The sequence below is a fragment of the Apteryx rowi genome, unplaced genomic scaffold, assembly GCF_003343035.1.
Source record: "Apteryx rowi isolate R43461 unplaced genomic scaffold, aptRow1 scaffold_548, whole genome shotgun sequence".
Taxonomy (NCBI): Eukaryota; Metazoa; Chordata; class Aves; order Apterygiformes; family Apterygidae; genus Apteryx; species Apteryx rowi.
The window spans coordinates 102,063-229,602 of NW_020450814.1; the positions used below are offsets into that span (position 1 = coordinate 102,063).

Here is a 127,540-nt window from a genome sequence, read left to right on the forward strand (position 1 = left end):
AACCTTAACACATGCCAAAGCTTTCCTCTTAACACTTGCCAGGGCTATTGAATACTGAAGTCAGTGTTTTGAACTTAAAACCTTCCAGAACTCTGAGACATCTGAATGCTGGGTGCTTGCTGCCCTGCATATTTGCCAGAATCGAAACATGACTGAAATTTTAATCATTGATTCAGCTTTGGAATCTTAAAAATGAAAATTAATCCTGTCCATGTTCTGTCTTTCCCTTACTTCTACCTCTCCTCTCAGCTCTTTCATCCCATCAGGCACAAAGAACAGAGTCTCTTGTGCCCCGTAACACCCACCTCTTCCCATTTGGAACAGAAGACCCAACAGTCTCCCCGGATGGTCATGCTGGTCCAAAGTTGTCCCTGGGAGACACGCTTTTATGTCTTCTCAGTGGAATGGTCGTACATCCCTTGCAGCACAAATATTGCTCATAATAAAATGGGCAGGACCAGAAGTTGATCAGTAGGGACTATTAGTAGGCACAGAGCTTTATGCACATACTGTATTTTGTATGGACTGGACTAAATACACTAAATGCAGCTGTCCAAGTTCATGGACCCTGGGAATAGCCCCTCTTCTCATCCTTTTGCTATGGAAACTGTTCATCAGGTATAGAAATGGGTTATGGATTTATTGGCATCATAATGGCAAGCTTTTTATTTCTGGCCCCAACATGGAATGCAGCTGATGAATTAAAAATCTAAGGTACCTTTCCAGGGCATGAAAGAGAGCTACATGGGGCCCCAAAACCTACATGACAAGGAGGATGCCACCCTCAGGAGTACACTGAGAAGGACATCTGAACTCCTGCACCCTGTGGAGACCAGGGATGGATTCAGAGCCTGTCATGCTAAGTTTAGAACAAGCTGGAAAAGATAGTACAGAAGTCACTTTTTCAATATCATGATGAAAGGTGACCATGCAACTGCAATTATTGGTTAGGCTGTCAGTTTCAAATCCACAAACTGTGGATCTAGTACACATGGTCCTGCTTCATTCAACAGGAGAGGTGAAGAATACCCTCATGCCATGTCACACAGTGGTTAAAGAGCTTTGCTGGAGGCAGGGAGGTGACTTTGAAGCCTCTTTCCTTCGGAATGGAAGACATTCTCTTGGCAAGCATTTAATCAGAAAACTTTCCTACTTCTCTGATTGTGCTTCCAGATGGGAGTGACTGTCACCATTTTTACACTGAACTGAAGGATAGCAGGTTGCATTAGGTGTGCTAAGAGCACGTCTACTGGATCAGTGCCCTTGGTACATGATCCGTCTAGTTTCTGGATCCTAGTGGCCCCTAACTACTTAAACCAGGCACCTAATTACTTGGATTATATTAGTTCTAGGATGGGTGCACAAGCGTTTAGGGGACTTGCAGGTCACGCAGGGGAACATCTAGTGAATTCACATTTTTTTAGAGCTAAACAAGCAGCTGCTAAACAGCAACAGATCTGGATTTTTAGTACGTAAGTTATTCTTTGGGCCTAGCCCTCAAGCCTAACATGACAGAAATCTACCAGACTGGATCTCTCAAGCCAAGAACAGTCCCTCACAGCAGAAACTGCAGGGATAAGAGTCCTGCTCAGTGAATGTGTACTTAACAACAACAAAAAAAAATCAAAGCAGCTGTAAGGAAATCCTGTCTGAAGAAAATTCCTGTAGCTAGTTCATCTGCATCAAACTGTCCTCCTCTCTGCCACAAAGAATCAGTAGATCAGGATCAAGTAGATCAGCATCACCCTTTGTGATGTGATAGCATTCTTACTCTTTTTCTCTGTTGAAAATTTACTTTATGGAGGAACAGGTGAATTAACTTCATCATGAATTAACTACACTTCAGATGGCACAATTTGACTTGCCTGGCTTTCAATTCAGCCCATTTCTTCCTACAGTATGAAAATTGCACACACATCACCAGAGACAAGTCCTTCAATATGCAGCCTCTAACGTTCTGAGACCCTAGAAGGAGATCTGGATTTCACTGAAATCTGTGAAGGATGTCCTGGCCTGACCAGCCCAGTTCTTAAGCCCCATCTCAGATGAGTTCTAGCCCACCTCTAGATCAATTCTGAATATAATCTAAAGTGTTATCTAGAGCTTCACCTTTCTCAATATCCTCTAATGAAGATGTCATGTGCTTTAAAGCATTGGGTATATGCAAATTTGCCAAGGGGGCAAGGGTGCACAGAGACATTCTAACTGATAGGACATGTGCTCCCCATCTGGATGCATTCATGGTTGCTTAGTCTCTGAATGAGTTTATACATGCACTCTTCCAGAAGAGTATGTGCTAAGCATTTCTTCAGGCTAATTTTTCTCACACTGCAAACAGTATTTGGCATCATCTCACCCAACACACAGGTTTCTTTCCAGACACAACTGTCAGAACAAACTGGAAAGGTTTGTGTCTGTGAAACACAAGTACCAGAAAGTACCTACCTATCTTAGGTTGGCCCCTGAAGGGGAAGGACAAACCCTTAATATTGTCCTCAGGGGCAACCTCAGGCAATTTGTTCTCAGATGTTGCCTGTTATGAAGCTCCTTTTCAACACATATTGTATGGAGGACCCAGACACTTAATTCTTCTTTGGTGTTAGGCACCTAGGGCTATAATAGCCTCACAAATATTGTCCATACATATTTAAAGCATTTGCTCTTGGAAGCAAATGGAAACTTGCTGGCCTCAGGTCCAAAAAGTGAGAATTTCTATTTTGAGGCTTTTTAGGTTAACCTAAAATTATTAATTTTATTAAGAACTTGCTTGTACAGCTCCCTCAGGCAGCAGAATAGTTGCACTGTTTTTAATTCTGCCCATGTACAGGGCCAGTGGGTGCAGGAGAAGCCCCAGGCCATCTCCCCTTTACTCATGGTGGTATTGCCTTTAACTCAAACATTTCCAGAGGTAGAATTCTCTGCTTCCAAATGCTGATTCTTCTGTGAATCACATTTACATCTACTGACCACAAACAACCAGAACTCTTTGTGTCTGGCAGGCTCTTCACTTGTTTTCATGCTCTGTCTTGAGTTTTCTGACAGTTTTCACTACAGACCATTGCTCAGACTATTCAAAGTGGGAAAGTGCATAAGAAAAGTTTTCAAGAGGAAAGCTAAATGAAATGAAGCCTGCAATTCTCCATCCTCCCTCCTTCCTTGACACAAACGCACATGTGTGATTAACCAAATAATAAAGCAAAACCACCTAATTATCTCTTTTATGTGTGGTAACTATCTAGTTTGTGGCCAAACCACAGTGCTGGTGCAGAGACACACTGACTACCTCCGCACAGGCTTGCTTGGCTCCAGGAGGGCTTATGAGCTCAGGCTCAGCGCTCATCCTGCAGGACCAGGGCTGGAGCTGCACTGAGGCAGCTCCAAGAATGTTGCACTGTGTGAGCATACAGTAAGTTCTGGTAACACGGGCTGCAAAAGCTAGGAAGCTCTCTAGACACCAAATGCATTGGAGAGCACTCTAGATGAACCCCAAAGGACCTACCTGGGATTTGAAAGCCATGACAAAAGTCAATCTTACTGTCTAGAGTATCCAAAGCTTCCTATTACAATGAATAACAGAGAATGGACTTTATTCTCCACTCTTCTCCTCCTGCTCTTCTCAGCTGTTCGATGACTATTTTAGTTGCAAATACTAAGGACACGGTCTTGTTATCTGTCTATTTAACACTCCTTATACAGTCACCAACAGACATGTCACAGACATTACCATCTTTCAAACATGTACCAAACATTTGAATTGAGTGTTACCTAGGCTGCAGAATCCAGAAGGAAAGAAATCACAGATTAATAGCTACCTCCACAAACTTAATAAAGCTCCTTGCTATTTTTATGCTTAAAAATCACAGAGATAATGTCTTTGTGAAAAAAATTATCAAGCAATTAAAGACAGGATCATTGAAAATAGATCACAATACTGCTTTTGCACAAGAACTCCCTTACTTGGTGAATGAAGTGGGCAAATGCATTAAGGAAAGAATTGAGGAACAAGTGGAATATGTGATGAATATGTGAACAAGTGGAAATCTAGCATTTCCTCATGGTTTGAGTGCTTGAATTTGTGACTTAAGTTTTCATGTAGGCCTTTTCTTCATATCAGTTCCTAGGTATTTTTAAAGACAAAACTTAGAAACTACTGATAACTGTCTTTTTCTCCAGCCTTTTATAGCTACAGCACTCAAACCCAGAAACAGCACAATGTCAGCTTCTGCTACTGGGTTGCAAGACTCATTACATTTAGCAGTAGCTGTTTGCAGCCGTCAGAGCTACATCCAGACTTTGGTTTGCCCAGATACTTTTTCTCACCTATTTTTTTTTTTTTGTACTTTACTGCTGAGAATAGACTGCAGGTGAGAGAGGAAAAAGATCTCTGAATGCTAGTTTTAAATGCTGGCCTTAGGGTACGTGCTGGAGAGAGTCTTGGTTCTCCCTTTCACAGCCTCAAGCTGCTGTTTGCTGAGGCACAAGCCCAACCTTAGAAAGTTCAGGTTCAAATTTTTTTTTCAGGCTGCCATCATTTCCCAGATAAATTAAAGTAGAAAAACAGTGACTTTTAGGGTAGTTTGGCTTTTGTAACTCACCCAAGTCCTTACAGAATTTCACAGACAAATAGAAAGTACAACACTAGCCTTAGGGTTTTGTCCTTCCCAAATTTCAAAGATTAACTACAGAAATGTGGCACATGTATGTGCTTCTCAAAATAGGTCATAAAAACTTGTACATAATAGAAATTGTCAAGCAGCCTAAATTGCTACCAAATCTTCCTTTTCTTCATCTTGTAGCAAACTCTAATCCTTAATAATAATGATTCTTATTATCCTACTAATCTATAATCTATAATAATAATTATGCTAACTGATGATGATTTACATTCCATTTCAGTAGCATCTGTAAACATATAGACCTTGACTACTTTGGTTGATAAGCTCCTTCCTAGGGACTATTTTCGAAGTACCGATAGTAAGACTATATTACCTATAGTCTAATGTGCTTTCTAGCATTACAGCACATAGATGATTCCTGATTTGTGGTAAGAAGGAGCTGTGAATCAATCCTGTGGAATTATAATTCTGTCTGGATGAACAGTTCTCTCTTCTCACCTATTGCTCCTTCCACAAAGGCTGCACTTAAATTCCAGTTGTGTGAATTATATTAAGGGTTAACCTTATTTGTGTAATAACCAACTGAGAAGAAGTAGTGATAAAGTATCTTGGCAGCTAGAGTGCTAGGAAGAAGAGCCATTCACGAGAGATCATGTCACTGCAAATCTGTCAGATATATTTTATACAAAGTAATATTAAAGCCACTCTTGAGCTCCAGCACTTTCTAGTTCAATCTAACGTTATATTGCATGGACACAGGGTGAACTGAAAGTCTTTGAGTGAATAAGTACCCAATAAAAAAGTAAATTGATAGTCATGCTTCACAGGGAGTAACTATTTTAAACGCCAGGTGTCACTGCAGTATACTCCTGAATGCATACCAAGTTCTTGTTCGGTTAAAACTTTACTTATGAGCGATGTCAAAGACCATGGAGAACAAAGATGCTCATGACTTTCCATTCTCAAATGCTTGCCTATAGCTACATGGCTGGCCAGAATATTGGCAAATGGTTCAATATTTTAACCAGCCACATAGTTCTGCATGCTTGCTCTCAAACCTGAAGTTAGCCATTGTAGTATTACTACTTTATGGTTGATATAGTATTACTATAGTATACAGTTACTATACAGTATACTGTAGCATTACTACTTTATGGCTGTTTGGAAATAAGAGTGGAAAAAAAAGAATAATGTATGCCTGTTTCAGAAGAACAGCCTGTACTGGCTATTATTCAACAAGTTGCTTCATAAAAATGTATATCAAATTATACATTTTGTAGCTTTTTGGGCTATGAACAAATGTTCAGTAAAGAGCAATCTGAATACTGATACTGAATGATTTTTCACATGCAGTTTTCATTAGTTTTACAGGAGTCTCATATTTGATCTATAACCTTATATCCTTGAGATTAAAATATACCAGTCCAGGTCAAAGATAGAGGCATTAGCTTGACACTAAACAGATACTATTTGTAGGTGCCAATCTAATTTTTCAGCCTCCAAGCACAGCCTAACTCATCTGTGGCTGCACTGTGACTTTTCCAGGTACTTATTCATCAGTAACTAGTTGCTATTAAATGGGTGCTCTTCTCTCATTTGTAGTTAATGAGGGGTAAGGTGGAACTCACGAAGGATACAAGTCCCGGGAGGCTATGCCCTATTTCAACCTCATGCTCCAGTGTGCAAAGAAGCCTGTCTCCAGTGACATGCTCAAAAGATGCCATTTCCTTATGTTAGACTTACATGCAGAATCCAGATTTCTGTTTTACATATTCAGCTGTGGTCCTAGTTCAGCTGTCCCTAAAACACTTTGGGAAGTACTAAAGGTATTTTTACACAAATTAGAGTCTCCTCATTGACAGAGGAGTTCAGCAAATGGCTTTGGAATGCTACCTGCAGCTCATCTTTAGCAAAGAAAAAGGAATCAAATGCCATAGCAGTTTTAGAAAATAATCCATAAAGCCTGTAACTGCAGCTCTTTAAAAATGCTGAAAGCTGCATAACCTTTAAAGGCCCAAGCCCAATACTTTTACCTACTTAAAGAGCATAGTGCCACTATATTCATGGGAGTTCTTGCATTATCTAGAGACAACTTAAAATTTCACAGTTGTGTGCATGCTTGAATCCTGACAAGACTGTGGCTTTGGGGAGTAAGGTGCTATGTAACACAAATAAGACTTAATAGTTCATTTCAGATAATGAAATCAGCGCAAAATGCCTGGAACAAACAAAATTCTATCAAATAGCAGTGACTACAAAGACTACATAAAACATTTGTTAAGAAAAACAAAAAAATAGAGACAGACTTTCAAAAAAAAAAGACAAAGCTTAATTATTGTGTTTTATTCTATCTGGCTACTGAATTTATATAAAGATTTCAATTCACTGAATTTTCCCAGGATTTTTAAATTAGACTCATTTCATTGCAATATAACATGTTTACCATTTGACATCATTTACATGGATTTCCAATAAATTCAAAAGTTATATGCAAATATATTAACCAGAGAAAATGGCAGAGCCTATTTTAAAAGCTTTCAGAGAATACACTACAGAATCTTAAGATTTTTTTCTGCATATAAACAAGTAAATATTAGGATACTACTGTACATAAATAAAACCTGTATTTCATATTGTTGACCTATGTTCTTACTTTCAGATAACTTGCCTCATATGTTTAACATTTTCTTTCTTTTTGTTTTTGCCCTGACATATTTACATTTACAATAAATAACCATAATTACCTACTGTGCTTTCAGCAGCCAAAAGCTGAATTGGCTAGAAACATCAGATGAAGATTCTTAGAATAATGGTATGACTAAATTACATCAACTCGAATATACTACTACAAAACACTGAAAAGAATTTCATGGCATTTATCAATTTACAAAATGCAACTTAGTGTTGGATCTGAACTACTCTAGCAGGAGTATAAGCTCTGCAATTACAGTCAAGCTACAGTTTATGGAACACACATTTTGGAAAACTACACTATTTCACTGTCTCCAGGGTTGTTAATGAAACTACATTGATTTCAAAAAGGTAGCAAGCCAAATAACCAATCATGTAGCAAACAAGCCTCAGCTAGTGCTGCTGTGGAGGTCTGCATGCACTGACTCTGGATTTATATATTACACTCGTTTCTTTGAACTGCTCTCACCACCTACAGATCTGAACTATACAGTGTATTTAACTTGTTCTTTGTGTCTGCTCTGAGACTAGATGGAGACAGTTCGAGCCCTCTCTTTCCAGATCATATTGGTTAGAGGATGGTTTGAAGTTCTGCTTCAGTGACCAGAGAATCAAACAGTTGTCCAGAAAACATGTCTTGTTATTAGAACATTATGTAAGAGAACATTGCTAGAAAAGTATTCTACTAATAAATATTTTTCCATTATGAAACAATGGTTAAAATAAAAGCAAGTGCCTGTAATTACAAATATTTATCCAATATGTTTTAAGTATGCAATGTTCCATATATAAAGCAATTTTGTGCTGAAGCTCCTATAGCACCCAATTTAAAGTGAATTCTACTCAGGCATAATTTTTATAATAGCTATTAAAGATAATTTTCCATATACCAGACTCTGTAGTTTTTGTTGTGCCAATGGAAGTCATATCAATTCACCAACATAAAAAAATTTATGACAGTGAAAATACAAATAAAAATACCTAGCACCAAACCAAATTTCTCTTAAACTCTTAGGGTCCAATTTGCACCCTTGGCTCATGCAAGTAATCCTATTTAAATAAAATAATCCGGTTCTGATTTTCACTATAATCCATCAGTCCAGATCTGCACATGGAAACCTGTGGCTACATGGTACTTACAGTGGTGTGCCTACATTTGTCTGTCTTAGATTTATCATAGAACAAAACCATGTATTTAGAAGTTATTTTCATTTATGTTGATATGGAGGCTTGATAAAAGACCAGCAAGCCCTGTTATCACAGTGGGACAAAGAAGACTTGGCTCCACCTCTTTACGTTTAGGGAATTCTGAAAAGAAATAAGAAATTCCATCCATCTCTTACAAGACTGTGGGAAATTTCTCCTTTAATCTCTTCTGCTGTAAAAATCTTTATAAACAGATAGTCTGTGGTATGGGTGAAGTGCAAATGAAACTTAGCTATTGTTCCTTCTACCTCTCTCTTCCTAGTTGCTGCAGTAGTCTATATCTGTCCTGCCCTGAGAGTAAATGCTCTTTTCTGGGTTTGCAGGGTGGCTCTTAACACGCTTTTATCTAGAAAGACCAGCCAGCTTGAGGAGAAGCAGCTCACATCCCCCCCTTCTTAAATTAAAGGGGTGAGGGCTGTGAGGCAAAGGGCCATGCCTGAGCTGTCCTTGACACCATGTAGAGACAGGCCCCGCTGGAAAGCACGGAGGTGGTACATGCGGAAACTCAGGAGCCTCTACACTGAGCCAGATGCCCATTCAAAGTCTGAAATAGCTGAGCAGCACTGTCTGCTGGGAGGATAATCCGAGGAGACAGCTTATGAGACCATGCTGAAATAGCTCAAAGACAAACTCTAGTATCCACACTCATTTGAGAAAGGAAATTCTTGTGCTCTTAGGTGTTTTTTTACTAATACATTTAAACATTGTGTCAGTTTACCTTTTACAGTACATCTTTTTTCATGTCAGCTGAGTGCTTGCAAGCTACAGAGCTTCTTCCTTGAAAGAAGGTAAGACCTCAATGAAGTCTGCAATATGGGGTCCCTGAGGATGTGATTTCCCTTAAGAGCATAAGTCCAGACTTCCAAATCCCACAGGCGCTTTAAAAAGATCCCATTCAAAATTGTGAAGGTGATGCATTTCTATGCCCTCTGGACAGTTTCCATAGCTCATCAAGGACAAAAGAGTCACTGAGAAGGTGACAGCTGAATATGTAAGGGCGAAACAGTTCCACGAATGAGAGGATAGTCCAATTCCATCCCACGCTGAAAGTCAAAAATATGAGAGTCTCTTCACAGACATTAGAAATGTCAAAACATCAGTATTTTTTTCCTTTAAAGTAATAAGGTCAGTAAGGTTTTAAAACCCCTTCCCCAATACTACAAGAGTAAAATTCCAAGAGTTGGTACCATTGTTTGTACTGAAAGGGAGGCATTCTGAAATTTAAAATGAAGCATTTTAAAATCAAGTCATATTGCTATACTTTGCAAATCATCTAAGCAAGTTGTTATATTAATGTAAACTGTAAGAAAAAGCATACCTGTCCTTTAAACAGAACAAAGAATCTGATTTTACATTTTCTATAACAAACACATACTGGTGAAAATTAGAGGATTTGTGGAGACAGAAAACTTGTCAGACTGCTCATATTAGAATAAATGAACATCACAAATGAAAGCCACTATTTAGAAATGTGTATGGCAAGAGGGTACCACATACAATAGACAAGTTGCTGTGCAGTAACAGGGAGCATCTTTACTTTTACAGTAACATCTTTATTTTTACACATTTTGATATCCTGTTTGTAGTAACTACCCTTCTGGCCAATTTTAAGCTAAAGATCTCCAGAAACAAAACTTCACAGCTTGACAAAACAGAATGATAAGATTTATGTTGTTGATAGATTGGGCACAGGCCAACTGGTATGTAATACAAAGATACTCCATGTATTTGCTATGCAAACTGGGGTGTCTGCGCTAGTGCTATATGAGTGGATCAGCCCAAGTAGAGCATTAAGTTGTTCTAGTGATTCTGCTTACAAGACCTAAGCTGGATCATTTAGTGTTAGCTTAGATATATATATACATTGTGTAGACACTCCCTTGCTGACCTATGGCTTACATGTAAAGTAAGTTTTTATCAATTAATCAGTGGGAACCTTGTATCAGAAATAAGCTTTCATCTTTCTGTTGTCCATCAGAAAAGAACACTGTCTAGTGTACGTGGTACCCTGATGCACTACTGGAAAATTATCACATAGGCAATTAATTTGTTGAATATTTTTTGTTGAAGATACATGAATGCTGAGCGTGGGATCTTTCATACTCGCCCAACCAAAGGGTCTTCTCTCCTTAAAGAAAGGGAACCCTGTGGTTTTACCCTTGTGATGCTCCATCCATAGCATTTATCGTCAGCCTAACCCTCAACAATGCTAATATCTGGCTAGCTGGCAAGGGATATCAAAATAGGTTTTTTGGGCAATATCTTCAGCCATGACTATCCCCCAAAAGATGCTACAAATCAATTTCAGCACCAGAATATGAAATCATTATGCTTATCATATTAATAGCAATTATGCTTCCTGCTCTCAGGAACAGATTTGCCCCTGAAAGTCTTCAGCACACCACAAGAGCATCTGTGATACTGAATCTCTTGAAGTCTCCTTTTTTGCAATAGACTACACGCACTAAGTTACTTGTGAGGCACATACCAGCCTTATTCAGGCATGTTCCAACCTAAATACATGACACTCATCTGAAGTAATGGTAATTTGCCTAAGAACAAAAATCTCGCTTTGGAATTTGGCCCAAACTAACATGTTTGTTGCAGAAACAGATTTCCTACAGTCATATTGCAAACAAATGTATACACACAACAGAAAACAGGAGAAAATCCTGGAGCTTGGATCTATGATGTTTCCAATCCCACACGGCACAGATCCCAGTCATGTGTCTAACTGCTTTCCAGCGATGGCACTTGGCCCAAGTAGCTGCTTTTAAACACCTATTGCCCAATATAGGCTTGTTATGCATGACAACAACATTTTGATTCTACATGGGATGAAGAAGAAACAGGAAAGCACTGTCAGCCTTCTGCAGCCAGAGTAACACAGTTAACACTAAGTTCTGTGAAGTCAAAAATACTAGAGTGAATGCTATATGTCAAAACTTTACATGTCAGCTTTCAGAAAGCACATTGAAACCGTTTATCCAGCATCTTATAAAAGCACCATTGAAAGGTTTAACAGAGAGCACCGTGTATACAGTTTTGATCATGACAGCCAACAGGAGCTGTTCAGGGAGCCATGGAGAAGTATACAGGCTGGAAAAATCCCGGGAAGATGGAGCCTCTGAAGGCACAACACACTAGGGCTTACAGCAGGCAGCTGATCCTCAGCCAGCTGCTATTGTGGGATGTTCCAGCTTTGGGTGACTAATGAATCTGAATCCCAGCACCGCTTTTGCAGTTGCTCCCATCCCATGAATCCTGCTACATATAAGCAAGTCTGTAATTGATATAAATACAAAGACTGAGCAACTAATTGTTCACAGTTGACATGGACACAGAACATCACCTCCCTGAATGCTCACTGTTGGAAAAACTTAGGGTTTTTTTGAAAGAAGACTGATAATTCTTATTGCAAAGGTTAGTTGTCATAGCTACATTACTGGGCTTTTACAGGAAGTCTGTGAGAAACTATTGCTGTAGTAGGACTAATTGAGGTCCAGTACATTTGATGTGTCTCCATAAAGCTGGTTCCCACTTAGACAAGTAAATGTAAGGGCCCTCTCTTTCTACTTTTGTGATAAACAAACACTTCTAAAAGATTATGGAAGTACTAAATACTTGGTAAAAAAGGCACTATAACTGATCTAACCATGGTAAAAAGGTACATGCCCATGCTAAGATATCCTTAAAGAATTTATTTTTTTTCCAACTGAGAAAACAATTCTAAGCTTGCCATGGTAGAAGGGGACAACTGGTTTAGGTATTGGGTTTAGGTTAGAACTCCTATAGGAGACATAGATTCGCTGAAAAAAACCCTCTTAGAACTGCATTTCTGATTTCTACCAGTTTTCAGAAGGAAAAGAGAAAAGACCTTTCCACTAGTGTAGTTATACATACATTACAGCTTTACTTGACTTTACTGTGGTGATTTGAAGTGAGATCTTATTACATAGTTTTACCAACAAATGGAAGTAAAAAAATTAGACTGCTAAGTAGCCCCAGAAAAGGTCATCAGGTAAGAAATATTTCATTTTGGATGCTGACATTTTATTTAGGGTGATATACTTGGGATATGGTGAAAGAGAGAAAAGATCAATGAGAGACTCTTTACAGTAAGATTAATCTATTTTGGATTACTATTGGAAAAATCTTTCCATCCAATATATTAGTGAAAAGGAAGCATTGACAACATCAGTAAAGGAAAGGATCTTACTTCTGGATAGAGGGAACTAAAATAGATGCTTGATTCCTTGTCAAGTGATGTAATTTAAGAACCCTGGATGGAATTCTAAAATATTTTTCTTTAGCATTAGTGGATATATAATATCCACTATATCTAATATCTATATAATGGAGATTGCAGGGGAGTTATGGACTTCTCCCATGGGGCCTTGTTCAGGGAGGGTAATTCTTGTTAGTAGCTCCCAAGAGTGGGAGTGTAAGTGGTCTCAATTGGTGAGGGCAGGTCCAAATGTCTCAAGCACAGCAATCAGACTATGAACACCTTCCCTTACCAGACTGAGGGTCTGGTGGACTGGAAACAGATCTCTCCTGCAGTTACTTCAGATAAGACTGTCATGATAAGAGTCCCTAAATCTGACAAAAGACAGAGTGGGGATGGTAGCTTGGACTAAACACTCCATATTAAACTTTGTATTATTGTGTCATCTGTCAGAACCCAGAGACTGAGAGTTTGAAGAGATGTGGATAAAGCATATACCTACAATACATGATTGACAGAGTAGTAAAAAGAAAAGGTTAAACTCCTATTTGTAAAATCTGAGATAAAGAAGAAAATAAAACACAGTCTAAGAACCCACCCACTACGGAAGCTCTTTCTTTGCTATGATAGCCACTTTGAAAAGGTTGTTGCTGAGCATCATTTAAACCAGAAGGAAAGTGTCAGCACCACAGCACTGCAAGCCCAGTACCAGCTCCCAGTGCAAGGCTGTACAAGCCAGGTTAAAAATAAAAACAAATGAAGAAAGGAGGAGGGATTTCACTGTGGAAAAGGGAAATATGGAGGTCTGAAGGAGCAGCTGTCAGCCCAGGGCATGGGAAGGATGGGACTGAGTCTCACGTCCCTCTCTCCAAACCAACACTATGCTTCTGCTCTAAAAGAACAGCAAAGTGCAACGGGGCAGTCCCTCCTAGACTTGATGATCTTGAATGACAGCAAGGAGAGAATGGTGGGGTACTCTTCGAGTGGTGCATTATTTTCTTCTTTTGCAACTTAAAATTTTGCAGTCAGGAGTTTAACCTTTTTCTTTGCTAGCATGAACTTGTGTTATCTTTTGATCTTTAAGCTTGTATTAAAATTGCTTCTGGTGAACCCAACAAGCCGCATGTTGCTACTGTTTCTGCAGAGCAGTCATCCAGGTAATGTATAAGGCAATCCTTAAGGGATAACTGCATCTTGAGACGAATTTGGGAATCTCAGGAGCTGGGAAATGTCTCCCACTAATTTGCAGAAGTCAGACTGAGGGCAGTATAAACCAGTACCCCTGAGCAAGGAGCAGACAGCAAACACATAGCTAAAGACTTAAGACACTCTCCAAACTTACCACAAAAGATCTTCTGAAACATGAGAGATCTTATCTTTGGCCTTAAACAGTATGAAGTAGAAGGAGAGAACAGTCAAAGGAGAACCTCATGAATTCACATTCAAGGGAACAAAAACAGAAACTTTTTTGAGGGAAAAAGTCCAGAAAGGAAGATGAAAGTCAGCTTTAAAAGAGGGAGACATTGCAATGAAGTGGAAGCAAAGGGCATGCAAAGGGCATGCTTGTGAAAGCATGACAGCATGATCAAGAACAAGATGGATGTAGGCTGGCCTGAACTGCTTTTATGACTCTTTTTTATGAAGAGAGTCATAGCTCAAGTGTCCTACACTGTTGCATGAGGTCAGGATCCAGGAAGCCTGAATCACCCTAATGCAGGCAGGGGCTGACTGCACACTAGCACTGCTCCTCAGAGCCACTGCAGTGCAGGCCAAGTCCATAAATAAGTTCACTGCTTTCAGCTATCAAGTTTTGTAATAAACATGTTATTTGTAATAAATGCCAAATCTATGTTTCTCTTCATTGTACCAAGTACTGGTGTGGTGCTGGCCAGTGATTTTAGAAGGACTCAATTTGATATGTCAAAAATCAGTACCAGGAAACTAAACCCATTCTAGGCTACTACGCAATGAGCCAATCTCATTTTATGTACTGTTCATTTTAAAATAAAAATAAACTACTCTTCAAGTACATGCCAAGTATTATGTATATGAATGCTACCAAGTCTGGACAGTAATTTATACTTGTATCCAAATTACATGTATATGTGCGTATACACAGGGATATGTGCACATGCATACACATAACTATAAACGTGTATACATGCTGCAGAATAACTTGGTATCTTTGCAATGACAATGGCTTTCAAACTGCTTGTCAGAGCCCCAAGCTTGGTCTCCCTCAGGTGTTGCTCTCCTGCTCCTTTTCCCAGAGGAGGACCAGTGGCTATCCCAGACTAAACCCCATTCTCTCTTCTTCTTTTGCCTGTTAACAGTGTCCTTTTACATCGGCTCTGTAATTCTGAGCCTAGAAACAGCAAGGCATGTTCCACAGCCCTGCTTAGGAGGATAAAAAAACAATAGCAATTGTTCATTTACATGCTTCTAATATAGCAAGTCTTCTTTAAAGGAAAAACAAATAAAGTCCAAACAAAGAATGGGATTCTTTCTGTTACATAGAACAGTAAGTTAATCTACAATAACTTTGAACATGAAAAATATAATGTAAAAATGAAAATTATCATCCACTCAAGACAGTACATAAATTTTCCTACATAATAAACTAGATTAAAAATATTTTAAAGTCTAAAAACAAAGGGCAAAATTCTTAAAAAGATGAGTCAACACTGTTAAAGTTAGACTGAACGTTATGCCAACACATTCATTTGCACAGCTTTTTGATGCAACAAGACAATTGTCTAGCATATGTGTGTAAGTATTACGTGTGCACACGAGGGGAATAGAGCGAGAATGATAAGGGTGACATTTTAAAAAAGTATTTCACAAATAATTAAACAAAACAAACCCCACAAACACCGCTACATATCTTAAATACTGAAAGTCAAGTTCTACAGCCCTTAACGTAAAAAAAAGAAAAAAAAGAAAAAGCCTACAGAATTAATTCAAGTACATCTGGAGTAGGTCCCTTGTGAAGTAAAGTATTGTTGTTTGCATTTTAGTTGTAATGAAAGCGGAGTGGAACATACCGATATTCTGACTCCATCTCCAATCCCATCTGGCTGCAAGGGCTCATAGTCCTAGCAAGCTGAATTACAGAGCTCCCCAAAAGATATGAAAGTTAACACACCTTCCCCACCCCTGCAAAACAAGTCTCAGTTGAAGCATGACGATCTGTGATTTGCTCAATGAAGATGATGGCTGAACTTGAATAAAAAATGATTCTTGAAAAACACCTTGAAACAAATGACAAAATCTTTTAAAATGAAAAGCTAGCTTTGTGTAAAGGCAGCCTTTTTGGTACGTGATCTTCTTAAGAAGACAAACACGGCACTCTTTCCCAAATTCTGGTTGTCTTGGAAGTAACAATACAAAAGCCTTTACATTGTTTTGATCCTAATTCTGAACTGATGCAACCTTTCTAGTGAGCTGCAATCCAAGAATATCCAAGAAACCAAGAATAACCTAATGGATATTGCACCCTGGTTGAAACATGTGTTGCCTCCTCACAACTTTTGTTCTGTACTTGGTTCCTCAGGAGGAGGAACACTCTCTTCTTGTTTCACATGTTCCTTTGAAAATACCAGCCAATAAGATAAATGCTGAAATCTGGCTGCCAGAGTAATTAAAGTCTGGTGAAATCCCTGTGGTGCTGCAAGTCCCCTATACTCTCATAGTCACTCTCTCCTGAAAGAGCAGTGTGGTTTGTGTTAGGCACAGACAAGGTCCTATCTTCTTCCTGGCTCATTGACTGGATAGCTTCGTAGTCAGGCTCCAACTCCCCGTTTAGTCTGTCCGCTGACTGAGGCACAGTGGTAGTATTTAGGGTGTTTTCAAAGTCCTTTACACTTGCATAGAGGCCACTGCAAATAGATGGGGACCTCGGAGATGCAACTTCTTGAATACAGGTGTAAGTAGAATCCAGTGCCTTGATGGCCTGTCCTGGCTTACTCACCGAAGAGTACATGGCTGAGATCTAGGAAAAGGAGACACGTGCTGAGTATTAAGCATGGCCAGTGTTCATGTGCTAGTTTGTACCCCTTCTACCACAAGTATATCAGTTGCTTAATAAAAGATAGAACCATCCAATAAAAAAAAAAAATCTTCCTTATAAACCTTGCTTTTCTTGCATGCATTTATAAATTGATTTTCCTTCAACAAAGAATGCTGAAGTTCATAAATGAAAAAAATGAAAGTTTACCACACCAGATGATAGCAAATACAACTAGTTAGTGCTGATCTTGATATGCAAAGTCTGTTCCTTTGGCTAGACTCTGCCTCTACAAAGAGGAGCTGCAAATCAGTCACTTTGAATCCAAGACTAGAGACTGAAATCTCTCAGCTCCTATAAAGAGAAGGGCAGGAGCAGAAGTCTAGCTCCCTCTAGCTCCAAATGGAGTCCATAGGACAGCAGACCTCAGACAAGGGCAGAAGAAGTTTTCCTGAAAGTAAATTTGTCTATTGGCATAATTCGCATGAGCTGAATTCTAGAAATCCATTCAGAGTTATCTAATAGGTGGTAAGCTCAAGCTAGTTCATGAAGAAGGTTCTTAATGAAGACACACGGAGAAGCCCATGCCTCTGCTCCTCCCTCAAACACTGACAGGATTTCACAGGGCTGGCACTGAGTGTAGAGAGCCACTCTTGACTCCTTCTCCCAACTGAAGTGCAAACTACCCTTCTCACCAGGCAGAAGACTGAAATCCCCTGCTTTGGTTTTATGATATCTAACATCACAATTGCAAAGCAGCTCTTCTGTTACTTTTAAAGTCTTTATCAAGCATGCAAGGCCACTCTGAATTTGGATTAAACTAATTAAATACTAGATTGGCACAAAAATGTCCGTTACCATTAAACGATACTGAGTGGTGCAGATGAACCAAATCACTTCCATTAATATGGTGTTTAATTTTTTCTGATGAAGAGAGACATCAAATTGCAGATGCCAATACTTCTTACCTTTTACTTATTTCAGCCCAAAAGCCCCCAAACAAACAAAAAAGAGCTTTTCTGCTCAGACATATATCTACCTCTTCCCAGCATTAAATTACATGAACCCAGTTCAAGGATCAGTGTATTTGCTAATGTTTGTGAGTACTTCTCCCAACAGAGAGCATTAGCTGACTGCCAAGTTTGTGTTTACTTTTATGTCTGGAGAATGTATTTATAGATTGCGCAGGGGTTACTGAAGATGATCACAGACAACCTTATTTTTGTTTAACTTTTCTGTCTTCGTTTCAATCTATCTCCTCAATTTATTTGACTAGCAAACATTTTAAGAAACAGTTTGTGTTCCAGTACTTTCCAGTGCTTCAGTTTAGTTTTCAGAGCCCCAAACACTTTAAATGGGAAAGGTGGAGCGTGTTTCAGGCCATTGATTACTGTTCTTAAGTAGCACTCTTCATCCAGATCAAGGAAGAAGCTGCTGTAGCAATCAGATAGTTGTGGCCTCCCATTATTTACTGACACCATTTTTAATCCCTTGGCCTGATAAAACCAAATGCTAAAATACTTCTGATTTTAGGAATGTGGTTCTACACACTCTGTAAAGAAAAACCTCCACTTTTATTTTCCCTTCAGACAATTTTCACCTTTCTTAGATCCTGCTTAATCATGCAAGGCTTATGCTAATTTCTGCTTGAAAAAAGGTATCTAGTTAGTTACTGAATTTCATGCAAGAAACCTACATCATCTTCTGTAAGAGATGGATCTTCCTCTCGAGACTTGTAAGACACTGAACTAAGCCTCTGAAAAAAAGAAAGAAAGAAAGAAAGAAAGAAAGAAAGAAAGGCTCATTACAAGTCAACAGTGTGAAACCTATAATAAAACCCTTCCATTACAATCAATACATTATATTTTATGGTCATTTGCTCACTAGTTCCATTTTACATAGCTAATATCCAGAGTATGTCTCTGAAGATCAACAGCCCTGAGGTTAGCAGAGCTTTTTAATATATCAGCTCTTGTTCTGACCTAAAAAGAATGAAAATAATGTAAAGGTTAAAACAAACTCTGCTCCACTGTATCTCTGCATTTAGATTTCCAGTGAAGTGAGAAAGAGTCTGCAAAGGCATATAAACAATTAAAATTGAACTGTTGTGAAAAGGTAGTCAGGCTTCTACGTAATTTTCATATATACTTCTAGATTTAAAAGACCTAGACTAGCACTTTCCTAATGATTATTATCCTTCATTCAAAGGGTTCTAGAAGTGCTCCAAGAAGCTGTAGCCTCCTTCACCATGAAATGTAGCAACTGCTCCTAAGTGCACAGCAATGCTGCCTCACCACAGGTGACAGCTGGAAACACAGAAAAGACCTAACTAACTCAACCTGAAAGGAGAAGCTAAATTCTCAAAAGCATCAGTCTGGATGCAATCCACATAGTGAAGTTAATAACAGTGCGCAGGATGGAGGGCTTGGTTTAGTGTCAAGTTAACTTTAGGTATAAAAAACGTAAGGTCATGAAACACCAGGGCAAACCCCTTTGCTGTTAAGAAAAAGGTGTTAGGACGTTTATGGCAATCAAGATCCTGGCTGCCTCCCAGTGGACGCGTGGTTCCTCCCCGCTGGGGCAAGCACACTTTGCTGGAGCTTCTGCTCCACAGTGATCCAGAGGGAGCCTTCCAGCACAGTTTATAACTGGCCATATATTGGAGTTTTACTCAAATTCTCCACCCAAAATATTTCAGACCTCCTCCAGTGCAGACCAAAATTGAGAAGTAGAGCTATTTTTGGCTCAATTAGACAAATTCAGCTTCAAGAAACATATTAGATACAGACTGTTTTTCATAGAGGCTTATTACAACAGATGCTTCCTACTTCCATTTTTCCTGTTGTGTTTACTTCTGATAAATATCAAGTTTTAAACTTCTGACAAAGTTCTGATGGAGTTTCTGACCCAAAGCCTCCTGAAGTCTACCCACTGGTCCCAGCAGGATTTAGTTCAGCCTTAGCTCCCTTGCTTCTTTCTCACTGTCTGTGCAACGCACTCTTTAACCTGTGCTTTATTCATGTGTTTATTCATGAAAATAAAAAAATAAAAGGAGAAGTTCACACATATTTCAGCAGGGCTTTTTATTAGATCTGCTATACTACAGCAGCTCACTTTAGTCTTTCTTATTTGCAGGAAGTTCTTATTGCTGAGGAGTAAGTTACTAGTTTCATCCTTGCACATTAAAACAAACAGCAGTAGCGAAATTGGGCAATACACTATTTTCTTTAATTAGTGTGTCTATAAGCATCATGGGTCAGGAGCCCTTCTATGTTTCTCCACTCAAGTACTGAGAAATACCCCAGAATGCTGATGATGAGGCTAATTTCCCCTGTACGTCGCATTCTTTCTGTTGTCTAAATATAAAACCTGTGACCCATCGATTTTGAAGGATCTCATCCTGTTGGGAACTGAAAAAAAAAATTTACTCCTAATCATTTTGCACCTAGTAACATCATACATAAGCTTGAAACTTCAACAACAGCAACAGAAACAGAATGTGTCCCTATTTTCTTTCCACTTCCCTTTTGTTCCTCAACAGCACTTGATTTTTAGCTGTTTGGCTCAGCTGTTGCTCCTGACTCAGGCACCAGAACAAGAACCTCATTCTCCTCGGGAGCATTTTTGAGAGATGCTTTGCCCATCCTCAGGCTGTGTGAGTCTGAAATCAGATGGGCAGCAGCCAGATGTAAACAGACAGAGAGAGAGAGCATCTCTCCCAGTATTCTTGGGATTGCTCACTCTAGGAAGACCTGGGTAAAAAGATTTCTACTTCCTTTTTTGATCAAGAAAGAAGAACTGAAAAGAACCCCTGGCTCTCCAGTTTTATTAGAAGAACTACTCCCAAGTTTTTCCAGGTGCTAGAGGCCTGTAAGAGGCATTGTGCTATTAAAGGTGCTTTTCTTCACCAAAATCTTCCCCGAGATTTGGCTGGCTCACATCCAATAATCAGTTTAGATAACTGCTTTTCCCAGTTTATTGTGTGTCTGGCTCTTGAAGTGATCCTTTATCCCTGTATCTAACTGCATGTCAGTGCTATAGGAAAGAATTCTGAATAAACGAAATGCTTCTTCATTGCTTAGTAGGAGAGGGACTATTCACTTTTATCAGGCTATACCTCTACTAGTAAATTAAACAGTGCCAAGGACTGTCTGTGAGACCAGAGCACCTTTTTATACTGTTAAATACAGTACTGGAACGGTCTCTGGCTTGGACCAACTAACACTGTCTGTCCTGAACATGTTTCAGGGATTGACATGGGCTGGGGATCATTCCCAATGGGTGGTTGGGATGAGGCCACCCTCTTTTAAGGAGTAGGAGACTGAAACAGCTCGGACACGTCTCCTTCACAGGTACAACAGTCTCAGTTACATCAGCACCCTACTTCCCCCAGGCAGATGGCCTTTCACCACCTGGAGCCTGCTGTTTTTGTGCCCTGTTAAGCAAAGCCTCACTGTAGGGAGATGGATTCATGTGACTGCTATGCTCAACCTCCCTGTTCATCAGGGGTCAGCATGGTAGGCTGAAGAAGCTGGGATACAGATGTCATATTAAGCAAGGCAGCTAAGTAGTCTCACAAGAGACAAAGCAAAAAGAGAAACATATGGAATCTGTTTAACTAGAAGAGTTGTAAATTTAAAATATTTTTACATAAACAACTTGGTTTTGGTTGCCACATCAGAAAAATATAGCCATTGCTGTACACTGCTTGAAGAAGCAAAATAGAGGGAAAAATTATCATAATCATAATAGAAAAACAATCCCACAACCACCTCCATGTACAATGCCAACAATAATGACATTTATATATTCAATCAATTACCATTTTCAACTCTGCTGCAGCTGTAGCTCTCAAGGACAGGACACACACACACTTCAATGCATAATGCATGTACCTAGCAGAGTACGTGGGAACAATCTGATGCTGCCAAAGCTTTAACTCAGAATGACTTTAGCTTTGAATAAATTTTAATTAGACAAACACCTTTTTTTCTGGCACTTAGGGGACTGCATGTGTCATCTCTTGATTAATCCTTCAAAACCTGAACCATTTTAATCAATTCCCAGTCCTTGCAGTTACTGACATTGTATACATGGTGTGTTGGGGAGCTACAGAGTAGTAAATATATTTTCTTTGTATCAGTGACTGGGAAACATAATAATTTTCTAGAAGACTTTTCACACCTGGTAGGAAAAATGTCATTGTTACTGAAAGCTGTTTCTCTAAAAGACTAATTAGAAATTACATATGCCCTGAATTTGGTGATAGGAGGGGAGGGTTGGTGGATTACTATTGACAAACCCATGTTAATTTTCTACTAACGAGCTTGTTATTTGCAAGAATGTACTCTGAGGAATCTGGATGAACAATTTTTAGATTATGAGTAGTCTTCAGTTTATTCATTTTGACTCTATTACGCTTCATATGTTATGTTATGCTAATATGTTTAGCAGTTATTTAACAAGGTATTTTTCAGACCTCTGCCTGGATTATTGAAATACTTCAAAAAAGAGAATGACCAGAAACAAGTAACAATCCCTCAGCTCTGATATGATTTTTCAGATAAATGTTTACATTAAAATGTCACGTCAAATCTTAAAGATTTTTGAAAATTTTCATCAATACCTAACAGTATTTGACAACTCAAACACCAAAATTATATTAACCTGCTAAAATCACAGTGCTTTCATTCACAACTAATAACAAATTTTCTATACTAGTTCTGAAAAAATGCAAACCCAACAATTTGTGACAACTCAGTCTGATGATCTGAAAGGATCCTTCAAATTAGTTCTGTCGAAAAAAATAAAATGGTAAAATAAACTAACTTGCTGAAAATTTGATCATTCTGTTTTTTAAGGAATTCACCACTAACTTGTCTCCAGTCTGGGGGAAAGAATAAGTTGCTGATAAAAGGCAACTTTTGGCTGTCATTTCACCAGGCAGAAATTTATTTCTCTGTTTACATGTGACACACAGAATTTGACAAATATAAAATCTGTAGGTTGATAAACTGCTCAAATCTTTTATGGTCCTAATGCTGAAAAGGATTAATATAGATATTTAATTCAGTACTTTTTTATCTGTGATCCTTTGTACTGCGGAATTGCTGAATAGCAATTATAAGACCAAAAGCGAATCTTACATTTTAAAATCCTACAGTCACAATTCTCTCTGTCCCTCTTTCTGTCGCTCTCTCCTACAAAGGGAGACTAGGTGAGTGGCTTACAGCCGATGCCTAACACACAGCTCAGCTGACGTGGGCCCACAAAGGAACCACTTCTAAAGCCAGGGCTTCTACCCCACTCTCCTTTTTGTAAATTTAGATTTTATTAGAAAAAAACAAGTAGGAGATTCTGAAAGAGATGCAGACGCTAACAGAGACACTGGACACCTACTGTAATAGCTCCCACAAGTATAATACCATTGAAAAAGAAGCAGAAGCTTCCTATGCAATTTCTGGGTGATATCTGGGAACAGCACACTGCAACAATTAAAAACTGAGGTTCCAGTAGAATGAATACATGACAATAATTCGGAGGTTATACTGTGTATTTTCATATTTCTGTATTCTATAGTTTTTGTCCTGATGATCTTTGTGATTTTAACAGAAAAGGATTATTAAAAAAAAAAACTATGCTCCTTCCCCCCACAAGTATGTTCAAAATGACTTTTCCTCTCTATCATTATATGACTGTCCAACAAGGACAACCATTTGTAGTGTTTACCTTTTCTGGTTTACTTGCTCCTTCTGTCCCTTGTTCTTCTTCCACTTTTTGTTCTTGGAAATTCTCATTTTCATCAAGAAGTTTCATGGGTACTGGAGGCGGGGGCTCATCCTCTACATCTGGTGTGTTGCCAAGAGGGCTGTCTGAATTAGCACTTTGGCGACTTTTTTTATTTCGATCAACAGATGCATATTCTGCTGATTCAATTCTGCACTCAGGGATCTGATCCTGACCTTCAGAAACCACCAGTGAAGCCCTTGATTTGTTGTTACAGCTTCTTTCCATGTTGGCTACTGCTCCGACATCTTTAATTTCCTTCACAGTTTCATACAAGCAGTCTTCAACTATGTTCTCTTGAGAGGAGCTGTCTTTCAGGACTTCATAAGGCCCTTCCATTCCAAGACCTTGATCATTTTCTGCATTTCTAGCTGAGATGATGGTTTCCATGGTACTGTTAGGAGGAATACTGGGTAGTTCCCGGCTCCGGTGACATTTAACGGATTTTCCAAGACTATCCTGCTGATCTAGCAGATCAGAGACAGACGTTTGTACTTCTTCATAAGGCTGGATGCAGGCAGTTGTACTGTCCTCCGAGAGAACTAGAGAAAATTATAAAGAATTATTTAAAGCAATTGCATGACTAAGAAAGCTGAATGTGATTTAGTACACCCCACATTATTTAGTTTTTGCATCTCTCACTGAAAAGGATAAATGATACAAATACCTGGAAACGTTCTAGTAGTCATCATGCTTTCAGTTTATCAAAAATTTTCTGTTAAGGAGATGGCTGCACTCTACTGTTAAAATGTCATTCTCACAGCATCATTAATGCTCTGTGCACACTCAAATCATTTTACATACAACTGTGTTCACAGCGAGCACAGAGGATTGGTGCACAGGTGCAGGTACGCAAGTATGCTCAGCTAGCTTGTACTCAATTTTATTGAATGCTTACAGACCGCTCAGCAACCTCACATGGGGAGCATTGGTGTGAAGTCTAGAACCAAGCACGCTTAAAAAAAATCTCATTTTTTTTTCTTTTTTCCAATTCCCTCTTTTGGAATCAGAGAGAAGACATCCCTGCTTTCTCCCTACCCAGCCCTCACCTTGTTTAACACACTGGCCAAATTCGAGTCTGAACCACACCTAGTTCCACCTTGCTGAAGGCAGCTCCATCGCACAATACACCAGCAGCTCCTTATTGGAAGTCTATGCCATACTTTTCTTAGTCTCGCAGCACATAATGTAGGTTGACAACTTACTAACAAGCCAGCCATATGCACAAAGATTAGACTTCAGAAAGTGGTGTTAGGCAGAACATGTTATTTTAAGTCACATAAGTGGGTCACATGTCACTGTCACAAAATGGGTATTAGGGATTTAAATTTATGGGACTTCTTATCTTACAGTGCACATGTATGACATTTGCTGGCAGTCATGGATATATACACGGACACATATAGGCATGTTTCTGACAGTATATGGTATGTTACTTTACATGACCTCATTTCCTTGAAAAATCACTTCTGAATAGCTTTATTTTTCTTAGTACAGTTCCTATGGCACTCTCTCAGACTTAGAAAAATCAAGCCATTCCTCCATTTTCTTTAGTGTGTTTGACATTATGACATAAAGTGTTGCCAAAGCAATCAGTACTATTGATTTGGTGGTTGTCACATATGTTTCTTTTGCTTGTGCTTTGGGCACACACTCTTATACACTCAGATCCCCCCCCCCAGGGAGCTGTAATCTGACAGCAAAACTCAGGATGGAACTTAAGGCACAAGATGCTAATCGCTGTCTGAATAGGAAATGTGAGGAGAAGAAAAGGAAAACGTCCTTCTACAGTCACTTGACTCCTGCATGTGACTGGGGAGGAACTGGAGACACGCAAGGTGCCCTGCACAGTTCTTGAGCAACATCAGGAACCGCCTGGAGAAGCTGCAACATCTGTTTTTCCCTTCTGGCCCTTGCGCTCAGGGCATTGTGCACTACGCAGAGCACCTTCGCTGTCCCCAGGTAGCATCCACCTGCTTCAGCGTGCGGCGGGATAATCAGAAGCAGTGAGAGCTCGCACTTCTGTGCTGTTGGGGTTATGGGTACTGAAGCACAAGGGGTTGCCTTAGGTATGCTGCCACAAACACAACACTGGCAGGTTGGGCAAAGGAAAAAAAACGCATTTGATGGTGTTGCTTTCATAGCCTTGTCCCTTCTCAAAAGGCTAACAGCAACAGCAAAACAAAGACAGAACTATTAACATAAATATATATTAAGCAGAAATAAGAAATTAAAGCTAAACAGTTCCAGTTAGTCAGAAGGGTTGTTATGCTAATTGTAAGCTGAGTAATATCAGAGAGTCTAAAAACTGTCTGATAGCTGACAGCATGCCTTTAGTAGCACCTTCTGACAGCTGAGTGTGTGGTGGGTGACTAGTAGCAAACAGAAATGGTCCCCTCCTGTACGGCTTTGCTCTTTGCCTTGAATCACTTAGTGGGATAAATACACCTAAATATGAAACAAGTCAATGTAAGGGAGCAGGGATTAACTGCAAAAAGAAAGTTTAAAAATTCCTTTGGTTACTTGTCTCCAAGAAGTAAAGATTTAATAGTTTAGCCTCCAGCTTCTTGGTGAGATTAGGAGTTCAGCTATAAACTAGGGAACGCAGCCCAGTGTGTCAGTGTCTAACTCGGAGAGAACAGGCACTCCTGGCACCCAGGAGCTCTGAACTGCGAGCATGTTTATTTTTAGGATCAGCTGAGTAAAATATTTTCCAGTGTTACTTGAGTGTGAATCATTCTGAGTGTTCAGCAAAGCAAAGATTAGAAAAAAAGGAAGCCTATTTATGTTTCCTGTTTTCTAAAATACAAAAACACATTCTAGTGATCACAAAAACTGCTTAGTTCCCCTTGAACTAAGGACTGGGAAGTATGTTGCACTTACTCTTTGACCCAGACTACTTTGTGGATGCTTACTATCTACTAAATCTTCTTGTATTGTGCCTAAAATTCATTTTTATATTTCCCAACCTGAAGGGAGACTAGGTTGTGCCTTGAGGTGTTCACAGTGCTGATCCCAGTAATACTTACATGTTTAACAATACATGAATTCAATAGGATGACCTATATGCATACATCTAAGCACGCTTTAGTTTGTAGAGTTTAGTTTGTAGACTGCGGGGAACAGGACAGCATATGAATAAGAAGATGCTGTGGTAGAAAGCAGGTGTATTTTTAAGCTGGCACTGACGTTTTAAAGTCTTCATCAAGTGACAGCCTCAGACAGCATGGGACTATGATCAACAGCTATAGGCTCTGGAGGAGGGCCTGAAATATTTTTAAGAACTCAAGGAATGTTTCTGAAGCTCTCGGGTCCAATTGTGTCTTTGGTCACATCCCAGCTCCATAGCTGGCCGAGATGAGGGAGGGCAGCAGTCTTTGCCTGATGACCTGGTTTCTCCCAAATGTAGCCTGTGGCCCGGAGCAGGCCCCAGCACCTTCCAACTGGGGGGTGGCCTGGAGGACTAGGAGGCAGGGCGCAGGGCTGTGCCACAGCACACCAAACAGGGAAGTGCCGCTACAACCCAGCATCTCCATGGGAAGGTGGCTGACTTCCCTGCAAGGCAGCAATGCTCACAGGGTTTCCTATTTTAATGTAAGTTTTGTGTAAATTAAGTTCTTTACAAAAAAGGGCTTCCTTTCAGAGAGCTGTATGCCCTGTCGCTGCCCTGGGATGCAGGACTTGTGCAGCTGCTCTGGGGTCAGACCTCCAGGGATGATCAGAGGAAAATGCAGGGTGCTCAGGCTAACAGCAAAACTATGCCCTAGGAAAGCTGACAGCTAGAAACCTAAGATGTGATGGATTACAAATGTGTCAGAGAGCAGCTAACTTGGGAACTATGAGCAAGGGCATGGCACTTCTCATTCAGCCTGTTCGCAAAGACTGTATTACTCACCCTCACCATTACTGAGTGCCCCATTCTGGTCGCTGCTTGGAGGAGGCTCAGTAGCTGAACTTGTGACAGAGTGGCTGAACATCTCCTTATCAGAAGGCTACAACACAAATTAGGTAGATTAAATGTTTGCAGAAGCAGTTAGATGCACCATGGACTTTATTCTGATCTCAGGAGCTCTAACTCACATGCAGTATTGGCGGGAGAGACAAATCACGCCTACTGTACTCAAAGACTTATATGCCTGTATTTACAGATGCTAAACAAAAAGTGTATTTATTTCTAGAGTGATCTCCCATCCAAACTCTATAGTGATAGAAATTACCATGGCTTCAACTAGTCAGAAAACAGCAGCTGACAACTGCACTTGCACAGCAACCTGAGCGAAAGAAAGGCAGGAGATCCGGTGACAACAGTGGCAGAAAGAGCAAACGAAAGCACAGATCATTGGGATTTACAGAAGTTACCCTTCCTTTCCTATTCTGAAGCTTTTCTTGAAGTTTCCCTTCCTCAACAGTGTCTAAATTCCTCATCTATTTTCCAACCCGCAATACTTCGCAAAGGCTTTGGTGCAAACCAACCTCAAGAAAGATACAAGCTAATAAAATAGAAATAAGATAAATAGAAATAAATACATACCACATTCATCAGATTTTCATGATCTCCATTCTGATGTTTGGGCTTCTTTTCCCTTAGTGAAGAAGTATAACATGTTACTACAAATTATGCTAATAAAAAAAAGTCAGTCATTAATAGACTGTACACACCTCCTGGGAGCAGAATTGCAATTCACCATAATATTGTAATATGAATAACTGAAAATTATTACAGGGACTGGTATGACCTCAGTGTAAGGTCACCACAAAGCAAGGTGGTGATGAACACATCTAAAGAGTTATGACAAACACACACACACACACAAACCTTCTCTTGTTCTAGTGTAAGATCACAGTAAGGAGTAACTAGCCGAAGGAGTACAAATACCATAGCCAAAATACTATGAATAATATCCTCACTTTAATCACATCTGAAATGTTCAGAGATACATGAGGTACATGTTTTGGTGACAGACTACCTGTAAAGTTCCTTAACCTGTGTTAGGTCTCTCTGTGACGGGCCTGACCAATCTGACGTATAGAAAGACACTCTGGACTGAGTGCAGGCTGCACTCAGAGCCCAGACAACAACATCCCATGGACTACCAGCTGGACTGCTCTGCTGACTCCCCAAACACTGTGAACCAGAGCCTACTCTCATGTAAACTGAAGCGGATCCAGATGAATCCCACTTACGCTGATGCAGAGCCATATAGCAAAGGCACCTGCTCTTAGCTATTTTTGACAAAAGACCGGGACATAGACTAAAACAACCTATATGCCCAAATTCTGTCAGATGCTTTTTTCTGTCACCATTATGCAGCTGGAGGCTTACACTTGCCACCTTTCCCACCCTACTCCTCGTGCTTCTTCTGGAAGTACAACACTGCCACTGCCTCCTTTCGGAAATGCCTCTGAGGGGTGAGAAAACAAAAGCGTGTCGGGAAAGCCTTGTTTGCTGGACCCTGTACTGATGCAATTGCTCTGGATTTATACCCCCCCCCCCCAAAAAAAAAGGGATTTCTATGTTTAAATTAAATGAAAATTGAGAGCGTTTTTTTCCTTTCAAAAATCCATCAGGATTTTGGACACATTTTCAAAACCTTGGAGAACATCACATATAGTTGCATGCACTTATTTTTGAAAGAATGTTTTAAAACTGTCCCTTATTTCACCAGCTGGGCAAAGCTCACATGTTTTGAAAGGGGCTTAAAATTGAAATTTGAAAAAACAAAGTCAGTAAAAGTGCCTATATTGTTGGAATCAAACCCTCTCGTGGAGAGGAGAAAAACGTATGAGCTCAAGCCATTAATTAGTATCTTTTTCTGATTCTTAATCATTTTGGCTTGAACAGCAGGATCAATTTCCTAGTCTCCAGGAATGGACAAAGAGAAGTTGAAATACATAGGAATTGTTTTGCTTTTCTTTTTACCTATATCTTTTGTCCTGTTCAGCCCACCTAATTTTCTCAATTGATAACAGGTTATAGAAACATTTAGTTCCAGCTCATTCTACAAAACTCTCTGTTCTCTCAGAAAATGCAGCCAAATTAATAGTCCAAATGCTGAATTAGAAAAGCATGCTTTAACTTGCTGTGTCCACCCTGGCCTCTGTGTATCAGAGGGAGGAGAGCATCTCCCAGAAAGACTGAGGACAGAAGAAGGCTTTGCTTTACCTGTTCCAACTGACTTCACCACGTACTCTAAAATGGAGATGCAGGAACGCAGCTGATGAGTATTTACTGAGGGAGACTAGAAGTAACGTGCTGCTTCTGTCCTGCAAAAGCCTGGGAGTGTTGGAACTGCCATCCTGAGAGCTGAAAAGTGTGTGGTGTCTCAAATTCAGATGTACTTGTGAAGCTGGGCCATTTGGTCTGGCTTACTCTCCAGTGTTACACGAAGCTGTGTGGCCTGCCCTTTTCCCTCCTCAGATCAGCGCTGTCTCATCCCATGCTTTTTAAAAAAGCTTTGCCACTGAATTTTTAAGAGAGTGAAAAGCAAAACTCTTCTGTTGTTTCTTTACTGAAAGACATTTTGTACTCCTTTGGCTAGTTACAAAGCACCAGTTAATACTACTGCTGGTATGAAGAAACTGTTCAGGACAGAGAGAAGTATTGACTTCAAAAATATTTTTTAGCTAAGATTTAAGGCTAACGGTGTAATCTGCTATTTAGATTAGCCTGGATACACCAAACTGATCCAATGTCTAAGCGCAGGATGGACAACGTTTAGAAAACAGCCTGTGCTGCCCCGACTCCTCTTCCCATCATGTCATGGACACTGTACCACAGGTTATTATTGTCAATGTCCCTGTGCAGTCCAGACTTCAGCTCAAGAGAGAAAGCACCCAGCAGGCACAATAGCATTTTTCCTTTACAGCAAAAAAGTATTTTTAGTTTGTTCCTTTACAGCAGAAAACCATCAAGAACTGTTCAAGTTTGCTCTGAAAGAATTTTGCACAGTCAGAGCTGAACTCTCAAAAACATTACCATGGGGATAAAAGCTGATGTGAGCAAGCCAACCCACAGAAGTGTCTGTGGGGACACCACGGCAAAGGCAGGGAAGCATGAATTGACTTAGCCTCTGAAAATATGAAGCGACTACTTTGCAGTAACTTACTATTTTGTGGTAATTCATTTTGGTACCTCAGTCCCCAGTATTTCTTGCTAACTGGTTATTCGTGAAGCTATTTCAATCCCTGCAATATTTGATTCAAGAAAAACTATTGCCTCCTGAACTACTGAGTCTTACCTGTTGCAGTTGGAGCAGAGGAAAATGAGGAAGGTGAGGAATAAGACTGTGGTCATAGCTGCCAAACTTCCCCACAGGATGGCGTGGACCTGCCCGCTGCCTAAGAAGCCACCATCTGGTCCCATGATACTAGTAGGAGCTGGTGTCACTTCAGGATGAAGACGTTATTCCTTGGAGAGTGCTGGCATCTGTGATGAGAGCACCTTCTGTTTCTGCACACAGAAAACCGTATTTGGAAGTCATGATAGATTGTGAAGATAATGAATCTGGCATATACAAGTCTGGCAAGAGAGATTTTTCAAATCCAGTTTTAAGTACAGGACAGCCAGCCAGCGAGATCTGCAGCTAAATTTCTGATGGTGACATGGAACAAATCTTGTCAAATATTAACACAAGCTGTTAAGTATCAACAATCCTAACATGAATAAAATGCAGTACAGTATCTGTGTCCTTACACTTTGAGAAAAAAAGTCTGTAAATCCACTTCAAGACACTGAGTAATCTATTTGTGATGATATTTGTTAACTTCATTAAAAATGGAGCTTTCAAAACAACCGACTTCTGCCAAGTTAGCAAGACAAAAAGAGAATTGTGGGAGGCCTTCACCTCCTTCTCTTTCAATGTCTCCTGCTGCCTGCACATGACTAGGTGTTTAAAGTACAATGACAAATAAACTAGGTTGTTTTTAAAAGGAATACCATACAAAAATTTCTTACAATAGATCAGGTCTATTTTTTTTCCATGTGAAATGCTTATTTTCTTATTAGTCTGCCCTGGACATTAATAGGATTGAACTTTTTTTATTTTATTTTTTTTTGCTTTTCCCAGCAGAGGATAATAAAGACAACAAATGAGAAGAGCAGACACAGCATTTTTCAAGAACTTGAATTATCACAACTTTTGCTACAGCACAGCAGCTCCTGGAGAAACATCCCAAGTTAACAGCATTTATGATATATAAGTTTTGGTATTCAAAATATGCTAAAATATAGTACTTATTTTTAATGTAATACATTGTTGACCTATGGCAAAATTGAAAAGAAGACTTTCATTCTGCACAACCAAAGATATCATTGTCTCCATAATTTAGAAATACATTATGCAAAGTCAAGTCACAGCCTTGCAGCTAGACCTCAGGACTGATAAACGTTCAGATAAAATACAGTAAAGAAATTAACAATAACTTTGGGGGAATGAAAAAGTATCACAACTTGAGACTGAATAATGCCTAAAAATACTTAGAATTACTCTAATTTTATCTATATATTTTCATATATATATATGAAATACATATTATATATATACATTGTATCTCTTTTGCAGCAGAGGCACACTTTTCACTAGCAAATTTAATTAGGCAATAATGTCACATCTGTATCAAAAGCACTCTGTTACCATGTTGGTATTAAAATCTTATGAGAAGAAGCTTAATTTCCAAGAAAAGACCATTCACATCAAAGGAAAGGAGCAGAAGGGACTTAAATACTAAGTTATGTTGCTAGGCAGTTCTTACAAGGACTATTCCTATTCCTATATAAAATTAGCTCATTGATTTCTACCATGCAGGATCAGACTTACAGATGCATTTCCTAAAGAACCAGTTTTTACTAAATAACCCCATGGTGAACAGAAGCAATGTTTTTTTAGATATTAATTTGCAGTCATAATATATTTATGTATTTTTTAAGATATTAATGGAATTGCAATGAGAATGAGGGGAAACAGACATGGAATTTATTACTTTTTCTGAACCTTTCTAGAGATATCCCATTTACTCTGTTTGGTGTATATTTATTGTGGGGAGCAGAGGGTATAAGGAATACACTGAGAAAGACCTAAGGCTGGAGAAGTCAATAGAGTAGGAACAGAAGCTTCTCATCCTAGAAAGACAGACTTTGAAGTGGAGTTAAATATTTCTAGTTTGGCTAAATAACAAGGAAATCAGATAATCTATAGCTTTTAAAACCCAGTAAATACAAAGCATGGGAGGAGCAGGTGTACAACGCTTGGGCAAAGCCCGCAGCTGCCTTCCTGGCAGCTCCGCACTGTGGGAACAGGGTAGCCACCGCAGCAGGCGTCGTAGGGCAGGATGTGCCCAGCACGTGTCCTGCTTCTGCGGGGACTTTGGTGCGATGCTGAGCTCTACGCTTCTCTGGTTATTGTTGGAGCTTGGAAAATTAAGCACTGAAAAGCAAGTAAAGGCCACTCTAAAAAATATTTACATGGCAGATGTGCATCTGATACAGCTCTACCTACTACAGCAAAACTTGGGGTATGTCTACACTAGGTGTACACACATGGTCACACCATTGACTGCAAAGCAGAGAGACCTTAAGAGAAACAGAATCAATTTAGTCAGCAGAAAACATGCTTTAATGCCTGAAAAGACCTCTTGGATAGGTGTATTGGAAGAGATTCCCGTGGAGGTGATGGGCTGTCCTTCACCTGGCATTTAGAAGACACTCCAAAGCATGCTGCAGTGGGCGAGTTAACTAGCTCCAAACCTTTGTTAGAAGTTTTGAATGGAAAGTATTGATTTTCTTTTCAACATTCATTTTTTACAAATTTTCAAAGGCGTTTTTCCAACCTCTAAAAACTTTTAAAACTCCATCCTCTTGACTTTAAAAAAATACTGTTTTTTTCTTCCTTCCTTGGAAAAAAAGGACAGAAATGGAAAGGGAAGAAAATGAAAACTGAATAAAAGCTTTTTTTCCACATTTATATTGTCTTTTCTTCCATATTTTTGTCAGGAAACAAATAAAACAGAAGGAGAGAATGCAAATGGAAAAAAAGCTCCTTATTTTTTAAATACTGGACAAAGAAGAGGAAAATATAGGAAAAAAGGATAGGGATCTCAAAATATTTTTCACCTTTTTCAGAAAACAGAAACAAATATTATTTGATTTTTTTAAAGCAGACACAAAGGTGTCTTGAGCGAAATCATTTACATTACATTACATAATTTCTAGTGATAAGTTTACGATTTTATGCCTGCACTGAAGAACAATACTATATTCCTCTCAGAAAATGCAACTGACTAAGTAACCTTCCAAAAGCTAATATGGCAGGCAGTTATTCTCTCATTCTACAAATACATTCTTACCTATTGAAGCTGCTGGCCTAATGAAGTAAAGGTGATATCTGAGCTAAGGAAAGCTAAGGATACCTGGGACAAAGACACACAGGAAAGCTGCAACCTTTGAAGGCTCCCGTACAGAATTAGGAAGTTACAGGATGAGCAGCAGCTGGTGGAGTTGAGAGACAGAGCTTAAAAAGGATGAGTCCTTTTTAAGATCTCAGGATCAGAGGCAGAGAGTCAAGGGAGATGTATGTTTGAGCATCAAGAATGAAGTGCAAACTGAAGCTAGCAATGAGAAATCCTACTGGGCAGAAGCCAAATGGAGGCAAGAAAAGGGCCAAGGACAGAAACTGTAGTTATGCTACAGTGAAAGACTAAGAATTCAGATACAAGGCTTTCACTGTAAATTGAAAAAAAAAGAGGTCAGAAAAGGTCAGAAAAATACAGTGGCACTTGAACTAGGGGAGGCAACTACTGCAGACCCTGGTTACTCATGCAAGCAGAATAGAGCATTAAATTGGAATAAATTCACAAAGAATGAAGCAGTAATGAAGCCCTCCATGAGAGAAGCCTGAGCAGGCAAGACATGACTTCTTTCAGCTTCTTAAACTGCAGGAGTTTGATAAGTGCAGGAAAGGGAACCTAGAAGCTGCTCAATGATCTACTTGTTATAAGACAAGAAGTGAATATAATCATAACACAGGAAAGCACGCCTGCATATGCTTTCCGCTGAGCACTGCACCCTTCTAATGATACTTGTTCAGCCATCAGAGAGCTTATTCCTACTGATTAATGCCTCCCAAATGATGAGGTTGAAATAGTTTCCTTTTGGGCACACAGGAGAGCTTCTGAAATACTGAGGGTTGGACAAGCACCCATCAACCACCTGAGCAGCACAGGATGGAAACCTGGCACGGAGATACAATGAAAATACAACCATCTGCTTCACTTGGTGAATGCCTGGACCCCAAACAGTTAATGGATTTTGGAGCTGCTCAGAGGCTAGCTTTAATGAGAAACTTAGCTGCAATCATAACTATGGAACAACAAGCAGCTAATTTCAAAAAATCTCTTTAGACACTTTAAATGATTAACTTTAAATTACACATTAAATTTTACAAGAAAAAGTTATATTGTGCTGCCCCCTGGTGAATTCTTCCTTTAGGAAAAATGTATTTGTGCCTGCTGTTACCGTTGTGGCTCATGCGATTGTGCTTCAGTGCTTCAATGAATCCCATTGCTAAAAATGGAGGCTTGTGTGCAGTCTTTCATCTGCTTGGCTTGGAAAAAAATCCTGCTACCACCCTTGAAAGGCACTCGGACTCGAATATTTTAACTTTGCAGAGACATCACTGAGAGAGTAATGGTCAGTTGAACTTTTTTTTTATTATTTAAATCTGTGAAGATCTTTTGAGATGAAGATTTCTTTAGGTTGTACTTTTGCCAGAGAAAGGCAAGAATATCTTTGTTTAGAAATCTCCACACAAGTTGTAGGTAATATCAAACTCTATATAAGAATAACAAAGACAGGCCTGGAATACCTGGATGAGAAAACTTATTTCATTTAGGACAAAACACAAATGACTTCACACTAACATTTCAAAATCATTTTCAGTTCAGAGAAGTAAATCTTACACTATACTTAATAGAATTTCTCCTTCTTCTTGTAATTTTTCCTTGCATTTTAGACATCAATATTTGCCAATAGTGGAACCTATATGACAAATAACAACAATAGCCATTTCCTGAAAATTGCACATAAATGCACAGTTATGCTTGGCAGTCGCAGAAAGATGTTTTTTTCATTACATGACCCTCATTTTCATAGCGAATAACGTGTTATTTGTCCTTACAAGTGTTCCAGGGATAAAGCACAGCTTAGGCATTTCAGCAAGATTTGGTGATGATGGAAGTCTGCAATGCAGGGCACAAGCACAAATTTGTTGCCAAACTGAAGAATACAAATGTATTGGGGGTGAAGCCGCTTTGAAATCAACACACACAAAAGAGCGTGGGGAGGCTGTGGTTTTAAGGAGAGTGATGAGTGGGAATTTCAGCTAGTGAGGAAGCTGCTGCAAAAGCTTGCATTGAGACCTGAATGTCATCAAAGCCCACCAAGGGACCGATCCAGCGTCCTTTGGATCTGGGATCTGGTCTGTGTTTTCTGTGCAGAGTTTCAGGCAAAGCCTGTGCCCTATGCCGCTTTGTGCAGCTCCGGGGCTGGGGCGGCACCACACGAGGTGGCAGTGCAGCCCCATGGCCACCCAGCGGAAAGGCTCCCAGGGGACCTGACCCACCGCCCCTCGCCTTGGCTTCTTACCACTGCTTTTGGGCTTTACATTGCCTGTTATAAACCACCTCAGGCCCACGCTTTCCATCAACGTCCCAAGGGGAAAGAGTGGGAAAAGCTGATGGCGTCACCTTTCTGGTTTTCTTTATGAATTATAGATACAGCACAAGCAAGGGAAGAAATTGTTTTGACAACTGAACGACTTTGAATGCGAGAACCCAAACACAACAGGACAGGATAGATTCAGGGAGAGGTCAGAGATCAGGACTCTCTGTCCTAGACTGTCAGACCAGGTTCGGCTAAAAAGGGCGCTGATCAGGAGCTTCACATGCTGATCCTCTGCGAAAAATCTTGGTTGCGAGCTTCCTTCTCCAGCTGCTCCATCTCCTGCTGCTTTCTTCTCCCTCCCTCCCATTTTCTGTGCCTTCAGTTATCCTGATACCCGTTAAACTGTAAAACAGATTAGTCAGATCATCCAAGCTGAACGATCCCCTCCACTCTAATAATATAGACGTGGGAGGGAGAGGGAGTGGGCAAGAAGGTCATAATTTTTAAACCAGATTTTTATTGGTCTGGTAGCAAGCTCACTAAGAGTTGCATTAATACGAACCAGAAAATGGTGAAGTACAAGATATATGGAACCACAAAGCGAGACAGCAGACGAGAGGTATGAAACGAATGTCCTCTTGTCTACATCCAGTTGCTAACACTGTCATCCAAACATAACAAAGGAACAGAAACTTGGATGACAACGAACGGGCAGCAGCAGCAGACAGTCCTGCAGGTGTAACATCCACAGATGTAGATCCTTTTATCTTACATTCCTCCAGATTTTGAAAACTGACTTTCTCTACAAAGCTGCAGTTCTACAGGAAACCGAATGAGATCCTGTTACCTTATTTGCTTCTCAGAAAACTCATTCTGCAGCTTAAGACAAAGCTCAGGCATCAGTGGGTACAATATATTGCCAAGTGTCCCAAGACTGAGCGTGTCCCTTGAATGAGACATTGTCAGACCATTAAAAAAAAAAAAAATCCAAAGAAAAGCAATTCCTTACTATGACAACTCCTGCACCAACAAGATTTCACACCAAACAGCTTCTTATAGTCTATGCATTTTATTTAGACAAGAGAGAGGATGTGGCAGGCTCATTTTACTCAATCCAGAATCTTCTCCCTATCATCAGAAGTGTTCTCTACATATATGGAAAATAACAAATTGGTCCTATTTTCTTGCTGCTGGCAGGAGATTAAGTGCAGTTCTGTAGTGAATTGGATCAGGCAACTGCCCTGTGTTAAAATGAACTTAAAATAACCCTTTCTTCATCCAAAGAACCCTCTCTAAACCTCTTGATTTTAAACTGAAACTGTTCTCTGATCTTCTTCACCAGCCTTTTTCACAAGGCTTTAATGGCAGAGCAGCTGGAAGCTGCTCCTGAGTGTCTCTTTCTTGTAGCTTATCAGAGCTGATGGATTCCTGATAATACAAGCCAACGTGCCCACATTCTGTGACACCATCGGGCTGCATTTGTCCCTGTGTGGGCAAATTACTCAGGTCAAACTTTTCACAGGTATGTCTGGATCCAGGACCTACTTTGAAGCCTACCTGCAGCAGTCGGTGTGATTTGTACTTTGAACAACAATGTTACATCTATAGCAATAAATAAAACATGCCTGGGGTAACTGTCTTGTACTGAGGCCAACTGGCATGGCACAGCCTGTGTCTGTACTGCTAAACTCTCTTATCCTCCATAAAACAGTGGTTGTACCCAAGTTGCCCACTGGGAGTGGTCTCTGGTTTAAACTAACTCCTGAGCTGTGCCTGGGATTAGATTGGGAAAGAGCCGTTTGACTCCAGCCGAAATTATGCCACAGGCTGTTGTAACAATTTAATAACATAAATGATGGACATTCAGTGCCCTGACAGTGTTTCATGTATACAGACCACACATACAGTCCAGGGCACCTGGTAAAATCAGATCCTTCATCTCTCAAACTGAGAATCTGAAAATAGTGGATCCTTTGACCTCAATCCCTCAGTGTGCTAGAGAGCCTTATCTGATCTCCATACTCATCCACCACAGGATGGGTCCAACTTTCTACCCCGCTCCAGCTCTTCTCATCATCTTCCAAACCCAGCCTCTCCTCTTCCCAGTTCTGTTTGCAGCCCAGGGCATTCACCTAATTTTATATGTGACAAAAACTGTATGAAGATACCAATACAGCAATGAGCCTTTATGGGCAACTAATTAAATAAGTGCAAAGTTGTTAAAACTTTATCAAAAAGAGATAAATTAGAGGCAGTGTTACATTAAAATAGATGATGCTATGGAATCGAGTGAAAATGCAAACATCATCCTTGCTTTAAGTTAGTGCTTGATATTTAACAGTAACTGCACACTATTAAATGCTTCTAGGGACAACCGGTAGCTGGACCGCTGTCTGAGCTGAGGTCCTGCTTATTATAAGCTGTTCTAGCACCACAGTATCACCAGAAGCAAGATTGTGTGGCATCTTGAAAGGCACTGTAAAAAAGATGTTAGACTGATTTGCGTTGTTTCTGTACCTGTCCTGCCTTGTTTCAGTCTCTAGCTGTTTATATGTGGATCCAGTACTGAACTATACAAACATTAAGAGCATGATCTTAGTAGCTATTTCTTTTTAGTGTCTGCTGCATTTCACTTTTAGGGTTCCTATGCACTAGATGAGGACAAACCCTTTTCTATGTCAGATTAATGGTGTTCTAGTACAGTTGCATTTTAGGCTACTTGCTTGGCAGCAACTGCTTAACTACAACAATTAAAGTCAAAAAGATGCTTCTTATTCCAGGCAGACAAGAAATGCTAAAGGAGACCAGATGTACACATAATTAAGGCCTGATCCTGAAAGCCTGGTGCTGGAATGAATTACTGCAATGGACTGGGATGCTGTCGGAGGTTGTCAGACATGCCTTGCAGACACTGCATGTGTCGTAAGCCTTCAGAAGAGTTCATGTTTCTGCTCAGTGAAACAGCAGAATAATGAGGGTCTGATCTAATTCCCCATTGTATCTTCCTTCACAGAAATCAGAGCCCGCTTATCAAAGGATGCGTGTGTGCTCCATAGTGCAAAACCAGATCTAAGGCAAAACTGAACAGTCCCAAATTACTGGTCACTTTTAAGCACTTTTAAGTCTTAACATCTCCTAAATAGAAACCAAGTCTCTCTGAAACCATGTATCTGTGGCATTACAGAAAAATTAAAAAAGGCCTTTGCCTCAGTAAATGCTGACCTACACAGCTATCCGTAATTATAGGCCAATCAACACAGTCATGCTTTGCCAGACCTGGTCACCTCAAGGCCAACATTTTCAAAGTTGAACTGATTTTTTCCTTCTAGATTTTTCCTTTCATGTTTTTCTCTCTATCTCTATTAACAAATTTAGCAATTTTTCTGTCCACTATTGCAAACTCAGAGCCATCCTTGGATATCTTTTCTTCCCCTATGCTTTCCTCCCAATACCGCAGCCTCCAACCATAGAAAATAACTCTCACTCTTGACATTTCCTGTTCTGCTTAAGAACCCTATCTCTGCCTAAGGTGTATCCTCACTTGAGCAATATCACTTTGTGTTTCCCCATTTCCCACTGCCTGACTTTCCTTCTTCTACTAACTTCTTCACAGTCTGCACCTCCTTTGTAACACCCATTTCTTGTCCCTCCTTATGTTCAGAGTGTTCCTAATTCTTGGGCTTTTCCTCCTCTTTGGAAAGACACTTTGGAAAGCAAGAAAAAACAAGAAAGTGAAATGAAGAATTAAGCATGTGAATTCAAGAGTGTGCTTCAAGGCAGGGGAAGAGTTTCTAATAAAAGGGCGAGCATTTGGAAAACAAGAGGAAACTGCAGATGTTATCAGGAAGGTTTTCTAGCAGACCCTAAAACTGGATTTTCAAAGGCAGGTTCAAAGGAATGTAATTGCATGTGAATATGATTATGTCCCAGTGATACACAGTCTGCATCCTGGGCTTTATACATGTACATAATCATGCACTTATCTTGTCATATTGCTAGCACACTTATTTGCCATATTCACAAGGTCTTTCTATGTATAAAGCACATACTCACAAACCACTGCCAAAGTTATCTATTTTTATAAATCTGGTCCTAAACACGCTGTTTTTTTAAATAAATAATTTAAAGCTCACAAATTCATTTCATGGTGGGTAATAATGTTACCCCCATTTCACAGATGGGATAAGAGAACTACCCGGTTATCAGCCCCACAACAGCCCCTAGCCCAGCAAAGGGAAAATGAGGAGCTGCGGCCCTGGCTTTCCAAGGCAGAGTATCGGTTCAGCCAGACAGCTGCTGGGAAGAAACCCAGAAAGGCTATGCGAAATGGCTCACAGCAACACCACATATTTTCCCCAGGCATTAGCAGCCAGATAATGACTGGCTTGAATGCTAGAGCAGAAAAGCTTTATCTGATGAGTGACCATGCCAAAGATTGTAATTTAATTGTAGCATGTTATTCTCTTTCCCACACCCCCACAGTATCCCACATTGCTTTCTGTCTTCAGTGAGGTAATTAGACCACTATTACCACATGCTTTAGAGCATATAGAAATGAAAGCTGTCTTTGTGAAGTGTTTCCAGCTCTGACACTATTATTCCTGATAGCTTTGCTTTTCCTGGAACTAGATGTTATTTCATATTAAACACAGCCTGTTTATAATTTCACTTTGCTGTTTGTAATTCTACCGTGCCAAGTCTCTTTTTAGTCTTTGCAGTGCAACAACGTTCTACATAAAGTGGTTCAAGCGACCCTTTTGTAAACTCAGGTAATAATAATAGAAATAGAGAAACTCCCCCCAGCCTGGAGAGCAGGCACACACACACAGAGATTGCCTCTAAACTGGCCTAAGAGACCTCTGAAATCCACAGAAATCCACTCTTCCTTTTTCACAAATGGGTGTCTGAATCAGGCCCATGAAAGACAATGGGTAAACAGGACATTCCCGGTGGGTACCTCTGATTTCCAAAGGACACTGAGCTTACAAAACTGTTGAAGACTGCAGAACGTGCAGCAGCAAAACACAACGCTCTGACTGTCCCTGGTGAAACACTCCTGAAGAAGTAGGACTCTTTTTAAGAAAGCAAGACTACTACTTTGGGTGGGATTCATCTTATGTAGGTTTACCTCTCCAAAAATAGGCTTCTAGATCCTACCTATGGGATCTCAGCTGAGAGACCTCACCTCTGTACTCATCACAGCAGCGGACTAGATGACTTCCACTTAGTTAGATACTTACTGTTAGACTGATGAAATTTTAGACACGTGCTTAGAAAATAGGTATACCTAAACTGAGAAATTTAAAAAATGCGTTGTATTCAACACTCTGGATATTATAGCCTTTTAACAGCAGCAAGAAGGGCTTCTTCAAATACATCAGTAGCAAGAGGAAGACTAGGGAAAATGTGGGGCCTTTGCTGAATGGGGTGGGTGCCCTGGTGACAAAGGATGCAGAGAAGGCAGAGTTCCTGAATGCCTTCTTTGCTTCAGTCTTTACTGCTCAGGCCAGCCCTCAGGAATCCCAGACCCTGGAGACAAGAGAGAAAGTCTGGAGGAAGAAAGACTTTCCCTTGGTCGAGGAGGAGTGGGTTAGAGATCATTTAAGCAAACTTGACACCCACAAATCCATGGGCCCTGATGGGATGCACCCACGAGTGCTGAGGGAGCTGGAGGATGTCATTGCTAAGCCACTCTCCATCATCTTTGAAAGGTCATGGAGGACAGGAGAGGTGCCTGAAGACTGGAAGAAAGCCAGTGTCACCTCAGTCTTTAAAAAGGGCAAGAAGGAGGACCCAGGGAACTACAGGCCAGTCAGCCTCACCTCCATCCCTGGAAAGGTGATGGAGCAGCTCATCCTGGAGSCTATCTCCAAGCATGTGGAGGACAAGAAGGTGATCAGGAGTAGTCAGCATGGCTTCACCAAGGGGAAATCATGCCTAACCAATCTGATAGCCTTCTATGATGGAATGACTGGCTGGGTAGATGAGGGGAGAGCAGTGGATGTTGTCTACCTAGACTTCAGCAAGGCTTTTGACACTGTCTGCCATAACATCCTCATAGGGAAGCTCAGGAAGTGTGGGTTAGATGAGTGGACAGTGAGGTGGATTGAGAGCTGGCTGAATGGCAGAGCTCAGAGGGTTGTGATCAGTGGCAGAGTCTAGTTGGAGGCCTGTAGCTAGCAGTGTCCCCCAGGGGTCAGTACTGGGTCCAGTCTTGTTCAACTTCTTCATCAGTGACCTGGATGAAGGGACAGAGTGCACCCTCAGCAAGTTTGCTGAYGATACAAAACTGGGAGGAGTGGCCGATACACCAGAGGGCTGTGCTGCCATTCAGAGAGACCTGGACAGGCTGGAGAGGTGGGCGGAGAGGAACCTCATGAAGTTCAACAAAGGCAAGTGCAGGGTCCTGCACCTGGGGAGGAATAACCCCATGCACCAGTACAGGTTGGGGGTTGACCTGCTGGAAAGCAGCTCTGCGGAGAAGGACCTGGGAGTGCTGGTGGACACCAAGTTAAGCATGAGGCAGCAATGTGCCCTTGTGGCCAAGAAGGCCAATGGTATCCTGGGGTGCATCAGGAAKAGTGTTGCCAGCAGGTCGAGGGAGGTGATTCTCCCCCTCTACTCAGCCCTGCTGAGGCCACATCTGGAGTCTGCGTCCAGTTCTGGGCTCCCCAGTACAAGAGGGATGTGGCACTACTGGAGCAAGTCCAGCGAAGGGCTACAAAGATGATTAGGGGACTGGAGCATCTCTCTTATGAGGAAAGGCTGAGAGAGCTGGGCCTGTTTAGCCTGGAGAAGAGAAGGCTGAGAGGAGATCTTATCAACGTGTACAAGTATCTGAAGCGAGGGTGTCGAGAGGATGGGACCAGACTCTTTTCAGTGGCGCCCAGCGACAGGACGCGAGGCAATGGGCACAAACTGAAACACAGACAGTTCCATCTGAACATGAGGAAAAACTTTTTCACTGTGAGGGTGACAGAGCACTGGAACAGGTTGCCCAGAGAGGTGGTGGAGTCTCCTTCTCTGGAAATATTCAAAACGCACCTGGACGCGATCCTGTGCAACGTGCTCTAGGTGACCGTGCTTGAGCAGGGGGGTTGGACTAGATGATCTCCAAACGATTCTGTGATTCTGTAACATATCTTGAGTGGGACTCCTCTAAAATTAAGCACATAAAATCATTACATTTTTTGAAAATCCTAAGCAAAGGAATTTTAAATCTAATAAACTAAGATTACTGCGTGCCTATGCTAGCATATAATTTATAGATATAAAAGTCTGGAAGACCGAAGAGTTCCAGGGAATCTAAGTGATGGTCCTTGGAGGTAGAGTACAAATTACATCAGAAGGGCTTGTTATATTTAAGATTAAATAATCTTGAAGCAAAAGGAATTAGTTAGGATTGAGCTGTGTAATATCCTGCAATGAGAGAAGAAGCAGTCATTCATTTAGCTTAGTGACAGGCAATTTTTTTTTTTAAAAAAAGTATTCACGTGATGTGCTTTGTAAAGGTGAAGCTCTATTTCAGGCTCAAATTCCTCGTTATTCACTCTAAGTCATTCAGTAAAGTGATTTTTCAACTTAGCATTTGTATTTCAATAGGGACTTCAGTTCTTCTTATATATTCAGTGCATCTATGCAAGGCCTTTTGCATTGCTAGAGACACTCTTTGTCCTAAAAAATCTATGTTCTGTTTAGATAAGATGGGCACTACATAAGAAAGTGTCTGTGTAAATACTTCCTTTACACTAAAAAGTCCAAGACAGAGAAGGATTAGGTGATTCTTGAAGAGATCTTTGGCAGAGATGAGAACTGATCCCAGACAGCCAGAGTCCCAAGCCAGTGCCTTATTTACATGGTCGTGCTTTCCTCCTTGAACTTGGAAACACAGCTGTGTGGTCCTTGAGGCGAGGCACTGCCTTAGTTCACTTCAATCATCTAAAAATAATCTGAATTAGCTCTCTATATGCACTGAGTAGTCAGTGAAGCCTAACTTCTGTCTGTGAATAGAGGGGTACTTTCAAAGCTAGTCACATCTAGTCTCCTCTTATAGACCAGATATCTAACTTTTAGGATTAGGAGAGGCGATATCTATAAATCAAGGGCAAAAGCAGGGGAGATTAATGTTTTGTGATCCCTCCAGGAAAGGTGCAATAATGTGGGGTAACAAGACAAAATAAATCAAACTGTTTCCTGCTCCCCACACCAACTTCCTGGCACTTGGTGCATTTTATCTGCCTGCTTTCCTGCTGTGAAGAAAGAAAGATACAAATCTGGACTTGATCCCAATGGACTGAGGCAGCAAAAGTTAATCTTTGTTCCTGTGGGAATGACCTGCAAACGGGGATCCCTATGCACACACCCAAGCCCCTCACTCCCTCATAATGACACACGGCAAATACGATTATAAGATCTAATGAACTGCAACTAATATAATTCAGAAAATCTTCACAGATAATGAAAAACAGGTCTTTTCCTTCTAGATGTAATTGAGATGTTTGGTTCATACACTATGGCGAAGAAACTCTTCACAAAGTTATGTATGAATATTGCATTTACATATCAGGCAAATGCAGTTGCCTGTCACATTTTTGGGCACTTTTTCCTGACTGCTGGATATTTGATGAACAGCTCTATTCTGAAGAGCCCTGGTAGGAAAACATCTGAGAACAGAAATGGACTTAATAAAGGAAATACTTTCTCATGTTCTTCCAAGGGAAATCTCTAGTCTAGATGTCATCTACTAACTACCACTTTGCAATCTGAACTTGGTATAAACAGAACACTTCCCCAACAAGGATAAACCATGATCCCAAATAAACACATAGCTCTCCTGCTCCTAAGAAAGAACCACAAAACAGAATTTGGCCTGTAGCTTGTAAACTTTGTCGATTAACAATCGACTGAAAAAAATCCTGTTTTTCTTCCACTAGTCTGCTCTTTTTGCTGCCTGTTGGCATTAATTTTCTGCAATTTAAGTATTATTAATGCTGCGAGACTTCCTCTGCCTCTATGCTTTCCCATGTTACTATCATTAGCACCATTTTAGCAGGAAGAGCTATGTGCAGCACTGTAGAGAGAAAGATAAATACATCATCCCTGCTGCAAAAAAGTTTTACTACTACCTTGAGTTAAGAACTGCCAAAGCATTACGACAGGCGAGCAACTCCTGGTAGGTGAGACAAGCAGAACATCACGTCACTTCACACAGTCAATAACACACCTGGCTTTCTTCCTCGTTTTTTGGTTTTGTGCTGACCCAGGCATTACTTTTTCCTCACAGAAACTGGTCTTGAGAAGGGTTTTGAAGGAGAAAAATAAGACTGAAATTTGATGAAAAACCAAACTGGATACAGGATAACTGTTCTCCAGGGACAGGAGAGAGTCAAATTAGACTAGAGGAAAAGAAGAACAGTTTTATAGTGACAATATGCAAGGGGAAAAGCTGACTGCAAGCTTGAAACCTTTATGCAGCTGGTCAGTAATAAACATCTTATTTCCACAGCAACTGAGAAGAGTCTTCCAGCTGTACAGACACATAACCACAGCACACACATGCACACACAGAAGGAAAGAGCACACACCAGAAGCATTAATCTACTTCCACACGCACACACAGACCTTGCCTTTGAGCTCCCACACAACCAGGAACCCTCCACCTTTGTTGTCTTGTCTCCTTTCAGACACTTTGCTCCCCCTCTCCCCTCTTAAGCTTGTGTATCCTCATTTCTCCATCTTCCTCCTCCTTTTCGAAGGTCATACTTGTGTGGCCACAATATTGCAGCTCCCCTCCGCCGCTTGCCTCTTTATGAGCAGCCATCAGTTCTTGACCAACCCTCAACAAACAGTGCTGCTCCTAGCAATATAGAGCCACCTCTGCAATTATCTGAACATTACTCACTCTGGTATCATTTTTGTTTTAACACTTCTTCCCCCCAAAATTATTCTTCTGTAATAATATACCAGTCAAACATACTCACATGAACTCCTTATAAAACTACCAATAGAGACAGCAACATCTGCTGATCACTTTGGTTGCGACCTGTTAATATTAGGATGCCCAAGCAGTGAAAAAAGACATACCAGAAATAAAAAGGTCAAATGAAAAGAAATATATGAAAACACTCTCTCAGGAAGAGATTTAAATAATAGAGATGAAATAGTAAGACAGTTTACCTAAAATATGATAAATAATGTTGAACTAACATACAAGACACAAACATATACGCGAGAATGAGAAGTCAGCTTAAGAACTTCTACTGTTAGAATAAAAAAACCCCAACAGTTTCAACAGCTAGTTATCTATTACAATTCACCATTACACCACTTTTATAATACTCTGTATGAGCCAAGAGACAGCAGCAGGTCTAATTTTCCTTCACTAAGCAGTCTGCATTTCATATGCTTTACCTTTATTCTTTGAACCACTTACTGTGCTCAAGCCCTGTGCATTACCTTCCTGAACGTGGCTCATTTTAAAGGATAACCTAACACCAATAGAGAACAAACCTCTTTTTATCCTTTTCCACTGCTTAGGGAGATGGTTTTATTGACAAGTAATCAGATTCTATGGAAGGATGGCATGATTTTCAAAGAAAGCATTCACAGATGAAGAAGTAACCATTAGTTATTGAAGCTGAAACACTTACAGGTTAATTTGATGGCAGCAGCAGTAAATTAATTTTTCTTTTTGTTGAAAGATTTTCTTGACTACAACCTACAGCTGGCTAACTGCCTAAAGAGCAGAGGTTATCCAGCTGTGTATCTTCTCAGATGCAGTATCAAAATAATGTGCTACTTTCAGAAAAACAATGATGTCATCTTTTTAGAGAATCCTTTTTGGATTTTCAGCTGACTAGTTACCCAGAACCACAGACCTTAGTTTGGGGTAGTTGCTAAATTACTTGCTTTGCTATGTATTTCAACTATTTACTTGGCCAACAGGAGAAATGCAAGACTAAGTTTGGCTAGAAGAAAACAATAACAGAAAGAATAATCTCTCTTTATCCCAGTTTCACAGGTCTAAAAATAGCAGAAGGGAGCTAATAGATATTATACGGGCAAGAATGAGAACCAAGATTGGTGAGGGAGAATTTATTCTTGCAATTGTTACACACACACACAAGCATGCACTGACCCAAATAGATCAGGGCTCCTATCATTCCCTGGTGCGTGTAAACAGATAAAATGCTGATGTGCACCAAAACAGTTTAGGGAAAAAAAGCAAGCAAAATCTGCATGGAAACTGCCAAAAAAAGCACACACCACCGAGTACACAAATACTAATAGACAAAGATAGCATTGCTGGCAAACACTGGTGAAGTGAAGGCAAGGAAAAAGCAAAATGATGATGAAAAATTCAAAGGCCGGCCTGAATGGATGGAGAAAACAAGCCATTTACCACATGATATCTACTGCTACCTAGAGGGAGAGTCATTTGACCCACTTCAGGATGCCTGTTTTATTCTATTATGTGGCTGCTGCTGCCCAGTGATAAAACCTCAGAGATACTGATTTTCTCCTGATGCGGCTTTCTGACTTGGCTCAATTGCCCACATTGTCATTCTGTGGCCCTCCAGATGAGACTGAAGGATTGGAGAGACTGCACGATGCATTTCAGTTCAAATCACAGGCTGAGCTACAGTGCGCAGCAGTAATTTGGGCAGTGTCTACACTCTTTTCTCTTCTCCTTTCTTCCTCTTCATCCTTCCATAATTTTTTTGTTATCCATCAACATAGTCTCAGATGACAATGCAGGCTCAGTGAAATGTCACACATGTGATGTGATGGGTGGGATTCAACTCCAGAGTACGACATCTAAATACATGAGACACCTAAGTGTATCTATGTGAAGGACGTTTCTGAATTTCCTGTATTCTCAGTGGCTCCCTGGCAATGGAGCCCAGCAAGGGAAGCAGCTGACCAGCCAACAGGGATGCCATTCAATTGCCTTAACATAGGCAGGTAGGACCACTTGAGTTGCCTGAGGACATCTGAGATATCTGGATGCCCATGGAGACATGTCAGTAGAGATGGACAACTTGATGCAGGAACTACAGGAGATTTCTGTCCATCTGCAGTGGCAGCTAGAGGCCAGGCGACATAGCCTGTGACATTTAAAATGGTACTCAAGGACATTTTAATCAGTTTTCAGGCAGATGAATCCTGTCTGTAGATATCTACCTTCAGGTGACCTCAGTTGCTCTCTAGCTTTTGCTGACAGCATTGATTAGCACCTTGATTCAGTTGCTCACACACAGAGATCAAGTGCCATTGTAAACTCACTAAGACACCCAAATGTCTGGATGGAGTGGGCAGCCGTGGCACAGGACCCAGGGGAAACTCTCATGCTTCTCAAATAGCAATAGAGACCATGAAAAGTGTCCCATGTCATCTCAAATAGCATTTGCTGCTTCTGGGTGGGCAACCAAAAGGAGCCCTGATCTCCACTGACTATAATGGGAGATTAGACAACTACAGCATTCAAAGGTGCCTGCTGATACTTATCTAAATTTAGGAGTCTTAATTTGCAGCTGAATTTCATGCCATTAACGTCATGCTTAAGCATTACACAGATGCAAACATCTACCTCTACAATCATTTCCTACACAAGGGCTGAATGCTAGCACTAAACCCTTCTTAGAAAAACTTAAGGATTTTTACAGGGATGGAGCATGTTAGTCTAATATCAGAAGAATACCCTTCTCAAAACAGAACAGTTCAAGAGAATCACACACTTTCCATTTGGCATGACAGAAAATGAATGACCAGATTTGTAGAAATGTTCAGTACCACAGACCCTATAATGTTTAATAATCTGATGGTGCTTAGGACTCCAGGTGAAGAAGAGGCAAAGCAAATAAAATCACAAGAATCTGGCTATTATACAAATAGTTAAGACCCCTCTGCTAGAGCATCAGTGTATGGGTTCGTATCAAAATTGTATTAAACATCTCCATGCAGCTACAGAATGCATATGTAAGCATAAGATTGACAAAAACATGTCAAAAGCATAAGATTGACAAAAACATGTCAAAAGACCTTTATTCAGAAAAAATGTTCTTTTCCCTTCATGAATATTTTAAAAAAACTGTTCACTTCCCCATAATTTTTACCCATTAAAATTTTATGTTTCTGTAAGCAGTTAGGTATGCAGGGAGCTTCTGGCCCAATTCTGTTCTCAACTGCTCTCACATAATAACTGAAAAATTCCCTCTGTGGAATTATGTGCAACTCTAGTTTTTTTTTTATTTAATGCAACATTAACATATCTACATGCTAAATATTAAATCTGCATTACAGTCAACTGTTTGCCCAACCAATCTACACAGTGAAAAATAAATAACAAAACCTTTTATTATCCAACTAAACAGAGCAGCAAATTTTATTAAGTTACAAGAAAATGCAGAGACCTTAGGAAAAAACACAGAAACATTCTTGCTGCAAAAGGTTTCCAGGAATTTCAGAAATTGTAAGTCAAGTCATGGTCTTCTTTTTTCAGGCTATTCTGCTTTCGTCTTTAATACTGGTGTGCTGCTATGAAAAAATAGTCAAGTACCCTATGGTTAGTGCTAAGCATTAGTTACTATTTTGTGAAAGTAAGTTGAAACTTAAATGTCAGTCTTCAGTGGAAATCTGCTGAGATTTAGTCTCTTCCTAGAGTAAATCTATTACACTTCAGTAAATAGATGAGATATAAATAAAGTAGGAGCTCTGCAGAGTTTAAAATAGGAATTGCCGCTGTATTAGCAAGCTCACAGTTAACAATGCTACTTAGAAGTATTTGTTTTAAAGTCTCAGCAGGCATATCCTGATGCCTATTGTGTAAAACCATCTGCTGAACAGGCAGAATCGATCTCTGAGCATGTCCAGCTTGGTTTGTAAATTTACCTACTGTGACTAAGTACATAATTCATTATTAAAAACAGTCAGACCTGATCTTTCCTGAGGGTAAACTAATGTTTCTCATCATCCTTTAAAAAAAGGAAGAGATAAGGAATACGTAAGGCATTTAAATAAGATTCATTATTTGAAAGGTTTACTCCCATGGCCTGAATCAACATGCAAATGTGGGCTTCCAATCATCTTCACAAGATAATTATAATTCATAATTGGCACTTCTAAAGCGTTTTCACAGACCTGCGTAAATATTGACTAATTAGCCAGGCAAGAATCCTGTGGGGTAGGTGAGCAAGAGCACCAACCTCCTTCCATATTTGAGCAGAGAGATTAAAAAAAAAAAAAAAAAAAAAAAAAAAAAAAAAAAAAAAAAAAAAGCACCTTGCACGCGCAATGGTCTGAGAAGATGGGGGGTTTCCAGTCTCATGCTCTTGCCCATCCTGTGTTGCTCCTACGTGCTAGCTGGACTGGAGCAGGTGAGTTGTTTTAGCAGATCCCTGGAAACAGTGGCCAGACCTCAGTTAATTACCTAAGCTCCCCTTAAACAGAACGTTTAGTTGTTCAAATGTCAAAATAAAACCTGAGGATTTGATGCAAGTACTTATGGTATTTACATGAGGACTGTACCCTGTTTTGCTTTCCAATCTCAGGAACATTTGGCCAGTTATGTAATACATAATTATGGCTTATTACCAGAAACAAAATATTACATGGGTACCTGTCAGTAAACATTAGAAACAGAGTTCTACATGTGTAGTGTGAGATTCCTTAACTTAAAATTCTGTGAAAAATCTTATTATCCACCGTGTACCCACAAGGAAGGGTGAAGGAAGCACAGAAGTCCAGTTAGAGCCCCCAAGTGTCCACGCTTCATTGTGTAATAAAACACTAAGGCAACCTAAATGTCATTAGTCCGTAAGAAGGGTCTAAAAAGAGTCAGAGTGAAAACCCTTAGAGGCCACAATACCTAGAAAGTCAAATATACCACTGAATATTGCCTCCATTAAATCCAGCTCTTCAATTTAATTGCCCTTAGGAAAGAACGATTAGTCATTAGTGTTTCAGGTTTTCTGGTTTAAAACAGTAAACACTAATGATGGCTTTATTCCAGAGCTTTGTCATTAATCACCCTATTCAGGATGACAAACGGGTCTTTTCTAAATAATTGTATTATCACAAGCTTACAATGTATACAATAAACACAATATGAATCATTTTTATTTGGTGTAATCCTGCTTTGTCTATTGAAGCCATTGGTTATATGTTGTGTCTAATTTCAGCTACAATCTCTTTAGGGCAAAGATTGTGTCCCTGTGGTTTTGTAAAGCCCTACTCACAGCTGTAATGGCATATAAATTAAATAAATAAGGAGAAATCGCAGACTGTGGGAATTTATTCTCAGTTTATCAGATATTCACACATGAGGATGAAAATATATTTTAAAGGATTTCATTAAGATAATATTTCCCAGAGATCTGGTTCACTTATTTTTTTGAGATATTGGGAGATATTGGGAGATGCTTTTTAATTTAACTGTAGCAACTAACCAGATAAAAATAATAACAGGAAAAATCAAATTAGCGTGGTGACTGGTTGAATACTAAATCCAGTGTTATTCTACACGGAAGCTCCTTCTTCAGTCTGCTTCTGCGTGTAACTGCTTCCAAGACAAGTGGTTTTCCATCCCCAGTAATGAACATTAACATGTTGGTATTTTAACTACTGCATTAGTTATCTGTCCTGAGCAATGTTAGACAAAACAAGTAGTAGAGCAATAGTAGAACTAGATGCTCTAGTGAGCAAAATTTATCCAGAAAAGCCAAAACCAAAGGAAGACATATTAAGCTGAGACAACTCAGGCTGCAATATGACAAAAGGTAGGGCAAGAAGGGCCTTTGTGCTCAAAAGGTTTATATTGGCGGAAAGAAGGGAGAATCAGGCAAATTTTCTACAAAATTTGGCTCACTTCTGTGGCAGTTTCACAATCACTTTAAGCTTGAACAAATTGATAATGCCCCCAAAACAAGTGCCCCTGTCCCCCATGGTGGCCATTCCCGGCCACTTGGTCCTTTTCTCACGCAACCCTCAGCTCACATTACTTCCAATGCTTGTGAACTGAATCAGACGATCAGCTGTGGGTCAGGGCTAACCCAAAAGGGCTGTTAGCTTTAACACAGATAAACCCTGATCCAGTCCACTGTGGGGCTGCCCAACGGCTTTTGCCAGCTCAGGGGAGAAGCAGGCTCTCTGATAAAGCTCCATATACTACACTTTCTTTGCATACACAAAGGTCTTTAAGTATTAAAAAAAAAAAATCAATTTTTATCTTTAAATAGAAATATCCTCCTGAAAACAAGTGGTCAGCTGGTGCTGAGGTTTTGACAAGTAGCTCAAAGGACCTCAAGAGACTGCCATGCTCTCACACCTGGAGTTGGGAAGCTACAGAAAAGACAGGAATACTTTGGTCTTCAAGAATAACGGATGATGCCTACAGTAAGACTCTTGTTTCAGGTGCACTGTTCATGTAGAGCAACTAAAATGCAGCAATACCAGTAAAATGAGCTGGCTGTGTAATTGGAAAATGCTAATTGTCCTGGCTAGTTGGTTCTGCTGTTAGAGGCTAGCAACTCCCCGCGGATGTCAGGTGAGGAGTATGGTCCCTGTGGCCAGATCGCGAAGGCTGAACGAACCCGAAGGAAGACCCTTCAAGTCGCTGAGCCCAGCAAGGCACTTCAAACTCATCATTTTTTTCACTGTTGTCTTTCTTCTTGGTTAACAAAACTAAGACCTGTAAAGGAAACAGCATATGATGGCAAGTCTTCACAATAGGTTGCAAGTGCATCTGTTTGCACAGAGTTAATAATTTGTCCTAAAATGGCCATTCACCCTCTAAAGACATTAGCCTGTAATAGCAGCCGCTCATCCTCTGAGTGCAGGCAAGTGCTGGGAAGAGGTGCTGAGAGGCTTTGTCCTGGAATTACAAGCCACTGTTTTAAACGTTATGTGAGGAAATTATTTTAATTGCCCATACCCAGTCTGGACTGAAACGCTTCTGCTCCCTACACCGGTAGGAGCAGTGAAAATTTCTTTCTCTAGTCAGGATGTTGTTTGAGAAGAACGCATACATACTTGAATGTCTGTAAAGCTTTGCCATAAAATGAAATAAAACAACAACAACAAAAAGCTTTACAAAATATTACCTAGTAGTGCTAGTTTTTGACCATAAAGCCTTACAAACCGAGATCAGATTTCTGGCAACTACTAGCACTGAAGGGAGCAAGAACTGTTATTTCTGAGATAAACATTTCAGTTCAAATGTCACAGACCATAATAAAGGCATTCACAGTTGGCCCTTGGATTTAAAGAAAACAAAAAAAGACTTGCAGCTTTAAGAAGGTTGGTGGTGATCACAGTGCTAATGACCATGAGAGAAACACAAGATTTTTTTAAGCATCATTATCTTGTGGCCTTGAGTGCTAATCAAAACAAGCACTATAATGCCTACTTTAATGGGGTTTGTCTCAGTAATGCTACTAAATAGAACAAACTACATTAAACCCAGACAAGCTACAAAGAGATTAAATGGCAAAACAATACAGTGAAAATCTAAAGATTCTTTTAATCTACTATTAACTGAGCTATCATCCATGGTATTCAGAGTTAACTGCAGTGCTGTAATCCATTTGTTGAATTTTAGAATTAAAATAGGAATGTTGCTGTCTTCTGTTCACAAAAACAGATTAAATAAGGCCCAAATTAACCTCCAGAACTGCTGGTTTGGCAAATACTGTAAAACAGAATAGGCTGCGTAGCTATTTCTTCTCTGAAAATAAGAAAAATCCCTCCCCTATAATTTTTTCTTAATGTAAATAGAGGGAATCTGTCCTCACCCAGGGAGTCCTGCACTTAAACTGAGCCTCAGTGTGACACAAAGGGACATCCCTGCAGCCTAAGGACCTCAGCCCCTTCCTCACAGACGCTAACTGATCTCAGCAGGCTTCGGATGATCCTCTTAATATTTATGGGAATGGGCACCAAATGCCAGGGAGCTTAATTCATCACCATCATTCCCTTCTGTTTTGTTCACTTGGTGTGATTTATCTTTCCTCTGGATATACTGGCCCAATGCACAGCCATGCTGATTTTCTTGACCTTGATACCCTGGAAATTCACCTACAGTTGCATCCCTCAGAAGCAATTAAATAGGTTTTCTGTTGCATGTTTTGCTGTACCTTTCGCTTTGAGATGGCAGGATCCACAACAATGAGAAGGAATGCAGATTATAGGCCTTTTGGCTGACATGTTTCTGCAGAAATAGGTGACAATATATGAATAAAATGACAGTCAAGGCATACAGATAGTGATACTTTTATGTTCATTTAGAGACAAGAGTGAAATGCTTGCAAGAATTCAGTCTTGGGAAGATGGATTAGCTCTTTGTCCATGGTATACACGAAACACAGGACCACGCACCCTATCTTGGTTAAATTTTCAAGAAAGGTGTTTAAAAACTGAAGCTGTAATACACGTAAGAACATATAATTCATTCTGAAATAAATAGGATCCCCCCAGTATTATAGAGCAAAAATTCCTATGGTTTATACTGCTTTGTAAAATAGTTGCTCTCCTGCACTCAAGGGACTACTAAAGGTCAGTGTGGTTGAGTATACATGATTTATAAAGTACTCTGGAATGAGAGGTGCTGTGCAAATGTAAAATATTATTAGAGAATACTCTACTTAATTGAGATACCCTGAAATGAAATTGGCTGCTCCACAAGAGCAGATCTAGGAAGCTAATTTAGTCTAATGATAGCAGATTGTCTATGACTACTGACAGACAGCATAGGTATAAATACTGCGCGTAGACAGATTTACCCAATGCTAAAAGTTAATGTTTTTTGCTTGGGATAGGTTATATGCAGATTTGAATTTGAAGCCTGTGTTACACAGAAATGACTAAGCAGACAAAAATCACAGGCTACACTATACCACAGTGAAAACATGGCTTTTGAAGGCCAACTGCAGGCATGTAGGCTCCCATGTATGCCATCCACCTTCCATACAAATGCTGCTTTACAGAAATAAGTTCTCAGACATGTGCCAAAGACGCTTGGGACACTGTGGTCCTCGTGCTTTGGAAAGCTAACCTCAGATTGTGCTTTCAGGTTCAAAATACATGCTGTATTCATTGCTGGTTTTGATGGAGGCTTCCAAATTCCCCTCACAGATTTGGCTCTCGAGATTTGTTCACTTACAGTTATATCCAAAGAGGCTTCTTAAAAACCATGTCTTATCTAACTGACTGACTGTGAATGAGCTGGACTGGGCTAGCAGTCTCTCTCCCTCTCACACACACAGTTTATGGCTTGGACGGGAAGCATAAATTATGCTTTCACCCACTTTTTGGGACGGATTCCAACTTCCCTCTTTCTTCTGACCACAATGGTCTATACTTTAACACTGCAATAAATAATCAATTTCAAGTTGATTTTGAACTATTTTAACAGCTGGGGCAATGGCATTATTATTTCACTTTACCATAAATGGAAATATTCCCATTCACTCACCCACCCAAAGACATATATTTGCAGAACATGTTCTGAATTCTTTTCAAAACACAGGCCAAAAGATCTCAACAGCACAATATGTTCCCCTTCATATTATTATTTCCACGCTCACAGATTCTTTCATCTAATTCCCTTTCTCCCTGAAGTTTACAGTGTCATTCCAAAGGTTTTTCAACTGTACTTCTCTTCCCTCCTCTTAAATTCCCTATTTTCCATCCACTATCATAACCCCTTCTCTACATACTGCTGTTTTCTTTTAGAAGAGCAGTAGTATGCATTTCAGTGCTACAAACTATTCTGATGATATCTCTTTCTCCCTTGCTAAAACAAGCAGTTTTAGATCCTTTTTTTTTTTTTTTTAATGCAATACAGGACTTGAGCAGTATGAGCTCCCTATTCCTAAAGGGAAAAAATTGAGTTCTTTGTTATTTAAGTGAATCCATGCTTTCCCACAAAAATTGATATATCAGTCTGGGAGGCAAAGGAGGTTTGGATGATCTATAATCCAGACAATAGTTACATGAGGTTATTACATAAAACATTTCATTTGTTAGCAACAGAAATTTTATTCAGGGATAATGAGAAAGTTCTTCTCATCCACACAAAACTATTCTCATCCATACAAAAAAGGCTCTTAATTTCCACTGTACTGAAAAAAAAAAAAAGCCAATGTATTTTTCTCTCCACTGATAAAGTATTTGGTTTCTTCTACTTGCTTTGGATATTTTTTACTCTTAAAAAGAAATGTTCATTTGTCTACGGCTAAATTGCAGTAATAATAGCAGATGATGACACTCAGGCTATGTTATTCATGATTAATCTGTGCTCCAACTGAAAGCATTTATCATGGGGGACTACTCTTCCCTTTTCTCTTTTTCCTGTGTTTCTACTTCTCCCTCGTTAACAAGAAGAATGACAAATCAATACAGCTTTTTAACCTAGGGATTGACATTTTTAAGCTCTGAGGCTAATGTGCAAACATAAGCTTCCAGCTGTTAGAATGAAGTAGCTGCAAAGGTAAGGCAGATGCCAATATATTACCCATTTTAGGTAATATTAACAAAAATCAACTTAAAAAATCTCTCTCAGCTATTCCAGTAACAAAACCTTCTGTCTTGGAAATTTATACAGACCTGTGCCTACAGGAATAAGATGTCTCTAATTCATTTCTCATGAACCATGGAGGTCAGGCAAATCCTCTGTATCATTTCTTCCTGTTCTGGCATTAACCACCTACTGAGCAGAGCATACAGCCAATGAAATAATCTCCAGATTGTTGTCTACTTAGAATTTGAAAAAAATGGGCAAAAGCCAGTTAGGGTCTACCCTTCTTGGCATTTACACTCTGATAAAGATGAGTGGTATCTGAAGGATTCTGTATGCTGTACTATAGCACTGTTCTTCAGGACCTTATTCAGCACTAAAATTAAACCTCTTCTCTGTTTTCTATCAACTAGCAATTCTCCACCTTCATGAGAAAGATAAAAAGGCCACAGGACTTTTTTCTTTTTAATACACTATGGTCTTAACATTCACACAATAGTAACCAATGTTTCTAATTCATTTTCAAGTGTCCCCCTCAGTTTCTCAGTGGCTCTATCTTGTGATTTCACTGGCATCTTGCAATTGCTTACAACCACTTCTGTGCCTCGGGTATGAGCACCACCCTTAAAGGGCTGTCCTCAAGCACCTACGAATCCCACCTAGGCAGAGCTAATGAGTAACTGCTCCGGGCTTCCCCAAGAACTCTGTTTTCCTTTGAATCAACCAACCAAAAAACCCCATAGCAAATCTGTGAATGAAATAAGGCACTTCAGGAAGACCCGGAAAGTCCTTCCTTCTAGAGTTAATACAGCAGCGACTTCTGATTGCCTTGTGTCAGGCACATTTGTATTTGCAATTCATTTCACACCAGACAATTCATTAACCACTCTATTCTGATTACTGGAATGTGTGAACACAATTTTGTACCTCATTTATACAGGGTCACTCTTGGGTCAGCTAGTTTGACTGTGACAGGTTTTTCCCATATTAAAGGCAAAATCGTGTTTACATTTGGTTAGTTAAAATATTTACATTGCACATTCAACTGATGCATTTTTCCAGTGACAGGGCTTTCTGTGGTATTTCCTCTTGCACCTACTGTACAGCGGAAACAGATGATTAAGATGAATATTCTGGGTGTCTCTAAACAAGCAGCATAGCTGTACTATACTAACACTGATGGACCTTTGTAGTATCCATGCAGTCTGCATGATCTGTCTAGCATTGCATTACAGCATGAAAGCCTATCTTTTAGGACCCCAAATCACAACTAACGCATCTGCCTTGAAAAGCCACACATTTTCCAGTCGTCATATTTCAAATAGATTCTTCCACTGTTGTTCATTTGTTTGTTCACTCCGTGCATGAGGTAGATTAAAACATTCCACATGTACGTACCAGGAGAGGAGGCAAGACCGATGCTGTTTTCTTAGCATCAACTTGCCTGCAGGAAAAAATCTCAAGCATACGGTGTCTGAAAGCGGGCAAGGAAGGTGGGGGCTGCTACTGAGCAAGGCAGAAACTCCCTGCCAGTCTCCTGCTTGGCAGTGCTAAAAAAGCCAAATTCTCTCCAGAATGAGAGGACAAAGAGCCACTACACTGAAGGCAGACAGCACTTTGGAAGAGAGGAGAAAATCTAGAAAAGATGCAAATAGAGAGTTGAGAAGAAAAGGTAAAGCTGGTAAGGGAAAGCTGCAAAATGATGGTATTCCTGGGAATCAGAAAACACACTGGACTCTCTTTTTTTTTTTAAGTTAACACTTAAAAGCTGAATATATTACAGTGATTGATGCTGCCGAGAGACCTGCCGCATGAAGAGGTACACAGGGCTCACAGCATGGCCCTCTCCCCTAAGAAACTGGGGCCAACAGGAAAAAAAGTAGGCTTATAAAACTTTACATGACAGTAAATTTCAGTGCCATTTAAGAATGATTACCGTCTCCACAATAAACAGTTAATTTGGGTCACATATGCATTACTACGGAAGAATAAAGAATAAATATGCAAATCTTTTCGAAAACCAAACAGATTCAGCGTGAAATAATTTCTCACACGGGAACGCAGTAACAATGCAAAATTAGAGAGAAGAACTTAAAAATCCGGACTCTCGGGAAGTGTACTTCTTACCTCACAGCAATGTTCACCCAGGTCTTCATACAGCTTTTCCCAAAGGGGAAGCAAAAGCTTCTGTGCTGAAAAATGAAGTATTGGTTTTAAGAAGTTACCACAATGTTTATGCCTGTGCTTACGTACATGACAAACTCAGCTGCATCTTTCTGTTTACAAATACATATACAAAAGATGAAAGTTGATTATGTAAGCAAAAGCTCTCTATTTTAAATTGACCCTGCCTGCTTAGTGCCATATACTCCAGAGGAAAAGGGTTATAAAAGTCACTGTCTAAACTAGCCATGCAGCACTTAGCAAATGAACTCTAAGCAGAGTAGTTTTATGTGTGGGAGACATATTCATTCCACTTTTTTAAACTAACAGACTGAATGAAACTATGTAAGTCTTTGCCAATTAAAACACAGCAGTGAAAACAAAATAGCAAGCTCTCCACCAGTCTAAGCTAGCATATTCACAGTAACAAATGACCAATTTTGATTAAACTTAAAACCACATTTATCCACTTAAACTTTTATTTCCTGATTTGAGTGCCTCTCGTGAAGCTTCCACTGGAAAAAAATGGGTGTGAATTGCAAATCGTTTAATTATTCTGCTTCCATTTTTTGTGTTTGTGCAGACAAGCTCTAATTCGGGATTTCCACACTCGCTGGTCCCTAACAAACACGAGAAACTCGGTCAGATGCACAGAAGCTAATCTCGGGCCTCGCTGCTCTCTCTTCTAGAGGTAATGGCCTTAAAAACCCCGCATTTGATAGATAAAAAACTATACAAGCCTAAATATGCTTATTATTATCTTAAAATGTCCTCCTTTCTCACAGTCGGTGTTGCCTGGAAGGTCCCTCCGCAGTGCGAAGGGCCGGGAGCTCCCCCTGCCCTCTGACGCGCTGCAGACGGCCCCACCGAAACGCAGAGGTTATCACCCAAAAGGCAGGACGCAGAGCCCAGGCTCCTCCCGCCGGCCCCGCTTCACGGCTGCCGCGGTCGAAACACGGGGCTGCGGCCCGCACGGGGCTGAGATTAATATCGTGCAGACACAAGGGTTAGGTACGCTGGTGACGCGGAGAGGTGCCCCCCAAAGTTCAGGTTTTTTGCCCTTTGCTTCTTGAGCCGCCTGAGGGACTTCAAGGCGCCGAGCTGGGCTGTTGCTGCCGCGGCCACCGGGACAAGTTCATCTCCCTGCTCTGCTGCGCCTCCCAAAACCTCTTCAGCAAACATCCACAGCCAAACCAGAGGCCGCCAGCGATGGACCCGGCAGCCCCCAAGCGCTGGCTCCCCAGTTTTCCCGTCCTCCGCAGCAGAGGCGGGCGCAGGACGCGCACAAAGCTCGGGACGGCACAGCAGAGCGACCTGCCTGGCTGATGGCGAGAGACTCGCAGGCTCCCCACAGGCCCACGCTGCGTCTGACACAAGCCCACCACCAAGCAGCCCACTGCGTTTTGCAAGGATTAGCAGGGCTTACACGCGTGCGCGAAGGGGATGACACAAATCCCTGGGCTGGCGGCCAGGAGAAGCCCAGGTACTGCATTTCGAGCGAGTAGTTAGCAACCTCACAGTTTCCTATGGAAAAAATGTTATTTCCTTCGACTACCCTACTTGCTGGCCCCCATTGACAATTATCTGGTGGATACACAGCCTGCAGCGCCCAGCCCTCGGCTGGTCAGCTAGCAAACCCTACTGTTTTTGGCAGACGGATGTCCAGTGTGATAGGCAACGGCTGCCGCTGTCACTAGCAGGATGTTTTCCAGAGTTTCTCGTATAAGGCAGCGTGTTTATTCTTCGAAACAGTTGCTCCCTAAAGATTAAAACCAAACAGTAGCACAAAAGCTGTGTGTGTCCGCTGGGATTGGTACATGCCATCAGGCAAACAGGAGGTACTAGCTATGTTCTTCCGAATTACACGCAACAAACTGTGCTGCTACATAACGCCCGCTGGCAGGAAAGAGCAAGACCCAGCAATGCACAAATGACACTCTCCTCTTTTCTATTCCCCTCTTCAAAAAACAAAAAACAAACCCTTCTTTCAAAAGAAACCATTTGTAATACGATGTACTCCAAATTGGGGGCGTCCAACCTGTTAAGGGATCTGGCTGGAGCAAAGCACACTCACTGAAAGCCCACCAACTTGGCACAAAATGTGAACCTTCACAAAATGAAGAAATTGCAAAGGTAAGAGCCCTTCACTTTTAAAACCATGTTTATAATCACCCCCAAATGGCAGCACAAACTCTGAAAAACATATTCAACAACTATAAGGGATAGAAAGCAACTAGAACAGCAAAAAAACTGAGGAATTGCTCAGACAAAATCTATCTTTAATTTAAAAGTAGAAAAATTATAACAATAAAAAACCCACTAAAAAGTCATTGGAGTAAGAAAATGGGAGAAATATCTGCACAACAACATAAAATCTTTATAGCACAGTCTGTGTAATCTTAGTGATCACAAAGTGGCTGAAAAAAATTGGTTAATAAATGCAACAATGATTTTTCTGCTGAGGTGTGTGGATTTTTTTTTTTTACCGTGGTATAGAATGTTTTGGAGCACATGGAGTAGCTGCAGGGGTGAGGAACTGTCTCTGGTAATAGGACGTGGTATTTACCTTGCCTAATGGCAACATGTTAATGTATTTCTATTAGCAAAATCCATTTAATATTGCATATACGTAGTAGCTTCTGGCTTAAAAAATACGAAAGCTAGAGAAGGAGAGTAAACGCTCTTTTCTTCCTCTGATGGGAACACATACAGATTTTCTCATTAATGGTAATGTGAGCTAACGACACATAAAGGGGAACAGACAAACTTCAATAACCCTCAGCTGCAGCAAGATGCCTGCTATGAAGCCACTATTTGTTCTAAAGTCTCCATTCTTCTCCAGAATACTGCAGACTTCAGAACTTCTGGTCTTACTGTATCCGTTTCAATTAATAACTGAACAGCAGCAATAACTAACACGCTCCTAGAAAGATAAAAAAGATTACCTTCAATTAACAAGGATTCTTCATCCAGGACCACGCTTCTATTCTACAGAAGACCCCACGGAAAGCTATTAGCGGCACATTTTGAAACTCCTTCTTCTAGTTACTCCAGTTGTAGGAATTTGTAGATGCTTGTCCTCTGCTACTTTCCGATTCTGTATGCGCGGCACAGATCTCTACCTTATTTGGCTGCCAAGCCTATTGCAGCAAGCAAACAATGCCTGCTCTGTCAGGGCCGAGCATGAACAGTATCACAAAGACACTCTAATGTACAGCCCTGCACTTTTTCTTCTTCTTGGAGTAGCCTGAGGAGAACCGATGGGAGAAAAATGCTTACGTATTTTTGATTAGCCAACGCTTCATTATATTAAAAAGGAGTAAGCAAGTGTCAAGACGTTGGAGGCGTTCTCGCATCCCGGGATGAGATGCGGCATACAATAGCGGGAATACTCGCTGCCTTGCTTCACACGTTTGTGCTTCGGATATGGGGGTGGCTGTGCGAGCAAGTATCTGAAATAAGGGAGGAGTTATATGAAATACAATTTATGACTTGAAGCCTTGTCTGCCTTTGAAAGATCAACAACGACAGGCAAAATCTCAGAAAGATGACACAGCAGTGCGTGTTACAACTTCCATCTGCCACTGCCTGCCTTTTGGAGCTCGCTTGGAATTTGCTTCTTTTTGCTGCGGTTTTATTTCTGCAACAGAGGATTGATACTGCGGTTTCTGTCACAAGACTCTGAAATCATACTTCAGACAGCCTCCAAACAAGTTGGCTGTTCACTTCCTCCACATGACATTACCATTTTAATTTGCCAGAAGGCTTAATGATCTTAACGAGCAAGTATTTGATGAGACAATAAATCACATTCTTAGCAGATGTTTACAGCTGTCAATATGAAGAGAGGAGGATGGCAGGATTTTAAATCCCAGTTTTCTCCAAAGCTCCCTTTGGCAAAGAGAGAGACAAACCAGAAATCCTTTTACAATTAGATGCTTGTATTTTTCTTGTTCTGAAAGAAGGACTAGAGTGTGTACTTGGGATATATTTCCTGTAACTTCATGTTTGTTTTCTTTTCTGTCAGAAAATGAAAAATAATCCAGCTCCAGAGAAGTTGTTGATGATCCCTGGTTAAACCAATAGGAATACTACAATTAACTCAAATATTCCCAGGTCAAGCCACACAATACACGGTAGCCGTTTCAAATTTCTTCACATTAATTATAATTCAGATCTTAAAATACTGCAACTGAACAGAGAGGCAAGCAACAATATGTTTTCTTCTAATAACAACTAACAAGAGAGACACAGTCCTAGGGTGCAGCMCAACTGTGAACTCATTCCAGGTCCCAGATGAACTATCACAGCATTACAATAATTTCCCATGCAATTAGTATTAATTGGTGACTTGCTGGCAATCCCACAGGGGCCCTCTCTCATCCTTTAGTAGGTCCTACCAGGCCAGGCTTGAGACTCACGAGCAGGGCCAGGCACGTATCGCTTGGTGCCCAAGTTCCAGTCGCTCATTTTTGTTGTCAAATTTTGGGAAACTGTCAACCTCTATCTTGAGTAACAAATAATCGCAGATAGACTACTTCCAAATTCTTGCATATGAACTTAAACATGAGACAGCAAAATAAGAGGGAGATTTATACACAGAATTCATAAACATTTTTTTAAATAACTTGAACGTTTGAAAGAATTTCACTGAGGCCAAACTTTAACATACTTTTTCAGGAAAATTCAGTGGCAGTGCCAAGTGGATACTAACAGCCAACTAAGACTGTGCATCTCTTATTCAAAATTAAGCTGAGAATGGAGCTGTAGATGAGCAACCACTTCTTCTAATTTTATTCTTTAATAATAGTTCTTAAGGAAAGTTATTCCTTTTACCTATTAATAAACTAAAAAGAGAAATCAAGGTATTTGTCCTATGAATCTTTCCAATTGGACTGAGGCAGGATCAGGATTGCTTAACACCAGCAGAGCCAGACAACTCTGTGGCAATGAAAGAACAGATGTTCTTTGACAGAACATCTTAAAAATCCAAAATATATTTCGGAGAAGCACAGGCATTTAGCTTCCAGGGCCAGCATCACAGCTGACAGATCTCAAATGTGATCTCCTTTACCCTATGGAATTATATAAGTGATCTCAAAAATACATAACCTTCTACACTTTAAAAAAAAAAAGTGCTGAAGCAGTTGTTTAGAGTCATAAAGATGCCCTAAACCAGAGCATTGCATGGAGGCCAGCCTACATGCACAATTCAATAAATAGTAGGGGATGCAATGTCTATCGCTGAAGTACATTAGGAAATGTTTGTTTCTAGAGGCAAGCAGAATTAGTTCAACTAAAACACATCAAGTCTAATCAAGAGCAATGTCCTGTAGGCTAGCTTTATTTCCACTCCCTTTTCTGTTTCTTTGAAGTTTTTAGAACACATGGATCAGTGATCCTTGGCATTACTCTTCTCATACGATTTCCCCCTTTACTGTGCAACGTGTGGGAAATGAAATGCAGCATCAGTAGGCTGTTTAGTGCATAATGCCTAATACATGGTATTCTTTGGGTGGGAGGCAGCTAAAAACAGCAGTGACAGTCACTTGGATTTCAAAGTCGTGAGTCTGGAGCAGAAGAGAGGGCTACAGATTGCCTGTGCCATCTCATTTCATCTCTAAGAGCTTAGCTATCTGCAGCCCTAGATTTTCGTTAGTGGTCATGTCTGCATTTGTCTGTGCAGACAAATCCAGATGCAACAGCAGAAAGTCATAGTGTTTGTGCTGGTAAACAAATGTATAGAGTTATCATTTACATATACATGGTTTATACGACATAGCTTAGCACGTTCTTCCTTGGAGATCCTTCTCTCTCTGTATCTTTGTGATCCTATTTGATTTAGTGTTTTTTGTTTGTTTGTTTGTTTGTTTTTTACAAGTCTTACTGACTTCTTCCATATCTGTGGCATGTAAGGATCAGGACATTGCTTTTTGCCACATGAAATATGAGAGGAAAAGTTTTGCCACATGAAATATGAGAGGAAAAGAAGATGCTTCTCACAATTACTTTAAAGTGCTGAAGAGGACCTTCTCATCTGCACTGGGGTAAATCCACAGTAATTCCATTAATTTCCAGTATCTTTGGACATACACCATCCAACTGCGATCAGAATCTCCCTGTCCTCTATCTCAAACATTGCTGGCTTTCAACGAATATAAAAGCACAAAGATATATTGCTCACAGCAAAAAAGTTTTGTCATTCAATGGAAGAATGCATTAAGAAACCGCAGAATTAAAGTCTGAGAGAATATCTTTAAATCAGATATTTCTTTTAAAATGTGAAGAGAAAAAAACACAATACACACCTTCTTGGGGATAATAAGGTGCAGTATATGTCTTTGGAGTTATAGAGGATTTATCAGAATTTTCAGCATGCTCTTATTTTGATAAATCTGGTCTGATCGCAGTCTTTTAAAACACACACTTTACACCTACAACTAAAGAGACAGAGGGATACCACATACAGTTTTCAGAATATACAAGATCAAGCGTTTCTTTCTCTAATAAAGTATGTCAAGAGTTAGTCACTGAAGTTGAGCACATTCTGAAACCCTGATATCAAATTAAAGATTTACAAATATAAAGCAAACATCTTTAAGCAAATTCTGAATGTCTCTGCCCACACAGATCAGAGTTACACTTGTAAATTACTTCTGTAAATAGGTGTTACATCGAATCTTCAGCTAGTCAAACAAAGAGACGTTGAGCTGGAATCAGGTGATAATGAAGCCATAACCCTAGAGATCTTAGTTAAACTTGGAGTCAGCTGTTAATGAAAACCAATTTGATAACACAGCTTATTCAACACTTTTCTAAATTACATTTTTTTTTCCAGTCAAACTCGTCACCACTATTCCCCCACCTTATTTTTTGTGAGAGAGTTACTTCCACTGACAGTTTTATTGGTAACACTGCACAGCACTGGTAAATTTTTTGGGGCCCTATGTGAAATAACATGTCCACTCTTCCGGCGCTCCATTCAAGACTGCTTACTCTACCCTCCCACCTCTCTGGAAGCTCCCAGCACACATCGGCTCCTCCTGCTTGCCTGAGCCCAGCATGGGCTGCACTGCATGAGGTCCTCTCTGTCCCCTGGAAATCCAGGGCATGAACGCACCATCAAATAGACCAGAATCACGTATTTGGGAGTGCACTGCCTTTTGCTCTGGCATACTGCTGCTGGGAGCTCGTCAGTCTCAGAAAGTGTTTCCAGATCTCCTGTGTGTACTGAAAACTTGCACACCCTAGACAGTGTTCACTGTTAAAGGGGACTACATTTCATATTGAGCTAGCTGTCTTACTGAAGTATTTTACTTGGGTGTAGATGATTTGTGCCTCAACAATCTGTTCTTTACTGGAGGTTCTTGACTAGCTAAGGTGAAGACAGCACCTACACAAGTTACATAAGATTTATCTCCGTTTGGATTTTAATTTGGGATATCTAGCATGAGTTTAAAGCCCCCTCTTTCAGGAGTCAAGTCAAGGCCTTATGAAGATTTCAAGTGTACCAATACATAGAGAGTTTAATATTCTGATTCTGAATTACAAGAATGCAAATCATTGTCTTAAATCTTCTTAATGTAAGTTCATATGCTGATTTACATTATAGTAATTATGAACTACAATACATTCAGAGAAGCATTTATTTTAAGAACACCTGATATTATTTGCAAATGTCTTTCTTCTCTTTCCATCTGACTGATTAGCAGTGACAATGGAACTGAAACTTTCACCTCACTTGATTCCAGTAAACTAGTATTTGTCAAGCATTTGATCCTGGCTCTTTGGTTTCCATTTGTAGTAACTGGAATTGCCAACTGTTTGTTCACCCAAATACTTGACAGATTTGGGATTGCTTAGTCCAGACAAGATCAAGTGTATTCAATCTGCTATGGTCAAGGCTAAATACTTACAAAAGGTTTCCTAATGCCACTTACTAGGACACAGATGGTTACAAATGTGTTTCCCTTGACTTCAGGTTGCCTTCTATTCTTCCCTGCAGCTAGCTAATTTTGATTAAAAATGCAGAAAAAAAAAATCACATCACTAAGATTTCATTTTCCACTCTTCCTAATCTTCAAATATCTCCCATTTATAAAGCCCAACTATTCTAAGATAAGAGCTTTTTAGACCACTACATTTAACAGGCACAAAGTCTTGAAAGACTAGGAATTTTCTTTTCTGTTTGGTTAATCTTCTCCTGCATCTTCCCACTTTTCCTATTTTCTACTCCTGAATTAAATTTCAGGTCAAAGCTCCTTCTGACTCATGACATTCAAATGTGCTTATACTTGGTTAAAAATAGTGCAAAGCCATCCATTTTCCTGTATTGTCACAGCTAACCAGGAGAAACTCTCTTGAATTAGTTGGAAATATGGACAAGATCTGATTATCTAAATCAAATTTCTAAACTATAAAAGTACAAGGGAATCATAATTTTTCTTTTAAGGTCAAATCTGATTAAAGCATGCTGGAGATAATAGGCCAGACTGTAGGATACTAGTGGACAGAAGCTTTCAAAATGGAAGTGACACCATGGTAATTAGCAAAATAGCTACCAGACGATATCAATTTGTGTATTATTCAAGGACTTAATTTTGAGATTATAAATGCTATAGGGAGATACAGAATGATATCCTCCCTGTCATTCCCTGACAAGTTGTGATAAAGCAGCTGAGAAAAAGGATACCGGTGTGTGACAGTGTGCTCCTTTCCCCCCTGCGATGTGCTCTCTCCCCCTCAACCTGACCTCCCTCTAAACAGCATGTATGCAGGAGCTAATTGAGCATGTGCCAACTAAGACCCGTCTAGCATGCAAATATGACTATGAGTCAATCATCTCCCCCCCACACAAATAGGGGGCAGCCCAGAGCCCATGGAGCTCTCCTGCACGGCAGCAGGCTGCACTGCAGAACCTCCCCTTGAGCAGGGACGCCTCTCAAGGTTACTCTTCCAGGTTGAGAGAGATTCCTTACCCATGACAGAGCCTCAGTAAGTGATTAACAGCATGCTGAACTTTTGTGAACTTTGCAAAACTTCACTGAGTTATAYCTCTGATTAATTGTGCACATAATCCCTTAGACATAAACCGTTGACCAAGTCTGGGACTAGGATTGGATCCAGCCGCACCCAAGCTCCTCTCMGAAGGAGTTTAGAAAGCAAGGGGGTCCTTTCTGAACCTTGTGACTCAACGGGAGGGTCTCTGTTGCACATGCATCTGACCCTGTCCTTCATGCAGTAAATAACTGAGTGAACCTTGCCAATCGAACCTCGTTAAATCATTCTTATTTACGATTGAACTTTGTTAAGTCGCTATCTTACCACAATAAACATAGTGCTGCTTCCCTCTTACGAGTGAAGTGCATCACTCCTTTCGCAACATGGTGTCACTACTGTGTCACCAGCCACGACTGTTCTGCGTCCTGCCTCCCGAGGCTGACTTGTATTTTTCTAGGGCTCATGCTGTCAGCCCTCTTTGAATTATCCCAGTTCTTCTGCCAGGAGTGGTGGCATCATACTCAGCAAAAGTGTAACAGATAAAACCATTTGTATTCAGCAAATCACATTATATGAAAAGTAATTATTAAAATGTAATTTCATCTCTACAAGGAAATATTTGCAAACTATACAAGTCCTCTTACCAATGGAGTATTGCCATGTATAAACTGTTGGAAACACATTTAAGTATTGAACCGGTGCTAACAATGCCTATGTCATTCATTTATAACGGTACACCTAAAACCAGGGATCTACCAAAAAAAGAAAAAAAGAAAAGAAAAGAAAAAGTCCTTAGAGAAACTGTTCACTTTGATTTAACTGCAGTGAATTGAGACAGTGTTTAATACTCAAAGGTTCAGTTCAGGAATAACAGGATAGGATATAGACTGTCAGCCAACAGTTCTTGGTCTCTTTGATTACCATCACTACACTCTTGACAGTGAAAACTGGTTTAAACATCAGGAAAAAACAGATGAACAACCTTAAACCACATCAAAATATAAATAGAAGGTTGGCTAATTAGGTCAAATATTTCTTTATGCAACCAAAGCTATTCGTAGTGTTCTTCAAAGTGAAGATATGTCTACTTCATATGAACGAAGCAGACAGAGCTGTCTGCCTGGGCATCTGCTTCACGTGGCACTAGCCTGAAATCTAGGAATACTGCCCAAAATTTGACCTAAGATACACGTACAAGAGAAAAAGCCTAAAGAAGCTCATGGCACCTCAAATATGTAGGGCTCCCAAGGCATATGAATAACAGCTCAGTAACAACTGGGCTTTGTAGGACTTTCCTGCTATTGTTGTGCTGGGATTTTATGCTGTTTATTTGAACCACATATCCCCTGTTTCAGACCTGTAAGAGATCAGTCCTTTAGGTTGTACATATAAGAACGCATTACCGAGATATTGTCCGTAAGTACCTTTTACTCCCTTTGACATACTCACTGCACATAGACTGGTACATACATGGAAGCCTCACCCAACCTTGGTTCAGGAGGCTGGACTGGAAGAATTCAGAAGATTAATAGCCATTAAACAGGAAACATAAAACGGCAAATCTCAAGTGTCTGATAAAGCCAGGCTTAGGCAAGGGGCTGAGAAACTGTACTTTGCTCTGATTTTCAAAAATATTTTAAACTCAATGGAACATCTGAAATAAAGATTTCTCATGTTTTAATGGACCAATAAACCAGAGATGCTCAACTAAAAGGAAAACTCTTTGAAACCTCCCTTTTTTTGTCAAGCTGAATGGAGCTGTTTTAAATATACTTGGAACTATCTAGTGAAGTTTCAGTCCAGAAGCTCTCATCCATGCTTCCAAAAGCCTCTGAAGTGGAATAGTGAACCCCTTTTCCATGTGCTTCCAGAAACAGTAATTAACATGGAAAATGTAAAAATTAAAATAAAACAGACTAATTTCTCCCTTCTTTATCTATCCATAAAGGTTTTGCACACAGCATGGCCATTACATCAGCTTTTTTTTTTTTTTAAATATAATGACAACATCATGAAAACTATCTCAAGCATCTAGAATCAATTATAGCAAGCAAGCAGAGGCCTGGCAATCAGTGTACCTCCACTCTACTAACCTATGATATATGAAAGCCAGTCTCTACAATAAAGACTTTCTATGGTTACCATCAAGTAAGCCTCTGCAGCTCAAGAAACCAGGCAATGCCAAATTGAATAGGCCAGGACAGACCACCACTGATAGGCTTTCATATATCCACATCCCTTTGTTTTAGTGAAGGAATTTTCCAGTTATCTGCTGTTTGTGTGTATTAACCTACTGTTTTTCTCCTGTGCATGAGAGGCAGCAGAGCCCACCCTGATGGGCGAAGAGCACAGGGCACCGTCTCTCTAATCAACGCCCGCAGAACGAGGACTTTGCAGAGTGTCTGTATGCCTCCATCTTTGGAAAATAACCTTTTAAATCACCCAATGGGAATTGGACAAAATGCTAAGGAACCCTGCGGTAAAGAGTGAATTCCAAGAAGCTTTCTTTCTTCTTTGAGTGTAACTTCTGTCAGTTGTACATAACGTTGCTAACACAGCCAACGGGTTAGCAGAAGTTTATACATCACCCCCCAACTCTGCATTGCAAAAAATACACCAGACAAAATAGTATACAGTATGGCCTATGACAACTTATTAAACTGGGAGCGGCATGCAATAGATACTAGCATAAAACCCTAAAACAAAGATCAAAGATGGGACTTGTTTAATCGAGTAATGAGCAAGCTTTGCCAGAATATGTAATTGCAGATCACAGAGGATGACATTAGCCTACCTTTAGGAAAAAATCCTCCTAACCAAATCCTGAAATTCTTGTTCAGTATTTGCATTGAATTCATGGGAATTGCAAGGGCTTCGATACATGTTTTCTCCCACACCACAAAACAGACAGATGGACAGATAGGGATGTGAGAAACAAACATTTTCAGTTAAGCCCAGGGGAAAAGGAAAAAGTAAAGAAGCCCCCACGTACACATACACACATGCATGCACGTACACTCAGAGCCTGGCTTTCACTGAGCTCCCTTTTCCTGCAAGCGGAGAAAGARGCAGTTGGGACCCCCGCGGGGCAGCACAATGCCAAGCACCTCCAGCACATCTGGGAAGGACTTTCTGGAGTGTTATATGCGCTGTCTGAACAGGAAGCAAGTCGGTGGCTTTTTGCCTCCATCACCCTGGCAAATTGAACATGGGCACAGAGACAGAAGTCGCTGTTTTATAGCTGTCAGTTATTGTAACAGCGAAGGTGGCTTTATATAAATAGTTTTTGTTCTACTAAAATTCATCTCCCCTAGCTAGTCTCCCTCCTAACAGTTGTTAATGGATTTCATTACAGGTTTTCTCATTTTTAATGTGCATTCCTCCCTCTGAAAGGAATACACTAGAGCAGCTGCAGCCAGCTGTGAACTTTCCCACAGGGACACTAACTGCTGCCTTTGATAAATCAGTGATGGTCCCACGATGATGAAGAGAATCTTAACTTCCCTTCAAATATGATCGCTTGCTGGTACTGTGGGAATCCAGGCAGTAAAGTGCTACTAAATTTGCAGTCAGAGAGATGAGTGTGTCTTACACAGTGCAAGCAGAAGAACCGTTTAATTTTAAATTAGAGGGGCAGAAGAGAAAAGATTAACTTAATCATGCAGTATGTTTAGGAGAGCACCACCTCCTCTAAAGCATTTCAGGAATAATAGTACAAATGGTACTTGTACCCTCCCTGCCTTTGTGTTTACTGTCTGAGGAGAGGAAACACAAATATTCGCTTTTTCCCATCACTTTAAAAATCAGGTTTTCAAGGTAACTTAGCATCCTCTCCACACTAGATACTAGAAGTCACAGTGAGTCAAAGCCTGAATCTTTACTCAGATAAATCTTCTAGAAATACCACATTGGAGGGGATTCCCTGTGCAATCAGTTCCTATTCCTTGCAACTGGAAGCATCAGAGCCTATAAACCCATTCGTAGAACATAATTTTGTTCCGTGAAAAATGGTTAATCAGGCCCAGAAAAATTAATGAGGAGGGTCTCTCAATTTTCACATTCTTAATTTAATAGGACATAGAGAAAAAAACTTAAATAAGGAGTGGGTTGTTTCATATGTGTAGCCCCTGAAAATTAAAGACATTATGCATGTGAAATACCAGCCATATACAGATCTTTTCTAAGAGATCCTATTAGCACAGAGGTACAACTGTGCTGGAAGATACACTTTCAAAAATCACAGCTCTTGTACACGTCCTCAGAAATCTCCTTGCTTCTTTTTACGAAACTGCCTTTCTTGCCTTTTTTTTTTTTAGTTCAATCTCTCCATTAATTCCTGCTAAAACAAAACATATTTTGCTTGTGTTTGATGAGCTCATGACCAAGAAAAGCTGCCGGATTAAACGGCAGGCAAAACATGTAAAGCTGTTTGGTAGTCATTTAGATGTTTGTTCAGTTAAATAGCAAGCATACAAATTCTTTGCATGAATTTAATGCTGTCAGTCAGCAGAGCAGCTATCACATGCTTTGGCCTTTATGTTGTTTCTTACTGATTATCTGAAAAAATTGCAAATAGTTGCTTTTTTAAAAAAGTACAACATTCTCAGTGCTATTTGTTCTTCTCTACCAATATTTCACATGGGGAAGATATAAAAGAATAAGCAGGTGAAGTTACATGCCTCCAGACAGAGCATACATCTCTCACCCACTGTTAACAGATGGAAAGATGAGATGCATAAGGTTAAGGACGGCTGGTAACTGTGACCTATCATCTCAGACTTTGTCTACTCTGTGCTTCAGCCATCTCTTTATTCCAGCTGCATCCCCAGGCTTCCTCCCTGCTGCCTGGTTCAGCTCTCAAGTGCCGAAAGTGTTAACAGTACCACTCGCAGCACTGGATATTGCCTACTTGATTCATCACTGAATCAACACAACATAAATCCCCTAGGCATGCCAAAGCAACACTGCATTAATGCTTCATCTACACTGCAAGAGCATCTCTCAAAATTATAAGAAAATTGTTTTGGATGACCATGGCTTTGTTCTTTCTCCACACTGGCCAGGAAGTGGTTAAAATGGATGCTGGAAACCACTGCAAATAATCTGAAAGACTGCATTGCTTATCATGTTTATCACTTCAAATTCTATTTTTGCCCATATAAATCTTAGTGCAATGCTGCTCTGCTGAAAAGAACAGAACCTGAGCCACTGTGCACCTGCACCACGGTTTCTCTTGTCACAGGCATGCTAGGCTGTATCAGTCATTTATTTCTCTGCTTTCTCTTGGCATCACTCTGTTTAGATGAAGCTTTTCAAAGAACTGTTATAACTATATTCTGTCCCACGCATGCTAAAAAAGAAAACAAAAAACAAAGCACAACTAAAAAACTGTTCTTGACAGTTTTTTTCAACACAGATATAGTTCATAGGAACCATTGATCCTTTACTTTCCATTTGGTCCAGAGCCCTCGTCATGTCTTACCCTTATTTTGGCTCTGACCCTGCAAGAATTACACATGTGATTATTTAGACACGGCATCATCTTGCTATCTTCAACGCTGCCTTAAGGTAAAAAAGACAAAACCCAAACCCCTGTCCCTCCATACTATTTTATGTTCTCACTACTAGTGTCTGAAGGACAGATGAACACACAAACAAAAACAAAACAAACCTAACTGCACACATGGAACGTAAAAGATTACTGTCACGGGAGAAATGTCACCTTTTACGTTTTCCTAGCACTGCGGTAAATCAGAGATGCTACTGAATATTGAAAACTATGAAGCCTGCTTTGAGAACAATTTCCTTAAAGAAAAAGTTTAGTAAGGATCTATTTGGTAGTGTTAAACTTTTTGACTCCTAAGCATATAATTCTCTACTGAAAGCAGATAACATGAAGTAAAGTATCAGAAAATAAAGTGGCTTACAGTTATATGCAGCCAACTGGGCGTTCCCTAAAGAAACATTATGGGGCTCCTTGACAGCTTGCAAAGCAGAATTCCCAGAAGCTGAAAGAGCAAACACAGAGTCACCAACGCTAAAGTAAGAGCAGCAGGCAGGATCCTGCACAGCGAGGTTACCTTACAACTGCCCTAACACCTTTGTCATATAAAAAGGCGTTGTTAATAATAAATGTGAGTGAATGAGAAGATTACAGGCATCAGTTCCCGGTGGATTTTATGGCTAACAGCCAAACTGTCAGTGCAGCAGCACCAGCCAAGAGCTTCTGCTCCCTACACAGGGCAAGGCTGACCGCACTTCGAAGTGGAGTCCGCGGCATCCGGGCGGGACACCTCGCCAGGGCTTCCCAAGGGAAGGCTTTACAGAACCAAACGTGAACAATATATAAGGTGCAGCACTCTCCTTGTTACTTGAAGCTACCCAATTCGGGCCGTGACACTCCCCCATCACCCCCGACAYCCACGTGGGGCCATTCCCAGCAGGTTTGCGCTCTCCAGAGGGCAGCTGGAGGTTGTGACAGTCGCACTGGAGAAAGTGGCACCTTCAAGCCTCTGAAAACACAGAGGCAACTCAGGATAAGCATGGATAGGTGGATATCTCTGCTAAACTGAAAAGCACTGAGATCAACGTGTTTGGTSGTTAAAGAGGTCAGCATCTAGGTGTCAATCCTGAGATTCGCCAAGCCAGAGATATCTGTCCAGTAGGCTTCCAGGCAAATTTAGAAAAGTATGTCAAAGCAAGATTTAATATCTTCCCACTGAAAAAAAGGTTTGGAAACCTCAAGATAACCTTGCAGCAGTTGGCTTACTCCAGTGGGATCCAGCTTCCTCCTGGCGAAAGCTCAGGAGCTCCACGGGGCTGAAGCCTCTTATTTGCGCTCACTCATGGAGTCTGTGCTGTTGACCTTCCAACAGCAACACTGAGAGCTCAAATAATCGCATTCAGGGCTTTAACTTTTGAAAGGAGCAAAAATAAAAACAAACAAGTGATGCTCATGATGCTTTTAACACCTGCCCAAAAATGTAGCCTACCACATAAACTGAAATATTAAAATATAAGTATTTAAGACTGTAAGAAGAATTAGATGACATCAGACCAAAGACCTACCTTATAAATTAAAAATATATATATTTAAATCATTAAAATTTAAATTGAAATTATTTAAATTTAACTACAGGTATGAAAAGAAATACACCTATAAGGAAAAAGTAAAGCAGTAAGGACCTGACAGGAAATTTAACTATGAACCTCCTGCCCTAAGAAACTGTGCTGGAGCTCATTGCCATGTGGTGGTGATGCTCTGGGACCATGGCTGGGGTGACAGTGAGGGCTCGCTGGAGAAAAAAAGCCAGGAAACACATGGCAAATGAGACAAAAGTTCTCCCGTGCATTCCTTTCTGCATGTGGATGCAGCCCAACCTGAAGCTTTTTAGCCAAATTGTAGCTTTTTGATTTTTCTCCTCCTCAAGCACTGATGCTATAAGATCTTCCAGGCTAAGCTGGATCGTGCTATGTCAATATTCATATAGGAGATTTTGAAGAAAGTTCATTTCTTTGTCAGGATTATTACAGTTAATTGGAGACATCTGTTACAAGTAGCTGTATGCCAGAAGCATCCCAATATACTAGGCAGCCTCTGCAGGAATACCCACTCTGTCCTTTTTGGATAGGTTTTGCCAATGGCATCTTTGCTGTCAAAGAAAAGACACCATCAGACTAATGGGCCAAATGCAGAGTTTAAATTCTCCCTACTTGTATTCACATAAAGTACTAACATATGTTGTGCAGTCACAGCTGTGAAAGACATTTTCATATCTTCGTTTGGCTTTTAACTGCTTTTTTGCAATGAACCAGGACAAGGAGCTTTGGGAACCCTGGTCCCCTTGATACCCAGTAGCATCCTTACCTTAATATATTGCTGCAGTGAGAATATGCAAGTGCATGCAATTAACATTTTACATTAATGTAATACATTTTCATTGATGTATATATAAATGTAAGTAAATTATTTAATGGATATAAATGATAAACATTTGCATAAGTATTTATGTAAATAAAGGATAATTGCTTCAATGTCCACTGAAAAAAAATCCCATGGGGACAGAATACAGCCTAAGTATCAATTATTTGCAAATTCCTATAAATATATTCACGGAAACCTACTGAAAATCTGGGCTGGAACTTACAAATACACAATGTCTTTTTTTTTTTTTTTTTTTAAAGGGAAAAAGATGTACACAGACATTCCTACTAAGGAGTGAGGAGACCAGACAATGTTGATACTACAGAGCTTGCTCACAACAGATGGAGACTTCTTACTGGCTGTATGAGGTGGCATGATGGAAGAGCTTATTTGAAAAGGTAAAGAGCATAACTCATGATCCCCAAACATATCTTTGAAGCAGATGTTCTTCCCTGAGATGTCAAACAGACCAGGAAACATTATTCAGAAAAAAAAAAGTGCTGAGATTTTGAGCCAGATTTTTTTTTTATTAAATTGCTATGGTTGAAATTTTCATACAGGTGGTTATTATGAATTCTTAACTCTAAACAGATCAGAAACAGATTTCCCTTTTAGATGAAGATCAGAAATCATTTTTCTGTAATATAATCACCTTAGTTTTTTCTCCCCCAAAGGATAGGAAAAGCTATGAATTTCTCTTCTAAGTATGTGGGAATGGACATTTCTTTAACAACACCATTAGGAACTTCAAAATTAAGGTGAAGCAACTTTCAGTCATCAAACAAAAAGAAAGAAAACAATTTTGAAAAGCAGAAGACCGCATAATATCTGGAGAGCCCATTTTCATTCAGCAAAATGGTGATGCTTATATTAATAATATAAAAATCATAAAATAAGGCATCTGATCAAAGAAGCAAGTATTCCATTATTCCTTTCAATAAAAAGAATAGTTCCCATACTACACTATAACTGCAGGAATAATTGGGATGTGAATTTTCTTTCTTCACTTTGTTTAATGAGTTTAAGAGAAACATCACCACTCTGTCTCTCAGATTTGAAAAAGCTTGTTTTTATTTCTTTCTGCCCTCCTTAAGAAGTAGTAATGATAAGGCTGGGAGTTGCTTTATTCCTCAGGTAGGATACTGTCATTTTATTTTACTCCCATGATTATCATCTCTATTAAATTTAAGAGATATTAAATGAATAAACCCATGAACCTCAGTGCTCAAGGTAAGGTTCAATACTGTTTAAGTAGTATTCTTGAACCTTCACCATGCTACTATATAAAAATTAATATAATCCTTATACAATTTTAAGGCCTCATTACCCAGAAAATTAACAGAAAAGTGAATAGTTACCATACACGTTCATACACCTTTATGTCACGAAAAACGAAATGATGTGAAGTACCTGTCTGTGAGCGTAACTTCTGCTCATTTGAACTGCGAAGCAGATTTAGCTCAGAGAAATGGTGGATTCAGCTGACAGTGCCATAGCTTCCTCAATCCTTCTTGGGAAAGCTCTGATCAAACTTTTTGGTTTTACTGTAGAAATGCAGAAGCCGTACTCACACGAAGGTGGAATAGATGCCATTTCTGTTTGCTTTACAACAGAACTAGATGAAGGAAAGAAAGGGGAAAACTGCACATTCTTGTTTGTAGCATCAAGTCATTCTTGATTCTCACGTTTGCTGGCTTCCTGTGCTGCGTATGTCTGACACAAAAGACATGATTTTACTCTCAAAGCAGAGTAAATCAGCAAGTAAAATTCTTGGAATAACACCAGTGAAATCTGTCCAATAGTTTCCTAAAAATGCATATTAAACGTGGTTCAGCCATAAAATCTTAATTAATGTATTTAACATATTTTGAATAAATAGTCATGTCAAAGGTAAACAATGTAAGCAAGGAAACCAGGTGAGAATAACCTTAAAAAACTAAATGAAACAGATGCTTTTGCTGCTTATTACACAGGATACAACCTCACTAACGACAACCATTGTTATGGCTGATCCAAAAAGCAAGCCTCACATGCTGCAAGTGGAATAAATTGTCATCTCTACTCTTCTTTAGCTTGGCAGTTAAAGAAACATGGGCATTAACATATGAATGGACAAAACAAATTGCTGGATTTCCTGTGAAATCTTAAGTTCTGTTTTTTCAAGATTAGGGAGAATACAAATTATGGCAGATTCTTTCTCCTGAAACCCACAGAGCAATGCGAATCTCAAAGGACCAAATACAATAAGAAATGTAAGCAGTGGTAAGAACAGAAAAGAGAAAGCATTTACTCTGATCTGAATATTACAAATGTGGCACTGGTGCAGAACTGCAGTTGCCCAGGTCTGGTAGTAGTACTCGGGTGACCCTAGGTCTAAGCAAACAACCCTCGACATCCCGCTTTCACACCCAAACTGCCTAGGTAACATGTCCAAAGAACTATCCCAATGCCTGCATTAAAACAGCAAATGAACGGTGCTTTGCTCAGAKCACCGATCACAGAAGTAGAGTATTGAAGTATACTATTTTATTTGCTGATGACAGCATGCAACATGGAAAGGTGGCCCAACAGAGCTGGTATGTACCTGCTGTATGACCGGCGCACAAAGTTAACTTCACCCAAAAGTCAAATTAAGAGCTCGAGTCTGAGTTTGGGAAGGCAACCACGTAAATGCCCAATGTAGCACTTACCTGCGCCGCAGAATCAGGACTCGGTTCCCTCTTGCCTCACGCATCTTCTTAATCACCTAAACCTCATTCACATCCTAAACTTTCCTATCACTGTTGGTAATCTTCCTTTCTAATGTCCATCTGCCTGATTTTAATCCATCTCCACTGGGAAACTACTGAAAGAGGGAAACCTAGGGGCTGGAAGAAAACAGATTTATACTTCCGTGCAGGCAAGTCAGTATTTAGGTGGTACACAGGAGTAGTTATCACCGATTATCAAAAAAGGAGCAGAAATGCAGCATATTCCCGCAACAGGAAAGGACATGGGAAAAGCGGAGCTGACCAAGGACCTTGCCTTCAGGAGATACAGAATTTGCGGTATCTGAAGGCTTCCCCTCTCTGGTGTATTGCAGCTGAATGCACAAGGATATGACTTCTTGTACACTGCCCATATCACATGGATACATACACCATCGGGAAATGCTTCAAACATGCAGAAAAAGCTAGGAATTTAATTAAAACATTCACACACACACAGAGACATGTGTGCATCCCATTCCTCAAGAGCAACACCTTAAATAAATACAGAACAACGGACTGCAAGAAGCCTCCCGAGTCCCTCTCACAAACTGAAGAAATTGCATCTTAGAGCTGCTGTTTATTTTCACCTCCACTACGCCAGGAAAAAGCCTGTCCAAGAACCTCAGACACAATCAGGGACTGTCCTCTATTTCCTGGCCCAGCTTTATCTGCGGTCCCTTTGCTTTCTGCCGTTCTTATGCCCACTCTGTCACTCAGCTTAAATAGCTCTTTTTGCTCCCTGGCATTCACTCTCCTGCTGTGTATTTACTCTCCTGGAAATAGCAGTATCTCAGCCTTTGTTTTATTATCTAAACAAGCCAAGTTTTTAGAGTGCCTTCTGGTACACCATGCGATCCGTTCCCCTGATTGTCCTGACAGCCCGTCTGGGAAACTGTTTCAGTCTGAACTCATCTTTCTTTAATGTGAATGGTACACGCTATTCTCACCATGCTTTGTCAATACTTTAAAATATGTTGTTAATACTTTCCTATCCCTGCTAGAAATACATCACCCACTATGCTCTTGGAATACATTTAGCTTATTAACAGCAGCATCATACTGTTAGCTTGTAGTTCTACATCATCTAATATATCTGTGTTTATCTTTTCCTGTTTTTCAGCTGATGAGTTCCCAGCTCACAGACTAAGTTCTGATTATTATTCCCTGAAAGCACAACCTTGCACTCTGCACAATTAAATTTCATCCCATATCTATTACTCCAGCTCAGAAGATAATTTAATCCTTTTTGTATGATGTTATGATCCTCTTCTGAAATGCCAGTGACTCTTAACTTTGAGTCACCTACAGATTCATAAGCACACTACAGCTTATTTGTCCCAATGTTAGGAAGATATTAAATGTGCTTCATCTCCCTTGAGGAACTTTATTAGTAGTCTCCCTTTGGCCCACCACCCCCCTTTTCAAGATAAATACTGCCACCTCCTTTTTATTGAGTTCTCTACCTACGTTAAGAATTCTCCTACAAATCTCCTTCTTCTACCATACTAATAATTCACCATGTGGGTACCATACCAAATTCTTTATCAGAGCTGAGATGGATTACATCTATTGCCTTTCTTCAGCAACAGAACCAAAGAAGATGAACCAGCTACCCTAGGCACAGTATATTTGCTCACCACTTCTTAATTTATCCCATTTGCCTCCATGAGTTTAATTACTCTTTTGTTCAAAATTTGCTCTAAAAATCTCACATACTCTAGAGGTTGACCTAACAGGTTCCTCTTTGCCCAAATTCACTTCCCCTGGTTCTGTCTCACAGTCTGAAATATAAATTTTATATTTCTCATTCTCATTGCCCATTGATCAATACAATCATTTGAAACACTGCAATCTCCTATACCAATTAATGTCTTTACACAAAGGAAGAGAAATGTCTTTAAAAGTAAAATTTGGTGATCTCTCCCGAAATACTGCTAGTTTCTGGAAAAGAACTGCTGGATATTATGTTTCTCTAACTTGTCCCCAAAACTGCATTAACGTTCTTAATGTCACACTGTATTGGTTTTTTTATAGCTAAAATTGCAAGCATGTGGTTCCTCTTTAAAGAGGCCTCCCAAATCAAATCTAAAATCAAATACCTCCCCCTAACTTAATTAAAAGGTTAAAGAGGTCAAGATTCTCTTCACCATTAAAGTACTTGTCCAATTCTCAATAAGAAATCTCATTCTTCTCATCTGGAACAAATGTGCATATTGCAAATGGTATTCAGAAATTCCACTGCATTTTAGAATTAAACCCAGTTTTTGCAACTGCTGTTTTAAACATCATCAGAGCCTGGAAATGAAACAAAGTCTTGTCTCRTTGACATATTCCTGTATAAACATTAACTTCAATAAAAGGGTTTAAGTGTTTTTTAGCCACCAACTGTGGAACTCAGCTGTATATCCCACTGTATGCTAGGCTGCAATATAATATAACAGCACTTCAGGTATTCTAGATATCTACTAACATTATGCACAGAGACGTAATTAGAAGTGTACGTGTCTGGCTACAGTTGCCTGTGAAGAAAAGAGAGAACAAGCGTACAGTTCCAACTGATATCTTTATTAACTCATTCTCAGCGGCAGTATCATATACAGGGTTAGTGCGAGGTTAATGTATACTCCACACTGTGACCTTTCTGACTGAATTTAATTGCATCCCTACCAAGGATATAGAAAAATGATAAGGCACATGCTGATTGATTTTCTTGCGTRCAGACCACAAGAGCTCATTTCAACAAAACCTTGCCATGGATTTACAGCACAACTGAAAAAGAGTTTCAAATGATATACACCCTAATTTTTGAAACACTTATATCAGAGACTCTCCATCATAAGCCGCAAAAATCCCCATTTACCTCTTCTGTAAACCCTCAGTATTGTGTGCAGCATTATCCTTCAATTGTTATCCTGCCTAAAATGCATGTATAACACTGTCAGAGTCTTGCTGTCAAGCACTAAAGAGCACTTTTAGGCATTCTGCCCCTGTAATCTTCAGGGACTTCAGTAACTACAAGTCAGGGGAAAAATCAAAGTAAAAAGAAAAGACAGGTCATCATGAACCTAAATGCAATGCAAACTCACAACAGACATTTCTTCTAGCCATGCACAACATATTTAGTTCTACAAGAATTTCATTGTCCTTACTTTAATAAATCTGGGACAAGTATTTTTGTGAACATACCAGTGAGCTATTTGAATTGGAAAATTTTGTTGGAATATTTTATACACTGCAATTGCCATATAAAGTATGATATGCCTCATTATAGAGGTTTTTATTCTAAGCTTTGGTTTCTTTTCTTTTATGCCAACTTAGATTTTTTGGTTATCCATTCTATTTTTCATTATTCTGCCAAATACAATTTTTGTGATATTTTCAGCTATTCAGTAGTGACACTATAAACTGCACTGAAAGTACCCACAGAGATCTTTGAGATATGTGTTTGTTTAAAGCAGATTCCACTTGCAACGCATGAAAATAACAGCCAACCACATTGGGATTTTAGGTGTAAGGTGGTGATAGCAGGCACACTTTTTTATTAACATATAGTGTTTTTTGCTATGGCACTCACCATCATGATCAGAATGACTTTGGTACAGTAAAGTACTGAACACCACTGTATACAGCTGAACGATCATTTGGATCAGCTGTGCTGACAGGAATGGAAATTTGGATGAGCCCCAAATTACGGCAGACCTAAGGTCTCATTTGCCAGCAAATCATTTGTATCAGAAATGACTCAAAATGACAACACCGAAATTAATTTTTTCCCATGTTTACCAAGCCCTGTAAAAATAAATCCTCAAGTGCCATTCACTGAGGCTCAGATCTGGATAGTCAAAACGACCACGGGGCTGGCCCTGGCCCGCCTCAGCTATATCCCTGGCTTAGGCAGGACAGAGCCTGCTTTAAATGTTCGCCGTGGCTGTGAAGCGGAGACAGAGCCTTCCCGCTCACCAAAATCCTCTTTACAGCGACTCCGCTTCCACCAGGCCCCAGCGCAAAGGCACTGGGAGCGCCGGGGGAGCCACGGGCTCAGAAGACACCCCTCTGCGTAGTCAGGGACAGTTTGACTCGTGTGGGTTTTTGCTGCTTTGCCAAGGCTCGATTTCCATTTCATGGCAAGGCTGTATCAGAAGCCRTATTAGAGCCTCCCGAAACCTTCAGTCCCCCCGGCTTCCTCTGGATGACCCACGAAAAACAGGGCACGGTGTCAGCAGCAGGCTGCGATGGGCCTGGAGCTGGATGCGTCCCACAGGGCTTTGAGCAAGGGGTCGGCGCTTTAAGAAACGCTCTCAGGAGAGCCCGCTCTAAACCCGAATTCATCATTTCTTGTTTGATTCATCAGAATGTGAGCTCGGCGTGAACAACTCCATTAAGTCAAAGACAGAATTAGCCTCATCACACATGCAGCAGCATATGTCTCTTTCAACACGCACTGCAAAACAGACCCTGAATGGAGAACAGATGATTTTAAACTCCTTATTCTGTCTGCTGGTAAAGAAAACATCCTCAGAACCCTGCATAGCTTCATGTAAATTACCCTACTGCAAAGATAAATATCAAAGTTATGTGAGATGTTAGATAAGTAGAAAAAAGCTTAAAAGAATGAGGGGAAATAAAAACACCTACAAAATCTCCAAAGAGAAAAAATAAACAGCAGTTTTTTTGTGTTCCCAGGAAAGCCTAAAGCCAAACATTAGCATTTTTCTTTTGGAGACAACTTTCTGCATATTGAAAACAAACTTAAATAAACTTCTGGGGTTTCTTCTTAGAATATTTGGGTAGTCTGCAATTTTTTTTCTTCTTTAAGAAAATAAAGATGAAAACCAATGCAGGAAGATCTCCACACAGGAGTAGTGCAGAAGATCTTCAAATACTTTGTTTAATTATAAACGAGATCTTGGCCAAGCAGAAACCTGTATGAAATGCTGTCTGCTGGGAGTGTTCTTCGTCATCCTTCAGGAACAGCAATCACAAACTCACTCTTTGTCGTCTTTTCCTTGCTGATCTTCCCCCGCCCTTTGCAAATTTTGTTTTGCTGTTTTTACTCTCCTGCTTCTCTCTTAATCTTGTCTTAGCCCAATATTCCCTAAAACCTCAGTTGAGGATTTGCTGGTATCTAACATAAGAGGTTCTGGAGCTCTGGCTTGCTGTGAGCTGCAGTGATTCGTTCTATTTAGTAAAGCCTAGAGGGAAAGTACTGCTCCTTTCTTGCTAGATAGCAAACATTCCTTTTCTGCTGGGCAAACAAATTATCTTCTGTTATTCGTATAGGCACTCAAGTGATATCTTGCTCACTTTTACGAAAGTCTGTGCTATCACTAGCCTAGCTCAGGGAAGGGAACTCAGGGGTTGCAGCTACCCCACGGTGAGCAGGGGCAGAAGCACGGGCTCTGGCACAGGAGCCGCACACAGCTCCTCACGCGGGGAAATCTGTGCGCAGGAGCACACACAATCACCATGAGGGCTGAAGCAAAGCAGAACTCAAAGGGGTATCAGACAATAAGCTTCTGCAGCGATCAGCTTCATTTTACTCATCAACTGAGGAAACATGTTTCTCTGCCTCCAGGGAAGGGTGCAACATGGGCTCATTAACAACTGTTTACACAGATCAACNCCCCCCCCCCCCCGCAACTTACGTGAGGTACTTCACAATCAAAGTACTGAGATCAACACTACTGAAACAATATTATTTGAGCAGTCAAGTTTAGCACAGGCATGTCTGAAGGATCAGGCCTTAATGAGTTTTGGTGGGTTTTTTTGGCAGGAATACAACAAACACTTCAATACAAATATAACTCTGCCCATGCAAAGTGAATAGCCCTGCTCAAGTAATTAGCATCTACAAGCACAAGTATTTATTTATAAGAAATGAACAAATCATTAAATATTTATTAGATTATTTCATAAACAGTCCAATTAGTCCTGAAATAGCTGCTATCTTAAACTACATAATCTGTTACCCTTCATTTATCAGTTTTCTTTGAAATAGATCCTGTGGATCTGACTCAGCTTCATTAGAACCAACAGATTGTTGGCCAAATCTTTGCACACGGTACATTAAATTCAACACATCTAAATGAAAACCAGGGTATTGCCATTCCAATCAATACGGCTGTAGACAAATCCATATCTTTAACTTGGTCATCACAACCTCAACTGTTTGATGCACACCGCTCGATAGCTTAGAGAATAGGGGGAGCGCTGCCTATTAACTCACAGTGTCCCTCTCAAAATGGGAATACAGCCCATGCTCACCCAGGTTAGTCTGAGATAACAAAACCTGGTCGTAAATTTGTCAAATTTGGTTCGAAACTGATGAAAACTGAGCTGTTTTGCTGTAATATTACATTTTCTACAATGGTTAACATTAGGAACATTTCCCAGATGCAGGCTGAGATTTCTGGATGAATACAGAGGACCAGAGAAAGAGGAAGAGATTTGTTCCTGACCAAACACCACTGACTGTCCGACTGCCGTGGCATTTGTCCAGGATGCACCAGATATGAGACTTGAGACTGGGTTCTTGGTACTAAAGGAAAGTGCTTGGCCAACAGACATTTGGCTTCTCTGGGATGAATCTTTATCTCTCTTGTTTCATTAATATTTTCAAAAGACCCAGTTTTGCTTTGGTATAAAAGAAAATCAAGTCTCGAAATCTAGCATTTTGCACCAAAATAAATCTTGTTTTTTGACTAGTCATAGACAAAAGCCATCCAGCTTCCAGTGCATCTTCTGAAATGTAAAYGCACAACCTCAAAAATCTTAATACAAACTTTTTTTGAAGTATCTACTTCACACTCCTATTAATATCTGTCCATATCTCAGATTAATTATTATTTTTCCTGTGCATTTTCCACATTCAGATGTGTTTTTAACTTACCTATGGCATCAGTAAGTTATACGAAGAACAGGGCAACTGACATGGTAAAACCTAACCTAATAAAAATCCCTAATATATATTATAATATTGTCAGAAAGACACAAAGACCACAGAAACACCATGGGAATAATAAAAGCAATAAATTGAGGCTAAGTGAATAGCTATTTTTATTTTCAAGACACTTCCTGAAATTATTAGATCCATTTGGCTTTGTTTTTCAGTTATATTTACTTTTAAACCTTGTCAGAAGGTAGTGCAATAACACTGCAATCAATACTCTTTTGCTAGCCAAGATTAATCACAACCATCTACATAAAAATACTTAGTATTCTTCTTCTATAGGACTTTACTGATGACAAAGTTCTGAATAGATAGACAAAGTAAAAATATACAATCTTAAAAAAGAAAACCTACCTTGTAACACACTTTTAGCACACATCATGGAGAGTTCTGATTATTTTCAATGATTTTGATCTTGCTATCATGCAACAGCTCCTGATTCAATCAGGCGACCTCAGTGAAAGAGGAAGGATCACTCAGCTGCGAAACACCCTGCCAGCTCAGACACGCTTTCCCATGCTTTCTTTACTTCCAAGCTGGACTGTGTGAAATAACAAATCTCTTCAGCTTCAACTAACAGGACAGGAGTCATCAGCTCCTCAAAGGTTGAGGCTTCCCAGTCCAGGGCAGGGCAGGGGGACACCCGCTCCCCCGAGCCCCTGCTGATTCTGGTGGAGAACATTTAATCCCCCTCGCTTCATGGAGGAACACCCAGCAGTGAAATAACGGAAAGGCAACCACTCAGCATATCGCTTACGGTTTCTGGACAAGGATAAGACCATGAGTAGAAAAGGCTTGAGCCAATGTACTAACAGTTCTTTCCCRCAGCATTTGCTATATCTTTCTACAGCATGAACTAAGTCCTCGGAAGCATAAAGCGCTGAATGAGTTGCTTGTCCTGACTGAGTGCTTAGCCCAGATTGTGGGACTGAAACAAGCAAGAAAAATCCTTTAAAAAATGCGGCACCTGTTGACATTTTTTCAGTAGGTGCTAACCTTTTCAGTGGCATTACATTTGCCTTTGAAGCACAATTACATGGTTTCAACTCTGCATGTCAACAAGAACCTCCTTATCTGAATCCTATCAAAGTCTTTATAATTTTAGTAAGTGTAGCAGAAAAGGCCATTAGGGAAAAAGGACTGTCTGAAACAATATTCAATTCAGTGACCACAAAGACGACCTACACTTTGCTGCTGGGGTTAACTGTTCAAACCACAGCACTCTAGTTTAGCCAGTTAAGTGCAGCACAGAGACTGACATCTAACTTGAAGAGGACTCCTATTGACAGTGACAGTAGTATGTAATTAAAGAGGACCAAATGCAGTACACACAAGGACACAGCCCAGAAATTGAACCTTGTAATCATAACTACGCCTGCAAACCAGGCATAATTTTGTAATATGTGAGAAGAGCCCAAGTTAATGTATTACATATAACACAAACCCCATCTTCTCCCTCTCTAACAACGAGCTTTATTCCTAACAAACCTACAAATTTGCTTTCCCTTGGCTTCCCCTCCCCCACTTACATTTGGTTAATATGCAAAGGTAATGCATTTTATTAAAGAAATCAGGAAGATCTGCATTAAGTCACGTCTGCTTCAGAACTCACTTGACTCCCCACCAGCTGGATTCTATTATTTGATTAAAAATGCTGTTGTGCCAGCTGCCATGCAGCACATTTCACTACCCCGATTCCTGGTGGAATTAAATCCATATTAAAAATGTAGTCTAGCATGAATCAGCCTCTTGTCAATATTAATGCATACCTGGAAAATAGAAGCACTAAAAAAATGAACCCAGCCCTCCTGGAACTGGCTACCTCAGCCTCCGATGCAGAAGGTGATACTGCTTAATGGACAAAAGCTTCAGATTTCACATATTATAAGGTAGCAGTTTCATAAGGTAATGCCCTAATTACACTCCCAGGTTTGTTTTTAATAGTGATTCCTCTTGTCATAAAAACAAACCAAACTCCTCTTCCAGTAGAACCAACCCTGAAATAAAAGATGCTTGCTGAGTTTTAAGAACTAAGACTAAAAGCTCTTGTATCTTGCTGACATGGTGAAGCATTTATTAGCAGTGGGTAATTATTACGGAATGAGCCCAGAGCAAAAAATAATTTATTGTTCAAGTCTATTATTGCTAATTTACTTAGAATGGGAGAGTGTGTCAGGCAAAAAGCCCATTTAATTCAAAGGGGGATGTCTGCCTGATGTGGACTGCAGGAACTGGTGCCAACAATGTATGCTGTGAATATGCATTGAGAATGTTGCTCAGCTTCTCTCACCAAATATTAAAAGCTTTAAAAAGACCATTTGCAAAGGCATGCTTAAAAGCCCTCTAAATAAGCAATCAACAAGACTGATTCTTCCCCATTCTCTTTTTCAGTTGCCTCAAAACAAGATATAGACTACAGCTTCTTGCATCCATCAGTAGCTCTGAAGAAAGTTTGTATTCAATGGGGTGTTTGCAGCCTTCTTTGTTCTGCGGATGGCAGAGCAAGGATAGGAATTAAACCATAAAATATGTTAAAAAGCTTTGATGGCTTCAGACAAGATATAATCACTTTAATATTCAAACAAAAGGAAATGTAGAGGTAAGGCTGAAAGTCCAAGCCCACATTCATTCCTGGTAGGCAGAGAGCACTAAATACTTTCCTCAGAAAAACAAGGGAAGTAATACATGGATTTTTCATTGCTTAAACTGATTACTGATAGTTGATATAAACTCCAAAGTAGCAGTTAAATTATGCAATATATAAAATACCTGGAAAGAGCATCTGGAAAGTCTGAGTCACAGAACTTTTTATAATAGAAGGGTCAGGTTACTAGTGAACCAGTTGCTACAATTTGACTGTTGCTTAAACTGTTTTGATGAGCTGAGTCCAGCTGAGAGTAGCTCGATGCTCCCACTACAGAAGATGCCATCGTAACTGGCAACTTTGCTGACAGTCTCCACAGACAGACCGGTCACTGAAGCGACAATCCTGAAGGAGTCCCGCAGGTACTGAACTCCTCCTGAACTCCAAACACGGATGCCCAGTTCAGACTCTCTAGAGAAAAATAAACTAACTTTGCTGCATCTTGGAGAGTTCCCTTTCAAATACATTTGAATTCAGTTTGGAAAAGCCTCAGCTAAGACTTCTAATTTTGTGGGTTTAAATTATTTGTATTTCTAGATCCCCTGTATAACTTCCTCAATAAGCATGAAATATATTATTCCATACATTTTTAGAAACTGCACTTTGCCTATTTTGACTTTTCACCCTATGACTTCTTTCCAACCAGGAAAAAGTGTTTTAGTGTAGCCCCCCTCTGCATTTGTTAAAGCACCAATTAGAAATGCATTATGCATGCCCATATAGATATATATCCCACAAAATCCAGAAAACATGCATATGTGATAAATAGCAGTCATGTGATAAATAACTTTTTCGTACCTTTTCTTCTACTCACTAACTTTTCTGGAAACATATGCTGGCAACCCCAATCCACCATCATCTTCAAATGAGTTAMTCTCTCACGGACATATTCCCATTTTCTAGCTTGTAAAACGGAGATATTCTCTGCATCAAACATGCAAAGCACTCAGACCTAGAACAGTACCTGCTTTATATAGAGAACAACAGCACATTTTGTGACGAGGATTTACACTACAGAAAAGGAAGTTTAATGTTCCTCATTGGTACATGCTATTTGTCTCAGAAGTCTCACAGACAGCGACATTTAAAATTATGACGTTTCCATGCACCAAAAAGCCCAATATTCAGCCTTGGTATGGTTTCACAAAGGGAACACCATGAAATTCAGAACAGAGCGTAGATTTGCCAACAGAGGTATTAAAGAATAGATTCAATAACAATTACAATATTGCTATCCCAAATGGTAGCTAAAACTTTATCCCACCCGATACTGGCATGTATTGTGTGCAGGCCCCACATTTCAATAAAAGGAAGCAAATGCTTTTAACAGCCCTCTAGAGACTTTTTATAAGATATATGATTTACAGGAAGACTATTGTCTCTCAATAAACATTTGTTGACTAAATGTCTGTTATTCCAATTAAGGCAACCCTTATTGAAATGATAAAAAATATTCAAGTCTAACTTAATATTTAAGAAAACTACTGAGTGTAAAGATATTTTACGTAAAAATTGTCTTTAACATAGTTATGTTTCAATAACACTGGTGTGAAAATCCTGCTTACTCGTTACAGGTGTGAAATCTTACTGGTAATGGATGAGTTAAGAAATACAACAAATATTCGCAAAAGACACAAAATGGTTTTATACATATCCACACTGTAACTGTTACGAGCAAAGGGGCTAGCAGTACAGGTGTACAGAACAAGCCAAAGGACAAATATATTGTTTCACCCATTCTAAAATATTAATCACCTCGAAACTCCAGCTCCTGATCTCCGAGGTCCCGCTTCGCCGGTCCTGGCAGCCAGGCACCCGACCTCCCAGCAAACAGCTTAATCTGGGAGGCCTGAAGCAAACAGAGCAGGTGAGCTGAGGCAGCACAGAAGAGGGTTATGACCAAACTGCCAATGGCCACATCGGTGACGGGTTCAGTTCACCTCCCTGGCAAAGAGCTCCTATGCGTAATGGAGAAAACACTTAATACAAACTGCCTGTTGGTACCCAAACCTCTCGCTTCCCAAGACCCAAAGTGCTGACCTGCAGCAGTACTAAACACTCACATCTGCAAACGGAAGCACTGGGACACCTAATGTGGCAGATCTGATATTAAATACAGAATGCTACAAACTCTTAAAAGAACAGATAATTGGAATTTCAGTTCAGACATTCAGAATTAATAGCAATATTTTAAGGACATTCTCCTATGCCTTCATTTTTCACCTGTGCCATATGATAACACCACTCATTTTCCTCATATGGCATTGTTAAAAAAAAAGCCTATGAAACTTCTGAAGCACTGAGCCCTCACAGCTATTATCTGTTTCTTACGTTACGGGAGCATCTAGGAGCTCCTGTCATGGGCCAGGCCACAAGCAAGCTGGAGGCTGTGCACTGAGAGAACAAAAATATGGTTGTCTCTGAGAGTCACACAAACCTAAAATAAAAGTCAATAAATGGATATGGATGGTGGACAAGGAAGAAGGAAACAAAGACACAACATCAGTCAACACAAGAGGCAGTGGTTGTAACACATCACTAACCTACTTTTTTTTTTTTCTTTTTTTTCCAGGGATTAGGGCAGAGGAGATTTTAAGAAGGGATTTAAAAGGAGAAAAGGAGGTTGTGTGCATTGATGTTTTCCCGCAATTCATCCTTAACTTCCATCGTAGCAAAGAGTAAAGCCCACCGATGATGGTTTGAATAGGTGGCAAGTCAGCGATGAAGCTGGTATCACAGATGAACCAGAGGCAGGACTGACCTCTTCATGCTGTGTGCATGGATGGGCCAGAAGGGCTCTGAATATGAACCAGCCAGCTTATTGCTATTAGTATTTTTTTTAGAGAGAGTGATGAACATTATAGAAACACTCATGAGAGAGGGAAGCTCTTTTTACAGGAGGGTTTGAGTAAGGTAAGGGCTACACGAGCTACGTGCGGGCCCCGGGGCAGAACGTAAGCCCAACAGCAGCCTGCAGAGTGGCGTTGCTTCATGGACGCGGGCATCCCTATGGCTGCCTCCTAAACAGACTCCATCCACAGACTTCTCTGCAGGAGGAAATGTACCTTAGCATCTTCCACAGTTGATTTTTTAAGCCCAGGATATCATTAGCTAAGTTGTTTGTTTTCCTAAGTTACTATCTTTTACTGACTCTTGAAATATCCGTTTGCAACAATCAGAAACTTCTACGCTCCAAGACTATTTTTGTCTTTTATAATTTTATTTACATGTGTACTACTCGCCATTTCATTTTGTTGGAAAATATTTGATAATATTTTTATTTTTTCTGTTGTCTCCTTAGCTCAACTTACTTTATGGAGTGGAGAGAGCAGTGGAAGCTGTGGTCAGTCTGAACTCAGTAGCAAACCTTGGTCTTGAAAAACATTTACCTCTCAGTAGATGACCGTTTCAACAGCAGTGCTGCCTTTTCTCCAACTGACCTGTGAGAGGAACTGGTATGCTATGGCCTGTTTCTAAGCCTCCCAGAATATTTATTTTGTGAGGAAAGGTGTTTCAACATGGGCATGTTGATATTAGACAAATTATTGTTCAGAAAAAAAAAATAGAAAAATGCAGAAAATTTCTTCCTATAAAGGAACTTTCCAAATGATAATTTCCAAATCAATCAGTTTTCATCAAAAGCTCAAAGCATCAGAAGAAAGCAATTGTAGAAATAGAACAAAGTAACAAAATAAATTAGGAAAGCTCTTTTCACTGTACTATAATCAGATAAACCTCAACAACAAAACGCCCATTAAACATACAGGTTGCCTTTAATTTTTTTTGGATAGTGTTTTTTCTACAATATTACTGTAAACGTACTTTAAAACCTATAAGAATCTACAGGTGATGGAAAGCCAGGAGGCAACATATTACCACACTACCACATCATTGCCTAAGCAAGCGTGCACTGGAAGAGCACACTGAAGAGCAGCACACTGATAACAGGAAAAACGACCCCAGTGCAGCCCAGGGAGTGCTCCCTAGCGAGTGAAGTAGCTGAACCACTCTTCAGGCTCCTCTGACCATGGGGATCAGACCTCCGCTGACTCGAATGGAGATATTGCATCCACACATAAATAACTACATGTGCACACCTCTCGCTCTGAAGCTGAATTCCACCTGGAATTGGGTACCTAAACTCCCTTCACTCAACAGCATCTTATAAGGWCCTTATAAGATGAAATTTATCTTACAATAAAATAAGCTTCCAAAAGAGGTTAAATGGACCATGTCCTAAAAGCAGCTACTTGTCTCCACTGGCTAGACCAGCTAGACTGTTCTCGGCATGAGTGTGCTGAAGAGTACTCCAGAATGGTGAAGCCAAAAATGCATGTAGTCAGGTTTTAGTGCTTTACCTGGACTTGTGTATTCTTCTGCTGTCAAAAGCAAAGAGTTATGCTGCTGACAACAGTAATGACTGAGCTAAATTATGAAAATAGAGTTCAGAAAGGAAGATGGATGCAGCTGGGCTTTGGATGAACAAATCTTATTAATTGACAGACTATCAGCTATCTAAATAGATTAAATGTATTATTATTACGCTTCTAGTTTAACAGTTTGGAAAACTGACATTTAAAGTTGCTACTTAACATTCAGGCATTCTTAACACCATGCAGTAAATTTGTTATTTAAAATCTACTTGTAAATACATGATAATTCTTGCAAGTTAACAGTAGCATTCAAAAGTATTGGCAAGCACAAATCAAAATGCATGCATTTTTGAGGGACAAAATATTTTTGTGACTTCAGATTTTCATCAGATAGCAGCTGCAAAAATGTGCCCAGTGAAACACATACAAGAAAAATATCATTTTTGTTATACTTTCTTCAGATCACGTCAAATGAGATCAGATTTCAAATCCACCAAAAACACAGTCATTCGAAAACATTGTAGCATTTTCCCAACATCATCTTTGTATGTCAGACCACTAAATATGAAAGTTCATATGTTTGATTTTCTAAAAGATACCGATCAGATACAATATTTTTCTCTTTCTTTTTAAAGCCATCCCACTTACTGCAAAACAACCCTGTGTGCATGCTTCAGGCACTCTTACATATGCTGGATGGACAGAGATTATGCTGTCCCAGTTGAGTGATTTAAAATTGCATTTATTGTGCTGTTTCATGATTGAAGATGTCAAAGCCTCCCCTGGGGAAAACAACTAAAAGGTGTTCTGCATACCAATTTAAGAAACACATGTTAATTTTGTAGCTTCACAGCATTAATGTTTTTCTTGGTTTCACTGTAAATAAGCACTACTTTTTATTAGCCAAGAGAAAGACAGTAACTTTGATGTCTATAGAGTAGAAATGAATTGATATTTTACATTTCCCTTCTCCCTCAAGATATGCAAAGCAAATTTCAAACCCCCAACCCTATATATCAAAAAATGTTCAGGTTCAAAGTCAAGTACTAGAAAGCCAAGAAACGCCAGAACAAACTCAGTTCAGCTCCCTTGTGCTTATACATTAAGATACAATATTTAATTACCTGATCATGTGCTATTTTTTCTACTATGTTACCTGTTTTAAATAAAATCATAACAAGTTCCATAATGGCCTGTTTTGGCAAGATACTGAGATGTCCACCTCGGCTTAAATATATTATTTCAATAATTAAAGTTACATATGCACTTATCTAAGAGAAGTATAAGACTAGATAAAAATTTTCCTAAAAATAACTTTGGATTCAAGTTTTATTTTTGTTTTCAAGTTAAAAAAAAAAAACTTTTAGAAATAAAATTGATCTTTCACCAGCAAATACTGCTTGATACTATGCAGGGATCTAATTTTGGATGAACAAAATCAGAACAAATCTCTTTTTGCCTTATTTTTTTTTTCAAACAGGTCTATCAGGATTAGCTTATCAACATATTTCAAATGACATTCTAAAAGTACCAACTATTTATTATTTTAATATGCTATACAGACATTAGTTTAATATTCAACTAGAATTAATGGTTATGGATTGCACACATTTTAGGAATATCTGGGTCTCTGAACAACACTTGGGTTTTAAATCTTTATCAGTAAAAATATCCTTCCTCAACAGAAATGCACATATGAATGTGCAGATTAGGACAGCAGCAGGCCTGCTTTATAACTTAGCGGTGTCTGAGCTTGGATATTTGCCTTCTCTGCCTAAATCCACCTTGGCTTAGATAATTGGAATAAAGATGAATGAAAATTTAGGCCTGCAGTTTTAACAGCAACTATTTGTTATTTAAATTTCCTTTTCCACACTGAACGTTTGCAAGAATGTGTGCTCAGAATTAAAAGACTGCTCTTTAGCATCAACACATTGATTTCTTGGGGTCCCTGCAAAGCTTTTCACATTGTTTCTGGACTACAGATATATACCCCTGTAACTGCCTGTCAGACATCATTTCTGCTTTATGAATAAATAATATGATGCCCAGGGGAAATGCTGGTCTAAGACAAAAATCAATATGTGTCTAGCACGTGTTAGGCAGTAGTTCAGCTGAAGTCTGTCTGAAATATATGGAGTAATTTTAATAACAAAACAAACGCTCTCTAAACAGAGCTTAAAGGAGGGTTATTAGGAAAGCACTACCACTATTTCACTGTACATCCTATCTGAAAGAATAATAATGTTATCCTTTTAAAATGAGAATAGATATTCTGATTGCAAAGTGTTCAGCAATTACTTATCTACAAATTTCTAATATTCATGTTACAGAGATATGATAGCAACTGATCTCTCACTCTGCTCTTCTCGGAGTAGTTTTGGTGCACATCTGTGTAATAAGCTGTCTATTATTACAACTGACTTAATTTTTATTTTAAAAATATCTTCTTTCAAAATTGCCTTTTTTCAGGGGAGGGCCTGGGATCAAAAGTGAAACAAAAGCAGGGTAAATTAATCATTCATGCAGCTCTGTAATCGCCTCAGTCATTCTTGCAATGTAAGCCTATTTTCACAGTCAACACAGTTTGCAGTTTTGACATTCACTACAGTAACCGCCCAAATAAAAATCCATAGCAGGAATATTTGAACCTCTCTCTGCTTTTTCAGAACAGGTCAAAATAAAATGACCTTCACTACTGTTGCAACATGGTTCTTTAATTCTTTTACATTACAACTGAGAAGGACTGATTTTGAGAACAGCTCCACTTAAGAAAAAAAGTGTTGGTAGGAATCGTTACTCGGTTACTTCTCTGCGCCTTATCAAACGTGAACCTGCACACAATGATACATGTCTCTGAGCAAATTCAAGCTTAGCTGGTGCATCTCCTTCCTTCTACCCATGTATATGCTCTCCAGCATCAGAAAAGCTTACACTGCCGACGGTTCACGTCGCCTTGCTTCTCTGCTCACCAAGGGGCCACAGGTCCATTTGAAAGTCCCTGTGAGAAACCGAGTCAAAGTATCTCAGATACTGCCTCATCTTCACAAAAACTTCTCCTTCTGATTGTGTTTCTCACAACCAGTGGTTAGTTCTCAAGCATGAAACCTGTGAAGATGTGGTTGCAGTATTTTGTGAAATGGCACCAAATCTCTGGAGCTGACTATGAGAAGTTCCCAGAATGGTCACACATTTCTAGGCTTCGGAGCACTGCGACTCAAAGCAGCAAAGAAAGAAGAAAAGAAAGAGCTAAAGGCCAGAAGGGAAGCTGTAATTAGACACACAAATGCTCTCCGAGATCACCAGTTCTGAGTCACCAGTGTCCAACCCAGGGATCATACGGTCAGTATTGCTCTCAGAAGCTTTCTTTTCCTACTCATGCAGATCTTTCAGTGCAGATCCCCCCCTTGGGGGCAGGCTGACAAGGAGGCTCCTCCTGTTACATTCAGCATAATGAAAAGCACAAATTTTACGTATTTATGACCCTTTCAGAATTAGAGGCTTGCAGCTGAGTGCCCTTGCCCGGGGTGGTTAGTACTGAATGAGAACTGGCCATCTGGAAGTGTGATCCAAAGAAAGCAGATCAAAATCCTGATGGCTTGAGCAAAGAAACCTACAGATATGCAGAAGCTACATCTGATGAGGGAGAAGGGGATGTTTTGTGACTTATGCTGGAAAGCAGCATGGTGAAGCACATTAACATCAATACAGATACAACTGACCTCTTCCATCAACTCGGGGAAAGCGAAATACTGAAGACAAGGAGTGATGGCTTCGTGGAAAAATAAACAGAAAGGAGAAAACTTTTTACAAATAATAAAGAAAACACCAAAACGCTGGGAACGGTGGTGAACTTATTTACATGTGAAGTTATTAGGGAAATAGGATGAAAATTGAAAGCAGAGCAGCTATTCCTGAATTACTTCAAACACAGAGGAGCTCTGAACTTTGACCACCAAACCAGCAGGTCTCATATGCTGAAGCTGCTCCGAGAGCAGTGTCTGTTTGTCTCTTCTTGCTGCCCTTCTAATGGCCGGCACAGCCCCGCTGCTGATGGCTCTTGTTCAGAGCTGAGCAGAGCGGGCAGATTGCCCAGCGCTGACAACTGCTGGGGAAGTCCTCTCTTCAGCAGGGCCTCTCTTGCTTGCATCTCGCTAACTGGCTAGCATCTTTTCCTTCACATGTACGCCTCATGCATCTGTCACGCCAACTTTAGATAAGCAAACCCAGTGCAGAGACCAGGACTGTGGTAGACCACTGGGAAAGAGAGCAGTTTCCACCCTGCCTGTCAAACCAGGCCTTCATGTTCTGCATGGTTTCGTAGGGGAGGGCCTTTAAATACCACCGATGTTTTGCCATATACCTGTTCAAGAGGTTCTTCTTCCTCTGCCCTGCTCTTCACCCCTACACATCCCTCATCCCAAAATATATATCACAAGAAACTGCTGTTCTTCTCCTTGTAACACAACGACTGCACATCACATACTTCTGTCAACCCTTAGATGACAGAAACACTTGACCTGAAGCTTTCCAATGCATGAGAGCCTTTTCTCCTCCGAGAGGAAACAGTATCATTTTGGTGACAGTTGTAGCCTAATCAGGGCTCTCGATCGGCAGATTTGTACTCAGATTCCAGCTAATCTCAGCAAAGAATAATGAGGTTACACAAGGCAATTACAGTTCAGCACAGCAGACGTATGCAGGGAACTGAGACACCACGCCACCAATGCACTTGTGGTTTGTGTCACAGAGTACAACATGAACGCATGGTACATAAGCAGCACATTAAAAAGTGGTTTAAATTATAGGACACAGTTAAAGAGGTTGTCACCTGAACTGTGAAACTCATTCTGGCAACTCTAGAAGAAAAAAATACATTTCCTTTTACAATGTAAAAGCTGCAGTTTGTGCAATTATTTACCACTAACTATGCTGAGGAAAAAGGTTAAATGCATCTTCTCATGAATAAGAACACAGGTTTCTGAAGTATTTAATATCCTGAATATTTTTCCTGAAATAATAGGAAAACTGTTGTTTTCCAGGACAGCACTTTAAGCAGTATAGTAAACTGAAGTTCAGAGGGCATCCTAGAGAGGCACCTGGAAGATCCTAAATTCCTTGATTCCATCAAGGAAAACTGAACTAAAAACAAGAGCCAGTTTTGTAGAAGTCCTCTTGTGTATAATATGTGATATGTGAAAATTGCTGCCAGATGTCCCTCTTCCTTTCCCTTCTGTTTTGGACTTCATGTTAAGACAGCATAATTAGACAATCAAATACAGGATGAGCAGCAAGACTGAAGCTTTGCTGTTTGGTTATGTATGGTTTTAAAGATGTATAATATCTGATGCATATTGTCAGAAATATTTTTATGCTATTTTAAATGAATAATCATGCTTCCTAAAACTGAGCCTGGTTGTAATTGGAGACTTGACAGGAGGGGAAAAAAAAAAAAAAGTCAAGCTGGAAGCTAGATGTAGTTAGGCACCTGTGATGAGCCTTCCTCCAAGACCTCAACCTTGATGCAACAGAGCCACACTAACCTGGGGAAGGGGGGGGGGGGAACCTTCAGCTAAATACCCAGAAACTGCAGTGTCTTAAGATGTGATTTCACGTTAAGAAATCCTCAGCAGCATAACTGATTTAAAGAGTCCACCTTATTCCACCAAGCTCCTTTATCACTAGCCTCACTTACCTCCCCTCCCACCCSCAGCCAGAAGTTACTTCTTTCAGTCACTTTCTAAACTACATCTGTCAAGTGACCCAGGGTTTGTTTTTGTTTTTTTTAAACACACTCAAAAATCCCACACTGCCAGGGGTATAGTTTAACATTACTGCTCCAGCAATAAAGCTGGTTGAAAGGATCCTGTCTTCACCTCTCAGCCTTACTTGAGGCAAAACAGCTGTTTCTGGGGTTGTACTATAAATGGGATCAGAGAAGTAAATCCAGATTTTTAAAAGACACTAAAACACCAACTAAACAACCATCTCTTATTTTTTTGGGGCTAGGTTTGATTTTTTTTTCAGCTCAAAGATTAGCAACTTTTTTGAACTGGAAGGAAACTTCACCGTACCAACGCACAGCTATGCTCAGATGATGCTCATTTTCTAAAGCTAACATAGTTTTCAATGGAGTGACAGACAACCTGTCCACTATTCCTGATCTTCCTGTGCAAGAGGTCAGGGTATCCAGGCCCCTTAGCGCACACAGCAGTCATCAACGTATTTTTACTGCCAAATAGAATTTCCAAAATGATGATGCATTCAACAGGAAAGAAAAAAACCCTCACATCTTTTAGAAGCATTTCATTTCCAGATCAGAGTATCTTCTACAGAGAACTGGAAGCTTGGAACAAAAAGGCTGCATCTTTGACAGAGTTAAGGACCACCATCACAATCCTCTGGCTTCTGCACAGTAAGACTCTTAAGGCACGTGTGATGTAAAAACTGATTTTACATGAATTTCATCCTTAACATGTCTGGTCAAATTCACTAATTTCTACTTCCATTTTAAAGACAATTACTAACAAGAAGGAATGTTTCCCATTTATTATAGATCCATTATATTTATATACTTCTCACAGGCTCAACATCTAGGATTGAGGCATCGCTGTGCTATGTACTGGTAACAAAAAGAGACTGTTGAGAGAGGGACTAGGAGTATATTCACACAAATTCAACCAACCCGTCACTGTAGCTTAGGAGGAACCTAGTCAGACAAATTGTGGTAACTGAGTATGTTATCATACAAGTTCTCTCAGCTTTTGCAAAATCGAAGTCAAGCCCGTTAGCTTGTCTGAGCAAATGTATTTTCTTTTGGGAAAAACTAAGAACATACACAAGGTCAGTTATCATTAGGTGGTTATCTTGAAAGTTGATCACTTGTGGTCTTATCAACATGCCGTAAGTAAAGAACACCCGTTTGGTATGCATTAGAAAAGCAYTGATTCCCCAGAAAGTTTCAAGGCTATCACTGTGCTAAAAAGGGACTTGAAATCTTCCCAGTATTTCTCAAATGAGCCACAGATGGAGTGTATTACATACAGTCAAATAAACTACACAAGTCAACACCTCATATTGAGAAAGGACTGAACATCTCATTCATTACTAGTTTGCTCTAATAGACCTACTTGAGAAAAAACTCTCAAATTGCAAATATGGGAAATCATGCAGCTGACTAGCTGATGAAGTCGAAGCAGCAACACCAGTATTCACAAACACAGTTGACTATCTTAAGAAAAAGAACAACCCACCACCACCACCAAGAAAAGCTACTACTGTGTTGAAGAAGGTAACTCCAAGACTAGCGATAAGCCTGCAGGTCACTAAGCTGCTCTCTGCCGTTACGGCTCCCCAAAATAAAAGGGTCCCCCTTTTTCTGAATTCAGTTCAGTTCCAAAAAAATAGTGAAAGAGCAAATGACTACAAAGCTGAGAAGACCAGATGATACTCTTCAGATCTATTCCTTACCTTGCAATTATGAAGAACCAGAGGAAGAGCTTTAGCTTTTAGCCTACTAGCTACTAGACCTATGTTTTGGTCTGGTTCCATATGATCACTTACTAGAAAAAGCCATACAACAAGGGCTGGGATACTCAGAATAAAAAACGACTGTGGCATTTGAAAAATTACCATCTGCTAGCTGTTGGGAGGTGTTAATTATTTTAACGGCAACCCAATATAAACCTGATGCTGCTCAAATCTTTGCTCAAATCTAATCACAGCTCCAGGAAATGAATGAAGGCAGTACCAGTCTCACCCACCCTACATACTAAAGATTGGATCCCACTGGTCTCCATGCAAAGGTATCAGATACGCTTTGCAGACTGCACACCCAGGCTAGCTTCCCAACCACAGTATTCTTCTGCATTCCCTCCACAGTGGGATAGCTTTGTCTTTTTGACATGAACCCCTCCCCGCTTGCCTATTTTATTGTATATTTTATGGTTTCCATATGCATGGACAGATTTGCTATGTTTTCAAAACAGGCACTGAAACGAGGAAATGCAGTCTACAGGTCTGTGGCATCTCCAGCAAGCATAAAACAAGAGCTAGCTTTTAAGAACTTGTCAAAGTGAGAAAAGATGACAATTTCGGATGAGGCAGTCATTGGTTTCCTCTATCAAGCAGACCTACCAGCTGACTAAAACTATAAAACTCACAATACCTGGCGTAAGACAGCCTGCACCAGCGGTGTAGACCAGGCAAAGCCTCTCACCTGGCTCAGGGAAGCTGATCGGCTAGGACTCGGGATGTGGAGGGGTAAGGAAAGGTTTTTTGAGCAACCACCTGAAAACACGCATCTGGCTGATTTTACCCATTTCACCTGGGACTGGTAGTACAGTTGTTTAAACATGAAAATAACCACCTCATTCTCAAAATGTATTATATCTTTATTATTTATACACACACTCTTGCATCTTATACAGCATATCACAGATCATGAAGCTGTAAGCAATGACTTCTGTAAAAGCTACATGTAATGTTGCTACCCAGTTCAATTGCTCAGAACTGGCACCTTCATAAATTACAAGTGTCTTCATAAAACGGAAGTAAAGCCAAGCTGACCAGCAGAGGAAACAAAAAGCAGTCTCATAACTACTTACCTTACAGTCTCTGTAGAGCTTGATGTTCAAGTGAACTATAGTATTGACAAATGTTTCCTCCTAGCCAAAAAAAAGAGAGAGAAAAAAAAATCACAATTCTGAACATGAGTTCAGTTATGCCACACTAAGAGACTATAACAGGCAATATACATTATCTTCTGTTTCTTCAAATTTAAAGTCACATGCAGAGTAAAAATATTTCTAGAAAAAGTTTCCTTTCCAGAATTTATTTAAAACACCTTAGAGTAACTAATGTAGTTTAAAAACTCCCTTTTATTATTTTTGTTTCTTTACTGTCTTCTGGCTTTCAAAGATCTGACAAAGAAATCAGGCTGATAAATTTGAATTTTACATTCTTTCACATATATAATGTGCTCTGTGACATGAATTTCACAGATCAAATTAGAGGCTCCTATAAGTAAAGTTAGGATAGCTTATAGCCATGCAGTGCCAGTGTCTGCAGTAAGACTTGCGCAAGCACTTGGTTTTTTTGCACAGAAACTCATTGTTGCTTAATAATTCTAGGTTTGGTATCTAAAGAAGCAGAATCCAAATCAGTCAAGAGAGATTTACTAGGAACACTGAGAGCTAAAGAGGTTGCAAACTTTCCACTAGCACCAACTTTGCAATGCAGATTTTCAGTTATGGGATAACGGAGTGGCCATCTGGTTGCAATCAACTCTGCAATGCCTCCATAATAAAAATGTCAGATATCTCAGCCTAATTTCCTTTCCATGGCCTACATGATAAAATTAACTAACTTGGTTTGTAAATTGACTTAGCTAGAAGAAGTACCCTCCTTTCCCTGGATGCTTCTACCAGCTTAAAAAGGTTTTACACCTTTAGCTTTGTTGATTTGTTACAGTAATTTAAGATGAGCTTAAACAAAAGCTAGAGCATGCCTACAGCAGGTGATTACATGGATTTATTTAAATCACTTTCCAAATTAATTTAGTTAAAATACAATCCAACTCTTCAAATAAACAAGGCTGTACAGTGCTAACCTGTAGGATTAGAAAAGATAGTTATTGCCAAAGTAAGAAGAAATAGATATAAAATATATTAGTTCTGAAGGAATGTGCCACTTCTTCTACACCATCAATTTTCAGAAGAGAATCAGGTTTCTAGAGCAGCCTACAAAAAAAAAATTAAAAAACAGGGATACTGTCAGACTACCATCTGCTTGTTCAGACCACAAAAGGATATACTGATTCAATCACTTTCTTTTGATGTAAGCCCAAATTACAGCCAGTGCACATTAGGGCACATTACAATTCAAAACTTTTTGCACAAATACAGGGTTTTTGTTTGTAAGTATTAACCAGTTGTTTTGCTAGSTCGGGCCTCCCCACTACTGGTGCTTTCTATTAAAAATAATGCAGTGTAAGCTACTACAGAACTGTTACTTAGTTACATTCTCTGTTATTACAGTGCTGGCCTTACCCGTTCAGTGTCAAGGTCAAAGCAATTGTTTCTTTACTTTAATGATGAAGTATCCTGTTTATGAAAATGCTATCTGTTTCCTACTTGGTAAAATATTGCACAGTTCAGTCAATCATTGCTGGCTAGTACTACAGAGAGACAAAGTGTGAGAAAATGGACTGCAGCATTAATTTTTATCTTTAATATATAATTTTTCTTCCTTGCTCCACCCGTAATACCAACCGCCTCACAGTGACACTCAGGCAGTCAAGATTTCTTTCCTTCTTTCCAATAGCCAGGTAAATACGGCAGAAATTTATTACCTGAACATTTATTATTMTTCTTATCTCATCCAATCACAAGCATAAGTAAAGGGACTATTTTTAAGAAGTGTGCATTCCCCAATCAGTGTTGTGGGAAATGCTAAAGCAAAGAAAGAAATTTCCACATTGGTTTTAAACATGAGAAGTTTTTGGTTCTTCTTTTCCTATGAGGGCAGGTGCTCCGCTGCAAGGACTGTGATTCTGCACAGGCTACTCTTCACTCCTGAATATTTCATAGCCTCTGAGAGCCACAGCTGCAAACAACTTGTAAATAATGAAATGGGCAGTGATAATACAGCAGAGGTAAAGTATGCAATTAGAAAGCGTTGTTGCTGTGGCTGCTTCTGCAGTGTAGCCGTAACAATTTATCAATTTTTTTGATAGAATAATAATGCTATCAACTATGAAATCAAGTAAATGTAATACCAAAAGACCGAGGGGGTGTCTAAGGTGGCCAATATGGGTAGCAAAAAAAAAAAAAAAAAAAAAAAAAAAAAAAGTCAGGAAGACTGCTAAAGGAATCGCATTCCACACAGGAATTCCACTAATGGTATTAATCACATGCCTTGTTACACACATCCACGTTAGAAGTACCAGTAGAAAAGTAAGTTTACAAAAGTTACTTAAGGCAGGGAAAGTTTTACAAATGTTACCATGAAGGAAAGAAAATATTTACTAGTTTTTAACTGTTGTATTTTCATTTCAGTTGAAGTTTGCAGGATAACCTAACCGATGTCCTAACTTCCTTCTAACAGGGTCTTGAGGTTTGACATTTCAAACCCCAAATGTTTACAATCTAAAGTCATATTGTTCAGCCTTGGCAAGACAAAAAAGACAGTGAAAGACAACCAGTGAGATCACTATAATGGCATTTCTCGAAGATATGACATAAGGTGTGATTAAGCATTTCACATTGAAAAACAGGATTGCAAAAGAGATGAAATGGTGAATATCAAGGTGCATATCAAGGTGCACCTGTGACTTATGTAGGGAAGGTTCTTCATCTCACTTGAGAAAACCCCCCCAAACCTGACCGTCCCTTAGACACAAGCTGTCCCAGATTTCTGAGGAACAAAGTGTCACAGATAAGGCTATAGAAGTCGCATGGTAGAAGGGGCAAATTCGTACATAAAGAGCCATACGGGTGGCAGTGACACTTTCTACGTGAGCACCATTCCCCACAAACAAAGAAGACCTCTAGGCACCTCTGCTCCTTCCAYAGCGCTACCCACACGACTGGGCAAAGCACGGAGCACGTCTGCCTTTGCAGCCATCCGCTGGTGCGCTCTTGCCTTTATGCACTTGGACAGAGGTGTTGCTCAGACCACTACTTCTCTACCCCATACTGTAATGACTGGCATGGATAAACTGGGAAAAGCACGGTCTGCATGTAAAAAAGGGCTAGCCTAAATGATTTCCTCCTAACGCCCCCGAGCAAGGGGGATTGCAACTGAGGCAAATATGCTCACTGGCATGGCTTTGGGTAACCTCATGGCCTTTTGTGCATCATTAGCACATTTAATTCCATTATGGCACAGTCAGTTTCTAGACTGTAAAATATCAATTGCATTTCAAGTGACTCTACAGGGATGTTTGACTGTGAGGAAAAGGAGAGGAGAAACAAGCACAGGCTAAAGAATAAATACCAGTCTACCATAAATATCAGCCTCCAGTCTTCCCCATCACACATTTCCCCAGGGCACCAAAGGAAACCCCATTGAACCCTGACTCCCAGCACTGCATGGTCCTTTCTCGTTCTCCCTCCAAGCAAGCAAGGAGCAAAATCCATAGCTGCCATCTGTCAGTTACACGCATGTAACTCACTGAAGTGCTACGCAATTAACTGATTTGGCTCCATTAGTTCACTTCTCACTCTCACAGGAATTAGCTGAATGTCATTCCTAGAAATTAAAGAAAGGTCTGGATGCAAGAGTGCTGCTAGGTCCACTTGCAACACTGCACGGTGCAAAGAGAAGCCTTGACAAGAGCGGGAGACTCCTCAATGGAATACTGTAAACACATGTGCGAGCAAAAGGGGAGCAATATTGGAAAACAAAAGTGTTATGCTCTTTCAGACAGAACCTCTACATTCAGGAAAGACTTCAATTAATCTTAGCCTAATCATCTCACATGGTTCAAAAAGCACTTCACAGAAACTATGAAAATCCAAGCACTTTTGTAAAAGACATATTACTATACATGAATGAAGATGATAAATACATTCTCTTCCTACAGTTACTTTTTACTCACTATGTTCTCTACAAGGACACTCTATATTTTCATTCCTTTCCTCACCAGCAACAGAAACTGGAGGGAAGGTGGATAGGTGGATAACATAGCCAGGAAAATCTGGCATACACATGTTCAGTGCAGCAGGGGGAATTCAGCTATCTCACACATCCCAGAAGCATCACCTGCCACTCGGAAAAAGATGGGTGTCTCTGGGTGACACTGCACTGTAGTAATTCCCATGCTTTGATAATCAAAAGTCCCCTCCTAGTGTTATTTTCCATCTGTTGGAGAAAAGATCACACAAATAGACCTTTCAGCCAGATGGAGTCACCAAAAATTCTCTTCATCTATCAGACAGCTCAGCCATGACTGAGATGCACACTCATTCATATTCTCCTGCTCGCTTTCCTGCACATACCCAAAGATAAATTACTCAGACAAACTCAGATTTTAGACTCTTTTTTAGAGGCTTTAAATGACACAAAAAAATCTTATGCAGCTTCTTTTTTTTTTTTTTTAACATATTTTTCCTGGTATAAAAAGAATAATTTTTTTACTCATTGGGACTCATATCTTCCTTGTAGTATCTGTGAAAAGCACAACAGGAAGGACAGAGGCTGTATGATATAAGGTAGGTGGAACTGCTCTGAAAGCTCACCCATTAAAAAAGCAGAGAGTTATTTCAGCAGTTATGAATTTTGTGCAGTATTACTAACTCTTTCACTGATATCAGCATCCCACTCGGATTCTTCTATAAAATGGGAAGCTCTACAGTGACACAGGCTCCTGTAATTTGTGAGGTGCCATTTGTTCTTGATTTACTTATATAGACCTAGTCCTGGAGCAAGGATGGTCCAAAAAAAAAAGAGGAAACCCAACAACAAAAAACCCAAACCACAAAAACCAACAACACAGCCCTACCATCAAGAGACTCCCAGTCAATGCCCCGCTCCAAAGTGGGGCTATCACTCCCATAGGCAGGCAGCAGCTAGCTGCTCGCCCAGCTCCTTCTCCTGGGACCACTGACTCTACTGGGAGCACTGTAAAATTTGCAATGCTGTATTAAATCTTCCCAAGACTGAGTAGTTGCCAACGTGTTGAAAATAAGAACTTGAAAGACTATATTGGCATTTCCTGATGATAACAAACAGAGGTGAGGCTGGCAGCAGCACTGTTTATTAAAGCTGTCTAGCACTTCCCTTTTTCAGAAACATTTTCAACAGTTTTATAATATGCAGCCTCATGCTGAATTTCATTTTGGATATCTCCATTAAAATGATTAATGCATTTCTGAAAATGGGCCTGCACTGCCCAGGTTAAAAAGTGCTGTCATCCTCTTCTTTGAGAAACTCTAGTATCTCTACGCTTTGAAGCAGGGACTTGACATGACCTAGGAAGATGCTTTATGTCAGACAGATGTTTTTTACTGCCTTCTGTAATGGCAAAGGTATAATCCTGTGAAACAGGGACAAGAGGCAACAGGACTTATTTCCTTACTGTTCCGTAAGGAAAACAGGGGAAAATTCAGGCTGAGAGATGTGTGGGGAAGATGATGGATGAGAATATGACAGGAAATTTGGCTGGCGAACAGGGAGGAGAGTAGTTAGGGAAGGAGGATGAAAAAGTCGGTCAGTTTAGGCAAAAGCTAAGGAGAAGCATGGATGAAAAAGAGTGAGGTTGGGAACCATTYGGATGAGAACAAGGCGAGCTGAGACCCATGCAACTTGCAGCTGGTACAAGGGGAGACTGGCACTGACTTGGCAGAGATACAAAGACAAGGAGCAAAGAGGCAGTAACAGAGATCTGAGAGGTAGAATGAGAAACTGGTAACGCATAGGAAACACGGGAAAGTAACATAAATTCCTTTTGAGGAAAAGGAGAAAATGTATGGACTGCCAAGATAGGGAAAGTGGTTGCAGAGGGAAAATATACCCAGAAGTATTGAGAGGATGAAAAGAGGCAAGAATAAAGCCAGAGAGTGATACTGGCTTAGCAAAAAAACAGAAACATTGGAGTGGAAAGAAACAGGTCTAGACAAAAATGAAAGGTCAGAAAAAAATCATGTTTTGGCAGAAATGTGCAGAAGAGTCCGAACCACTAAAGAATATTGCCCTCCAGAGCCAAATCCATGAAGAAATGCAGGTATGCAGCCTTATTAAAATACACATTTTGGGAACAGCTGGTCTAGAACGTATCCTTTGCTGTACCCCACTTCTCAGCTCTGCTGTCACCAATAGCACAGAATAGTTCAGTAGTAAAATGGACTGATACTACAGTACAGGTCTTTCAAAACATGAAACGTTCAAAATACGAACAGCTCTGTTGCTGTTAACGGTGTTATAGCCATTTACATTAGCTGTCGATTTTGCTCAGACTGCCTTTTTTCGACATGCCAGTGGCTTGAGGGTCACCCCACGGAAAACCAGATAGGCCTGCAGTGCAATCTCTCCTATTCCATAGCAGCTCAGAGGAGCCAGGACAGTTGGGCAGGGTGCAGATGCCTCCTGCTTTGCACAGCTCGATCTGAGCCTGGGGGGCAGTGGGCCAGCTAGTGCTCTCCTGAAACGACTGCGAGGGGGGACTAAATAACCACTGGACAAGATAGGGACCATACCGGCAGATTAGGCGAGAGGTAAGCAAGCAAGATGGGCTGAACATCTGTTTTTGGGTGCTTTTGGGTGCTCACAACTAAGTGAGCACAAACACAGGTCCAAAACCTGCCAGAAATACTGAATAGCTCCAGTCACTACACACCTCCCCGGCTTCTGGCAGCTGGAAAAAGCAGCAGGTATGTGCGGTAGCTGCCTTTTAACCTCACACCCAGGAGATCCCCCTGCAGGAACACCACACTGCAATGAAGGGAGAGAGACAAGAAGAGGCACATATCCCACTCTCATCCGCACACAACATCTGAGCGCTCTGGGGTTCATGAGTGTAGATAGGGCCTTAATTATTTCCCTGGTAATTGTACATAAACCACCCCCTTCATGCTGTATTCTCTTTGTGCATTTTAATTTTAATTCATGGAACTGGCACATAAAGGCCAGGAAAAATGACTGTGAGATTTATTTCTTTGTTGAAAAAGCTCAAGAAGTGGTGCTGCTGATGGCTGCTGTTAGAGTTATGGATGCATCAGTGTAACATACTGTGCTGAAAACCTTTCACATGACCCAGTACAGAAGTAGTTTTTGAAGTCACTCAGAAATACAGTTAGATGGCAACAGCAGCCTCTTCAGCTACTGGAAACAAGAGTGTGGGGGGATTTCACCACTGCCTGATGCATTCATTCCAATAAAGTCTGATATCATATAACCAGTTAGAACAAATTCAAGGGATGATCATGGGAGAAAAAAGGAAATAGGAAAGGCAAGAGAATATGCAGAAATCTTCTAGTCAGCCAAAAACATAAAAGCTGATTTCCTAGTTTTCAGTCTTTTCTTTTCATAACCTATTAACTGAGGGTTCTGTGTTCAAATCACCTTTAAAGCTTTAGGTTTTCCAGTCCTCACCTTAGCTAGAGAATTTGGTCTGTTACAGATGCTGAAACTCATAACACAAAAATGTATTTGGCACCAGTTTACTATATATATCTTGAAATAAATGCAGAAGCACTTGAGCCTCACCTCTCACTCAGAGCACTGGCCAGTATAAAACATATACTGTTAATATCAATGTCTATGTGTTTTCAGAATAAACTGAACAGAATAAGCTTATAAAAGCCTTCTCCAAGAATTCCCCCCACGTCCTGCAGAGTCTTCTGCAATAACGATGTTCACAGCTCTTGAGTCAAACAAAGAAGCGATGTTACTGTCTCGTATCTCCAAAGAGCACTCCGTAGCATTACCCTGGTAAATTCATGCTACTCCTTACCTAGAGGCTGCACTGCTTTCTTCTGAAACAGAGAAACAAATTTCAAAAGCGCTGGTACTTTTAGGAGTGTTTTGTATTAACTAGGGATTAGATGATCTGCCACAGGTTGGAACACTGCTGCTGCAGCCTCTAACACTTCTTGCTTTTTTTCCCTTGTTTATCTAAAGGCTGACTCTTGCTACCCTCAGACTGCTCCTTTGCCTACACTGTCCCAGTGTGATGGTAATAAGGTAAGAAAAGACTAAAGCTCTCCGTGTTCCTCTGTAGATATCTCCCATAGCCACTGCATTTTAGAAGAAAATAAACACAAGAAAAAACTCTCTTCATCAAAGAGGAATCCACGGGCTGCAAATAATTCTTTTAAAAGTGAGATACAGCAAGGCATACCTAATAAAATGGCCAGTGGCATAAAAGCAAAAATGCTCTCTTCCCATTAGTCTAGACCCAGCTGCAAAGAACCAAGTGTATGTGATGTATTTAAGAACATTTTCCAAACCCAATTCTCTTTACCTTCTTTCTAATGGCACAGCACAGACCAGAGCTAAGCTGCCTTTGGAGTAGCACAGCAGATTAACATCATGTGCTACAATCTTAGCAGACTTGAGTTTAATCAAGTAGCACAGTTCAGATGCAGTTCAAAAAAGGCATCTCAGGAAGAAAATACCCTGCATCTCAGCCACAGAGAGCTTGCTTCAGGAAATCTGCAGACAAAGCTGAAAAATGTAGCAATATAAGAGGAGCAAATTGGGCAGTGGGAACATTTACCTTTTATCTGAGAATGATTCATGAGACACCCCTACAAAGTGTCAGGCAACAGCAAAGCAGTTCATCTACTATTGATAACCCAGCATTCCCAAGCCATCAATAGCCATTTGAGTACCCCTAAAGTACATTTAGCTTCATCTCTATTATCTTCTGTATTGAAAGACCTGGGACATATTCACGAACGTTTATGCGATGGCAAGAGAGCACAGTATTGCATGTTTTATTACACTACCACAGCAGAATCTTGTTCAGACACAGCTACTGTATAATTTCTGTCTCTCTAAAAGCTGGAAGGCAATCATTAGCATGTTGGATGTGGCAAGTTTTTATTATCTATCTGGTAATTATAGAAAGATGGAGAAGCCTTCAAAAAATACCCTCAAACTTCTACATTTACTACACACCTGATCAAAATACTGTCATCATTACTTAAATTAGCACATCTTTCCCATAAGCCAATATTCAGAACACATTACTTTAACAGTTGTGTAAAATGCATTAAATAATTATTAGAGGCCTTACTATATTTTACCTGCCCTTCCAACTTCAAAAATAAAAACTAAACAATGACAATCTGAGTGCAGCAAAACATTTCATTGACAGTGATGACAAGCTAGGCTACTTGGTAATTTGTTGGGCATTACTAGTCCAAAAGAACACTGTGATATGGCTCTAGTTTTTCAAAATATGTATACCATTAGTCAATACTATTCATACTGTAGCAGTGTCAATAACATGCTAAATCACACCAAAAGATAATCCCATCCTCCAGAGATTGCTGTATAAAAAGACAGAAAGATAAGAGATGGAGAAGAGGGTTAGAACATACATATGCATACATATACAAAGTAATTGGGATGACTGGCCTGTGTCTAATTATCTCATTTATTCACGCTTATTATCAGGTAAAGGAGAGACAAGGAGGTAATGGGAAGATCACAGAAGCTGGAAAAAGAAGGCTATAAAAAGAGATGGAAGAATAAAATGAAAAACAAACAGAACAATGAAAATAAGGCCACAGAGGGGAGACTGTAAATGAAGAGTTTCAGATAAGACCAGTAACCAGGAGGTAAAAAATATTGTGTGTGTACAAATGCATGGCTAAAAGCACCGGGACCTGGGTCACATTTTGCAGGTTCTGGATTCCCCAGTTGCAGGGGCAGCTCAGCTGACTCAGGGTTCATTACATCGGGGCACCACAACACAAACACGGGACCAAAAAACACAGAGGCTTCATACACAGCCACCTTCACTACTGACAGGGGGAAGGACGCATGGACCAAGACTCACCCTGGCACCAGGTTTCCTTACCAAAGCACTACCACATAGCATGGTACAGGAGCACCGAGCACTGCGCAGGGGAACAACCTGCGCAAGGCAGTGGCAGAGCAAATAAGCAAAGCCAGATCCAGGCTGACTCTGGGCCAAATTACTAGGGTTTTGTTGCACCAGGTTCCTCAGGACGGCCCACAGCTGCTTTTCTCTCGGGAATAATCTTGTTCCTCTGCTATCTGAACAACGGAGAACCTCTCCACTTCACTAGGCAAAGTGAACTGTCACAGAGAAGACCCAAATAGCTTGAGCCCAAAACTAAAGATTTGTCTCAATGCCAGAGAAAAGAAAACAGAGGCAACCCCAGCTGAGGAGTTTGAAGAGCGCTTCCGAGGCACGGTTAGGGTAGTCACCAGGCTTGCTATTAAACAGGGCAAGATTTGGGTAGTGTCTGACTTGCATTTTCATGGCTTTCCCTGTTCCTGCTGTTACTCAGAACTTCTACCAGCAACTTTGCATTTGAGGAGTGTTATGCCCCAAACCTATCGAATCGAAGGTAGTTTTAAAAGGGGCAAAATTCAGCTCAAAATCACCATATTTTTCAATGCTACCTTATCTCCTAGGAACCAAATGCAGCCTCCAAAGCACCCCTGTTACTGATCTCTAACTATATTTCAAGCTTTTTAAAAGTAAAAGGCAACACAAAATTTAGAAAAATATCCATGGGACAATCTGTATAAAGTTGCCATATCCCTATACTACCAAACGGAAAACCAAAGCTCTCCAATTATTAATTACAGGGTTTTTTGTTTGTTTCCTTACCTGCATGCACAGAAGCAGAGCCCTGCGAGGTGGCATTTTTGGTTGTTGCTTGGTTACGCACAGAGGACGTGGCACCTCACAACAGGTCGCGTGCCCCTGCTCAAGTGACACCAGCCGAAACGGTGTGGATCCTTCTCTCTCTCGTGTGCACACCATATTAATTATGCCCACTGGCAGGGCCAAATGCACGTCCCCCCCCCACACCCCAGGGCTCGTGGCCAGCTCAGGGAAGGCAGGTGCCTGGCTTTGGGATACGCAAGCGGCCCTGAAGCTCTTCGCGATGGAGCTGGAAGCACCCTTGGCAGGGAGCCCCCTCCTGGGAGCTGCCTCCAGCCCTGTCACTAGTGGGAATTTGAAACGAAAGCCTTGGCTGAGCCAAAGGTATCTGAAGAGAAACGAATCACTATGTTTCCTAGAGCAAATCAAATAATCCTGCCCATACGGTGCTCTCGGTCGCCCTAGCGCAGCTTTCGGCCCCGTGAGTCTCGCCTGTCGCCGTTCCTGCTCCCCCTGCTCTTAGGTGCAGAGCATCCATTTCTTCTGACACGGAGCCTGAATGTGTCTCTGGGACTGCGGGAAAGTATGCCAGTAATTTGTATTAATACTGAAATACCCTTTCCATCTTGTTCTGGTGAAAGGATATAGCCCTTACAAAGAAACACACTTAAACAATGCAAAATACACAACTCCACCACCACCCCCCACCAAGGAAACCTCAGAAAAAGGTAAGGATATGAAGACCGCAGTAAAAACACATAAATGCATGCATACTGTTCAGTGCTCATTCCAAAAACAACAGCAACAAACAAACAGATTCAATTACTGAGCCAGACACTAACCCAATTCAAGAGGATGGGTACATATGTTATAACAAGATGCTCTGGAGCTTCAGCCTGAACACATTTACATGAAGAAATCATGTTATGCAAATCCCTTTTCCACAAGTGATGGCCATACAAGAGAACAGGAAGAGTAGTGTACAGAGATTCATGATGCATGTCAGATGGGCAATTTAAGGCAAATCATACTGTTCAGTTATACAAGACATAAAACCTGGGGAAAAAGTATGTAGCTTCAAAATCATAAATAATTTATAAATAACGCAGCCATCTCATGAACTATCCAAACAGATAACTCCCATTTTTTCCTGCTATTTTTCTCCACTTTCACAAATCAGAGAAGCTGATTTTGGAAGCAGTTTTTGAAGACAGATATCTACCAAGAATGAGCAAGTTTTTGGCAAGGATGGACTTACACAATGAAGTTAGTTACAGGCTTGCAGACAGGACTGCACGAGCAGACTGCAACGCCCACCCAGGCGGGAGGAAAGGAGAAAAAGTCAAAAGACCTGAGCTGGGGCATGCTGAGCAGAGACACTGTTTACCAGGAATCTCTGACCTTCCTCTGAGTATCACCACCAGTCTGTTCAAAATCACTGCTTTCTTTCTGCCAAAGATTTGGTTTTTTTTTTAAATGAAATCCAGAAATGGAAGGGCTCAGATTCATAAACACAGCTGCAGCATCCATGCAGGCTGCAACCTTTCTGTCAGCATCAGCGGCTCTTCAGAGCGCTGGGGGTACGCTCTGTGCTTCGAGGTGACACTCTGGTTTTAAATCTGCCAGTTTCTTTCACCACTTCTGGTTTTGTACCTCAGCAGTCTGACACCATCTCGTCTTCGTTACTCAAAAAAACCCACCTGCCTAAATTCCCCCGCAATGAAAAATTAAACTAACTTTTCACTTTTCTAATGTCCTCTCAGCTGCCTGGTGATCCAGCAGGCCACCGGTGCTTTCACAGGTATCCACCTTTTGAAATATATACATTCTTCCTTTATTTTTATGTTGCAGACTCTTTGCTCTTCCAAGTCCTTTTCAGGGTTTCATGTTCACTTGGTATTTGATTCAGCACAGCCTGGCTGTTTTCCGTTGGATTCATTAGGGGCAGATATCCATATGGATATCAAGGATGTCTTCATAGTCTGAATAACTTTTAACATTTGTGCTTTCAGCAGACCACTATTTCCGCCTGCTTATATACAGATGCTGGTGACTTGCATGACTTTTACAACGTGTTGAAGTAGCTTCCCATGCTGAGTTCGAGGATATTAATTTTCTCACTTCTGACTTTATCCTATTTTTAATTGTTACTCATGTGTGGGAAAGGTAATTTAGCATCTAAAAAACTCTAAAAGTTAAAAGAAAGATATGTACACATTGTAATTCAGACCTTTTCTGAAACTCTGAAGAATTTCAGAATCCTTCAGTCTAAGTATGCATTTTTCATTGTACAGCAAATAGTTAAGTTTTCCTAAAGGTAACATGAGTGTAATTCTTGAATTTATTGCTTATGTCACATGTACAGTATAAGACAAATAAAATACACAACAGAAGAATAAATCTGTTTTATTTTCCAATTAGCTTTGGATATTACCATCACTGCTTCTTATCAATTAGCTGTCATTAAAGTATTAAAATATCAAAATACATCTTCTCAGTTGTAGGAGTTTAGCATTTTTCCGATGAGCAAAACAGAAAAAATAACATCTTATATAGAAAAGAATAAATATAGCACCAAATGCCATTTTATACCTGTAATCACCTTTCTGCACAGAGCGGCTTGTACGCATAATCCCTTTGAAACCACAACAGCATATGAACATGTAAATTCCAAAGTATTACGAAATCTACATTTTCAGTCCTCATGGAAATCTTTTCAATAGCTATTGTTCCTGTACACTTTGGCCTGTCAACCTTTGCAGTGTTTTGTTTAAGAATGAGGTTTATTTCTTAACCTTCCTAAGCATTTTTAAAAAGAATTAAAGTTCCATAAGAACTTCAATCCTGCTAAGCATTTTTTCTTCCCACAACACAGACTCTATGTACCAAAACCAGAGAACAAAATCTGTTTTCCATAGGAAAGAATATCTGTCTCTCCTTTGGTTAAACTTGTTCTTACCCAAGTCTACATCCACTCACCAGTTCTGATCTCCAAAAAAGACATTTCTACCCATTTTGCAACTCGCCAAGTTCTGATCCACTCTATCATTTATGCAGCTGTTTCTTTTCTGAAGTCTCTGATACTGAAATATACCCAGAATTTAAACGGTATCTAAGCTCTGGTGCACGTCTTTACTTTGGGGACAACCTGTGTAAAGGCTTAGATTTCATTCTGTTTTAACATGGCAACTCTCCTCCTTCACTAAAATCAAATGACTTGTATAAAGACAGGTCTCCTCTCACCTCGAGAAGTTTTTTCCTTGATCTGCAAGGCCTCCTACAATCTCTGAGGATCACATTAGAGCAACAGCACTCACACAGAGAAGAGAGCACCAATGTATCTAAGATCAATGTCTTTGCAAATTTTAAAAATCATGAATAGGGAATAAATTAATATGAAAAATGCTTCAGTCTTTATTCTGCAAATGGAGAGTCAGGGGAAAAAATAAATTGGTCATCATTAGTCAAAGGATAACTCTACTGTTTCTGCCCTACGACAAAGATTAAAGCTATGTCTGTAATTAATGCAAAATTAGCTTGCAAAACAAAATGAGAAAGCTAAGGTCACTGATAACAGCTACGTTGCTCCCGCTTGCATATAAAGCAGCGCATTTTGTATGTGCTGTTTCCAGACTGCTGTTAGCTTTGTCAGAACGAAGAAACAAACACAGTGGCACACCTTTGTGTTTTACAACAAAAACGCTCTTTGTAGGTTTGTGTTAATCACAGTCTCCTGCCTTGAATCTTGGATATGATCCTGCGCAAGGCCTATTAGCGAGACAGCTAAGCTCACCAGCTAGTTTGTTATTCCATGGAGACAAATGTGACATAATGCTAGCTACAAATGCTTCAAAATCAGCTAGTAAGAACTGGGCTTCAAAGAAAAGGAAACACTTAGAAAAAGCAATACAAGAGACTTGCAAAATAAACATCATTTGTCCAGCACCTGCAGACCCAAACACTCTGCTAAGAAGGGGATTTTTACACGTTTCATATACGTGGTCATAACAGAGGTGAAATAACTGCCCTTTTGTATCCATCCCATAGGAATCAGATGAAATGACAGACATTGCTTCCCTGCTGAATAAACCAATCAAAATATAGGTATTTACCCTTTTAAACACTGAAGGTGAGAAAGTTTTGCTGAACTGCAAAATAGACACAAGATACCAGAAATATGCTGATGTCCTTTTCTGGGTGAGAATGGAGAATCTTTTTCAAAGTTTCTGAAGCGTAAGCTAGAGACCAGGCTTTTGTAAAATGAGTCTGTCTACACAGAACAGGACAAAGAGCAAGCATCCAGCAAAGCTGCTTAATAATAAAGTTGGTCGGGTCTGTCCTCCCCCCTTGTTTAAATTTTGGATGTGGGATAATTTCTAGCTACTACCCGTAACACAACTAAAAGCTGTCGCATGAGCGCAGCATTGATCAACAGGGGCCAACTGCATGTAAAACTGGTTCACCAGAAGCTAGACTCTTCTGTCAGAATACAAATTGCCTGTACTCCTAAATCCTGTGTTAAGACATCAGCTACATCCTCCTGCAAGCCCTGCTATCCAATCTGCACCGTGTCAGCATCCCCCAATTGAACGTTCGGTACACACCAACCCGTCAGACTTAGCTTCTGTAGCATAACCAGTTACTGCATCGAACACCCATGCTGCCAGTGCAGAGGGACAAAAATCCATTAAAGAGGACCATGGAGAAGAGTAAGAAAAAGGCAAGTTTAAGTCTGCAGTTCCCGCCTTCAAGTCAGAAGGCTCCCCTACTTTTAAAATGAAACTCCAGCTGCAGAGACAGAAAGAAGCACCACACTTCTCCCTTCCACATAAACCCTGCTCTTCAGCATACAAGTGAGTTAACAATTAACATTTTGGAAGAGCTTGCTCCTGTTTGCATAACATGGGGCTAATACAGACACACAGAGCAAGTACTAAAGTGTTAACACAGCCTGGTAGCTAGGTGTTAAAAAGGTATAATCAGCTCTGGTCATTTACATACAGCAATCTTCACATCTGTTTTTCTAAATTCAATGTTTCCAAGTGTCAGATACTGATGAACTGCAGGGAGCATGACTTTTACTAAATGATGGACACTAACATTTCAGAGCTACACCTCACAAAACTGATATCTAACTATCTACAGACAGCTTAAGCACACAAGCTCCTGAGGTTTTTGTATTCTTCTAGGCTCTAGTGAAAGGAAGCTTTTTCCATTTAAAGCTGTTGCTTTTTCTAAGCATCAGCGTAATTAAGTACACAAGTTAATATAGAAAATACTAGTGTTCCATGGAGCAGAGCATGCATCATGCTGTATGGAACACAGAAACTGCAGAGTCTTAGGAATTCTTATTCCTAGGGAATCACAGCACTGCAAAACGTAATTTCTGCCTAGTTCAGAAAACCAAATGAAAGTAAGTTTTCAGAAACTGTTGATAACCCTATTTCCTGAACAAAATATTTTTTCTTGACTGCTGACCAAACGTGACAACTCTTTGCTAATGTTACCACTGTCCAAAAACAACATATTAGTAATTCACGCAGCCGGGAGAAGCAAAGCACTGACAAAAAACAACCAAAGGTCCCCAGAGCCGGCCGGGTTCCCAGACAGCCAAATTGGAGGTCCCAAACCCCAGGGCTTCCAGCTCCTCGGGCTGCCTCGCTTCTGCACAGGGCCAAAGCCCACCCAGACTAATGCCTCCAAGCTGCCAGGGCTCTGCTCGCCGTGGCCAAGAGGATGAAAGCCACGAGTCACCCGTCTGCAAAAGCTCTCCAGGGAGGCGTCCCGCCGCGCGCCAGTCCCAGGGCTGCCGAGCTCCTTCGGCACGCCACCTGACCCTACCTGATACCATTGATTTTAACGTGTCTAGCAAGGACCTACTGCGCCGCTTCATTTGTAGATGAGCATACTCCACCTGAGCCCTGACTAAATGGTAAGCAAATAAACACTTAATTATTGGCTATTTGCCCACTTTGCTGAGTAAATAACAGCTAACTTCCTCATCAAAACTACCTCCCAGTTTGGGAGGAGACCATTCCTCTGCTTCTGGGCAAGTGTGCTTTCTCCAACGCTTCTCTAGGACTACTTTTCCCAAACCTGCTCAGGAAGGTTATAACCGAATCAGCCAACAGCAGACACCCACCAGTTCGGAGCAACGGGTCAGAAACACACTGTAACCCACTCAAGTGACCAGGCACAGCCACCACTTATTTCCCCATAATTTATCTGACTGCTAACACTGAACAACTCCTGCTGTATGTGCTTTTCAGAAATGAGATGGACTTGTTAAACAGAATTAAAGATGGAGCCACAACTGACTAATAAGGGTTTCAGGGGTCACTCCCATAAATTAAAAGGCACAATTGACAATGAAATGCAAATCAAGAGTAGGAAATTAAATCTTCTTGTTACGAATGGAAAGAACTGAAAGATTAATTCTTGCTTTCACCTCAGTCAATGAAATTGACCACAACAACACTTTGAAAGAGTTGACAGACCGTCTACCGAGATACCCTGGAAAACTGAACTGTTTTATCATACCTCTACATAATTAAACTAAAAAACATTTTCCAATACATTGATACATTTCATGGATTAAATTGCTGTGAATATTTCTTTTCCAAACTGACTATGCTTGGCAACACTTAAAGGTTATTATAGGTATGCATCCCATTTGACAACCGAAGACATCATAGATTAAAAAAAAAGATAAAAAAGAAAGAAAATCACATCACAAGAACCAAACTGCATTAAAAGATAACTGTTAAAGTACAGATTCATTATAGGTGGTCTAGATGCAACTATTTACCTAAGGTCCACATGCATAATGCCACATGTTAGTACTCCCTTGAGCGATGAATTAATCTACGCAAAGAGCTCTGTGACAAGTCACATCATGAGAGTCAAGAAATGGTGGTCACTGTACCAGCTAACAAATGACACTACAGTGAAAAAACAAATCAGAAAATGCTCTTATGCTTCCCACTTAACCGTGAATGTGAGGGATTTATTCTACTAATCCAGGGCTGGCAGTGTCTGGGCTATTTGGAGCTGAAGAGAAACAGAGAAATAACCAATTTTCAGATAGCCTCCAGCTACATAAAGGTAGGAAAGAAGAGCGCTTTTGTTGCTGCTGAACTGATGATTACAACACAGCCAATATTAGGCCAAAGCTATTTTCTGAAAAGGCTAAATTAGTCCAAGGTAATAGTTCCAAATCGGTACACGTCACAAATGGCTTACTCCTGTAACTAGGGCAGCCAATTAAGATGGCTAAGATAGTGACAAAACATACCTTTTTGTGGTACGCTCCTTTGTAGTTTATTTTGCCTGTCTGATTACAGTGTTACATCCCCAAGTGAATGGCGTGAGGGGCAGGGGGAAGGCACCGCACAAGCAATCTTGCCTAACCAAATATGAGCTCATCCTGACTGTTTAAGCATTGGGTCACAGTTCTAGGGAAGAAAAAAAAAAAAGTCTTTTCTTACAAAATGAGGCAATAGTTTGACAGTGCCTCAATGTGTGAGATAGAATTTACATATCCAGTTTCACCTTTGTATATTTTCCTCTTCTTTTTCCTTAGGCAAGCAAATCTATAAAGCCTCTCATCTAATGTGTTATATTAATAAATGATGAAGCTACAAACAACAGAGCCCCAACCTTTCATGATGTGTGCTCAATTATTTTGCATTTAACAAGAATAAAGGAAAATGAAATTAATTTAATCTCTGTAATTGCCAAATTAAATGACACAATATTGCCTATTATAACAGATCAAAACAATACATTTACGTTTACCAAATTGTATTAAAGAGTGTACTTTTTCTCTGAAGAGCTTTTTGCGATGTATTAGTTTCCTCCTTGGAAAAGTACATACAAAATGCTGCAGCAGAAGGCACATGGACCATGTTTCTGTCCACAACTAGGTTCCGGATTGGAGCTACTTTTAAGCTAAGTCTGATGGCAATGTTTCAAAAGAAAGTGAAATTATACTCTAGGAATATGCTTGATTAATATTTTTGAATAAAGTATGTGCGGAAATTTGGGTTTTCTTGTACTATGCATATCCCAGTAGTCTGAATGTTGGTCCATCCACTTTACTAGAAGGAAAAGCAGTTGTTACTTATTAAGGGCAGAAACCTTTGCAGGCAGTTAATTCGCTAAGACACACCTTCCTGCGCAGCACTCCCTCGCAAATCAGTGCCCCTCTTCCACTGCTCTTCCTAAATCCCGCTCCCACTGCACATCTCGCATCCCCAAACTGGGACCCTAACCTCAGGCTGACTGATTTCCCCCCTCACCGTCGCACAGTCCCTGGAATAGGACTTCAGGTCACCTTTCTCCGTGTACCTCTTCCCGTTTGAAATCATCTTGCTTGGACATGAGTAACCAGGACTGTAAGCAGCAGCCTAGATATGGTTCCTCGGCAGCCTCGCACAACCGTGCCGGTCCTTTTGTTCATCTTTGGAAATAGCTTGCCTGAAGCAACCTAAGATTTTCCTTTGCCATTTTTCACAGCCACACCCCAGCAGTGGCTCACAGCCATGTGACAACAAGCATATCCAGGTCTTTCTCTTCTTCAGTCACTTCCAAACCATGCGCCTCTAATCCCTTCGGCTTCAGCTATAAAATTCCCATTGATTGATAATGGATTTTCCACTGATGTAAAATCAGGCACTCTGGCTACACCAGTATGAATTAACAGAAGAGAACTCTGCTAATCCTTTATAAGCAAGCTTAATCTTTTGGTTTATAGAGGAAGGAACGAAGGCTTTCTCCAACATCAGGCAGAATGTGACTATTATTTCAAAAGATTTTCTCCTTTTTTTTTTTTTGGATCAAAACTAGTATTTTTTGAATGACACAAATCCAGATGACTCAATAGATGGACATTTCTGCCAAATGAAAGTGGAAGAGTTCAAGCTATGAAGCCTGAAGCTGAAAGCTGGGATCAGCACATTGGGACTCACGTTTACTCCATACTAACCACTGTCACCTGGAAACAGTAGGCTGACAAAGCCTTTATAGCATTTGCCTTTCAATTAAGTAAGAGTAACATCTGAAACCTCACATTAAAATAGCTGTAAGATTTGTTAGGGTTCTCCCTTAATGATGTGATTTGAACATTTCCCATACTTTAGCAATAGTTAGGGCTATTAAACTAGAAGCAAGTATTAGCACCTCACAAGACCGTTACTTAAATTGGCAAATAATTCTGAAGTCATCAAAAAGATGAACTTCTTTTGTTACATTAAAAATTTTTCCTTTAAAATGAGATCTTGCTATATTGAATCAGATCCACTTTATTAGGTCCGTGGGTAGCATAATGGCTTTTTTCTCCCAAGAAAGGAAATTCATCATTATGCTTCAATGTCTGGTAAATAGGAGCCCAATCATGCAAAGACTTACTCAAATGAGAAATCACTACTCATGAAGACTTGCTCCACTGCGTCAACAGTCTAAGAAAGGATACTTAACAGCAGTAAAATTTTGAAGGATCAAGCCCAAATATCACAGTTGTAATTGGTACTGCACGTCAAATAACCCTTAATCTGACATACTATACTGCAGTGCACTAGGTGCAGGCATTTCATTGATTTAGTAATTCATCATGAGCACCGCTTCTGCAACAGGAAGAAAAGAAGTCTTCAACACAGCAGCTAAGTGGTTCCCTCTAAAACACTGAAATGCCACCTTTCTCCATAGGACAACAAAATGTTTATCTTTTGTCATGCATTTCACTTCCGCTGTTTAGCTGGGTGACCTTCTGCAAAGAGCACTGGAGGCTGACTTACACCTTCATAAAAGCAGAGCCCCTGTCCTCCTGCGCACCTACAAGAACAATGAGCGCGAGAGGGAAGAGGTGAGCGTTCCAAGAAGTAATGAAGAGATTTTGTTTCCGTGGGTTATCAATTATTTATGAGTAAATCCCCAGATGAACACGTCCAAAGCTGAACGGTTTTTAATACATTTCACTTCCGTACACATGGCACAATACACTAGACACTAGCTAAATTGGATGTCTGACTTTTCGTGGTGTCAAATAGTGAGTTGAATGTGGATGTTAGTAAATCACGATCATGCTTTTAAAGTACAGTATTCTGCCGGATTAAAAGCTATTTCACAAAATTATTTTAACACTCAAAGAAATCAGTCTTTATGATCTCAGCAAAGAAAAAGCTCATACTGTAGAATTTCTGTAATTATGCTAACATAGTTGTCTAAATATTTTAATTTTCAAAATAGTCTAAACATATTGTATCACCCTGCTTTGAATGAATTTTCTGAACATTTCTTATTAAAACCCCACCAAGTTATGTATTTTTTTCTCCAAAACAAAGAGTTTATGCTTTTCAAAACAAAATACTTACATATTCTTCTATCTTTTAAATGAACAATACTTGTCTTTAAAGCACAATTTTTTTTAAATTGTACTTTTAAAGAGAACATCCAAAGAGCCTTTTTGTGATATGGGAATTATAAACCTTACATGGTGGGTTTCTTCATGAAGCAGGGACAAGGAAACCAGACAGTTCCATTTGTTAAGTATCCTTACCACAATAAGTTACTGATTTATTTTTAAAAAATGCTGTAATTGAAAATAGTGATATGGGAAGTCTAGGAATGAAAACCAAATCCACTATAACGCAGCAAGCTTTCAGATTTGCAGAACTGCTCCTTGAATTCCTCTCTCCCAAAACACAATTTCCAACCAACAAGATCCTGCCAAAAGCAACGACGCTGCCATAGTCACACGCCGAGGACTGCGTCCACAGCAGCTGTTAGGACGGTCCTGAGGCCACCTTTCAGATTTAACCACTCTATGAACCTTCAGACAAGGCTTCGGGCAGAGCCAGGACATGCCCTCCAGAACAAGCCTCCTAGGAGCGGTAGCGCGCTGCCAGGCAACCACAGGCCCTGCAGAGGCTGCCAAGAGGCATCGAGGTAGATGGGAGGTAGACAGGAGGGCGGTCATTTTGTGCTCCTACRTGCTCTCTTCAAGCAGCTTGCATTCAGCAAAAAGTCTCTGAATTAGGCTGCTCTGGAGGAGGAAGCCCACAGGAAACTCTGTTGGTCCCCCTGCCTCTTGAAGCATCTTTCACAAGCTTCCTTCCACAGGGGTGAGGTCAGGGACAGGCGCATCAAGCAATGCATGTTAAACCACATGGGGAACAAGGACGTTCTGCGTTTTTCACAAAGCAATTGCAGGAGACGAGTCAGCTCATTCGTGTGCTCTCTGCCCCCTCCTGCTCCCACTGGCACTCACCTCAACACACCCAGGACCAGCAGGGTACACTCCATTCCCATTGTATCCTGAAAAGATTAAACTTTCCCAATACAGAAAAAAAAGCCACTTAGAAATCCATTTCAGATTTGTTTGCAGTCCTTGAGAGGGTTTGCTATGTACTCAGATGAAAGGAACACATAAAGTACATCTACATTTACTTCACTACAGCGGGGCTCTTGAAGTTAGATGAAAAGATTTATTCTGGCCAAGCTAGTTTATTTATCAATATTAGCTAAGTTATATTTTCAAAGAGTCATTCTCATCATATTTACATGAAAGCAACAGGGATTTTTTTTTTCTTCTCTTTTTAAGAGGTTTGTATCATGTTCTAAGAACTGTAAAAGGCCAAGAGAAATTTATGTGAGAATTATGAAATCAGTGATCAGCACAGAACAATTCCTACCAATTCCAGTTATTTACGGGGGGGAGAGGAGAGGACTTTCCCACTTGGAGTAATTCTTTCTCACCCTGCAGACCCAAACAGCCACAAACTGAAAGTGGACGATCAAATCAATCACCATGCAGCTAACCTAGGTACTGAAGACTGGCAAACTTCTTATCCAGGAACACAGAAAGTTAAAAGTGAATCACACCTGAAGCACAAGAGTTTAAGCAAATGTAGTCTCCAAATGTTTTATCGTCACTTGGACGAGAACAAATTTTTTTTTCCCCCCACAGGTTGTGTTGAAGAAGATCTCATCATTACTGCTAACAAAGCATTCAGAAATAGAGTATAACCAACACACTACTTGCTGACCAACCCTGGCTGTACAAGTCCTAGTTATCTCTGACAACAACCCAAATATGACTTGGTTCTTGCCTGCCTCCAATATAAAAATTTTCTCAAGTTATGTAAATATTTAAGTGGCATTTATGGACAGTATCTTTCCTTATGAGTTTATCCTTTCCACAGAACACTTCCAGAGTGATTAACAAAGCTGATCTTTATCCTTCACACTGTCTGTTCATTCATCCTTTCTAAAATGAATACTGCTTCCATATGACCCAAGAGGGCTGTAACAAGGCACTATTTATCTGTCCTAATAATCTACCATCATTATTTTAATTAAAAGTTAGTTACCTCACATACAATGAGGTGAAGAAATAGTGCCTTTCACTCATTTGCACCTGAGGAACATGCCTGGGGCCCCCTTGCAGGAGCTCCTGCCCACCACTCGCAGCTACCAGCCCTGCAGTACAGCTCCCTGCCGGCAGCTTCGCCGGTGCAGCTACACAGGGCTGCCTGCAGCTGCAGCCTGAAACAGGCCATGCTAAGCCCACGCTCCCTCCAAAAGCAGGGCATTATTTGCTCTTAAATCTGGCTCGTTTCACTGGTCCTGTTTACAACGCTGTTCCCACAGTTACCTGGGTGAACTGTGGCACTGGAGCAAAAGCCAGCTTTGCCACTGAAGAAAAGCAGCGTGAAACTACACAGTGATTTGCAGCTTCTGGCCTTGAGTAAATCAGTTAAGATCTGTGGGTCCCTGCGTACTCTGGCTCATCAGCAGCGTATGCAATGCGGCACTGCCAGTGCAGCACACAGGGTTTTAAGGAGATGAGCGGCACGAGGAGTAGGTAAGCAGGACGTGGTGCTCCTGAGGGATCTCGAGAGCGGCCCTGGTACTGCACAGCAAATCCAAGCATGAGAGAGACAGGGATGGAGCGGAGGAGGACAGCAACTAAAGATACCTCAACTCCCTTGGGTAAGTTTGCACCTGACTCTTCATGCCTCACCTCCCTCATCTTTGCATAGCAGGATTTTACGTTTTTGTGAGGCTGCATGGATGCGCAGTGGTTTCAAAGTCTCAAATCTATTACTATCAGTATTACATAAGTGAGCGTGCATTGCTTGTCCTGCTCATGTTTTCAGCATGCATATATGTGATGTGTCAGCATAAGCAATATGTGATGACAGGAACATTTAGATGCACGCCATTTCTCCACRTAAGGACCCTTGCTGACCTTCTTACTCCCCCCAGAGCAGAGGTTTGCAGGCTCACTATACACCATGAAGGCCTGCAGCCTGCAATCGATGGCACTGAAGAGAGCTCGTGCATCCCCGGGAGCGCGAGGACAGGCAGCGAGCAGCCGCCGCGGGCCGCCAGCAAGGCACATCCTCGCCATCGCCCAGTGCGAGGCCCCCACCAGCACTTGCCATTCACTCAGTGAATCCTCAGACTTGCAAGGGGGCTGTCTCGGCCCCAATCCTGTAGCCCAGAGGTGGGGGCAAGTCTCTGCAGGATCAGCACCATCACCCCACCTGGGCTCGCTCGCGGCTACCACGCAGGCCGCTGGTCTCCGACAGGGGTTCAGGCCTGCCGAAGCTCGGCAGGGCGCTCCAAATCTGGGCTGCCACCGCCTGAGCAAAGCCCATGCGGGTTTTGATATTTGCTGCGTCCTCAGCACCTTGAAGCACAGACATCACTGTAGAAGGCTGGATAATGTTATTTGAATGATTTATTGTTTCAATTAAGTGTTAAACAATTCCTTCAAGTCTACTTGTTCTATTCATCTCACCATTCTTATGTTACATGTTGCAGTTACAAATGATACAGCATTGGAAGAGCAACTACTTTGGAAAAGCCCCTCCATTTTCTATCCCCTTACTGGAAGGAAAAAAAAACTGGGTCCTGTTCCAGCCACTGAAATCCCCAGGACTCCCCAGGAAAGAGGGTTCATTAACTGAATGCCACTGCACAGCCAGTTCAGAAAACTTAACTGCATTTCTTGTAGATCCCTCAGAATAGTGCCTCTTTTAAAACACAAGTTAGCTCCAGATTATTGAGCATTTCTTATTTGAAATCCAGTCATCGTTTTGTAATCAATATAACTTTAACAGTAGGATAAATTTGGAGCTGAAGTTATCTGGTAGCAGTGATCTCTATGCATGATTTAAAACACATTCAGATGCCTGGCAATGAGGTTTATGAGGAGCACTGTGCCTTAAAATGCGGTGGATTTCCTGTTTTTTCCCCTCCTCATTAAGTGACATTTCATAAAAGGAACTGAACAAAAGATACTTGAGATGGTTAAGTGTCATATCCCACAACCTTTACTCATATGAGCAATATAATTGCTGAATATTGATTATATGTTAATACAATCTTGTGTTGAAATGCTGCTGAAAGATGGAATTACGCTTGTATTCCAGGCCTGCAAGATGCTATTCATATTGTGCTTGGTAATTTTTTCAATGGGAGCAAAAGACACTCAGCCCTTATGGGAGATACTCCACAGGCAGCAGGATTTGGCCCTTGTTAAAGGAACTAACAACTAAACAATCACTTTTCCAGTAAGAGGAGGCAATTTTGCTATAATGAAGCTGTACACTTCACATATAGGTATACTTACCTGGACAGATTTTTTAAAAATGTAAAATAAAAAACTCTAGAATTTGTATTTTCTGCTTCTGTATTGTCTAAGAGAAAAAAATACAATAACAAAGTACTTCCATTTACATATTGGGAATCTTGAGCTCTGTTTGTTTCTGCAAATTCTCTTAACAGGCACTGCTCAAATCATAATTTAACTGCAACAGAGACAGATTTCAACAGGACTAAGGAGGATTAGCTTCTGGTTTCACACAGAACACCCTTATTTTGTTTGAAGTTTAATTTAATAAAATGAGATACTCTGGATAAAAGTTAATGAAGCAAGGCTGCTGTGAAGGGGAAAAATCTTTTCTGCCAAAATTTTGTCTTTGCTCTTTCTTTCTCTATTTTGCATTTGTTGCTTAATGGCTCGGTATTATTTCTAAGCCCATTCCTTTTACAAATGTATTCGATTCAAGTATTAAGCACCATAGATGATATATTACTCTGCTTAAAACCAAATCTCTGAGGGACAGATTAGAAATAAAGGTTGAAGAGCTCTATCATTCAAAGCATTATAGTTCAGACACCTATAAATCACTATGTTTGTTTATTTAGATAATTGGGTCCATTAGTGCACGTAACATTCAAGCTACACAACTTTTTGCTATAACTGTCTGACAGCTTTTTTTTTTTTTTTAATCTTAGAAGCACTAAGAGAAATGAATGTTCCAAGGAGCACACACAGCAAATGATCTATCTGTTAGGTCTAAATTGCGCTTGCAGCTCTCTTTGCAATGCTTTGAAAAACAGACCCTACTCCCCCCGGTGATCTCTTTCTCTTAAAGAGTTTCCAAGACTAAGAGCAGATGCCACGGTGAAACAAACTAGTGTCTGTCACAACGTAATAGGATTTGAATTAAAATATAGTTGGGGGCTCGACTTGGGGCAACAGAAGCCTGGAGACGCTGAGCTCCGAGGCTCCCGCGGCGGCGGCCGCGGCGGCACGCAGCGCCCGCGAGCGCGCACCAGCATTTGGGAGCGGGGCCGGATCCCTCCCCTTCCCTCCCCGCCCCGCACCGCGCTCTGCACCTGCGGCGGATTCCTCGGAAACTGCCGCCCAAATGACC

At 40.3% G+C, this 127,540-nt stretch overlaps 1 protein-coding gene across 1 annotated transcript; it reads right to left on the minus strand.

The window, feature by feature from the left end:
• Window positions 1-15,366: 15,366 nt before the first annotated feature.
• PAG1 (phosphoprotein membrane anchor with glycosphingolipid microdomains 1) lies at window positions 15,367-101,161 on the minus strand. The gene is made up of 8 exons (XM_026081380.1): window positions 101,110-101,161; window positions 58,828-58,892; window positions 30,772-30,983; window positions 28,065-28,116; window positions 27,429-27,525; window positions 23,477-24,075; window positions 18,444-18,503; window positions 15,367-16,732 (listed from the first exon to the last, which is right to left on the minus strand). Exons 3-8 carry the CDS (start codon window positions 30,894-30,896, stop codon window positions 16,382-16,384), a joined length of 1,284 nt encoding a protein of 427 aa, XP_025937165.1. The 5' UTR covers window positions 30,897-30,983; window positions 58,828-58,892; window positions 101,110-101,161; the 3' UTR covers window positions 15,367-16,381.
• Between the last annotated feature and the right edge of the window lie 26,379 nt (window positions 101,162-127,540).

What these genes read in the sequence shown, in the direction of transcription:
- PAG1 (XM_026081380.1), bottom strand. Translation starts at nt 30,896, where the DNA reads ATGGGACCAGATGGTGGCTTCTTAGGCAGCGGGCAGGTCCACGCCATC. An exon ending in ATGAAAATCTGATGAATGTG is followed by an intron (nt 27,526 to 28,064) that starts GTATGTATTTAT and finishes TTTGTGTTGTAG; the next exon opens with CCTTCTGATAAGGAGATGTT. An exon ending in CATCTCTTACAGAAGATGAT is followed by an intron (nt 16,733 to 18,443) that starts GTAGGTTTCTTG and finishes TCCTTTTCCTAG; the next exon opens with ATCTCAGCCATGTACTCTTC.